The sequence below is a fragment of the Misgurnus anguillicaudatus genome, chromosome 20, assembly GCF_027580225.2.
Source record: "Misgurnus anguillicaudatus chromosome 20, ASM2758022v2, whole genome shotgun sequence".
Taxonomy (NCBI): domain Eukaryota; kingdom Metazoa; phylum Chordata; class Actinopteri; order Cypriniformes; family Cobitidae; genus Misgurnus; species Misgurnus anguillicaudatus.
The window spans coordinates 50,312-194,490 of NC_073356.2; the positions used below are offsets into that span (position 1 = coordinate 50,312).

Here is a 144,179-nt window from a genome sequence, read left to right on the forward strand (position 1 = left end):
AATATTACCTTTCATGCAGTTAAAATAAATCTTTACAATGTTACCTGTCATGTAGTTTAAACTTTTACAATGTGAACAGATGTTACCTGTTGTGCAGTTTTATTAAACCTTTACAATGTGATCAGATGTTACCTGTCATGTAGTTTAAACTTTTACGATGTAATCAGATGTTACCTGTTGTGCAGTTTTATTAAACCTTTACAATGTGATCAGATGTTACCTGTCATGCAGCTATATTAAACCTTCACAATGTGTTCAGATGATATCCTGTCGTGCAGTTATATTAAACATTTACCTGTCATGCAGTTACATAAAACCTTTACAATGTGATCATATGTTACCTGTCGTGCAGTTATATTAAACCTTTACAATGTGATCAGATGATATCCTGTTGTGCAGTTATATTAAACCTTTACCTGTCAGGCAGTTATATTAAACCTTTACAATGTGATCAGATGATATCCTGTCTTGCAGTTATATTAAACCTTTACCTGTCATGCAGTTACATAAAACTTTTACAATGTGATCAGATGTACCTGTCATGCAGTTACATAAAACTTTTACAATGTGACCAGATATTACCTGTCATGGAGTTGAAATAAACCTTTACATTGTGATCAGATGTTACCTGTCGTGCAGTTATATTAAACCTTTACAATTTGATGAGATGATACCCTGTCGTGCAGTTATATTAAACCTTTACCTGTCATGCAGTTACATAAAACCTTTACAATGGGATCAGATTTTACCTGTCATGCAGTTATTTTAAACATTTTCAATGTGATCAGGTGATATCATGTTGTCCAGTTATAATTAAACCTTTATAATGTAATCAGATGTTACCTGTCGTTCAGTTATTTTATACCTTTACAATGTGATCAGATTATTTCCTGTCTTGCAGTTTTATCAAACCCTCACAATGTGATCAGATGATATCCTGTCGTGCAGTTATATTAAACCTTTACCTGTCAGCAGTTACATAAAACCTTTACAATGTGATCAGATGTTACCTGTCATGCAGTTACATAAAACCTTTACAATGTGATCAGATGTTACCTGTCCTGTATATACGAGCGTTTAGGACGATCAGTGGGTCCAGGTGAAAATGCAGTCAAGATGGTTGTGGGTGTTTCCGGTCAGAGAAACGGAATAAGGAGTCATAGTTCAGCTCTTTTGAATCAAATGTAGATCTGTATGTTTATTCACACATGGTCTATAATAAACAGAAGAGAAACAAATAAATAATGTAAATATATCAGTAGATACACAATGTAACATTAATAATATATATATACACACACACACACACACACACACATATATATATATATATATATATATATATATATATATATATATATATATATATATATATATATATATATATATATATAGCCTAGCACCCTCATATCTATCAGAATTACTATCAGAATACAATCCATCACGCAAACTACGGTCGCAAAATTCTGGTCTCTTGATTATCCCTAGAATATCAAAAGTGTCTAAAAGTGGAAGATCCTTTTCCTACTTAGCCCCTAAGCTCTGGAATGATTTACCAACCGATGTCCGAGAATCAGACACAGTCGATAATTTTAAATCTAGACTTAAAACTTTTCTCTTCAACAAAGCATTTGCATAATCTGTCTAGTAAAGGTACTTAACTCATAACAGTTATTTTTACGGAACAAAGCACTCACGGTCATAACACAGACCAACAAAATAAATAAATAAAAACCTTATCTGCATGAACACTTCAAAATGAATTGCATTAAATAGTTTGCCACCATTTGCCACTGAACCTGCATTAACGACGACAGTGGGGCCTCTGGCCTTAGTCAAACGGGTTGGCACGTATGGTCGGGCTGCGATTTTGGCACTTTCATGTGTCTTGTGAATAGGATGCCATACAGACCCGTTTGCCACTGAACCTGCATTAACAACGACAGTGGGGCCTCCAGCCTTAGTCAAACGGGTTGGCACGTATGGTCGGGTTGCGATTTTGGCGCTTTCTTGTATCTTGCGAATAGTATGCCATACAGACCCGTTTGCCACTAAACCTGGATTAACGACGACAGTGGGGCTTCCGACCGTAGTCAAACGGGTTGGCACGTATGGTCGGGTTGCAATTTTGGCGTTTTCGTGTGTCTTCTGAATAGTATGCCATACAGACCCGTTTGCCACTGAACCTGCATTAACGACGACAGTGGGGCCTCCAGCCTTAGTCAAACGGGTTGACACATATGGTCGGGTTGCGATTTTGGCGCTTTCTTGTATCTTGCGAATAGTATGCCATACAGACCCGTTTGCCACTGAACCTGCATTAACAACGACAGTGGGGCTTCCGGCCTTAGTCAAACAAGTTGGCACGTATGGTCGGGTTGCAATTTTGGGGTTTTCATGTGTCTTCTGAATAGTATGCCATACAGACCCGTTTGCCACTGAACCTGCATTAACGACGACAGTGGGGCCTCCAGCCTTAGTTAAACGGGTTGACACGTATAGTCAGGTAGCGATGTTAGCGTTTTTTCATGCTGTTGTAAATAGTATGCTATATAGACCTGTTTGACACTGAACCTGCATTAACGACAATAGTGGGGCTTCAGGCCTTAGTCAAACGGGTCGACAGTTTCATTTTATCTTAAAGATCGGAAGGTGACCCTTAGTTACCATATATACCTTCGCATTGGGCACCCAATTTGCAAAATCCTCAACTGTGGATAACATAATTATGCCGCAATAGTTAGCCTGTCTGGAACTAAGCTGATTTAAACCACATTACTGTGTGACACTTGCATTACATGTGAACGGCCCCTACGCTAATATGATTTTGTTTTTCTCTCCCTGTCTCGTCCTCGACCCCGAGGACAATGAGACAAAAACCCAGTTCCGGTAAATGTGAAAGTCGGCACACCTCTGGTCTACTGGCCCTCCTTTAACGTGATGCCCAGCTGACGCCTGACCAACGATCAACGGCAGAACCCACTTAATCTCCGCTTAATCTCCTTATCCGTTTATATATGTGTATATATCTCCCAAGGGTTTTTCCCTCCTAGGACTTTTTTTATTTCCTCGGCTAAAAAGCCCGGGTTTTTTTTCTCCTAGGGGATTTTTTAACCCAGGGAGGCAGCCTTCTTGGGCTTAACTTAGCTTCCTCTTTTAGACGTTACATTAGTAATACGCTCGCTTATAATGTTGAGTCATAGCCGCAGCAAATTTAACTGCTTATGCTATCGTGTATTATGTTGTGCTATGTGTCACTTTTCTGTGCTTTTCACTGTTTCTATTAATGTAAACCTGCTTTGAAACAATTAACTATTGTGAAAAGCGCTATTTAAATAAAATCAATTGAATTGAATTGAATTATATATATATATATATATATATATATATATATATATATATATATATATATATATATATATATATATAAACATTGCCATTGTGCGTTGTGCATATTACTAATACTTTAAACAAACAATCACAAACAAAGTGCGTGATCATTGCATATATTGACGGTCACATACAATGCGTGAGGTCATACAATTATATTTGTAACTTAAAGTTTAATATGGATAAAAACTGTTAGTTTCGGTTTCTGTTTGGACGCAGTTTAACAGGCGATCACATGGACAATGAATAATATGCAATATGACCGATATAAGAACAGCAACATTAATAACAAGTCAAATTACATATATAAACTCACCCGTAATCAAGTACACACGAGAAAAACATATACAAATATGCATAAACCATCCCGCTAGCCTCCATTCACTCAGTTGCTGACTCTGCATGCCTGAACATGTCTCCAATGCGTGCATGACGTACTACGCAAGGGGGCGTGGTTAGGGCTTTCTCACACAGGGAGTGATACTATACGGGATACAGGTCTTACATAAAAGCGATTGTGTACCTGAACTTCAACTGTTCTGATACGTCCATCAAGTCCAGGGAAAGTTTTGGTCACTCTTCCTACTGGCCAACATTCTCGTGGCAGTTGTGGATCCACTATCAGTCCCACTTGTGTCTCCTCCAACAAAATTGGTACCGTTATCAGAAAGAAGCACGAATGGTTTCCCTCTCCGAGCTATGAATCTTTTAAGAGACATTAGGAATGCATCTGTGTCAATGCTTTCTAACAGATCAAGATGTAGACAACGGGTTGTCAGACATTTGAACACTATTCCCCATCTTTTCTCAGTTCTTTGGCCAATCTTCACCGTGAATGGACCAAAGGAGAATAGACGAAGACGTATGCGTGCTGGTGGAAGGTCAGCCATTTTGGGAATGTTAGGCTTGGCACTCCATTTTTGACAGTCCATACATGTGTATTGATGTTTCTTAATAGAAATCAATAGAATCCAATAACGTAGAATCCAATAACGTCGTCTTAGTTCAGCAAAGACTCTTGCTGGCCCAGGATGTAAAAGGGAGGCATCATAATCCTTAATTAGAAGCTTGGTTAGGCTGTGGATCAAGCTCAATGGGGTGTATGGCGTCCAATTCCATATCTTTGGCATGTCGTAGTCTCCCGCATAAGTCCACTGATCTTATCAAACTCGGGTGATAATGATGCCAATCTGCTGTTGGATGGTAATGGTCGCTCTGAAGCAAGAGCCTTAAATTCCTCTGGTAAGGAATCTTTCTGAGCCTGTTGTAAGAGGAGCCTCTCTGCTGAGATGAAGTTTAACGAATCATCTGTTGATTGTGTGGAAGAGGTAGCCGCCCCGTGAAGGGAGGTCGCTGTTGCCTTTAATAATTCAGTCCAGGTAGTATACTGACTGATATCAGGTAGGGCAATGTCTGAACTGGTGCATACATTCAGGCAAATTGCAGACTTCTTCAACTCTGATTCTGGTTCAGTTTCAACTGCTGGTAAAGAGGGCCAGCATGACTCTGGCTGGTGTAAGAAATCTGATCCATTACTCCAGCGACAAGGAAGGATTAAATCCTTTTGTCAGGATCCGGCCATGGTATCATGTTTAATATTATGTCTTGTCATGATGGCTGGATTCTGACAGTCCCATGTTTTATGTGAAGGCTCATGATCTTGTGTTTCGAGTCATGTGCCTTCGGTGTCTCGTCTCATCACCCCGCCCTCTTGTTCTCCCTGTTAACAGTTAATCATTAGTTTATTCCTATCACCTGTTCTCCCCTTGTTATCTTGTTTAGTCTTTGCTATTTAATCCCTTTGTATCCTTGGTCCTGTGCTGGTTCATTTTGTTCTGTTCCCGTGTTTCGTGTGGAAGTCCTATTCAAATATCTTGTGAAGTTTAGTGTATCTGTTTAGTGTTTCATGTTGTGTACCCCCTCGTGGGTTTTTGTTCTTTAGTGTTTTTGTTCTCCCCGACATCGTTTGGGTTCATTCGACCACAGTTCCTGACACCTTTTGTGATTGGCCAAGTGTTATGACGTCAGCTGGGTTGTTCCCAGAATTAACATACCTCCAGATATCAATATCAGTGAGTGACTGTATTTCTGCAACCCGGGTTCCGACAAAGACTGCATGAATCCAATTTCAGCCACTGTAGAACGGTAGATGAGTCTGACCAGAGGGTAACATGATCAATGTTGAGAGTTAGCTCAGTTTGAAGAAATTTGGCTACCTGTGCTCCTATAAGTGCTGCACTCAATTCCAGTCGCGGAATCGTCATTTGCTTCCGAGGGGCAACTCGTGAACGGGCCAACACAAATGAGACATGTACATGTCCATCATTGTTCTCTGTTCGCATGTAGTCATAAGCCCTTTCGGATGCGTCACAAAAGATGTGTACATCTCGACTGAGAATATCTCCAGGATCCTCAAATAGTGTGTAGCATCGTGGGATTGCAACCTGATTCAAACTTTGGAGCTCATGTTGCCAGTGCTGCCATCTGGTGAATAAGTGACCAGATTTTATTAGATCATCCCACCCAACATTGTCCTTCCACAGATCCTGAATAAGCACTTTAGCGCAGGTTGTGAATGGGATTAAGTAACCCAGGGGGTCATACTGAGATGCCAAAACTTTGTAGATGGTTCTAGGCAACCGAATTGGCTGGGTTTGTAACTGAACAATCTCTGAGGCAGTTCCAAAGTAGCCCAAGTGTACCTTCTAGAAGGTCAGTACTCTTCTGTGATAACCAGAGTTCATTATTTGGTGATCTTGCATCAGAGGGAAGATGCTGGATAACTTTTGGTCTGTTACTGGCCCATTGACGCAGTTCAAACCCACACGTGAGTAGAAGTTTTTGTAGATCATCTACCAGCGTTCTAGCTTCAGCAACGCTTGGAAGGCTATGAAGACAGTTGTCTACATAAAAGGAATCTTTGACTGTTCTCACCAGAACTGGGTCAACATCAGGATGGTTATTTGCAGTTTCCTGGAGTGCATATATTGAGCAGCATGGGCTGCAAGTTGTGCCAAATGGTAAGACTTGCCATTCGTAGACCTTGGGTTGTTCTGTTATTTGCATGTCTCTCCACAGGAAGGGCGCGAACCTGATGGAACATGCCCTTCACGTCCCCACTGATGGCCACAGGATATTCACAGAACCTCAGCAAAACACCCAGTAAAGACGGACCGAGAACGGGCCCTGGCAGAAAGATGTCATTTAGAGCTTGGCCTTGGTACGAATAAGAACAGTTAAAAACAATTCTGTCCTTGTTGTTATGTGTCACCATGTGGTGAGGGATGTACCATGACTCCATGGATTGTTCAGCTTCTTGTGTTGATATCTCTGCTCCAGTTTTATCATTTCTGAACAGTAAGACTCCGCTCACCTAGGATCTTTGGAAAGTTTACGCTCAGTGCTTCTGAGGTTTGCCATCACTGCTTCTTTAGGGGCCTTTAGAACCTTAGCATTAGATCTTCTGAGCAAAGGCGTGGCGTATCGCATTACTCCATCAACGTTTACTTTTGTGGTATGTGTCTGGAGCATAGTGATAGCATATTGGTCTTGTTTGGACAGAGTGGCTGTTTTCTCATTTATGTAAGGCAGTGTATCGATTTGCCAGAGGCGTTCCACATTCTTGAATAACTCTGTATTCGATGTGGTTGTGGATATGTGGAAACATTGTTGGGTGGTAAGAGTGGTTTGATTAAAGCCCACTGGGCCTTGGAGGGTCCAACCAAGTTTGGTACATATAGCAATCGGTGCACTTGTAGGTCACACGCGCACTGGCTGAACTGGATTGAGTAGATGAGGCATATCAGCCCCGATCAGCAACAGAGGTTGTGCCCGGAAAGTGAACATGTTCGTTTCCTAGTACAGCTATCTGAAGTCTGCTTTGCCCACATTTCCAACAGCGCTTTTCTTTGGATATCCACTGTACTATTTGCTCTGTGTTCAGTGTCTTGAATGTGGGACACGCATTCAGGAAATGTTCCTTGTTGTTACAGTACGGGCAGTAGGGCTGAATCTTAGAGGGAGTGTAAGATTTCCCTGTGCACTTGAACTGCCATTGGCTGAATACAAGATAGATGTGGATCTCTCTTTTGGGCGAGATGGCACTGATCTTTCTTAACTGGTCTGGCTGTATCAGTTTGATACAGTGTAGCTGCTTTATTGCAATGCGCTTGGCCTGTGACTTCATTTGCAGCCATTCAGACAGATCGGGTAATGTATAAGTGCGGTCTGTACCAGTTTGCAAGATACCTCGACTGAAGCAGAACTCTACGAATCCATCGCGATATGACGGGGGCATCTTGCTTAGTAACCGATCAACATGAGAGCCACAGCGCAACTCATACCCGTTTGGGCCCTCTAACGTTCTGAGCATCCCAACTAACGATTAGATGGATAGGAAAATGCCTCAAAAGCTTCTGCATCACCAAACTTTACAGCTGATGTATTCAATATGACACCTAACTCAGACTGAACCAGTTGGCGGGGTTGTCCATATTTATCCTGCAACGCCTGTAAAGCAGTGGTGTATGGCCTGGGATCGTGCATGTATGCTTTGGCCAATTGAAGAGCACTAGGGAGTTTTGGGTGACTTAAGAGGACCTGATATTTGTAATGTTCACTCAGATGCAGTTGGTTATTCACTACATTGTCTAAGGCCATTTTCAGTAGTGCGAAGTCACTTTCCCGACCTGTATCAAAGTATGGAATAGCAGGTTTTGGGATACCATATGCTGAGGCAGCTAACATTTCCATACCAGATGACTGGACAGGCGTAGGGAACAATACAGCCTGACCTCGAGGTGTATACAATGTTCCTGGCGTTAACTGAGGGATACCATTCATGTCTGTATAGGATGGAGTATGAAAGGCAACCCCTGAAGCTACAGGACTGGTAAGTGGAGCTATAGACTGTGTCTGACTATAGGTGACAGAGGTGTCTGAATAGTGATGTGGCCTAGCCACTGTAGGGTTAGAGGGTAAAGGAGCACCATATTCTGACTTAGGCATCACATAAGACTGTGTCTTAGTTAGCGGAGTCGATGACCATGTAACGGTGTTGCAGTGGGTTACCTCGGTAACTGAGGTGACATAACTGAATGATAATTCAGATACTGGATCAGTACTGTGTACAGTAGATAATACAGAGGGAGCAATTACTGATGACACAGGAGCAAAGTTAACATGACGAGAGGTATAATGGCTAGGCATTACATGAGTAGATGTCTTGTAGTCATCATTGACAGCAACTCTATGTTGTTGAGTGCTTACCCCTGACAGGGGATCAGTGGTTAGACGGGACTGTACATTAGTAACATCAACATTTTGAGGTTCCTGTTTAAGAAGTACACAAACATATTTAGCAGCCTCAAGCTCATTTTGTACCTTTTTAAGACGCCGTCTGGTCACTACTTGCTTAGCTAACAACTCTCTAGTTTTATTGGCTTGTTCCTGTTTATACTGTGCATCTCTAGCCTGAGCATCAAGTCTCTCACACTCTTTATCTACTATGGCATCCTCTTCAATCTGGCGTTGAAGTTCCACCAAGTCCAAAGTCTTTAGTCTTTCTTCCAACATAGCAGCATGAAGATTGGAGAGTCCATGTCTTGGAGATCTGTGTCGTGCACTACGATGAGATCTGGATGAACTGGATACAGTACCAGTAAAAATGGACCTAGATGCATGTCTGGATTGTCTGGAGGCTCTCTGTGAAGATGCATCAGCAGGAGGTGGCTCTGGATGTAGTTTATATGGAAGCTGAACTTCATAATCAGCCCGATGGGCAGGAAGATGTCTCTCTCTTGGAGGGCGAGGACGTACATCAGGCTCAGTTGCACTTTGAGATTCATGATCCATCTTTATGCATCCGGCTCGAAGGACCATATACGAGCGTTTATGACGCTCCCCACCCAGCACAATTGCTCATTTAGACGTTGTTTTTTTGGCTAAATCACGTCAGCCCGTCATGACCTTCATTTAGTCCCAAAAAAGACGTTGAAAACTGTTCTTTGTTTGGTCCATCTAATTCAGTCCAAATTTAGCCTAAAATCAGACGTCTTTTTCGGACCACTTATCTACTATAATATGACCATGTGATTTTCATAAAGTGTTTGTACATTTAATAATAATCCTAACAAAATATGCATGAATTAGAAACAATAAATACACTGAACAATAATAAAACAGTGCTATTAATATTTCTGTTTATTTTTTCTATTTTTCTGTTTATTTTAATTAAATAAATATGTTAAACGTTCTTTAAACAGATCACTTCGGTCCCGTACAGCACTGGTAGAAGCACTTCATTTCCATCTTTTAACAAATATCTTTATTTTCTTTTATTATGATATTATTAGCAGAGGCGCGCGTCCGTCTCATGCTTTGTGATCACGTTATTATTCAAACCGGGAGACGCGCATTCTGGATTTACCGATTTTCTGTTTTGTGGTCGATTCTGAGGTAAGTTTCCTTAAATTCGTGGTTACTTTATTGAAATTAGTTCACAGGGATGTTAATTCAGTTGTCAGTATATGTTGATACGACTAATAAATGATCAATTTGAATGTTTATCGTTTGTTAGTAATGTTAGCTCGAGCGCTGACAGCTTGACTGAGCTTGTCGCGTAGGTGTGAGCTAATCAGTTAATGAAAATCTTTTATTTGTGTTTATATCTTCTATATAATTGTGTTATGCTTGTTTTTAAATGTATTATAAATTTTTTAGTTAATTATAATGCAAGTTTACTCCACCTATTGTAATGTGGGCTTTTTTCAGCGTACGCCTGATTGAGCTCGTGGCACAGCTGTGAGCTAACAGTTAATGGAGATCTTTTTTTTTGTTAATATCTTTTATAAAAACGTGTTGTGCTTTTTCTTAAATGCGTTATATATTTTTTTTAAATACAAGTTTACTCCAAGTATTGCAATGTATTGGTGCTTTGTTCAGCTCCCGCCTATCAAAATTACATTAACATTTTAAAGTAGACGAGTTAAAGGCCAATCTGAATAAATAACTGTTGTATATTTATTGTTACTTCTTTCAGATCCTTTTCTTGGTGTGTCTTGATGTTTTCTATTGGCTAGAGTAAGTATTACTTTGTTCATATTTTCACAGCCACCAGAATCAGACTCAAGTCAAGTGCTCAAAAGGGAAATAGCATGTTGGTCTCTTCAATGCAATGATAAATAAAATAGGTATAACTAATGAAAGAGTCAGATCTCACTTTGACTTTATGTACAGTTTGCTCGAGGTCAGAACACAGCTCATTCTTACAAATCAAACAGTGACAATGCTTTATATCTTTATGCTTTTATTGCTATAAAACAGACATATAGCCAAAGACACCTATAAGATAATCCTTTAGGAGCCAGTAAAACATCTACAGTTACAGCAGTAAACATACTTGTGTTGCGGTAAGAAAATCTAGTGAACTGTAGATATGAATTATGGTATCTTAAGCACTTCTCTTATTATTGCTTCTGTCTTGTTCTTCATTTTTTTTGTAGTGCATTCCAAAGGACATGCAGGTTTAAATAAGGAGACTAAGAGTAAGTACAAATTTAGCTTTTACTAATAAGCTTGCAACAGTACCCAGAGGAAAAACTATTTGCTCATTGGTTGCTTTTTCTAAGCTCAGGAGACATAGTTGTGATTCTTGATTAAGTGTCAGCTGTTTATCAGATGTTTCTCCTAAAATTCCTTAGGAGAAACAAATATAGACGCAAATGAGAGATGTCTAAGAGAGTCAAAACTGAGATTGTAGTGAGAGAAGCTTGAATTATCTCTTTATTGTTTAAATTAGGTGTCAGCTTTGTCTTCCCATGTTTCTCCTTAAATCTATTAGGAGAAATAAGAGTAGACACAACTGAGACATGAGAAATGTCTGAGACTTAATTGAGATTCTTATTTAGCTCCTGTTGTAGTATCAGCAGTGTCTCAGATGTTTCTCCTAAAATCCATTAAGAGAAATAAGAGTAGACACAACTGAGACATGAGAAATATCTGAGACTTAATTGAGATTCTTATATAGCTCTTGTTGTAGTATCAGCAGTGTCTCAGATGTTTCTCCTAAAATCCATTAGGAGAAATAAGAGTAGACACAACTGAGACATGAGAAATATTTGAGACTTAATTGAGATTCTTATTTAGCTCTTGTTGTAGTATCAGCAGTGTCTCAGATGTTTCTCCCAAAATCCATTAGGAGAAATAAGAGTAGACACAACTGAGACATGGAAATATCTGAGACTTAATTGAGATTTTTATTTAGCTCTTGTTTTAGTTTCAGCAGTGTCTCAGATGTTTCTCCTAAAACTCTCTTTATTGTCTTGCTGTAATCTCTTTCAAGACTCATTAGAGAAAGTGTTTTCACTCAAGAGTTTGCTCTTACTAAGCTCAGCATTTATGGTTGTGATTCTCATATGTGTCCACTTTAGGTTTCAGATTTGACTTCACATTTTCCTCATAAAATTGCCCAGGAAACATACAATTAGACATAAATGAGACTAAAGTAAGTTTTCTGCTCACACTTGGAAAGAAAAGGTTGGTATTAATACAGCTTCAACAACCTAAACCACCAACACAGAAAAAAAGAAAAAGCCATTTAAATTTGTAAATAATTTGCAGCATTTACCTTGATACAGCGCGGTCCGTGACACACTTATGCCATATGCTTTATTAGAGTTGGACAATAAATTGCGCATTCTGCTACAGAACTGCAATGGACTCTGATATTTTAACAAGCCAACGAGTGAACGCGGAGCGAGGCGCTAATAAGGAGGGCGTGGGGAGGGAGCGAGGAGCAGAATATTGTACACCCAGAGCGGAGCTTGAGCGGAGTTATTATGAAATGCTTTGAGCGCGGAGCGCAAATTCTTTCCACTCCACTCCGCTCACATACTCTGGTGTCAACACATTAAAACATTTAGGCCTAAATAAAAAGTTGTTTTTGTAAAGGCATAGCTGATTTCTTGCCTTTCATTCACAAGTTAGTGATGTTTGTGGTCACAGTTTCAATCGCAGATCGTAAATACCAGATACAACTGACCAGTTTTGACTACCCTGCTGAAAAAAACAGCATGGACCAGCATGGGAATTATGCTGGTCCATGCTGGTCTGATGCTGGTTCAGCTGGTGTTCACCAGCAAACAGCACCAAAACACAACACATGCTGGTCCTGCCGGAATGCTTTTTCAGCACGGTAGCCTACAACTTGGATAAGATTCCTAAAAGACACTGATGCACAATTGCGGATATGTTCTACAAATACTAAATATAAAGAATAAATAAACTTGTCTTTTACTCATTGGTGTTCCTTAAACAACTAAAATATGATTTGCATGCACAATAAATCGTTCTAAAACTAAAGCTTTTTAATAAAACAAGCATATCAAGAAACTTATAAAACAAGAAACTTCGTGAATCAGGTTCATTCAAATCTACGGTGAGACACACGGTGTGTCAGCAACTCATCCGTCAGAGTTGTCGGCAATCCTTGCCTCAGTAATCATCGACAGACTTCGTTCGGTTCTTTTTGAGTCCGATGTGCTATTTTGGCTGTGCGTCCTGCATCATCAACCCCAAACCTATGCCCAAAACTAAAGTTCAATTCAGTTCGATTTGTGAACTGGCTCGACCGATTACTTCCTGAGAACCGGCTCAAAAGAACGATTCGTTCAAGAACCTAACATCACTAATGTCGATCCCCTGCTGAACAAAAAACATCATACCAGCAAGACCAGCATATGTTGTGTTTTGGTGCTGGTTTGCTAGTGAACAACAGCTTAAACAGCATCAGCACCAGCATTAGCACCAGCTAAACCAGCACCAAACCAGCATTAGCACCAGCATCCCATGCTGGTCATGCCAGCAAGACCAGCATATGTTGTGTTTTGGTGCTGGTTTGCAAGTGAACAACAGCTTAACCAGCATCAGCACCAGCATTAGCACCAGCTAAACCAGCACCAAACCAGCATTAGCACCAGCATCCCATGCTGGTCATACCAGCAAGACCAGCATATGTTGTGTTTTGGTGCTGGTATGCTGGTGACCATCAGCTAAACCAGCATCAAACCAGCATAGAACAGCATAATTCCCATGTTGGTCCATGCTGGTTTGTTGATGTTTTTTTCAGCAGGGTCCACAAAGCAGATAATTGCTGTGCAGAAGTGCTTGGAGTTGACAATGGCATTTCTCAGGCAGAGGGATCTTCTATGATGTACGGACCTAAATAGCACACCTGCCTATAATTGATATATAGTGAAAATATTACCACCCGTTATAATATTTGGAAATGTATTATGTAATATGTCACATTATATATAATAATATATTCCCATGTATTATTGTTTTGTAAGGGCTGAGCACGGTGCAAGATATTACCAAGATCTCTTATGAAGCTTTAGAGGAGATAAATGTGAGAATGTGAGTGCCTCTATCTAAGGAGAATAATCCGAGCACAGTGAGTGATGTAGCTGAGATCTCTTATGAAGCTTTAGAGGAGATAAATGTGAGAATGTGAGTGTCTCTGGTTAAGGAGAATAATCTGAGGACAGTCAGTGACGAAGCTGTGGTCTCTTATGAAGCTTTAGAGGAGATACATGTGAGAAAGTGAGTGTCTCTGGTTAAGGAGAATAATCTGAGCACAGTCAGTGATGTAACAGAGGAAGCCAAGCCGCAAAAACAATGAAAAATTGTCATGACTTTTTAATTTAAATAAAAGTTTTGTGTTAATAAAAAATAAGTTATTTTAATAAGTTGTTTTAAAATAAAAATAACAATATTCTGTATGTTTATGGTATTTACCCTATAACATTTATAACAAGAGTGTGAGGGCAAAAAACACAGAGAGATCCCAGTGCAGATGAACAGAAAAATGTATTGAAATAATATTATATTCAAAGAGAGTCAATAGCGCGTCTGGGCGCAAAGGCCACTCCGAGGCAGACGGCAAAAACGAAGACCACACACTGGGCTCGAGAGATAGCCACACACGTTCGGGCTCCAGCCACACTTAAACGAACGGTGGGTGAGAGAGAGGAGGGCACACAGCACAGCGAGAGATATCCACAACTCGCCTGGGCACAACGCCACACTCGGCAGACGAGAGGAGTAATCCTGTGGCGGGCAGAGAGAGAGAGAGCGTTAGGGGTGCTGACGGAGAGAAGCTGGACAGCTCCCGAGACGAAAGACCGCCCTGCTGGACAGCGGCAAATCCGCGGCATGAATCCTTTGCACGTTGATAGAGAGATAGGAGTCTTTAATGCGTAGAATTCGAGCAGAGGACAGCAGATGAAATCAGAGGCGGTAATCCAATTCTTCCGGGTAGCAGAGAGCACAGATTAACAGGGAAAACACTTTAAACAGATTTCACACGACAAGACAAGAATCTAGACGGAGCTAGAAAGGGGCAAGCACATATAAAAGACAAACTTGCAACGAGACACAAAACACGCAGGGATTAAATACCAAACTGATTGGTCATCAAAATGAGCTGCAGCTGTGAAATGATGCACGTGAATGAAATAATACTAATGACACCCATGTGAGAGACGTGCACGTGTGAAGCTGTCAAAACAAAACACAAACACAGGGAAACAAAAGCACAGCAGTCAATAAAACCGAAATCATGACAAAGAGGTGAACAAAGCACCACTTTAGTTTACAGCCCGCAAATATGAGAGTTACCTGGTAAATACACAGAACAAGGCTGTAACAAGCACCACTTTAATTATTATAAGATCATAACCTTATCACACTGTGCGACATGTATCGTTTAAACTCGGGTACGAGAGGCATGTAGACTGTATGATGATGACACGGAAGCTTCGGCGGCGGCGTCACACGTTGCACAACGTCACCAGCATTGCGCTCGTGGTAAACAAATACCGGCGCGCAGGTCGTAGCAGCAAACACACTGTGCGGGGATCATGCCGAATTTCTGACACTGCCAGAAAACTATCGTAGGCTATCTTTGGACGCAAGGCCGGGAAAACGGCCGTCTTTGAACCTCTCTCACTGTACGACATAGGACTACCGATGGAGAGCCACGATCACAGAAATCGCGACGATAGTTTCACGATGGCAATCTTTTGTCTGGGACAGCCAATTATTAAAGATCTGTCCAAACATTTTACACTTTTTACAAAATAATTGCAAGATTGTTCTAAAAATAGGTTTTTAAGAAAAATTAATTATTTAATTTAATTAAGACATAAATTAAAAGTCTATTATGTTTTTCATTTTATTTATGGCAAACTCATCATTAAAACGATCTCCCTTTTTAATTCTGCAAATTTATGTCATTAAATCTGTATATAAACAAAAAGTAGACAAATTGGTAGTGTTATTGGTCAGAAGGGTGAATGTGTTTATGAACCGTTATAATAAAACTGACCCAAGTTCACATACACTGGTCATTTGTGATCAACTCCCCTATTGGTGAATCGTTGGATTTTCACAACGTTTCGAAACAGTTATGACGTAATGAAGCCTCGTTTGCTAAAATCACGTGACTTTGGCCAGTTTGAAACAAGCTCCGAACCAATGATTCGAAACAAAAGATTCATAAATGTTTCGAAGCCTCATGAAGCGTGCTTCGAAATCGCCCATCACTAGTGTTTTGTAGAAAAGTGTTCTGTCAGTTTATTGTGAAGTGTTTACCAGTTTAGTGTCTTAGTCTAGTACTGTTTCAAGTTGTGTGTTTATTCTGTCATATTAGTTATCGTGTTTATGTTGTTTTGCTCCCTCGTGGGCCTTTTGTTTTCGGTTCTTTTAAATAAAGTGTTTGTGTTCATCAACCTCTGTTTGCACTTGGGTTCCTCCTCATATACCTTAACACATACATCTCTTTCAGCCAAGAACTTCTTTAAACTTTTTTAGATTGAGTGAAACTATGCTGAACCCATCTCTGACCAAAAAGAAAAATAAATCTCTTTCAGAGCTTCCAAACTGTTAAAACTGATCTTGGATCTGACATTCCCTACTTCCTTTGACCAATCATTCACTTACTTTGAGCCCTCAGTTGTGAGATAAACAGCGCCCTGTCCTTCACACACACCATTCGTATTTGAATATATATTTACTGGGAATTTTTTTGCTTAATAAAAATAAAAGAATGAGAGTTGAAACACTTTACCTTTTATTTCACCTATTAAAGTTTTAGAAAAATATTCTGTGGTTGTATGGCCCTGTGGAGCTAAATGAAATAGTCACTAATTTGAAAGAATTCAACCACAAACCCTTAACTGTTATGTTTATACATGGCAAATTTTGAAAAGCAACTTCCTAAAACATTGTACAATTAAATGGCATATATCATGGTATACTAACTGGCATTTGCAAAAGCAGATCTTCATTGCCAAGCAGAAGTAGCAAAACCAAAATACTCATCTGAACTCACTAAGGACATGATATACCCTTTTAAAAACATCATTGTCTGTTTTAAAATCTGAATCTGGTTGTATCAATGTCACTACCAGTGTCACATGAATTTAAAATCTGGTAAAACCGGCGTAATTTGCTTTTGATTGCTTATGTCTTAATGTTCAAACCTCGTCCAACCCATGTCCCACCAGCATGAATTCAACATGCAATGTTATACCAAAATGCTTAAAGCAACATCCCACAAACCTTGAGCTTCCATAAATATTCTCTTTTTCTAGCTCTGTTTAAAGAGAGACAGGACAGCTCCTGAAACTTCACAAATGTTAGACAACTATAAAACCGAACAACAATGAAATCAAGACATATGAAACATAGAAATATGAATGATATAATAAAATATAGAAATATAATGAATGAATAAATGAAAATATAATGATAAAAATGATAATAATAAAAATGATAATAAAAATAATATTGAATAATCAAATGAACAATTATATGGATAACTAATGATTATAAAATGATTATGTAAATAAATGATTAGGAATAAACTAAAAAACACAATAATAAACACATTCTGAACGTGAGGATCTAAAGTAGGATCCTTCACTGTCATGCAATTACATAAAAACTTTACAATGTGATCAGATGATATCCTGTCACGAAGTTATTTTAAACCTTTACAATGTGATTAGATAGTACCTGTCGTGCATTTATATTAAACCTTTACAATGTGATCAGATGTTACCTGTCGTGCAGATACATTAAACCTTTACAATGTGATCAGATGTTACCTGACGTGCAGTTACATCAAACCTTTACAATGTGATCAGATGTTACCTGTCATGCAGTTATATTAAGCCTTTACCTGTCATGCAGTTATATTAAACCTTTACAATGTGATCAGATGATATCCTGTCAGGAAGTTACATTAAACCTTTACAATGTGATCAGTTGTTACCTTTCGTTGCAGTTATATTAAACCTTTACAATGTGATCAGATGATATGCTGTCATGCAGTTACATAACATCTTTACAATGTGATCAAATGATATCCTGTCATGCAGCTATAGTAAGCCTTTACAATGTGATCAGATGATATCCTGTCGTGCAGTTATATAAAACCTTTACAATGTGATGTGATGTTACCTATCATACAGTTTTATTAAACCTTTACAATGTGATCAGATGATATCCTGTCGTGCAGTTATATTAAACCTTTACAATTTGATCAGATGTTACCTTACATGCAGTTATATTAAACCTTTACAATTTGATCAGATGATATGCTGTCGTTATATTAAACATTTACAATGTGATGTGATGTTACCTGTCATGCAGTTATATTAAACATTTACAATGTGATCAGATGTTACCTGTCACACAGTTTTATTAAACCTTTACAATGTGATCAGATGATATCCTGTCGTGCAGTTACATTAAATCTTTACAATGTGATCAGTTGTTACCTGTCATGCAGTTATATTAAACCTTTACAATTTCATCAGATGTTACCTTACATGCAGTTATATTAAACCATTAAAATTTGATCAGTTGTTACATCTCGTGCAGTTACATTAAACCTTTACAAGGTGATCAGATGTTACCTGTCATGCAGTTATATTAAACCTTTACAATGTGATCAGACGTTACCTGCCATACAGTTTTATTAAACCTGTCAGAAGAAAATATGATGTACCATGTGTCAAAAATTATGATTTATGACCTTGATTTACGACCTAACACCTTATGAGTTGTTTTGCTTCCTGTAATAAAATATTATGGTGGTAATTGATGTTTATACTCCGGAAATTACTCCGGAAATTACTCCGGAAATGATGTTTATCCAGGTGTCCTATAGTCTCTGTTGTTTCACGCCTCCCATCTCCTGTGTGAGTGTTTAAAGAAATCAGAAGATAGTAAAAAGATAAGTTAGAATTGTATGCCAGAATGTTTTGCTTTTAAGCATAATGTCTGTGAATAAATCAATACACATGATTAAAGAAATAAGAAGTCAGTAAAAAAGATAAGTTAGAATTTTGTATGGCAGAATGTTTTGCTTTTAAGCATAATGTTTTTGCATAAATAAATACATATGATTAAAGAAATAAGAAGACATGATGAAGAAACAATGTTAAATAAAATAATTGTAATTGTATTTAGGTAGGTTTTTTAAAAGAGGTACCGGTTAGGAGCCCAACCGAACAAGCTGTTGTCTTCCTGTCTTGAAAGTTGTAATGTAAATCTTTCCTTCCAAGCCAGTCATCGTCGTCTATTCGGGTCACGCCCCAAGACTTCTGATACGTCGGTACAGTTCAATAGAATAAACGTTTAGGAACTCGGCTAGGCGTTAAGACATATCCTTTCCCTGCAGAATAAGTGTCTGCTCACGCCAAAGGACCTTGCTTGATATTCAAATATTACTTCCTTGCAGTCTCTGTCATCTCCCACAAACAAGGTGCCATGGTATTACAAAAAATCTAGATCAATAGATGGAAACTTTACGAGTTCTGCTTGGTGTTAAGACATTTCCTTTCCCTTCAGACTGTGTCTGCTCACGCCAAAGGTCCTTCCTTGATATTCAAATATTACTTCCATGCAGTCTCTGTCATCTCCCACAAACAAGGTGCCATGCTAGTACAAAAAATCTAGATCAATAGATTTTAACTTTAGGATCTCTGCTAGGCGTTAAGACATTTCCTTTCCCTGCAGACTAAGTGTCTGCTCACGCCAAAGGTCCTCCCCGATACCCAAATACCACCTCCCAGCAGTCTCCGCCATCTCCCACAAACAAGGCGCCATGGCACCACAACAACAATCTAGATCAATAGATGAAAAGTTTGGGATTTGGTTGTTGTGTTTAGTCAATAAACACACTAGAGTTTTATGTAATGAACTCACGTGTAGTCTTTTATTATTTGCACATCACATGTCTCCAGTTCTTCATCTGATTTCTCTTAGATATCTCTTAGCATATATAACACAGTGTTGCCACCTACAGGACATATCCTGAATTACAACTATCACCACATCTCCCTTTCTTTAAAGCATTAACTGAGAATTAAATTAACAGCATGGTAACAAAAAATGCAATATGAGAATAGTGTGACAGTTATGAAACACGGTAGCAACATACCAAATAACAATTTCAAAAAGTAAACACAAGTAAATTCTTTTCAAATTACTTTGATTACGAACATCTACAAATTAAGTCTATCAGGTTTCTTTATGATACGTGATGATCTTCTTAGTACAGGCAAAGTATCTGTCTGTGCAGAATGATCAGTGTCAGGTGGAGGGAAGGAAGTCTTTGCACTCAATGTAATTTGTTCTTGTGGCAAGACCTGAATCTCTTCACTCACTTCATCATTCAATTTCTGGGTTGTTTCCTGTGTCTTAAGAAGACTTTTGCGATTTCTCCTGAAGATCTGTCCACTTTCTGTTCTGACCACATATGACCTTGGACTCACTTCTTCAAGTACCACAGCTTTTCTGTCCCGGTAGTTTGAATCTCCAAATCTCACAGTATCATCCTTTGCTAATGGTTTCAATCTTTTGGTTTTCTTGTCGTAGCTTAACTTCTGTCTTTTTTGTAGAGCTTTCAGTTTTGGTTTTATTGTCATGCTTTTCATCATTTATTGTTTTGAGTCAATTCTGTAAGGAAGTGTTGTTCTTATTTTACGACCCATTAAGAGTTCTGCAGGAGATGCACCATGCTCTAGAGGTGATGCTCGATAACTCAGAAGAGCTAGATATGGATCTGAATTACCTTCTGACGCCTTCTTGAGCAACTGCTTCACGATGTGCACACCTTTTTCTGCCTTTCCATTAGACTGAGCGTGATGGGGACTCGAAGTCACATGTTTAAAATCATAGGATGTGGCAAAGTCCTGAAACTCTTTGGAATTGTAACATGGACCGTTATCGCTTACTACAACATGCGGAATGCCGTGCCTCGCAAACTTGGATTTCATGTGCTGTATCACGCATGTGCTTGAGCATTTTGACAGCAGGGCAATTTCTGGATAATTGGAAAGGTAATCCACCACCAATAGGTAATCTTTCCCATGAAGATGAAATAAATCAGTACCCACTTTCTGCCATGGATGCTTAGGTAAGTCTGTTGTGATCATAGGTTCTCGTGCCTGTTTGTTCTGATGCTTCAAACATATTTCACATGTGCTGACCATTTTCTCAATATCAGTATTGATTCCGGGCCAGTAGACGGACTCCCTTGCCCTTCTTTTGCATTTCTCTATTCCTAGATGTCCTTCATGTATCCTAGAAAGCATCTCTTTTCTCAGAACTTCAGGAATCACTATCCTCTCTCCTCTCAAGAGAAGGCCTTTCACTTGACTGAGCTCAGCTCTGATTTTGAAGAATTGTGAACAGGAACCTTTAATCCATTCATAGTTCAGATTCTCACTTACAGTTTGCAGAATTGGATCCTTTTCTGTCTCCTCAGCTATTTGTTTGGACTTTAGATCAGACACCGGAAGCGTTTCAACAATCAGTTTCACATGCATGTCTACATCAACTTCTGTGGAACTTTTCTCAGGTGACTGACAGGTTATTGGTGCACGAGATTGTCCTAGCTGACGCACTATGTACTTTCCTGGAGTGTAAACTAGTTCAAAGTCATATCGTTGCAATCTCATCATTAGACGCTGAATGCGTGGAGACATTCAGATTTTTTTCGAATGATTGCAATTAAAGGCTTGTGTTCAGTTTCTGCTGTGAATGATGGTAAGCCATATACATAATCATGAAATCTTTCAAATCCAAAAACGAGTCCTAGACACTCTTTCTCAATTTGAGCATATCTGCATTCAGATTGTGTCATTGTTCTGGATGCATAGGCTACAGGTTTCCATCCTTGAACATCTTCCTGGAGTAGAACTGCGCCTAATCCATCTTTTGATGCATCCGTAGAGATCTTGATTTTCTTGGAAGCATCAAAGTAGGTGAGAACTGGTTCTGTTGTCAATGTTGACTTGAGCAGTTTCCATTCTTGCTCGTGTTTGCTTGTCCAGTTGAACTCATTTTTGTGATTCAGTAGTTCCCTGAGACTTGCTGTTTTTGCAGAGAGATTAGGAATGAATTTACCGATGAAATTTATCATTCCCATTATTCTCATCAGTCCTTTCTTGTCCACAGGGCTTGGCATTTCCAGGATTGCCTGTATTTTGGATTTGTCAGGTTCAACGCCATGTCCAGACAACTTGTCACCTAGGAAAGTAATTTCAGTCACACAAAACTGACATTTGTCTTTGTTTAGTTTAAGTCCATACTTTTGTATTCTTTGAAAGAGTTTTAAAAATCTCTCATTGTGCTCCTGCACTGAAGATCCCCAGACAATTATGTCATCAACATATGCACACACTCCATCCAGCCCTTCTATGATATGCTCCATAGCACGATTAAATATTTTGGAGGCTGAGATTATGCCAAAAGGCAGCCACTGGAACGAATATTGTCCGAATGGTGTGTTGAACCTGCAGTATTTGGTGCTTTCTTCATGAAGTTTCAACTGCCATAATCCCTGAGAAGCATCAAGCTTGCTGAAATACTGTGCACCAGCCATTTCACTTGTTATCTCTTCACGCTTTGGAATCTGGTAATGCTCTCTTTTAATGTTTGCATTCAAATCTTGAGGATCCATGCATACTCTCAGATCACCATTTTTTTTTTCTGACACATACCATTGAGTTTACCCAGTCTGTGGGTTCCTCCACTTTTTTAATTACACCAAGAGTTGTCATTTTGTTAAGCTCCTTTTTTAGTTTATCTTTTAGTGGTGCTGAGACTCTTCTTGGAGCATGTATTACAGGCTTGGCATCTTCTTTGAGCTGTATTTTGTAAGTAAATGGCAGAGCTCCCAGTCCTTTGAAAACATCATCAAATCTGTGTACAATTTCAGTTGCTGTTTCCTGTTGTGCCACTGTTACCTTTTGACTGTTAATACAGTACACTCGTTTAACCAATCCTAACTCCTCACAGGCTTTGTCACCTAGGAGAGATTGATGATCAGCTGGGACTACAACAAAGAGAAGGTGATGAGTTGTATTCTTGATGCATATTTTGAGTCTGCATACACCTTGAGTCTTTATGTCTTGTCCATTGTATGCTTTAAGTGACACTGGACTTTTTCGAATATGGGGCTTGATTTTCATCTGCTTTATGTCATTTATACTTATGAGATTTGCCTTAGCTCCTGTATCAAGTTTTAGTGCCACACTTGTTCCATTAACTTGCAGAGATACAATCCATTTATCATTGGGAACACTATTCATGTCAGCATCACTCTCATGTTTTTGTTGAATTCTTTCTGTATCATCATTGATCATGCCCACAAAGAAAGTGTCTGATAATTCTGTTTCTTCCACAGCATCTACATTTTTCGTTGACTTTGTTTTTGTGAAACACTGTTTAGCAAAATGGTTCATGCCTTTACATTTTCCACACTGCTTCCCATATGCTGGACATTGCTTGGGTTGATGCTTTAAACCACATCTCTTGCAATTGAAAGCACCTGTGCTTACTTTTGGTGTAGCTTTTAGACTTTGCCTTTTCATTTTATGAGTTACAGCACCCACTACTGGACAGCCAGCATCTGCAGCATCCTTCTCACTGAAAGTTTTAACGTGCAAAGAAGCAAGTTCACTTGCATGACAAATCTTAACAACACCTTCTAATGTCAGCTCTGTTTCTCTGAGCAGTCTTTCTCTCACTTTCTTTTCATGAACTCCAAAGACAATTTGATCTCTGATCATTGATTCATTCAAGATACCGAAGTTGCATGTCTTCGCCTTTAACTTCAAATCAGTTAGAAAAGAGTCAAAACTTTCTCCCTGTTGCTGAATACGTGAGCGGAACACATACCTCTCGTACGTTTCATTTTTCTTGGGTGAACAGTGATCGTCAAATTTCCTTATGACATCATCAAATTTTTGTCCGTCCGCTTCCTCCGCGAATGTGAAAGTATTGTATACTTCTATCGCTTGAGGTCCAGCAACCGTAAGGAACAACGCTATTTTCCGTGCATCCGGCTTGTTGTCCAGTCCGACTGCTTGCATGTATAGCATGAATTGCTGCTTGAATGCCCGCCAGCTGCTGTCAACATTCCCGGTAAGTTTTAGGGACTCCGGTGGTTTTAAGACATCCATTTTGCAGGTTTAGTGTAGCACTCCTGGTACCATGTTGTGTTTAATCAATAAACACACTAGAGTTTTATGTAATGAACTCACGTGTAGTCTTTTATTATTTGCACGTCACATGTCTCCAGTTCTTCATCTGATTTCTCTTAGATATCTCTTAGCATATATAACACAGTGTTGCCACCTACAGGACATATCCTGAATTACAACTATTACCACATCGGTTAGGTGTTGAGACATTTCCTTTCCCTGCAGACTTAGTGTCTACTCAAGCCAAAAGGTCCTTCCTTGATATTTGAATTCATCCTTTCTTAAACACACACCTCCCTTGGGGGGGAAACAGATCCCCCGAATTGTAGTGTTTAAATGTAATTCAATCAAAAAGTAGATTTAAGCATAGCATTGCCCTAGATGTCCACACAAACAAAAAGTCGTATACATATCGTTATAAGTATGCGCGGGTGAAATGTTATGTCATTTGTCTTATACTGTTTAAAATGTTAATATATTAAAAGTATGATTTAAAATAAAATTATTCTTTTAACAGTGATGAGTAATTATACTTTTAACTACAGGCTTGTCTAGTTTGTACTTTTTCCCATCGGTTTTCATGAAGATATATTCTTTACATTATAATTTTATAAGTGTCTATAATTTACTAGAGAAGCTTATATTTATAGTTGATAATCTTATTTGTAAAAGGTTTAAAAATAAATAGCCAAATAAAATATAGGGTGGGGTTTGTGTCATGTAAATATGTGGGGTATGGCCTCCTGAGTCTGGCAAGCACCGCCTCGGTAGTTCAAAAGGTTGGATTCTCATTTGGGCCCTTACACCAGTAACTGATTTTCGCGAGGACATCTCTTTCTCTCAGTTATATTAAAGAGGCCTTGTTTTATTTTTCTCAAACAATGGATTCAGGACTCGCTGGTAAGTTATTTTGTTTGTTTTATATGTTTTATTTATCATGTTTGATATACCAAGTTATCTTCATTTGTAAAAACAGTCTTATTTTGTTTTTATTTTTAACATTTAACAGGCTTTTAAATGTGTATGTATACGATACAGGAATTTTTAAAACGCTACCTCCCTACCAACATTTTGACCAGATCGACCAGCTTTGTAAGTGTTTTAAGTATATTTTCAAGTAAACTTCCTGAATGATCACATGAGCGCATTTATGTATGTATATTTTATATTACACGTTTATTCCAAATTAGTGAATTCTACTTTGATAAATACTGAAGAGCAAAGCGACACCAGGACCAGCGATCTGCAAGGTAATACTGTGTTTTTTAATTATACATTCAGATTTTCTGAAAAACGTGATACTTACATTTTTACACTTTTATACCCACAGTTAACAACCCCGCAACAAATGAGGGCTCCCAAGGCCCCAATGGGGGCCGCGAACCGCAAGGCGACTATATTATTTGATCTTTACATCTCTTTAATGTGTATTATTGACTGTTACATGTGTCTTAATTCTTTTTGAAAAAACTTTTCTTTCTGTTTTATACATGTAGATGCTGCATTACTAGTCACACAACCAGGATTTGTACCACAGAAACCCTCTACAAAATCTTCAAGACTTAGTCTTAGTCGGAAACGTAAGCAGGCCCGTTCTATTACCCTTGATAAAAGGGCATGCCCGGACCATACACTAGTCTCTGATGCACAACCTCTGGATACTACCACAGATTTCATTAAAACAGTTGGTAAGTGTGATTTATATGGCTAAATATTTGATTTTTAAATACTGTGGTGTTGTAGTATACTAATCTTACTGTATTTAAACAGATTTCTATACAGAAAACCTGTTAGGAGCTGGAGATGTCACAAATTCATGGTCTGCAGCGTTGGCAAGGGCCTCAGAAGCTAACGGTGATGCAATAGTACCGGTAGTTAATACCGTACTTCCATCGTCTTTGGACTCGCAGACATCTGCGGCGGTTAATCTGCCAACTGTGGTTGGTGACGGTGTTGAGGATGAATCTTCTGTGATCTTTGAAACATCTCCACCCACAAACCAGGAACACTTCAACAATGAGTTGTTGCAGGAATTGACAGCGCAAGTGAGAAGACTGACTGAAGGCATCGCTGTCATAATTTCAAGGTGTGCAGATCAAGACGTATTGCTGAGAAGACTGACTGAAGGCATCGCTGCCATAATTTCGAGGTCTACAGCTCAAGATGCATTGCTGAGAAAACAGACTGAAGGCATCGCAGCCATAATTTCGTGGTCTAAAGATCAAGAGGTATTGACCAGACTTATATTTGAAGCTCACCAGAAGACTTCTGAAGAACAAAACTTGGTGACCAGAGTGCTGCTTGATCGATTGGTGGACATTGAAAAAGCCCAAAGAAAGGAATTCGACCTACAGGAAAGTACGGTAATTCTACTTCAACAAGTTAAAGATGCTGTTTCATGCAATAATGGTTTATAGTTGAAATAAGTGTTGCTGTTGCTGGGTTTTATTCTACTATTTTGCGAAGCTGTTTTAAATGTGCTTTTAAATATGTTTTGATTATTTTGGTGTTGCTGGGTTTTTTCTACTATTTTGCGAAGCTGTTTTAAATGTGTTTTTAAATATGTATTTGGTTATTTTGGTGATGCTGGTTTATAGTTGAAATACGTGTTGTTGCAGAGGTTTTCTACTATTTTGTGATACCGGTTTAATTGCGATATTTTTTTTTTGATTGCTAGTTTTATTACGGTTAAGTGTAATTTAAGTGTTTTTTTCTTTTTGTTTGGCTGTATCGACATTGGCTAACGTTGATTTGTGGTGCTATTTTGGGTATAATCAGAGAAAATATCTGTGTAATCCTGGAGAAGTTCTAAATATTTTTTGAAAATGGCTGGTAAAAGAGTGCATTCAGATGATGATTTACATAGCTGTCAAGAAATACCTACTGTAAGGGCATGAGACTGAGGCTGAAATGTTTGCTGCCGCACAAGACCAATTACTTGAAAGGGTAAACGAAATGATTCGGTCATATCCACATCAGATTTGAGACTGCTGCCTTTTAGACTGATATTAATGTAGGAATTCTCACCTCCTATCTGTCTGGAGAATGAAACCATTTCCGACAGAATATTTTGAACAAATATAGTGTACGCTGCCAAATCTGTGGTTATGATCTCGCGCAAATTTAGATTTCTGTGGATTTCTAGACCATTAAAATAGGGTCTCGGGACTATTGTGTAATCACTTACTGTCCCTCCATCACGCACTAGCGTGTCCACGTCACTCTGACTTAAACCCGTAAGGGTGTCTGTCGTGTTAGAATTATCGTTAGGATTTACTACGCCATAACCTGTTTGTAACAAATTTGTTTCAAATCTTTGTTCATATGACCGAATCATTTCATTTTATCTTTCACGTATTTGTTCGTATGTTAGGTCTACCCTCGCAGGCACAGGTTCTAAAATCTGATGTGGATATGACCGAATCATTTCGTTTACCCTTTCAAGTAATTGGTCTTGTGCGGCAGCAAACATTTCAGCCTCAGTCTCATGCCTAGCCCTTACAGTAGGTATTTCTTGACAGCTATGTAAATCATCATCCGAATGCACTCTTTTACCAGCCATTTTCAAAAAATATTTAGAACTTCTCCAGGATTACACAGATATTTTCTCTGATTATACCCAAAATAGCATTACAAATTAACGTTAGCCAACGTCGATACAGCCAAACAAAAAGAAAAAAACACCCAAACTACACCCAACCGCAACAAAACCAGCAATCCCAAAAAAAAAAAATATCGCAATTAAACCGGTATCACAAAACAGCAGAAAACCTCCGCAACAACACGTAATTCAACTATAAACCAGCATCACCAAAATAACCAAATACATATTTAAAAACACATTTAAAACAGCTTCGCAAAATAGTAGAAAAAACCCTGCAACACCAAAATAACCAAATACATATTTAAAAACACATTTAAAACAGCTTCGCAAAATAGTAGAAAAAACCAAGCAACACCAAAATAATCAAAACATATTTAAAAGCACATTTAAAACAGCTTCGTAAAATAGTAGAATAAAACCCAGCAACAACAACACTTATTTCAACTATAAACCATTATTGCGTGAAACAGCATCTTTAACTTGTTGAAGTAGAATTACCGTACTTTCCTGTAGGTCGAATTCCTTTCTTTGGGCTTTTTCAATGTCCACCAATCGATCAAGCAGCACTCTGTTCACCAAGTTTTGTTCTTCAGAAGTCTTCTGGTGAGCTTCAAATATAAGTCTGGTCAATACCTCTTGATCTTTAGACCACGAAATTATGGCTGCGATGCCTTCAGTCTGTTTTCTCAGCAATGCATCTTGAGCTGTAGACCTCGAAATTATGGCAGCGATGCCTTCAGTCAGTCTTCTCACTTGCGCTGTCAATTCCTGCAACAACTCATTGTTGAAATGTTCCTGGTTTGTAGGTAGAGATGTTTCAAAAATCACAGAAGACCCATCCTCAACACCGGCACCAACCACACCCGGCAGACCAACCGCCACAGACGTCCGCGAGTCCAAAGACGATGGCAGTACGGTATTAAAGGGCCATTTCACCCATAGGAACATTAATCTTTATGGAAAGTGAGTCATATTTGTAGTCAAAATGTAACATAAATGTAGAATTTTGTGCCTATTTGACAGAGAAAAGACAAAATGTGACTTTAGAGCACATTTGTATGAAAAACTACAACTCCCACTATGCACCACAATGCACAGCTCTGCAAGCCACTCCCATTAATCGGAACACGGCTCAGACATGCTATTATGTACATAAATGCCACGTTAGTAAAACAAAGAAAATAGCCACCACCACTGTGTCTGACTGACACCAATCATGATTTACTTTTAAACGTGATGTTACATTGTGTTACACACAATAACACTCTGGCCTGGTGTGTAGCAAAGTCTTATTCAAACAGTAACGTGCAGTTTTAGATCCGCGGTACAAATGTCTTTTCAAGTAGTTAAAAAAGGGTATGCATTTTAAATGTTTATTTAGTTTTACCAATTTTCTTTTTGTCTCTTGTTTACTGTAATTACATTTGTGTTATTATTGGCCTCACTGCTTTCACAATATAGACATATAAAACACCGCTCAGATATGCTATTGTGTACATAAATGCCACGTTAGTATAACAAAGAAAATATAAACACTTACGTTAGACGTTCGTTTATCCCTGCATCCTCCACACAAACGCGTCCCCTGCATAATATCTCCACAGACAAGCTGCCTCAGCTCTTGGAGCTTGTGCTCGTAAACCGAAACACGTCTTTGATATAAGCACGCGACCAGAAACATTCACAAAACAAACGTTCATATCCTTATCTGATCCAGAAATGTTAAACCGAAAGCAAACGGCGCGAGTCCGTCCAAGCTTATATACTCCGCAGCGCGTCTGCTCGTAAACCGAAACATGTCCGTGAAATAAACGTTCCAAACGCGCGCAAAGTTCCTCTCTTGCATAGAAACCTTCACCAAACAATCGCCCATATCCTTATCTGATGCAGAAATGTAATAAAGCAAGCATACAGCGGGAATACAGGCAGTTGTCTGTCCAAGCTTCTCTGCGCAGCAGAGGCCGATGGTTTCTGCGTCTTCACCGGGCTCCTCTACCCAGCCAACGCCCAGGCTCCGGCCTACTCCTCGGGCTTCTGTTCCTACATCTGCCTCAGCTCTTTGCAGTATTGTGGCTCATAAAGGTGCAATGAACAGCGGATTAGAGCATCACGCTTGTAAAATCACCCTCTTCCATGTAATATTGATTAACTTCCACTGTTATTGTAACATGAATTCGGCTCGCTCCACAACTTCTGTTTAGCTTAGCTTAGCATAAAGATGGCGGCTGATCGTTTTTTTTCGGTCTGTGTTCGTATATTTTCGTAAGTCCCACCCACTTGTCTGTAATTGGTCTGAAGCGCGAGTGGGTCCCACCCATAGCCCCCACCTTGGAAAAATGAGGAATGAGTGTCTGTAGTCTTTCACACTCAATAGAGATACAGGATTTCCTTCTTTCAATGACGCAAAATGACGATTTTTACATCATTGAAAGAAGGAAGTGCCTCACTGAACTCAGTATTTCTCCCCTCTCAGGGGAAACTGAGGGAATGGTGCACGACCATTCAAAAACATGACTGGGGTTCTAACGGTACAAAGCTTAATGCAAATGGGTGAAGTTTCCCTTTAACTACCGGTACTATTGCATCACCGTTAGCTTCTGAGGCCCTTGCCCACGCTGCAGACCATGAATTTGTGACATCTCCAGCTCCTAACAGGTTTTCTGTATAGAAATCTGTTTAAATACAGTAAGATTAGTATACTACAACACCACAGTATTTAAAAATCGAATATTTAGCCATATAAATCACACTTACCAACTGTTTTAATGAAATCTGTGGTAGTATCCAGAGGTTGTGCATCAGAGACTAGTGTATGGTCCGGGCATGCCCTTTTATCAAGGGTAATAGAACGGGCCTGCTTACGTTTCCGACTAAAGTACTATTCGGACGGGATTAGTTTTACATAGGGAGGTGGGGTAAAGCAAGTTTTTATCAGAGCTTCTCGGTGATTTTAGTCCAGTCCGAATGCTCTATGTCAGTAATCATTACGGACAATGTCAGTAAAGTTTACGGCGTCTTTTACCTTCTGTGAAAAGGTCCGGAGAAATTACCTCAGGTAATACTAATCCAGTGCGAATAGACCAGCTGTAAATATCCACGTAAATCGCGTCATTTCCTTTCAATTTGCGGGTTTCTTTTAAATATAGAAGCGCTTAAAGAAGCATTTACTTGCGTTCTAGACGGGAAACAAGTCAGTGGCAGGTCAGTTTCTGAATAAAACACGACACAAACTTTAAAAAATAAGTCAAATTCACTTCTCAGATTCGCGGAACTGTTTACGAAACTGACGTTCTCCCCAAACTGAAATTAATCACAGTGTTTCGCGTTTTCCTTGTCTGTGTCATGTTGTTTGCACATCTGATATCTGGAAGCAAGGTAACGTGCACGTGAAGACGAGAGGTGACGCGCTGCGCAAACGAGTTACCCCTCCCACTTCTGAATGTTTTACTGAGATTTCTAATCCCGTCCGAATTGAAAATTAATATTACCGATGTTCTGTGGTAAAATTACATTACGCCATCTACTCCTGTAAAACGAATCCCGTCCGAATAGGGTTTAAGACTAAGTCTTGAAGATTTTGTAGAAGTTTTCTGTGGTGCAAATCCTGGTTGTGTGACTAGTAATGCAGCATCTACATGTATAAAACAGAAAGAAAAGTTTTTTCAAAAAGAATTAAGACACATGTAACAGTCAATAATACACATTAAAGAGATGTAAAGATCAAATAATATAGTCACCTTGCAGTTCGCAGCCCCCATTAAAGCCTTGAGAACCCTCATTTATTGCGGGGTTATTAACTATGGGTATAAAAGTGTAAAAATGTAAGTATCACGTTTTTCAGAAAATCTGAATGTATAATTAAAAAACACAGTATTACCTTGCAGATCGCTGGTCCTAGTGTCGCTTTGCTCTTCAATATTTATCAAAGTAGAATTCACTAATTTGGAATAAACGTGTAATATAAAATATACATACATAAATGCGCTCATATGATCATTCAGGAAATTTACTGCCTGTTAAATGTTAAAAATAAAAACAAAATAAGACTGTTTTTACAAATGAAGATAACTTGGTATATCAAACATGATAAATAAAACATATAAAACAAACAAAATAACTTACCAGCGAGTCCTGAATCCATTGTTTGAGAAAAATAAAACAAGGCCTCTTTAATATAACTGAGAGAAAGAGATGTCCTCGCGAAAATCAGTTACTGGTGTAAGGGCCCAAATGAGAATCCAACCTTTTGAACTACCGAGGCGGTGCTTGCCAGACTCAGGAGGCCATACCCCACATATTTACATGACACAAACCCCACCCTATATTTTATTTGGCTATTTATTTTTAAACCTTTTACAAATAAGATTATCAACTATAAATATAAGCTTCTCTAGTAAATTATAGACACTTATAAAATTATAATGTAAAGAATATATCTTCATGAAAACCGATGGGAAAAAGTACAAACTAGACAAGCCTGTAGTTAAAAGTATAATTACTCATCACTGTTAAAAGAATAATTTTATTTTAAATCATACTTTTAATATATTAACATTTTAAACAGTATAAGACAAATGACATAACATTTCGCCCACGCATGCTTGTAACGATGTGTATAGCCTGCGACTTTTTATTTGTGTAGACATCTGGGGCAGTGCTATGCTTAAATCTACTTTTTAATTGAATTACATTTAAACACTACAATTCAAAAGATCTGTTTTCCCCCAAAAAAGGTGTGTGTTTAAGAAAGGGTGAATTCAAATATCAAGCAAGGACCTTTTGGCTTGAGTAGACACTAAGTCTGCAGGGGAAAGGAAATGTCTTAACACCTAACCGAGTTCCTAAACTTTTCATCTATTGATCTAGATTATTGTAATACCATGGCACCTTGTTTGTGGGAGATGACAGAGACTGCTAGGAAGTAATATTTGAATATCAAGGAAGACCCTTTGGCGTGAGCAGACACTTAGTCTGCAGGGAAAGGAAATGTCTTAACGCCTAGCAGAGCTCGTAAAGTTACCATCTATTGATCTAGATTATTGTAATACCATGGCACCTTGTTTGTGGGAGATGACTGAGACTGCAAGGAAGTAATATTTGAATATCAAGGAAGACCCTTTGGCGTGAGCAGACACTTAGTCTGCAGGGAAAGGAAATGTCTTAACGCCTAGCCGAGTTCCTAAACGTTTATTCTATTGAACTGTACCGACGTATCAGAAGTCTTGGGGAGTGACCCAGTTAGACGACGATGACTGGCTTGGAAGGAAAGATTTACATTACAACTTTCAAGACAGGAAGACAACAGCTTATTCAATTGAGCTCCTAACCGGTACCTCTTTTAAAAAAACCTACCTAAATACAATTACAATTATTTTATTTAACATTGTTTCTTCATCAGGTCTTCTTATTTCTTTAATCATATGTATTGATTTATGCACAGACATTATGCTTAAAAGCAAAACATTCTGGCATACAAAATTCTAACTTATCTTTTTTACTGACTTCTTATTTCTTTAATCATGTGTATTGATTTATTCACAGACATTATGCTTAAAAGCAAAACATTCTGGCATACAATTCTAACTTATCTTTTTACTATCTTCTGATTTCTTTAAACACACAGGAGAGGGGAGGCGTGAAACAACAGAGACTACACGACACCCGGACAAACATCACCTCCGGAGCAACCTCCGGAGCACAAACATCAATCACCACCATAATACCCCACTACAGGAAGCAAAACAACTCACAAGGTGCAAGGTCGCAAATCAAGGCCACAAATCATAATTTTTGACACATGGTACATCATATTTTCTTCTCCTGTCGTGCAGTTCAGTGGCGGAGTGGCAATCGGGAGAGTCAGGACTTTTCCCGGTGGGCCGGTAGTGTTTTAAGGCTGCGAGGGCTGGTCTGATAATAGCCGTGCTTTCAGTCTTTAGTCATGCACTCCGGCCACACTAAAACCTATTTATCATATATTTAATATGCTTCAGCGCTCAAAATGTATCTGGCCGCACAGCTCTCTCTATCAAGCCCGTCTCCCCTGGAGTTCTATCAGCAAATTAAAAAATAAAGAAAGAGGCTACACAATAGCCAATCAGAAAATAGGACTGTTGTATCTGGGTAAGATTTAACGCAATAACCAATAAAAAAGCATAGCCACGCACACCCACAGAGGAATGGAGCTCCGAGCATCACTTTGAGCAGCACAGAGTAAGTCTGATCTCCTGTTTAAATGTTACAACAAATGCACAACTTTGATGCTGATTATCTGGGAAACATTCTCTAACAGCAGTCAAGTTGTCATTGTTTGTGTCAGTTTTTTTGTGATCAAAACTTTTATTATTTTTCAAATATAACAAAATAATACAGACATACAAAATTAAATAGTCAAAATAATATAAAGGGAGGGGGGAGCAACAGACACAATATTTCACAGTTTAAAGTCAGAGTGAAAAGTAAAAAATTTAAGAAATAAAACAAATAATGCACATAATTAAACATCTTGGTGATTACAGGACCATTACATTGTTTTCATATGATCCAATAGGAAGAGATACAGTTCCAGGAATTAATTGTAGAAGGTTTTGCCTTGTTACGCCGAGCAATTGTACATTCACTCGTTGCTATTTGGAGAAGATTCTGAACCCAAAATTTTTCTTTACACATGTAAGGGGTAAACCAGTTCTGTATTATAGTTTTTTTGGCAGAGGTAAAGCCAGCAAAAGCTTTTTTTAGCCAGAATCATCATTGAGAAGACACAGACCTGGGTTAGGAATAAGGTCAAATCCTAATAAAAGGGACAAAGTGGAGTTTACATAAGTCCATAGACTGGAAACAACTGGACACTCCCAGAACATATGGAGACAAGTGCCTGCAACTGCAGTGCCACATATATGACAGTCATACGTCGGTTGTAGCTTCATTCTGTACCTATTAAAGGGAGTGATATATGCTCTATGAATAGATTTGAAGTGAATGAGACGATGTGCTAGATTTTTAGATGTTAGACTAAGATTGGACCATACCCTCTCCCAGTCAACAGTAATATTATAGTTAGACAATTCACGATTCCAAATAGACTTAATAGAGAGAGGTTTTGCACAGTGATCATTGAGTTTATTATATATAATCGATACGGATGGCGGACCAGAAGATGGGGCAATCAAGTTCCACATAGGATGAGGGGAAATGCTTGATCCCCATGGAACTCCATATGTTTTCACAGCGGATCGTAGTTGAAAAAAAAACAAAGTATGAGGATGCTGGTAAACAGAACTTAGTTCTCAAGTCCTGAAGTGAACATAGGCCCTTGCTGTCATATAGATGCCCAATTGTGTTTATGCCGAGTGCAGACCATGAGGGTTGCACAAATGGACAGTTCCCCCGTAAAAAGTTAAAATTGTGCCATAAGGGTGTCTTGTCACAGAATTTAATAGGTTTCCCTAGCAGACGTTTCGAACTCTTTTCCAGATCCTGATAGAATTTGCAACAATAGGACCAAACTTGTACTTATCTGCTTTTTTCCCTGTCCCAGTAAATAAAATATTCTCTAATCTATGTGGTTTAACTTCATCAGACTTAATTACTCTCCATGACACTTTGGATTGAGGATTTATCCAATTATGAAGAGCCCTGAGCTGGAACGACCAATAATATAGTTCAAAATTTGGAACCGCCAGTCCCCCTAAAAATATAGGATGTTGTAATGTGGCGAGTTTAATTCTAGGGTTTCTGCCATTCCAAATGAAACCAGATATTGTAGATTTGATCTGTTTAAAGTAATTTAAAGGGGGAGAAAGTGGCAACATAAAGAACAAGAAATTAAGTCGGTGTAGTAGATTCATTTTAACCGTAGAAATTCTACCTTGGAGAGAGATTTTAAGCCCCTGTTTACACTAGAGCACCTGCGCTCCAAAACGGCATTTTAAAATGAAAACGATCCTCGTTTACACTGGAATTTCAAAAAGAATCCTCATCCACACTATACACCACCATAAATGCATGAAATATGCCCAATCATGTAACTGGGCATGCGCATAAAAGTGTAAAATAACTTATTACTCTAATAATAGCTTACCTTTGCGTGTTTATGCAGCCTAGGGGTGTGCGATATTGACAAAAAGTCATACCTGGGTCCTTTGCTGGCAACTATAACAGACACTATTTTTGAACCTATAAAAATGTGTTTGGGAAAGTCTTATACTGTTCTAGCTCCCCCCTACAACATATTAATATGATTAATAGGTTAATTTTGATTTTATAACTAAACAGAAAGGTCTTTATGATTTAAAAAGAAAGCATTCAAGTGAACAGTACTAAACGAACTTGAAGCAAAAATAAATTTCAGCAAATGCAAACTTCAAAGAGGTGAAGTATTGCTTTAGCCTACAGAAATGCTTATTGCATTAATTTTTAAAAGTGTGCGAGGTCCGTGCACGTCCTCCGCCAGCAACACAGATATAGCTAAGCGCAAGCACCTAAACGAGCACTATACATCAATGACGTTGAGTTCATTGCCTCCACCAATTTATATCCACAAAACTTATCAACAGAACATCGACTAAAACCAAGAGACAAATTATCTGAAACGAAATCCATTCCAAAGCAGCAAACAAAACCTACACCAAACCGGAAAACAATGTCCGACCCATCACAATTCTCCCTTCACATTGGCCTCCACAACGCCCATATGGCGTTTAAAATTACAGTCTATCTTTCGTAAGCTAACTAAATTTAAACAAAACATAAACAAATTACAACAATACTCAAACCCAACAATAATCAAACATTACTATAAAAAATACATTATCTATAAGGATACATGTTAAAACAATCCGATATAGCGTTTATAATAGCTGGTTGGTAGATGTTTACTATTTTTGGCAAAACCTCCTTGGAAACCAACATTTATATGAATAAAATAATTTTTACTTTGAAAATGATGAGCTGTCACGTTAACATCCGCTCTTCGTTTACATAAGACCCCGTCTACGTTCATTTACACTCAGAGCAACGTCTGAGTTCTCAAACTGAGGCTATGTTTACATTAATGCGTTTATCCTTTAAAACGTGTTACTTTTGCTACGTTTACGCCTTTCATCTACACTACATCACCGTTTTCGACCCTCATAAACGGATTCGTTCGCAAACGCTGAAGACCCTGTTTTAGTTTGAGAACTCAGACATTGCTCTGAGGCTACGTTTACATGGAAACGATCTGAAAAGAAACGCAAAAGTCGCGTGGCGTTAACACTTTTTATTCCGCGTTTATACAAGCATTTTGAGGGGGAAATCTGCATGCATATGGTGACGCAAAAGTGTGTGATATATTCGATGTAGTATGCACTCCAGGCGGCTAGGTGGCAATGTGAAGCACTGACACACAACAACACCAAGTCCATGTGCCTGCGTACAACCTTCTTCCTGGTTCTCCCAGGTCTCGTCCAAAGCCGTCTGGTTTGCCTCCGATGAATTGGCGCATCAACAGTTTCACTGAGGTAATTAATGCGCCTTCTCTCATCAGTAATACTTGCTGTGAATAATTCGTACAACTGCTGGAAAGACTTGTATATTTATCAGAGCTGCTATGGCAACTTGAAGGTCCGACGTATGGAAATAATCTGACATGTTTGTTGTTATTTTCCTGAACTGGCGCATGCCTGTGACGTAAACACGTACGCGACGAGAGCCACCGTGAGCAGACTTTTGCGTTTTTACTCTTTAGACGAGAATGCGACGGTAGATAGTTTTTAAGATTTCCACTCTGAAGGTGGTTTCACTTTTTTGCGTTTTTAAGCCCCCAAAATGCCGTCGCCGTGTAAACGAAAGGCACATCCGATAAAATATTTTTACGTTTTCACCCTCGAGCGTACTCGTGTAAACAGGCCCTGAGTGTAAATGAACGTAGACGGAGTCTTATGTAAACGAACAGCTGATGTTAACGTGACAGCGCATCATTTTCAAAGTAAAAATTATTTTATTCATGTAAATGTTGGTTTGCAACGGAGGCCCGCCAAAAATAGTAAACATCTACCAACCAGCCACCACAAACGCCACATCGGATTGTTTCAACATCCCCACAGATAATGTCTGTTTAATATCAATGTTTGACCATTGTTGGGTTTGAGTATTGTTGTAATGTGTTTATGTTTTGTTTAAATTTAGTTAGCTTACGAAAGATAGACTGTAATTTTAAACGCCATATAGGCGTTGTAAAGGCCAATATGAAGGGAGAATTGTAATGGGTCTGACATTATTTTCCAGTTTAATGTAAGTTTTGTTTGCTACTTTAAAATGAATTTCGTTTCAGATAATTTGTCTCTTAATTTTAATCGATGTTTTGTTGATAAGTTTTGTGAATATAAATTAATAAAAACAATAAACTCAACGTCATTAATATATAATGCTCGTTTAGGCGCTATTTCTGTGTTGCTAGCGGAGGACGTGCACGGACCTCGCACACTTTTAAAACGAATCCGTTTATGAGGGTTGAAAACGGTAAAGTGTAGATGAAAGGCGTAAATGTAGCAAAAGTAACGCGTTTTAAAGGATAAACGCATTAATGTAAACATAGCCTAAGAGCATTCCATCTTTGGATATCATTTTTAATCTTACTTAGCATATTATTGAAGTTATCTCTGGCTATCTTATGAATATTTTTATATATAGTTATACCCAGATATGTAAACGAATCCTTAATAGGAATAAATGGGGGGGTGGAAGAGACTATTTTAAAATTATTAATTGGAAGTAGGGCAGATTTAGTCCAATTTATCTTATAGCTAAATACAGGATAATATCGTCAGCATATAATGAAATAATGTGATTGTGGTCATAAATTTTAATTGGTACTGCTTTGGATTTCCTAATAGCTTGTGCTAGTGGTTCAAGGGATAGACAAAACAATAAAAGAAAGAGTGGGCATCCCTGCCGTGTTCCTCGTTGTAGAGGGAAGGAGGGAGAGATAACGTTTCCTGTCAAAACTGAAGCAGCAGGTGAATTATAAAGAGTTTTGATCAGTGAAATAAAGTATTTGCCAAAGCCAAAACTTTGTAGAACAGCCCACATATAGTTCCATTCCAGCCTGTCAAAGGCTTTTTCTGCATCAAGTGAGAAAACTGCTCAAGGATTGGTATGAGAATCTGCAAAGTCCAAATGTAGAAGTCGACGCATATTGTCTGCGGCATGACGTCCCCTGATAAAACCTGTTTGGTCCTCACTGATTAAGGAATGAATTACTTTGTCCATACGAGAAGCAGAAACTTTAGCATATATCTTCAGATCACAAGGGATAAGTGATATAGGTCTACAGCTGGAGCAATCTAAAGGGTCTTTATTTGTAAAATATCTGTAAAATTCTGCTTTTGCAATTTTTGTAGTGCTTCAATTTTGTTTTCTATCTGTGTAAGCTGATAAGTTTTAGCTTTGGCAAGAGGAAAATGAAATACAAAACCCCCGTATGGCACATTTAGTGGTTTCCCATTGAGAATCCACACCACATTGCATATTAATGTCAAGAAATTCCTTTATGTGATCTTTCAATGAATTTATAAATGCCTGATTATTTAGCAGTGATGTGTTGAGGGGCCTTTGTCTTAATACCAGAAAGGTGAACTTTACATAAAACAGCTGAGTGATCTGAGAGTAAAATTGGTAATATAACTATGGAGGGATCGGATGTAACTAAGGTTGGGCTAAGAAATATATAGCCTATCCTAGAGAAAGTCTTGTGTCTATTTGAAAAGAAAGTGAAATCCTTAAGTGTAGGATTCTGAATTCGCCAAAGATCAATTATATTTAAGTCTCTAATGAATCTATTCAACAGTTTAGAAGATGAATTTGCCATTGTATCCGAGAGAAATTTGTTTAGCGTGGGATTTAAGACAGCATTAAAGTCACCTCCCACCACTAAAGGGCAGTCAATCTGTTCAAGTAGGATATTGAAAATATTTGCAAATAAATTTTTATCAGTCTCGTTTGGGCAATAAATGGAAACCAATGCTAATCTGTCATTGTGTATATTACAACGGATAAAAACAAATCTACCCTCGTTGTCATTCCCAATGTGTTCAATAGTTAAATTGAGTTTTCTGTTGACTAATATAAGTACCCCTTTAGTTTTATTAAGGGCGCAGGAGGAAGCAACCAATTTGTAATGTTTGTTTTGAAGCGCGTCACATCGCACTGTTTTAAATGTGTCTCCTGTATAAGGGCACCTGATACCGCATTGCGATGTAGATATTCAAGTACTTGACAGCGGAGTTTAGGCCATTCACATTTAGTGATAAGATATTTAAAGTCTCCATTGTATATTTATAAAGCTGGAAATGTACGTAGTTGGCAAGAAACTATTTTTATTTCCAAGTAACACAGGCATATTGACAGGTGTTCCAAGTGACAGTTTGTTTGAAAAAAATGTCCTTTTCACAGTATATAGACGAAATAAAGGCATTAGTGTCTGTTGCCAGGGGTGTAACCAAACATGTAAGAAACAAGAAAAAAATAAAATAATAACAGTTATAATAGTAACTATATACAACAAACAGAGCAGACCGCACAGTAATACACATTTAAACATGTAGGTCTGCCGAAAAACAAAACAAATATTGAAGCGTGACCGGTCAACTTCAATGCAAGCCATAACCCCACGCAGGCCCACTGAGCCAAACATCTTTATCAATTATCAAACATACTCTTCAAAACCCCGATAATATCATCGGTCTTACCAGTCAATGGGTTATTGCGCGTAGGATCATTAAAGTGAGAGATTAATAAGTATCCATGTCTCCTTTATTACTGCTGTCTTTGCCTGGGCTATTTAGATCGCCAGCATCCCGGTCTTCGGGGTTCTTTTGCTGAGCCCCAGAGGTAACGTTAGAGGATGTCGATTCTGTGATTCCCATTGCTGCTGCATAAGTCTTTGTCTGTGGCAACTTTTTGGGGAGAGTCAAACATTAGCACTTCACCCTTGTGTTGTAGCTTGATCGTTGCTGGATAGATGAGAAAAGGCTGTAGACCCAGCGCTGTCATTTTCTTCATGATAGGATTGAAGCTCTTTCTCTTTGCTGTTGTAATCGGACTAAAGTCAGGAAAAAAGAGTAAAGTGACATTGTCCTGTGAGAATTTTACCGGGTGTGCCTGCCGAGCTCCCTTTAGGATCGCTGACCTATCCTGCCACCTCAGGAGACGGAAAATGAGAGTTTGCGGGCGCCCGGAGTTGTCTCCTTTTCCACCATACACTCGATGAGCTTGATCAATCTCAATATCTCGGCCCTTCAATGATGGGATCCATTTGGAGAGGTTAGCTCTTAGGAAACCAGCTGCATCAGAGCCCTCCACTCTTTCCGGTAGGCCTACCAGTCGAACATTGTTTCTCCTGCTTCTGTCCTCGATGTCCGTCATCTTATCCGTGAGTTGTTCTAGTTGCTTTTTCAAGTTTGTGACAGATCGTCTATCGTCACGTGCAGCCACCTGAATGGAGTCTACCTGATCCCGGGTCTGTTTTTTGGTGGTAATTAACTTTCCAAGTTCTTCTCTCATCACTTCGACAGATTTATTTGTCAGTTGTATCTCTGCATTTAGATCTCGTAATGCAGGGATTAAGATTGAATCTACCGCGTCTTTTACCGCCGTGGTCACAACTGAATCCAGTGTATGTTGTTGTTCCTCCAGCGCCTGCTTAATGCCATTAACAATGGCGGCCTCGATATCGTCCCTGGAAATGATAGAATCTTTGATTTTTTTCTTGATTGGCGATTGCTCAATCTCTCGCTTTTGCATGTCCTTGACTGTTGAAGTATTCATGACGTGTTTGGTAAAGGTTAGTTCGAAATTTACTGACAGGATTAAAGTAAATTTGGCAAAGTGAGCAGAGCGAAAAACTATGCGTGCATTGCCGCCGAAGGGTCACGTGATCTGATCAGCATCAGTTTTTCACGAGTGAAGATTCTTTTTAAAATGCCAGTATAAACGAGAATCGTTTTCATTTTAAAATGCCGTTTCCATTTTAAAATGCCGCTCCAAAACGCAAATGCTCCAACGTAAACAGGGCCTCAGCTGCCGTAGTTGCAACTCTTGCATCATTAGAACAGGGTGTTCAACCATATCTGTTTAACTTCTTCCACCCTGAAGCTATTTTGGGGATTTTCGCCTGGATTTGGCCTAACCAATTTCAAAAAGCTTCCCATACCCACATGCAGAGGTTTACATACAAAAGTTTGGTATCATTTTACAGGAAACCCTTTGAAATTACATAAAACACTGTTGAAAGTGCTATATAAATATTAATTTTTTGTTTTGCACATATAATAAATGGCAAGGGATTATTCATGCACACAACCAAAGAAAATGCTGTGAATGGACTCATTGTTTAGAGTAGGACCTAAGATAAAAGATGGTGTAGCATTTGTGGCTATCTGTGCTATCTGAGGCAGCTCACGCTCAAGTTTCACATAAATTTACAAAAGACCATTTTTAGGGGTCAAGCCCAGAATGTGCGAAGACCCCTATTGTATCTGTTAGTTTTTTTATTATTATAATTAGGGGTCAAGCCCTAAAGGGGCGAAGACCCCTATTGTATCCGTTAGTTTTCTTCTTATTATTAGTATTATTCCTCCGCCTTGGAGTCTCTATTTCAAACCCGCTAGCGCCACCAACAGTCCAAAGTTGCACTTACGTTTTTGCTTATAACTTCTGACCCATACGTCCTAGAAATTAAATGTTGTTTCCTCTGATTCCTTGGCTCAAGACGATTCGACTGGACCCTATGACGTCATTTTCCGTCATGAAAATTTTTCCACCATTTTAAATTATTCGTAAAACCTACTTTTGCGAACTCGTCCTAGAGCTTTTGCCCGATTTCCACGAAAATCGGTATGTAGCATTTACAGACACTCACGGCAAAAAGTTATGGAATACATGTTAATTCGTCAATCCGTTTCCGTAAACCGCGTCAACGAATTTTACGTAGAGAGCAACAAAACGGATTTGAGGCTGTATCTTCGCCAAACTTAAGCCTATTGACATGATACTTGGTACTTGTGATGCCAGTCAGGAACTAAGGGTGCATGCAGAGTTTTGTCACAGCGCCACCTAGTGGTCAGACTTATGCTTTACACGCCTATAACTTTGGCTCCGGTTAACCCTGCGCAGCAAAACAGCACTTAAAAAACACGCGCGAATATCTCCGCGAGCGTTTTTCTGATCGACACGAAAACACCATAGGAAGAAACTTACCTTACCTTCTGAACAAAAAGTTCTATTGGCGTTATGTTAACATTTTCATCAGAAATGGCCGAAAATTGCAAAAAACAACCTTCAAATTTTGTGTTTTTTACACATAAATGGTTGTAACTTCGTAACGAAAATATTTTTTTTACCAGATTTGATACGCAGATGTATGAGCACATTCTGAGGCCACACAAAAAAATTGTATGCTTTCACCACTAGATGGCCTTATAATTGAACAAAACCTTTGCTACGCTGCTATGGGCTGCCATAGACGCAATGGCAGAAGAAGAAGAAGAAGTAAGAATAATAATAAGAAAACTAACAAATACAATAGGGGTCTTCGCCCCTTCGGGGCTTGACCCCTAAATATAGCTGCAAGCAACAATACCGGGGTCATGCCAAAAAGGGTGTAAAAAAGAATGTAAAATTGAGATTGGAGTAGATTGAAGAACCTAGGTAAACCTAATCATTTTTGATGAAAAAACAAAAAAGTTCTCAACAAAAATAATCTAAGTTCTTGTCTACTGCAATCGTCCTTCTGTTAATGACAATCATGGAACATTAGAGCACTGAAGGACATGTGAGTGGTGTTTGCAGGGTCACATCATGTCACAACAAGTTTAATTAGTCAAAAGAGACCATCCCCGTGTCTCTACGATGTTCTGATGCAGAGATATAGCTTTTGCAAAAACGGTTGATAAGGTATTCTCAATGGTTGCTAGGGAGTGAATTGGCAACCACCAGTGATTATAGTCAAAGCCATAGTGGTCAGACTTATGCTTTACACGCCTATAACTTTGGCTCCGATTGACGTATTTTCACCGGACTTGTTTCTTTGGAGTTCTGAATAGTTGCCGAGTCCAACGATACCAAACATGCCAGAATTCGCCCTACGCAGCAAAATAGCGCTTAAAAAACGCGTGAATATCTCCGCGAGCCTTATTCCGATCGACTCGAAAACACCATAGGAAAAACATTACCTTACCTTCTGAACAAAAAGTTCTTTTGGCATTATATTAAAATTTCCATCAGAAATGGCCGAAAATGGCAAAAAACTAAGAATTACCTTTAAATTTGGTGTTTTTTAAACATAAATGGTTATAACTCAAAATGTGATTTTTACACCAGATTTGATACACTGATGTATGAGCACATTCTGAGGCCAAACAAAAAAATTGTAGCTTGCACCACTAAATGGCCTTATAATTGAACAAAACCTTTGATATCAAGCTAGCCCTAGGGCCATACAACTGTTTCTTCACTAAACAAAAGTGTATAGTCATAAAACTAGCAAGATGTAACACAATCATGACCTAACGTTGCATGCACAATTTTGTCATTGCGCCATATACTGGTTTTGGCTTGACCCCGGTATTGCTGCTTGCAGCTATATTTAGGGGTCAAGCCCAGAATGGGCGAAGACCCCTATTGAAACTGTTAGTTTTCGTTTTCTTTTTCATATTATTCCTCCTCCGCCATTGCGGTCTATGGCACCCCATAGCAGCATACATAGGAAAGTTATGAAATTTAGCACGCTTATAAAGGACTGTCCAAAAAGTCTCCACAGCAAATTTGGAGTCTCTACCTCTAACTCGCTAGCACCACCAACAGTCCAAAATTGCACTTATGTTTTTGCTTATAACTTTTGACCCGTAAGTCCTAGAAATGAATTTCTTGTATTCTTTGATTCCTTTTCCGCCATTTTGAATTATTCATAAAACCTACTTTTGCGAACTTGTCCTAGAGCTTTTGCATGATTGCCACGAAAAACGGTATGCAGCTTCTAGAGACACTCAAGGCAAAAAGTTATTAAAAGAATTTTGATAAACCAATCCGTTGTTGTATAGCGCGTCAACAAATTTTACGTAAAGCGCAAAAAAACTGATTTTAGGCTGTATCTTCGCCAAACTTATGTCAACTGACACGACACTTGGTACTTGAGATGCCAGTCAGGAACTGAGGGGGCATGCACAGTTTTGTTGCAGCACCACCTAGTGGCCAGACGAATGTTTTATACACCTATAACTTTGACTGCGATCAACGTATTTTGACGGGACTTAATTTTTAGGAGTCCTGAGTAGTTGCCGAGTCCAACGATACCAAACATGCCAGATTTCGCCTTACGGTTAACCCTGCGCAGCAAAACAGCACTTAAAAAACACACGCGAATATCTTCGCGAGCGTTTTTCCGATTGACACGAAAACACCATAGGAAGAAACTTACCTTACCTTCTGAACAAAAAGTTCTATTGGCGTTATGTTAACATTTTCATCCGAAATGGCCGGAAATTGCAAAAAACGAAAAATTACCTTCAAATTTTGCGTTTTTTTACACATAAATGGTTGTAACTTCGTAACGAAAATATATTTTTTAACCAGATTTGATACGCTGATGTATGAGCACATTCTGAGGCCACAAAAAAAATGGTATGCTTTCACCACTAGATGGCCTTATAATTGAACAAAACCTTTGATAACAAGCCAGCCCTATGGTCATACAACTGTTTCTTAACTAAACTAAAGTGTATAGTCATAAAATTAGCTAGATGAAACACAATCATGACCTGATGTTGCACGCACAATTTTGTCATTGCGCCACCTACTGGTTTTGAGATAGAATGTGGTATTTTTGCCTAAAACTACTGCAACAACACATCTAAAACCATGAGTTATCATGGATTATTCCTTTCATGGCTTTGACTATAATCACTGGTGGTTGCCAATTCACTCCCTAGCAACCATTGAGAATACCTTATCAACCGTTTTTGCAAAAGCTATATCTCTGCATCAGAACATCGTAGAGACACGGGGATGGTCTCTTTTGACTAATTAAACGTGTTGTGACATGATGTGTCACCACTCACATGTCCTTCAGTGCTCTAATGTTCCATGATTGTCATTAACAGAAGTACGATTGCAGTAGACAAGAACTTAGATTATTTTTGTTGAAAACTTTTTTGTTTTTTCATCAAAAATGATTATGTTTACCTAGGTTCTTCAATCTACTTATCCAATCTCAATTTTACATCCTTTTGTGCCCTTTTCGGATTGACCCCGGTATTGCTGCTTGCAGCGTTATTTGTATTTGTTAGTTTTCTTATTAGGGGTCAAGCCCCAAAGGGGTGTAGAACCCTATTGTTATTGTTAGTATTCTTATTATTATTCTTACTTCTTCTTCTTCTTCTTCTTCCGCCATTGCGTCTATGGCAGCCCATAGCAGTGTACATAGGAAAGTTATGAAATTTGGCGTATTGATAGAGGACAGTCCAAAAAGTTTCCACAGCAAAATTGAAGTCTCTATATCAAACCCGCTAGCGCCACCAACAGTCCAAAGTTGCACTTACGTTTTTGCGAATGTCCTAGAAACGAAATACTTGTTTCTCCTGATTCCTTGGCTCAAGACAATTCGATTGCACCCAATGTCATTTCCGTTGGCCTTATAATTGAACAAAACCTTTGAAATCAAGCCACCCTATGGTCATACAACTCTAAACTAAAGTGTATAGTTATAAAACTAGCTAGATGTAACACAGCTATGACCTGAGGTTGCATGCACAATTTTGTCATTGCGCCACCTAGTCGTTTTGAGATAGAAATATGGTATTTTTACCTAAAACTACTCCAACAGTACATCTAAAATCTTGGGTCATCATGTATTATTCCTTTCATGGCATGGAACTCATTGGTGCATGCCAATTAACTCCTTAGCAACCAATTATGATACCTTATCAACCCTTTTTACAAGAGCTATATCTCTGCATCAGAACATCGTAGAGACATGGGGGTGGTCTCCTTTGACTCATTAACACCACTGTAACATTTTGTGAGCTGAGAATGGCCACTGCAAGCACCACTCACATTTTCTTCAGTGTTCTAATTGTCAATGCTCCTCGCGAAGAGAGGGAGAGATTACACTGAATGAAAACACAGCTTTTTTGCTGATAACTGTTATATTATTTAGTCTGAAATCAAGAGATTTTCCTAGGTTCTTTAAACTGCTCATCCGAATTCAACTTTACTTTCTTCTGTGCCCTTTTTGTCTTGACCCCGGCATTGCTGCTTGCAGCTATATTTAGTGTAATTAAGCCCAGAATGGGCGAAGACCCCTATTGTATCTGTTAGTTTTTTTTATTATTATTAGGAATCAAGCCCAGAATGAGCGAAGACCCCTATTGTATCTGTTAGTATTATTCTTCCGTATTCTTCTTCAGCCATTGCTGTCTATGGCAGCCCATAGCAGCGTACATAGGAAAGTTATGAAATTTGGCACGCTTTTAAAGGACTGTCCAAAAAGTATCCAAAGCAAATTTGGAGTCTCTATCTCAAACCCGCTAGCGCCAGCAACAGTCCAAAATTGCACTTACGTTTTTGCTTATAACTTCTGACCCGTAAGTCGTAGAAACGAAATTCTTGTTTCCTCTGATTCCTTGGACCCTATGACGTCATTTTCCGTCATGAAAAATTTTCCGTCATTTTTAATTATTCGTAAAACCTACTTTTGCGAACTTGTCCTAGAGCTGTTGCCCAATTTCCACGAAAAACGGTATGTAGCATCTAGAGACACTCAGGGCAAAAAGTTATTAAAAGAATTTTGATAAACCATTCCGTTTTCGTATAGCGCGTCAACAAATTTTACGTAGAGCACAAAAAAACAGGTTTTAGTGTATCTATTGACGCCAAACTTGGTAGTTGTGATGCCAGTGAGGATCTGAGGGGGCATGCAGAGTTTCGTCACAGTGCCACCTAGTGGTCATACGAATGTTGTACATGCTTATAACTTTGGCTCTGATTTTTTTTTTCACTGGACTTGTTTCGCTTTTCATCAGAAATGGACAATTTTCATCAGAAATGGACGAAAATTGCAAAAAACGAATTTGTGTTTTTTACACATAAATGGTTATAACTTCGTAAGGCAAAGAGTTTTTTCACCATATTTGATACACTGATGTACGACCACAGTCTGAGGCTACACAAAAAAAATCGTATGCTTGCACCACTAGTTGGCCTTATAATGGAACAAAACCTTTGAAATCAAGCCAGCCCTATGGTCATACAACTGTTTCTTATTTAAACTAAAGTTTATAGACATAAAACTAGCTAGATGTAACACAATCATGACCTGATGTTGCATGCACAACTTTGTCATTGCGCCACCTACTGGTTTTGAGATAGAATATGGTATTTTTGCCTAAAACTACTGCAACAACACATCTAAAACCACGAGTCATCATGGATTATTCCTTTCATGGCTTTGACTATAATCACTGGTGGTTGCCAATTCACTCCCTAGCAACCATTGAGAATACCTTATCAACCGTTTTTGCAAAAGCTATATCTCTGCATCAGAACATCGTAGAGACACAGGGATGGTCTTTTTTGAGTAATTAAACTTGCTGTAATATGATGTGACCCATGTTTTGCCACTGCAAACACCACTCACATGTCCTTTAGTGCTCTAATGTTACATGATTGTCAATAACAGAAGGACGATTGCAGTAGACAAGAACTTAGATTATTTTTGTTGATAACTTTTTTGTTTTTTCATCTAAAATTATTAGGTTTACCTAGGTTCTTCAATCTGCTTATCCAATCTCAATTTTACATCCTTTTGTGCCCTTTTCGGCTTGACCCCGGCATTGCTGCTTGCAGCTATATTTAGGAGTCAAGCCACGAAGTGGCGTAGACACCTATTGTTATTGTCAGTTATCTTATTACTATTATTCATCCTTGTTCTTCCGCCATTGAAGTCAATGGCAGCCCATAGAACTGTACGTAGGAAAGTTATGAAATTTGGCACACATGTAGAGGACAGTCTCAGAAGTTACTATAGCAACCTAGGTGTGTCTGACTCAAACCCTCTAGCGCCACCAACAGTCCAAAATCCACTTATGTTCATGCTCATAACTTCTGACCCGTGAATCCTAGAAATTAAATTCTTGTTTCCTCTGAATCCTTGGCTCATGATGATTCAATTGCACACATTGATGTCATTTGTGTCATGCACATCTTTCCGCCATTTTGAATTTTCCGTAAAACCTACTTTTTCGAACTCCTCCTAGACCGTTTGTCCGATTTGCATGTCCTTTGGTATGTAAGCATCTAGAGACACCCCAGACAAAAAGTTATCAAAAGCTTTTTGATAGACCAATGCGTTCTCGTATAAATTGACAACATATATGGCGGCGAGCATGCCAAAACGGACGTGAGGCCGTATCTTCGCAAAACTTTATTGTATCAACACGAAACTTGTTATATGTCATTACAGTCATGACCTGAGGGTGCCTGCAACGTTTCGTCTCAGCGCCACCTAGTGGTCACGAAATTCGAAAAATGCATATTTTTGCTTATAACTACTTCAAACTTGAGTCTAAAATCATGAAGGTGGTCTTGTTAGATTCCTTGAGGCATGCCGAGTCAAATGATATCAAACGGTTTTCGGTCGGCCATTTTGGGTGTCAGCCATTTTTAATTTTCTCATTAAGTTCAGTATTTCACAAACAGAATGGCGTATCTCTACGTAATTTGGCATAGTTCATCAGTGACATGTTCTGAGCGCACCTATAAATCTTTAAGACAGTGCCACCTAGTGGTCAGGATATGTAAATAAATGGTTTAAAATCTTTATATCATTTGATTAAATTGCCACTATGACATAAGAATTCACTCTATTGATTCCTTGGCTCATGCTGAGTCCGACTGTACCAAATATGTTACAGTCAAACTTACTTCCTGTCGGCCATTTTGAATTATATTGAACACCTACTTTTTCGAACTCCTCCTAGAGCGCTTGTTTGACTGGCTTGATTTTTGGTACGCATCATCTAGAGCAGTGATTCTCAATCCTGGTCCTGGAGGCCCACTGGTCTGCACATTTTGTATGTCTCTCTTATCTGACAGACAATGAGATTTCTGCTAATGAGCTGATGATTTGAATCAGCTGTGTTAAACAAGGGAGACATACAAAATGTGCAGAGCAGCGGGCCCCCAGGACCAGGACCGAGAACCACCGATCCAGAGACACCCCCGACAAAAAGTTATCAAAAGCTTTTCGGTAGACCTATCCGTTGTTGTATAACGCGTCAAAGAATGCAAGGGCGAGCACGCCAAAATGTGTTTGAGCCTGTATCTTTGCAATACTTTTGCGTATTGATATGAGACTTGGTATATGTCATAACAGTGATGACATAAGGGTGCAAGCATCGTTTCGTCACAGCGCCCCCTACTGGTCACGAGATATAAAAAATTTACATTTTTGCTTATAACTACTGCAAACTTGAATGTAAAAGTATGAGACTGGTCTTGTTAGATTTCGTGAGGCATGCCGAGTCAAACGATACCAAATGGTTTTTGGTCGGCCATTTTGTGTGTCAGCCATTTTGAATTTTTTCTATAAGTTCAAGTATTTCAGAAACGCAATTGCGTATTGTTATGAAACTTGGTATGGTTCATCAGCAACATGTTCTGAGAGGACTTGTAAAATTTTCGGCGCCCCCTAGTGGTCAAGAGATTTGAAGCTATATCTCTGCATCTCTTTATCATATTTACACCAAATTTGGTGGGTGTCATCACAATCAAGACCTGAGTCACAATTTATTGTTTGGTCAGTGCCCCCTAGTGGTGAAGTCATTTAAGGCTATATTTTTGTATCGCTTTATCGTATTTACACTAAATTTGGTATGTGTCATCACAGTCATGACCTGAGGCACCATCTATTGTTTCGGTACAGCGCCACCTAGTGATCTCAAGATAAAAAAAAATTGCTATTTTTTTCATAAAACTAATGCAAACTTAGATCTTAAATCATGACAGTCATCACGTATGAATAATTTTTTGCCATGTTTGGCTTGACCCCGGTATTGCTGCTTGCAGCTATATTTATAGGGGTCAAGCCCAGAATGGGCGAAGACCCCTATTGAAACTGTTAGTTTTCTTTTTCTTATTATTCTTCCTCCGCCATTGCGGTCTATGGCCGCCCATAGCAGCATACATAGGAAAGTTATGAAATTTGGCATGCTTATAAAGGACTGTCCAAAAAGTCTTTACAGCAATTTTGGAGTCTTAATCTCTAACCCGCTAGCGCCACCATAAGTCCAAAGTTGCACTTATGTTTTTGCTTATAACTTCTGATCCATAAGTCCTATAAACAAAATTCTTGCTTCCTCTGATTCCTTGCCTCAAGACAATTCGATTGGACCATATGCCGTCATTTTCCGTCATGAATGATTTTCCGCCATTTTGAATTATTCGTAAAACCTACTTTTGCGAACTCGTCCTAGAGCTTTTGCCCAATTTCCTCGAAAATGGGTATGTAGCATCTACAGACCCTCACGGCAAAAAGTTATGGAATTCATGTCAATTCGTCAATCTGTTTCCGTAAAACGCGTCAACGAATTTTACGTAGAGCGCAAAAAAACGGATTTGAGGCTGTATCTTCGGCAAACTTAAGCCTATTGACACGATACTTGGTACTTGTGATGCCAGTCAGGAACTACGGGAGCATTGAGAATTTCGTCACAGCGCCACCTAGTGGTCAGACTTATGCTTTACACGCCAATAACTTTGGCTCCGATTGACGTATTTTCACAGGACTTATTTCTTTGGAGTTCTGAATAGTTGCAGAGTCCAACGATACCAAACATGCCAGAATTCGCCTTACGGTTAACCCTGCGCAGCAAAATAGTGCTTAAAAAACATGCGTGAATATCTCCGCGAGTGTTTTTCCGATCGACTCGAAAACACCATAGGAAGAAACGAACTTTACCTTCTGAACAAAAAGTTCTATTGGCGTTATATTAAAATTTCCATCAGAAATTGCCGAAAATTGCAAAAAACGAAAAATTACCTTTAAATTTGGTGTTTTTTACACATAAATGGTTATAACTCTGCAACAAAATGAGATTTTTACACCAGATTTGATACGCTGATGCATGAGCACATTCTGAGACCACACAAAAAAAATTGTATGCTTGCACCACTAGATGGCCTTATAATTGAACAAAATCTTTGATATCAAGTCAGTCCTATGGTCATACAACTGTTTCTTCACTAAACTAAAGTGTATAGTCATAAAAGTAGCTAGATGTAACACAATCTTGACCTGATGTTGCATGCACAATTTTGTCATTGCGCCACCTACTGGTTTTGATATAGAATATGGTATTTTTGCCTAAAACTACTGCAACAACACATCTAAAACCATGAGTCATCACGGATCATTCCTTCCATGGCTTTGACTATAATCACTGGTGGTTGCCAATTCACTCCCTAGCAACCATTGAGAATACCTTATCAACCGTTTTTGCAAAAGCTATATCTCTGCATCAGAACATCGTAGAGACACAGGGATGGTCTCATTTGATGAACTAAACTTGCTGTAACATGATGTGACCCATGTTATGCCACTGCAAACACCACTCACATGTCCTTCAGTGCTCTAATGTTCCATAATTGTCAAAAACAGAAGGACGAATGCAGTAGACCAGAACATAGATTATTTTTGTGGATAACTTTTTTGTTTTTTTCATCTAAAATTATCAGGTTTACCTAGGTTCTTCAATCTGCTTATCCAATCTCAATTTTACATCCTTTTGTGCCATTTTCGGCTTGACCCCGGCATTGCTGCTTGCAGCTATATTTATCTATTATTCTTCTTCTTCCGCCATTGCGTCTATGGCAGCCCATAGAACCGTACGTAGGAAAGTTATGAAATTTGGTACACTCATAGAGGACATTCCAAATAGTTACCACACCAAATTTGGAGTGTCTATGTCAAACCCAATAGCGCCACCAACAGTCCAAATTTTCACTTACATTTTTGGTTATAACTGCGGATCCGTACGTCATAGAAACCTAATTCGTGTTTCTTCTGATTCCTTGGCTCATGCCGATTCGATTGCACCATATGACGTCATTTCCGTTATGCTAATTATTTTGATATTTTGAATTGTTTGAAAAACCTACTTTTCGAACTTGTCCTAGAGCTTTTGTCCAATTTGCTTAAAGAATACTGCCCTCCAAAGGCTAAGTGCAGTATCTACGCAAACACTGAAACTGAGAAAAATGGCTTAAAAGTTTTTTACACCAGCCAGTCAAACATGCTACTGCAATTTTGGCACACACATTTCTCTGAAATGGGACAAAATTTAACCAGAAGACTTTGTCACAAGACACAACAGATCTCACAAAGCCCATTTTAACCCTTAACTCAATTTTGACCAAATGCGTAGTTACTGCGCTTTCGCTTTGTAGGGCAGAATAGGTGTGTAGCATCTACAGACACTCATGGCAAAAAGTTATGGAATTCGTGTTGATTCACCAATCCGTTACCGTATACCGCGTCAATGAATTTTACGTAGAGCACGAAAAAACAGATTTGAGGCTGTATCTTCGCCAAAGTTAAGCGTATTCATACGAAACTTGGTAGTTTTGATGGCAGTCACGACCTGAGGGTGCGTGCCCAGTTTCTTCACAGCACCACCTAGTGTTCACGAGATTTGAAAAATGGCTATTTTTGCTTATAACTACTGCAAACTTGAGTCTAAAATTATAAAAGTGCTATTGTTAGATTCCTTGAGGCATGCTGAGTCAAACGATACCAAAAGGTTTTCGGTCGGCCATTTTGGTGGTCGGCCATCTTCAATTTAAATTTTTTGTAGGAAAGTTATGAAATTTGGCACACTCAAAGAGGACATTCCAAATAGTTCCCACACCAAATTTGGAGTGTATATGTCAAACCCGATAACGCCACCAACAGTCCAAATTTCACTTACACTTTTATTTATAACTGCTGACCCGTACGTCATAGAAACGCAATTCTTGTTTCTTCTGATTCCTTGGCTCATGCCAATTCGATTGCACCATATGACATCATTTCCGTCATGCTAATTATTTCGATATTTTGAATTGTTTGTAAAACCTACTTTTTCGAACTCGTCCTAGAGCTTTTGTCCAATTTGCGTAAAGAATGGGTGTGTAACATCTAGAGACACTCATGGCAAAAAGTTATGGAATTCGTGTCGATTCGCCAATCCGTTTCCGTACACCGCGTCAACGAATTTTACGCAGAGTGGGAACAAACGGATTTGAGGCTGTATCTTCACCACAGTTAAACATATTCACACAATATTTGGTGGCAGGTAATGGCAGGTAATGACCTGAGGGTGCGTGCACAGTTTCGGTACAGCGCCACCTAGTGTGAGTATGCTGATGAGCATGCCAAAATGGATTTGAGGCTATATCTTCGCAAAAGTTTTGCACATTGGCAGTGGTTCAGGGGTGTAGGTTTAGTGTAGGTTGTCTATAAATCGGAAGGTTGGTGATTCAAACCCCAGCTCCACCTGACCAAGTGTCAAGATGTCCATGAGCAAGACACCTATCCCCAGCTGTTATATGTCATAACAGTCATTGAAAAGTGATTTTTTTTGCTTATAACTACTGCAAAATTGAGTCTAAATTCATGAAAGTGCTATTGTTAGATTCCTTGAGGCATGCCGAGTCAAACGATATCAAAACGTTTTCTGTCTGCCATTTTTAATAACAAAGCATACCAACTTTTTCAAAACTCCTCCTACGGCGTTTGTTTGATTGGCTTGGATTTGGTACACACAATCTAGACTCTAGACAAAAAGTTATTGTCAGTTGTTGTATAGCACAACAACTGACAATAGATTGTGTCATCACAATCATGACCAGAGGCACCATCTATTGTTTTGGTGCAGTGCCCCCTAGTGGTCAAGTCTTTTGAGGCTATATCTTAACATTGCTTAATCGTATGTATATCAAATTTGGTGGATGTCATCACAATCATGACCTGAGGCACATCTATTGTTTCATTACTGATACTTCATTCTGTGCCCTTTTTGGCTTGACCCCGGCATCGCTGCTTTGCAGCTATATTTTACCTTATTATTCAATTCAATTATTGTTGGATGTGTTGATAATAGATCAAAAATAACACTGTAGCCTTATTCCTGAGAATGAGAGCTTTCATTTGATATAAGACTTGCCCATGTTTGTCATATTTGAAAAATATTAAATATGTGAATATTAAATGATATAAATTATGGGGGGGTGATAGTGTAAATTAAGTGTAAATAAATTTCTTACAGTAAAAGATATGTCAAAGTGATGCATATCTGCAGAAAGTAGAGACTCTAAGCTTTCAAACAGTATCTCATATGTGTTACTGGGGTCCATGACGGACCATTAAGGATTAAAATAATATTTTAGTTAATAATATTAAGTCAAAATACGAAATTTTGGACCCGGGACAGGGTCCTCAGGGTTTAAGAGGTTCAAAACCGTTTTATTCAGCCCCGAAAATCGAATCAAACACGGCATCCAAAACTTGCTGCGTCCAAATACCCACACTTGCGGTATTGGCCACTTAAAAGCGCATACACGCGACAGGAAGTAAGTGCCCAAGACTGTCCCACGTCTTCAAACTGGCAAAGTTCAGTGCCCTTAAAGGAATAGTCTACTCATTTTCAATATTAAAATATGTTATTACCTTAACTAAGAATTGTTGATACATCCAATTCAATTCAATTCAATTTTATTTATATAGCGCTTTTCACAATACTCAATTGTTTCAAAGCAGCTTTACATTAATAGAAGCAGTAAAAGCACAGAAAAACGACAGATAGCATAACATAATACACAATAGCATAAGCAGTCAAATTTGCTGCGGCTATGACGCGACATTATGAGTGAGCATATTACTAATGTAACGTCTAGAAGAAGAAGCTAAATTAAGCCCAAGCAGGCTACCTCCCCGGGGTAAAAAACCCCCTAGGAGAAAAAAAAACAAAAACCCCGGGTTGTTTAGCCGAGGAAATAAAAATAAAAGTCCTAGGAGGAAAAAACCCTTGGGAGATATACATGTATATACACACATATAAACGGATAAGGAGCTTAAGCGGAGATTAAGCAGAGATTAAGCGGATATTAAGCGGATATTAAGCGGGTCCTGCCGGTGGTCGTTGGTCAGGCATCAGCTGGGCATCACATTGAAGGACGACCAGTAGATCAGAGGTGTGCCGACTTCCACATCTACCGGAACTGGGTCTGTTTGTCCCATTGTCCTCAGGGTCAATGGGACCCAGGGATGAGACAGGGAGAGAAAAACAAAATCATATTAGCGTAGGGGCCGTTCACATGTAATGCAAGTGTCACACAGTGATGTGGTTTAATCAGCTTAGTTTCATACAGACTAACTATTGAGGCATAATTGTTTTATCCACAGTTGAGGATTTTGCAAATTGGGGGCCCACTGCGACGGTATATATGGTAACTAAGGGTCACCTTCCGATCTTTAAGAGAAAATGAAACCTGTCGACCCGTTTGACTAAGGCCTTTAACCCCACTGTCGTCGTTAATGCAGGTTCAGTGGCAACCGGGTCTATATGGCATACTATTTACAAGATCACGAAAAAAAACGCCAACATCGCAACCTGACCATACGTGTCAACCCGTTTGACTAAGGCTGGAGGCCCCACTGTCGTCGTTAATGCAGGTTCAGTGGCAAACGGGTCTGTTTGGCATACTATTCACAAGACACAAGAAAGCGCCAAAATCGCAACCCGACCATACGTGCCAACCCGTTTGACTAAGGCCGGAAGCCCCACTGTCGTCGTTAATGCAGGTTCAGTGGCAAACAGGTCTGTATGGCATACTATTCGCAATAGAAAGAAAGCGCCAAAATCACAACCCAACCATACGTGCCAACCCGTTTGACTAAGGCCAAAAGCCCCACTGTCGTATTTAATGCAGGTTCAGTGGCAAACGGGTCTGTATGGCATACTATTTGCAATACAAAGAAAACGCCAAAATCACAACCCAACCATACGTGCCAACCCGTTTGACTAAGGCTGGAGGCCCCACTGTCGTCGTTAATGCAGGTTCAGTGGCAAACGGGTTTGTATGGCATACTATTCACAAGAACACGAAAGTTCCAAAATCGCAATCCGACTATAGGTTAAGATAAGGTTTTTATTTATTTATTTGGTTGGTCTGTGTTATGACCGCGAGTGCTTTGTTCCGTACAACTAACTATTTCGAGTTAAGTACTTTTACTAGACAAATTATGCGAATGCTTTGTTGAAGAGAAAAGTTTTAAGTCTAGATTTAAAATTATCGACTGTGTCTGATTCTCGGACATCGGTTGGTAAATCATTCCAGAGCTTAGGGGCTAAGTAGGAAAAGGATCTTCCACTTTTAGACACATTTGATAGTCTAGGGATAATCAAGAGACCAGAATTTTGCGACCGTAGTGTGCGTGATGGATTGTATTCTGATAGTAATTCTCTAAGATATGAGGGTGCTAGGCCATTTAAAGCTTTGTAGGTGATTAGTGATATTTTAAATTGTATGCGATATTTAACTGGTAGCCAGTGTAAAGATGCCAGAATTGGGCTTATGTGGTCATACTTTTTAGATCGAGTAAGTACACTTGCGGAAGCGTTTTGAACTAGCTGAAGCTTGTTTACTTGATTTGCATGGCATCCCCTGAGTAGCGAGTTACAATAGTCTATTCTAGAGGTCATAAAAGCGTGGATAAGCTTCTCTGCGTCAGATGTAGACAGTATATGGCGTATTTTCGAGATATTTCTAAGATGGAAGAATGCTGTGCGGCAGACGTTGGCGATATGACTATCGAAGGATAAGTTGCTGTCGAACATCACACCTAAGTTCCTAACCGTGGAAGATGGCACCACAGTGCAGCCATCTATGTGCAACTTGTAATCTGACATATTATGTTTGTAGCGATTCGGTTCAATAATAAGTATCTCTGTCTTATTGGAGTTCAGCTTAAGAAAGTTATGTGCCATCCAGTCACTAACATCATTAAGGCAGTCTGTTAGCTTAGAAAACGTGTGTGTTTCGCTGGGATGTGAGGAGATGTAAAGCTGGGTATCATCCGCATAGCAGTGAAAACTTATGTTATGTTTCCTGATAATGTCTCCTAGAGGTAACATGTATAACGAGAACAGGATAGGACCTAAAACCGAACCCTGCGGTACACCGTATTTAACCAGGGAGTGATATGACTCTTCCTTGTTTACATAAACAAAGTGATAGCGATTGGTTAGATACGACCTAAACCAGGCTAGCGCCTGACCACTGATACCAACATAGTTTTCTAGTCTATTGAGTAAGATTGTATGATCTATTGTGTCAAAGGCTGCACTAAGGTCTAATAATATAAGAATTGAGATTTCACCACGATCGGATGTTAATAGGAGGTCATTTGTAACTCTAAGCAATGCTGTCTCTGTGCTATGGTGGGGCCTGAATCCTGATTGGAACTTTTCATATGTACTATTATTTGTCAAGAATGTGCGTAACTGGCTTGCCACTACCTTTTCTAATATTTTCGAAAGAAAAGGGAGATTTGAGATTGGTCTAAAGTTATTAAGCTCTCCCTGATCAAGCTGCGGTTTTTTAATCAGCGGTTTAATAACTGCTAGTTTGAAAGCTGTTGGAACGTATCCTATTTCTAGCGATGAGTTAAAGATATTTAGTACCGGGGTTGACACTACAGGGAATACCTCTTTAAGCAGTTTTGTGGGAACGGGGTCTAATATACAGGATGATGATTTGGATGATGTAACTAGTCTAGAGAGCTCATCTATTGTAGTACGGTTAAATGAATCAAGATGTTCGTATGGTAGTCTCAGTGTTTCCGCTAGGATTTTTTTCAGCTGTGGCGGCAGGGGGCGCCCATGATGATTATAAATGTAATTTTTTTTTATGTAGAACATAGGCTACAGTAAACTAACATGTATTTTTTTATAATTTTCACGGTGTCATTTACTTTTCCTTATATTTATAGCATATTGCTTTTCTATGTTTGATCTAAACTGTATTTTCTTAAAAAAACGTTACATAGCTAGGTACGTAGTTCGGATATTTCATAGTTTTAATGTAGTGTGCATTGCAAGTTCGTCCTCGTGTTTAGCGTACAGAGCTGTTGCAAAGTCATGCAGTCCTGTTTGATAATCCGCACCGCTGTGATTGACAGAACAACCGACCAGTTATCCGACATCAGCAGCAATTTTATTTCACACCCGTACCATTTGACATAAAGACTGTGACCCCGAGCCGGTCACACCGCAAATCGCGCAGTTAAATATAAACCTTTACCGGTCTTCAGACAGATCTTAAACACAAATAAGCACGGGACATTTAAAAACGAGTCGAATTTTGGTCTTGGATGTTAGACCCGCATTTTACTCTTGTCTATTGAGTCCCGACCTGCATCTACAACACAAATGACACGCGAATAGCCTATTATTACACCCGTTACATCCAATATTATGCGGTTCACCCAGCGGGTACCCCGACCCTGCTGTTTCGTCTGAAAACAGATGAAACAGTCTCACCGTCTGCCTCAAGTTTCTATTACCAACGTTCTTCTCTTCCACGAGAATACAGATTCGACTATTAATGTCTTGCAGTCGCATATAAGTAGTATTCAGTATTTAGCCTTTTGTTTTTGGACAAATATCTTATCATTTAATGTGAAACTTTGTGAGTGTCGATCTAAAGCACAGACGATTGACTGACAGCTGAGCGGTCAGCAGCGCGCTGCGCTTATATCCTATATTCTGAATAACTAATGGCCAGATAAGTTGATAATATGAGTACAGTGATTCCAAATGAATGTCCAAAAAACTCGTAATATGTCAAATCAAAAGTTTAATAATGTCTTTTCTCGCAGCCCTGCGCTGTGTTGGTGTAGATATGCGCCGGTGAACATCATGCGTGATGACCTTGCAGCTTAAATTACCCTAAATTTATAGTCATAAAGATAAAAGTAAAACAACATTCGAAACTTCAAATGATGTATTTTTATTTGTGTAAACTCACAATAAGGAGAAAACCTTGTGCTTATTTATAATCATTAAAAACATGACGTGCTTTCTGCTGCTTTGGTTTTAGAGCGCGTCACAAAAAAAGAACAGAAACTCAAATACTTTTTTATTCGTTTTGTCAATTTAATAATTATTTAAGTGCAACATATTTCGTATAGGCTTATTTATTTTATTATTATTTCTCAAAACAGAGACGTAGCTTAATAATCCTCTGTTGATTTAAATCTATTTGTGCATGAAACTAAACCATGGAGGAAATTATGATATTTTAGGAGATTTATTTATAAATGAGTGAACAACGCAAATCCAGAAAGGAATTTATTTCTAGACAGCCAGTCTCGCAGAGCGGACATTTCGGTAGCTTTTTTGCGAGCTGCCGCTGTGGGTTTTGTCTAGAAGGGATACAGCAAATGCCGAAAAGTTAAGGATTAGATTTGGAGGTAGGATTATTAGGATGAAAACAGCGGTTCTGGCTAAATTAGATACAAATACATCCTACAATCCTGTGAAATTTTGTGTTTAGAGTTGGGTTTGGTTAAAGGATTAGGATAAAACAGTGCTCATCCAACGAGATTTCGTTTGCTGTATCCCTTCTATCCACAACCGCAGGCGTGGCGGGGATGTTTTAGGAGTGGCGGGCCGCCACGGTTGAATGTATATAGCGGAAACACTGAGTCTAGTGTTAAGTGAACTAACGGGTAGAGTGGTGGCTGCCTGGGTAGCTACGATGTTTTCCCTTATAGCCGTAATTTTGTTAGAAAAGAAGTTCATGAAGTCATTACTATTGTGTTGAAGTTTACTATTGGTTTCTGTTTGTTCTTTATTTCTAGTCAGTTTTGCAACGGTGCTGAAGAGGAAACGAGGGTTATTATGATTCTCATTTATAAGCTTGCTATTTATTAAGTCTAATGTGTGCTTACGAGTATGCGTTGGCCCTGTCACATTTTGTCTAATATTGAGAGAATTTAGAACATCCATAAATGCACGTCCTAGTGCATCTTTTGGGTTATCCACATGAATATTAAAATCATCAACGATAAGAGCTTTATCTACAGTGACTACAAGCTCAGACAGGAAATCTGCTATTTCTTTAAGGAAATCTGCATGGTGGCCCGGAGGTCTATAGATTGTAGCTAAGGCAAAAGAGAGCTGTTTGTGGTTACGATCGGTTATTTCCATATTTAACAACATTAGTTCGAATGATTTAAATTTTACTTCAGATTTTTGGTTTACTTTAAAAATTTTGTTGTATATTGTAGCTACACCACCCCCTCTCCCCTTTAATCGAGGTTCGTGTTTATAATAATAGTCTTGTGGGGTGGATTCGTTTAAACTCATTTAGTCGTCTGCTTTAAGCCAGGTTTCTGTTAAACAGAGTGCATCTAAGTTTTGGTCTGTAACTATTTCATTGACAATAGGTTCTTTATTGGTAAGCGATCTAATGTTAAGAAGGCCGAATTTTAACATTCGAGGTTCATCTGTTAATGTATTGTTTTCTAATTTTATATTAATCAGATTTGTACCAGATGTGGCAAGCGGTGCTCTGTATTTATTTGTTCGGGGAACCGATACAGTTGAAATGTGTTGATATTCTGGTAAGATTGACTCGAAGTGCTGGGATATAAGTGATCTTGACATATCACGGCAGCTAACAGATGGACGGTTAAGCCGATCCGTCTGTTGCCTGACTTGTACCCTGGATAGTCAGACTGTATTCGAAGTAAGACTATTGGTCAGGTTTATAGAGAGAATCGCTCTTCCTTCCTGAGATGGATGGAGGCCATCTCTCTTTAGCAGGTCAGGTCTCCCCCGAAAATGCTTCCAATTGTCTATAAACCCTACGTTATGCTGAGGGCACCATTTTGACATCCAGTCGTGAAGAGACAATAATCTACTGTAAGTTTCATCCCCCCGGTAGGCGGGGAGGGGACCAGAGCATATTACATTGTCTGACATTGTTTTAGCAATTTCACATATCTCTTTAATATTATCTTTGGTGATCTCCGACTGGCGGAGTCTGGTGTCATTCGTGCCGGCGTGAATAACAATTTTAGAAAACTTACGCTTAGCATTAGCCAGCACTTTAAGTTTTGATCTAATGTCTGAAGACCTGGCTCCCGGTATACAATCGACTATGGTGGCTGGTGCCTCAATGTTCGCGTTCCTAAGTATCGAATCTCCAATGACCAAGGCACTTTTAACAGACGTCTCAGTCGGTGTGTTGCTTAGAATATCGAACCTTACCAGGGGGGGTCTTGGGTGGGCACCGGAAACGACTTTGCCACCTGACAGTCACCCAGTTAGTCGGCCCCCTTGACTCAGATGATGGAACCGAGCTATGTGTATTACGTTTAACACTAGGCGCACCCGAAACAGTGTTTGTAGCATTAGCGGTATTAGCGTTTGTAGCATTAGCGGTATTAACGTTTGTAGCATTAGCGGTATTAGCGTTTGTAGCATTAGCGGTATTAGCGTTTGTAGCATTAGCAGTATTAGCGTTTGTAGCATTAGCGGTATTGCTGTCATCAACTAGCGTTTGGATGCGTGCTTCTAGTTCTGCAATCTCCTCCGTCAGCCTTACTACTTCAATACACTTAGCACAAGTAAACCCCTCTGTGCTGATGGAAGAAGCTAAACTGTACATGTGGCAAGTAATGCAGGTTACAATAACAAGCGGAGTCTTACCGCTTTCATGTTGGGTGATGGCGTCTTCGGTCACCTGGACGCGGTCCGTGAAGCTACATCGCGAGGGAAGCTCACTCGCAGCACGCCCCGATCGCCTGCGGACGTCTGTAGCCAGTGTGATGTGAGGCACGCTGAATCTACGACGGCCGGGCAGCGGCTCCTCCACGGCTTCCCGATCGCTTTCATTCTGGGCGATGGCGTCTCCGTTCCCTCGAGCGCGGTCCGTGAAGCTGCAACGCGTAGGGTGTTCGCTTTTTGCACTTCTCGGTCGCTTGTGGATGTCTGGAGCCTGGGTGAACTGGGCGCTGTACGTCGCGTAGTATCTGCGATAACCGGGTATCAACTGCTCCACAGCTTCCCGCTCAGGTGAGGACAGGTCTGAATAGCATACAGTGGATGAGTCCGCCATTAGATCGGCCCTCCATCATCTGTGTGCGCGCACGCAAGGGCCGGAGCGCCCTGCGACGCTTCGATAGCATTTAGCTTAGCCCCATTCATTCAATGGTACCATTTAGAGATAAAGTTAGAAGTGACCAAACACATCAACGTTTTTCCTATTTAAGACGAGTAGTTATACGAGCAAGTTTGGTGGTAGTTATACGACTCGGCGCAGTAACACCCTCCCTCTCCCATTATGAGAGTGAGAAGGGGAGCGGACTTTTCAGGCAGTCGAGGTACTCCCAAAAGTGCTATTCCGCCATACAATATAGTCCCTCTTTTAAATCCGCTTAGAACAGCGCTATGTTTTATTTTGTGCCACCATACTTGCTCGTATAGCTGCTCGTCTTAAATAGGAAAAACGTTGATGTGTTTGGTCACTTCTAACTTTATCTCTAAATGGTACAATTGAATGAATGGGGCTAAGCTAAATGCTATCGAAGCGTCGCAGCGCACTTCAGCGCTTACGTGCACGCACACAGATGATGGAGGGATGTATCAATAATTCTTAGTTAAGGTAATAACATGTTTTAATATTGAAAATGAGTGTACTATTCCTTTAATGCACACTAAACCCACACTGGTGTTCAAGGCTAAGCATGTCCCATCATGCATCATGTTCTGGATTTATATTGTGAGACTTTTGCCCAAACCTCGGGAGATGTCGCAGAAACTTATAATTGTAAGTTAATAAATGGATATTACATATGTTGGAAGTAAAACAAAAAGTATTGCACATTTCAATGGTGCCAGCATGTATTTTGTAAAATATCTGCAACTGCTTTTATCACATAATTAGAAACAACACTAATGGTGTTGTTTATTCATAGACTACTGAATAGACAATAAAATTTAAAGTGTTTTTACAGGTGCAAAGAATTCTGCTTCTGAAAGTTTCAGGTAAGTGTAGATTTTTAAATGTTCAAATGTTCGCAAGTGTGGTTATTTGGACGCAGCCCATATAGTAGGCAAAAAGCACTACTTCGCTTTGTAATTAATACTGACATAGGCAGTCTTCAGGATAACTTGGCAATTAAATACAGATGTGTTTAATTAGAGTTGGAACTAATCTCTGTAACACAATGGCCTCCAGGGCCCAGAATTCGCCACCCCTGCTCTAAGCTGAGAGGATGGGGAGAGGGAGAACAGATATGGAGGTGTGAGTTTGTAAAACAAATGTGAACTGTTGGAAGCCAACAGTATTGTAAAGAGTTCTCTCCCCTGTGAAGATATATCCTCTTTGATCCTGGCACCCATGCTGTGGAAGGGGCACCCTTTGAAATGAGTCTACAATTACAATAGCTTAATGATTAATACTTACTATAATACTTAAATGATTTAAAGATGTGACTATATGAGGGGGATGAGAGTTTACGTTTGTCAGGCTAAATCATTTTTTGTCTAGCTAAGTCCAAAACTTTTGCCATAGCTGTATCCCCCTCAGAGGTGGATAGAGTAATAAAATATTCTACTTATGTAAAATTAAAGTTACTTTAATGATATTTTACTTGAGTACAAGTAAAGTTACTAGTCTAAAAATCTACTCAAGTACAAGTAAAAAGCAGGGCTGGGACAAAATGATAGTTCGGCCCTCACTACATAGGACCACAAATACATCTTTGTGCATCACACCTAGGTTATTGACTTTGGAAGATGGCACCACAATGCAGCAGCCATCTATAGGAACCTTGTAATCTTACATATTTTGAGCTGATACGTGACATTAAAATAAATGCAAGCACTGTAAAAATGCTTTGAAGGGTTTAAAAAAATCTGCTAATTGTTTTAGCCAGCGGTACAATGTCTAAACTAACCATTCTGACCACCTTATGATAACAATGAGACCTGATAAATGTTACAATGTAGTCGCAGTCACGCAGCAGAGCCACGAGTCCCATTACAGTGTGTGCAGAATTATTAGGTACAACAATATTTTGATAACTTTTTCCTGAACACCTTTTACCAATTCCAAACCATAGCAATTTTAATAACTATCATTAATTTTGTATACATATTTTTTCACCCTATTTCTGTGACCCTGCTGCCCCAATCAGGATTTCTTGTCTAATGTCACACCTCACTTTAGCTTTTGATCATGCGTGTTGTGTAACGCTTGTATAAAAGAGATTGTAAGGGTGTGAATATGGAGATCATTAACTGTGCAGAGCCACATTGCTTTGTGCTAGTGCTGGCTGTGAAGATGAGACGGGCCTGGTACTAGGCTTGCTGGACTGGGGACAGTCAGGATTTTTGGGTGGGCAGCCATTTCTCGACAAAAATGATTCATACACAAAAATGATGGATGTTTCAATCCAATTTTATTTTGCATCGGTCTTGTGCAAAATGACATATGAATGGCCCTTTATTATATTCAAATTTCAAATGTAGATGCACGTGAATGCGATTAGAATAATAATGATTTATAATTTTATAAGGATTACACTTAATTTGTATATATAAATATATCTCCCAAGGGTTTTTCCCTCCTAGGACTTTTTTTTTTCAACCCGGGGAGGCAGCCTTCTTGGGCTTAACTTAGCACCCTCTTCTTTACGTTACATTAGCAATACGCACGCTTATAATGTCGATTCATAGCCGCAGCAAATTTAGCTGCTTGTGCTATCGTGTATTATGTTGTGCTATCTGTCGTTTTTCTGTGCTTTCCACTGCTTCTATTAATGTAAAGCTGCTTTGAAACAATCACCAATTGTGAAAAGCGCTATATAAATAAAATTGAATTGAATTAATTTAGTTTTACACACTAAGTCACAGTTAATGAAATCAGGCAAGCAGGTGGTATGAATGCAAAACTGTACATATAGCTATATTTTATTAATGTGTACACTCAATTTAATCTATTATTTCACTTATAGATAAATAAAAGCCATCCCTACCTATACCAACCCCTACCCAACATATGCCTTTATTCTAAATAAACACTTGTTATGCACTTTATTTCCACTTCTAAAACATTTTCTTCATTAAAAAATAAATGTCTTTTCAATGTGATAAGCTATATTTTCATTAATTCATACATGCTGCTGCAGCAAACATGCCAATTTAAAGCACAACGCTTTAAATTATCTCTATTAAAACATCATTAAAGCAATTTGACATGCATGACAAATTCGTCAAAGGTTATCCTGTTTGCCGATAACAGCACCAGAAAAAAGCACAAGCCCTAAAATACTGTAGGCTAAGTGTGAGTTGCGACGAGACCAAAAATAAATCACACTGCTTTGTTCATAACACAGCAAATTAGATATTTAAGCAATATCGCTCGAGTAGGAGTGTGGTATATCACACTCCTAGCTCTATCTCATCACGGCTGTGATTAGGCCTATCACAACCGTGATGATATAGAGCTATATCACACAACTCAGAGAGCGATATTGCTTTTATACAACAGTTCGATGGCACACGTTTGAAAAAAGAAAACTAGAAAACAACAACAGAGTTTTTTAAAAAGCCTCTTTGTTTGAGAACTACTTTCTTCTGCCATGGATTTGAAGGCCAGAATGACACTTCGGCTGTTTTGAATCTCATAATAACTCAATGGACGGAATAGCCGTTTCTAAATATTACCGTTTCTTTGTAACAAAGTGTAGATTTAAGATTAGTTCAGTCGAAAATATATATGTATAATATTCAAATCTGCAGTCGATTAGTAAAGATAGCGCCTGTATGAACTTTTTCTTAGCAAGATTCGGTACTCGAGATCCAGAGCAATGAGCGGACGTCAGTGTTCACTCGCCCCGCTGACCACCGCTGTTGGCCCTGTCTGTGTTTGATGGTCAAAAATCAGGATCAAATAAGCAGTATTTGGTGTCATGAAACTATTACTTGTTTTCCTATTAATATTTTGTGTTGTTATTGTTTTGGCGCGAGGTAAAAGTTAATAAAACTATATTTATATAACATTGCTACCCAGTTAATCTTAACGCGATACGAGCATTATTATTAGACTTAGTTTTTTATAGTACTGACAAGAACAGTTTTTTATAAGTTTCAGTTTTTATACTGCTATCAGTGGCGATGTCTCAAAACGTGTTTTAATAGTCACATCACGATAAAATAAATTATCAATTGTCCAATTTAAAAGCTGCAGTGCTTACCTAGCAGTTCCACTGTGTTTTCGCGTTCTGAGAAGAGAGAAAAAAATTATTGTTTTTATTCCTTTTTCCAAGTGTTAATCGTCCACACGATGTGACATTACTCCACTTAAGTTTAACGGTACATCCAAAAGTTCTGATCTTCGACGGGATAATCACTTCCGATTGGAAATTCACAGACTGATTCACGAGCTAGTGAACTAATGAGACACACGGAGAGTGTTTAAAAACGTCTGTGCGTGTGTGTGCGTGCAGTTTTTCCAGTCAGAGATGAGGCTGTTTAAAGAACCTCCATTCACTAACACTAAAATGACCAGTAGGTGGTGAAATGATACAAAAGGTTAAGCGGTTACTGTGCCGTTATCAGTAGAATATCGCATAGCTCTTAGCCAATCAGATTGGAGAACCAGAAATAACTGTTGTATAATATAATACAACGCAACATTATAAAATATGTTTTACCTTAAAATGAGCTTGCGGAGTGAAAGGTCCTCCTTAACTTAATAGTCGGTAGATTTTTGCGCATGAAGTTTTTCTCAAACGCGAACTGAATGAGCTGACGAATGACAATGACAAAACTGCCAAAATTAGATTTTAAAACTGCATGTGATGCTCAGCTGTTACAATACTGTATATTTACTGTATAACCATCTTATATCATTTATATCTACTATATATTATGCCACAACCAAACTGCATATTCTAATTTTAATGAACAGAACTACGTCTAAAACAAACACATTAAAGCTGCAGTCGGCAAGATATTTTTGATTATATTCACTGAAACCGACACTATGCTCCGATGGAACAACATAAATTAGACTGTTTAAGAAAAAAATCTGCGCTTCTAGCTCCACCTAGAGCCTATTATTTGGATTGCAAAAATCCACTGCTCCCGGTTTATCTGGTTTAATCAGCGCAGGCCGGTTCATCTGGTCCAATAAGCACAGGGGTGTGTAAAATCTGTCTGTCAATCACAGTTCCGGCACATGCCACAGATGCGTTTACAAAAATACTGGTGCACATGCACTGACAAGCTCGCCTTAGCTACGGCAGTTCATTGGAACGAAAGCGTTAAATAGAGACGCCATCTTGAAACAGGGGAGCCCTGCATCAGTGTAATTGTAGGCAATGGTGTAACGGAAATAAAATCAGTTTTAATATTATGAAAGTCTACTTTTTCTAACTACAATGCATAGTTAATGTGTTAGTTAAGGTGGTAAGGTTGGGCGGACGGGTGGGTGGTGCCGGGGTGTGGCAATCAAAGGGGCATGATGAAAATGGAAATATTTTTATTTAAAACACTTAATTTTGAAGAAATAATGACAGAAAATGAACACATACTAGATTATTAATGAATTAAATGTTTTTAACAGATACCTCTAATGGGAATAGCTGCATGAAGAAGTGAAACTAATGGGTTAATAAACACAAACTGAAGCAGATGTTGTAGATTGTCTGGCGAACAATGATAGATAGCGTGAAGGTTGTAAAAACTGATTATTTTCCACTATTAATTACATTATCTTAAAGGAGTGTAACTACAGCATGTAAATAATGCACATAAATAATGTGAGCAAGAGCGCTCAACAATTATATTTAATCAACAGGCATGTGCAACCTTGCTAGCAGGTTGCTGAAACAACAAAATCACCAGCTAACTTACTTTAAATTTGCAAGAACTATAGACTAATACATTAACAGGCTTAAATAAACCCAAAACATAAGGCCACTTACAGTTCTCACGGACACGCGTTTTATCAACTGGCTATCCTCCAGACAATGACGGACCATTTTGGCGATGTGAAGCGCGTCCGTGCTATTCTCCGAGATGCACTTGAAAGCCTTTTTTTGATGACCTAGTTAAGGCGGTAGGGTTTCCCAGTTTAGTACCCTATGCTAGTAGGTCTAACATCCATACGCAGCACAGAAGTCCGGCATCGTCCATGAATTTCAAGTACAGGCGGAGATAATAGCATTACCTAATGACGCATAACACATGCTGTTAGAACCCCAAGGCGACATGTAGTGTACATATCTATGCAGACAAGGATGAACTTGAAGGGAGGTTGCTCGTTGGTAGTGTGGGAGGGGCATGAAAATTGTAAACATTCGAAATCATCCCAATCCTCCAGAGTTGCTGACCGCAGCTAAAAGCTGCTGGAGACTTGCCATTGGCTGTTGTATTTGAATGAATAAATAATGAGGTTGCCATTGGCTGTTGTATTTGAATGAATAAATAATGAGGTGAGTCGAACCGTAGGTTCACACCAGCCATGTTTGAGGCGTCTACCGCGTCCAGTTTGCCGCTTGAACACCTCGAGTTTACTCGCTTCATTTGCATGTGAAATTTTATGCTGCGTTTACACCAACCGCGGTAGAGGCGTGAAGAGCGAGTGATTTCAATGTTAAGTCAATGTGCAGACGCGTTGACGCGCGTCAGGAGGTCCCGCGGCGTGGAAGAGGCGTTCGGCACGAACGGAAGACGCGTTTCCGCCTCAAAGGCTCGAATTGAGCGTTGTGCGCGGTACCGGCGAATGGTGCTTTTGTGCATTTTGCGATTCACGCGAATTTGCGGCTGACGCCCGAGTTGAAAAATTTGAACTTTGGCGGAATTGTACGGCGCGTTAACCAATCAGGAGTCTGCCTGCTGCCGTGGTGGCAGCCCCGCCCGGAGTCACTCACTCAACCAAGGCTTGATATTGTCCGTGCGCAGTCACCCGGAGCTATATGAAGTTCTTATTTCTATAGAGGAGACAGGAATAAAAAGGACCTCGCTTGGAAGAGTGTCAGTAAGGAATTTGGGCAACCTGGTAAGTTGTAATACACACTTCACTTTTGAATCACGTGACGTTTATCGACCCGCGCCGTTTATTTTCCCCCTATAGTAAGGTTACCAAGTACAAACTGGTAACTCTCTTGATAAATGCACAATCAACAAAAGACATCTTGCAAACAGACACTAGCACAGGAAGCGGATTTTGCCTCTGACGCACGTTAAATGCTTGCTTTTTCTGCGCGTCTACTCCGCTCTACATGCGCGAATGCCTTCAAAGTGTTCAAGCGGCAAACTAGGCATGGTAGATGCGATTTTGACGCCCAAAACGCGTTTGGTGTAAACCCAGCATTAGTCATTGAGACATTCACGCTACTGGGTCCTAAAGTACACCCATTTCTCACAACATACAGACCATAGACACAGACAGATGACTTGCTGATATCTCCTGTTTAAATGAAAATCGGATGAAAATCTGATTTATTCACTTGTGTTTTATCTGAACTGGATCAACATTTATCTCACGACCCCAAATGTGCCATGATTATGTTATTTATTTGATGTTTATGCGAACAAAAGTTTCCATAATTTTTTATACCGTCAAAAATATCATTACCCCAAAAATTCTTAAAATAGCATGATATAATTTTGAGGCTGTATTGCCCACTCTTAGTAGTGAAAATTCTCTAAGACCAATCAGTAATCTACAGTGTTTTCGCATTACGTTTTGGTACTAGCTCGGGTTGCTTGGAATGCTGACCGAGGTGTACTACGTACTGCACCCAGTGGAAAACTCACTGGGTGAGTTACCCAAAAGTAAGCTGACCTGACCCAAACCATGGGGAATGGAATGGAAAAGTGCCATTACAGACACACACTGACGCTGCGTGCTCCTTAAAAAAAGGCAAATTGGGCTAGCCAAATGTCAAATAAAAAAGAAGCAATGGGCTGATTAGGTGTCTCATGGGCCGGTCTGTCAGGAAAAAACATCTTACACTAACTTTTTTGAAAAATCCAGTACATGGCCACCACGACATAAGATACACTTGTGTCTCCTTGCTCATGACTTCTCGTTCTGTGCCTCCTCACGATGCAAATAAAAAATTGAGATGTCCGACAAGATGGCAGAGCTCAATCAGTTTCCTGGTTGTAGGATGTAGAAGTGAGAAAATAAAAAAGCATATTGAGAAGCACCCGATACCCAATACCCAGGTATATGCTTAAATATTGTTTTGGACAAAGATATAATTTTGAAGATTTTAATTTCTTGATATATTACAAACCAAACATTCCATATATTTTTTATGTTTTTATGATTCAAACCTAACAATGAAGTAGAAATACATAAAATCAGCATTCATTTTACAGACGATATGAGACTATAAATATATATATGGACAGTTGAGACAATCAAATTATGCATCTCCTCTTGTTTTACGTGTGGGATCTAAAGTTGTCCCTTCATAAATTACTTTATTCTTTATACCATCCTGAATGACTTTCTGTTGAACTCGTAGCTTGGCATTATCATATCTGCAGTAGAGCCATGAAAAAGGAAATAATTAAATAAATGTGCAAGTCTCAAAACCTGTCAGGTTATATTTTACTCTAAAATTAAAAGGAAACCTTGTTTAAAAATATTGACAGTGCCAGTTTCATCACCACCTTGCGGCTCCAATGAAACACTACACAGTGGACAGATGACTAAGACATATTGAGATTAGGGATGTTAACAATTAGGGATGTTAATCGATCTTCGATTAATTGTCGATAAGAATTTACACGATAAAACTTAACGATTGTTGAAAAACAAGATCATGCACGTGTGTGCGGCGCCTGCGCAAAACACATACAGTCGGAGAAAAAAAAAAATTAAGCGAGCGCGCAAAAGTTAAACTACTAGCTATGATCACAACGATGCTCGATGCCAAGCATAGGCATGTGCTTTTTAACGTCATGCGAGACGAGGCTGGCTGGCTGCCAACGCAACGAAATTACATCCGCAGTGGATCTGACAGGGTCCGACGCAGAAAATGCAAATACGTTTAGGATACTGAAAGCAAAGACCCTCTTCGGGGAAGCCTGCAAGATTAGCATAGCAACGCAGCTATATAGAGGGTTTTCTCCGACGTCACGTTCTGGGCGGTAACCCGGATGCGCGGCCATTGTGGAGGCACTCGGTGTAAAGAACTGAACGGAGTACAATGGATTATTGTGCGCTTTGGATATAAGTGAATTTAGACATGTCTAAACAACAGATAACGCATCCAAGATGCAAAGGCATATAGGGAAGGACTGGGACCACAAGAAACAGCACGATATTTTGAGAAATTACAATTTATAGGAGGTGCAGATCCTTACGAGTTAGCTCCCTCTTGTTGGATCCGTAACGACCCGGCGATTCTTTCTTCAGTTGCATATCCCGGTATAGTCAACTACCTGGTTTTCATGCCGAGCCCATATATTTCAATGTCAGCTTTATTTATATAGCAAATTTAAAATAGCCAGTGTCCTACCAAAGTGCTTTACAGTAAAATAAGCACACATTAAAACAATAAAAGCAATAATTGTTTTTACCATTTACTATTAAAAATATTATTATCATTACAATAGAAAATTTGTTATGAGCAATTAAGCACACTGACATTAAGGCATTGCAGCGCAAATTTTAGTTGTGTTTAAGTACATTTTGTGCATCCACTTAAAGTATACTTTGAAAAAGTACATATTAAATACTCTTTAAATAAAGCACAACAAGTAGAAGCATAGTTGTTTTATACTTTATGAACTTCAGTCATATTTCTAATACAACAGAACTCTTTTCTTGAGCTTTGCCGATCACAAGCGCCGCCTCTGATAATTTCTTGCATTCCTTTCCCTGGTTTTTAATAACTTTGGAAGTCGATAATATTCCAAATGTTTTTCTCAAACTGTCCTAATGATACAACCTCAAACACTCCAATAATTAACCATTTTCCTTGACGACGTTCGGGATATACTTCAGTGCCTGTGCTCTGTTGTGATGCGGAGTGCCTCCAATATGACGACTATCGCTCTGATGACGCGTCCTGAAAACCCTCTATATAAGCATCTTTGCTGAAAGTACGTCTAAGTTGAGGTGACGACGAGAAAAGTGCCCTTCGTGTGCTTCTTGGATATAATTACAAACAGTGTATCAACTATTTATCGGAACAACTTGATAAATAACACTTGATGATAATAAAACTGTTATTTTGACATGGACTTTCATGCGTCTGTTGCAGAGTGCCCGTGTGAGGCGGAGTTTACTGTGTCTATTAGTCATTATATTTCATTACGAGATAAGTTTAAATTGATGATTTTATCAAAACAACAACTACATTGACTCATTTTACAATCCCACTAGCATGTTATTTAGACAAAATAAAATCTTTTAATTCGCGTGAGGAAGCTGTCGTTTTTATGCACACTTTTATGTCATTGGCTATATGCCACTGCAGTGAAGGATTATTGCACTATTACTGTTAACGATTATTCGATTGATTGATCGTTAATTTAAATGATCATCGAATATGGGAAATTGCATAAATTGACATCCCTAATTGAGATGTATATTTCAACTTCAGTGGTCGGCATCTGTGACAGGTATTTCAACTTTCATTAGTTCTGTAAGGATGCCAAATGCCTAAGGGCTAAGTGCAGTCCGTTTTTTTTTCTAAGTTTGATTGTCCCCACTCCCCCATAGGGTTGACCTCACACAATATTTTTCCAATCCGAGCCTGTATGCTTTTGTCATTATAATGCTACTGTTTGGAAGAAAAGAAAAAAGGTTGAGCGCCCTTTAACATAATTTGGTGCCCGAACAGTGGCACTCCTACTGCCACATTTGTGGCTTTTTATTTAGAGTTTTGACCAGCGTGAGACATTTTGGATCCATCAGTTGGATGCGCTTCGTTATCCAGGTCTAAACGAGGACACAGAGTTTAAGTGTTTTTTATGATGTGTTTTCTATGTTCTTGATGACTATGCTTTGTACTTTTTGTTCTTTATTATTTCATATTTTTTACTTATTTTATTTTCACCTCCAGATAACTCATATTTTTGCTTTATTGGATACTTTTATTTCTTGATGTGTTTTGTTTATGTTTGGTTCCCTAATCCCTTACATCTGATTACCTTATTGGGTCAAATTGATTGTTTCAAGCATGATTAGTTTATTAAATGGTTTCTAATAAGGGGGGTGTCGCTGTAACTTATAAGTTGCTGACATTCTCAGTTTGTGTTGTTTTGCCCCTGATGAAGACCACTTGTTGGTTTCTTGTTGGTTGGCTTTTTATTCATTCCTTCTCCTCTTTTTTATATTTGACTGGGTGCCTGGGACCTGCTGTTTTGTCTAAAGCTGTGTTCACTTGAGTTATAGGTGAACTGCTACTGTTGTCACTACAGTCAAGCTAAGGGGGCGTGGTTTTAGCAACCAGGCAACTAAGCTCCACGCACACCATAGGTGTGTTCGACATCAGCTGCGGCTGAAACGGAGACATGAAGTCGGACATGCTGTGGTTTCTGTAGTTTGCTGCATTTACGTCAGGCATGGATGATCATGTGATGTTTTCTTGCTTTATCGCAGTTAACATGATTTGTAAGATGTAACAACATAAAAAGTAAATTATACTGTTTTGAATGTCAGTGTATGAGCATGAGTGGAACTGAAGAGGCTTACAGCATCTGTTTTTACAGGAATAAAGTTTATAAAAATACAGATTTGTGAGCATTCCTGGAACTGAGGGCGTGAAAATAAACACGAAATACACGTGATTGTTGTCATGGGGTGAATCCGACCAATTGTGAAACAGCTGTGTGGTCATTACAGCCTGTGCAGCTCCTCTTCACGAACTGCGCTAGCTGACTCAGGTGGCTGATCTTGAATTGCTCTCGCAGTTCTTTAAAACCATATGACACAGTCATGTGCCTTCAGCGCCAGCTCAAGTCGGACAAAATTACTAACCGGCATGCACTGCTTTAAGCCGATCGGCCTGCACAGCGCCGCATGAAGTCGAACACACCTCATGCCTCTGCCCATTTTCAGTTATCCTCGAGTGATGCATGGTGACGCGCTGTCAAGATGGCGACGGCAGGCATCGCCTACTTTAAGCTTCAAAAAAGCTCTTCACAAACCTACGGGTGACGTCATGGATACTACGTCTTTCTTTTTTACAGTCTAGGGGTCAAACACACTTGTGCATGGTTCTGATTGGACACTGCGAGAAAATCAACATTCACTGCATAGTGGACACAAATTTGGCAAGAACAAAATAAATCCTTGTCCTTTGCCCATGGCTGACAACTCTGAAGCGTGTGCCAAAATTAGTGATTAGTTTAAAAAAAGGCCACCATTATAAAACAACACAACTATTAGTTATGTTCCTGACAGACTTTATTTATTTTCTATTTTCTTGGTTTTGAATTTTAAAGAACAATATGGAGCATGGAAAGAAAGCTAGAAGTGTTGCCATAGCTTGGTAAAATGCGGTTTTACATTAGATTACATACCATGATCCCAATGTTGAAAGCATGAATCCTGCAACACCAACATCAAATGACCTCTTTACACGGCCTGTAAATTACAAGAAAAGTGTAGATGAAAAGAAAGAAATTTTACAAAGTACAAAAAAGCATAACATTAATGTTGCGGTGATGGAATTTTCCCAACAGTTAATCAGCGTGCAACAAACCCGGTGATACTGGTATCATTTTTACTTCTACTTAAAATTGTTTAAATGCAGCGCTTGTGTAAGCTGAGTTAAATCACTTATGAATTTGCTTGCAATGGCAACAATTTTTTTGCTTTAGCGAGTGTATGCAGGTACTTCTGATGGAAGCCCGCCAGTCCCAAGCTGAGCAACTGGCTCTTCCTCTATTGTTATTCTTAATGAAAAACATAATATCAAAACAATCTCGCTTATCGTCGCTGTCCGATGAAAACCACGTATGTCCATTTTGCCGATTTTGAGATTTTTTGACGGATTGAATGTCCAGGTTAATTTCCATATACAGTATGCGTCACATACCTAAATGGCCAATGAAAAGTTGTGAAATCATGTCATCTGATTTTCACGTATATCCATTTGGTGTCAAAGCTGTCAATCACGCCGCGTATCTCCCGCCTGTGAAGCGTCTCGCCGGTCTCGTAAAGTTTCATCGAAGCTCAGCACTGGATATAGCCGAATAAACAGCCTGTGAGATAATATCTTTCCTTCATCGAGGTAAACGTTCCCCCTGAAGCCAGACGTACGTCTGGGAGTGACTAAATTATGGTAGGACTGTGCAAACAAAGTATCTGTCTAGCATTATTTACGCTGGGGACATCCCACCGCTTTTTGAAGGCGTTTGGTTAAAATGTTCTGAAAAATCAAGCGATGCTTAAGACTGGTTTTGTGGTCCAGGGTCACATATGTTGCGTTGTATGATTATGGTGTGTTTTCTTGTACATATGTAATAAAATTCATTGCAATCATTGACTACACGCGCTGCTGTTTTCTACGGTATGGTGCTTTGGCACTGTTTGAGCACGGTTGAACTGTTACATGTGTGCAGTCAACATTGTTGTGGGTTTTATGCTGAGTATTTTCTTGTTGTTGACTAGCCTACGCTATGCCCATTTTTGATGCGTCGTTATTCAATATTTTCCCCGTCCTGCAATAATGTTTTTTATCTGATCTTTTGTCCCCACCACTTTTCAACACAAACTGACGCCCCTGCTGTCTAGCATTACCATGTCAGTGTATTGATTCATTGTCCCTTCATAGCTTGCAAGAGACATTTAATACACTTATAATTAATATTAAATAAAGTAAGCGTATTTAACTAAGACGTAGGCTATTTAATAAACTGAGCGTATTCATCTGTCAATATAAAACGCGACTTGGGCATTCTAATTAATGATCGGAAGAACGCATATCGAACACATTTACTGTAAAATATGCACGTATGTCTATTTAAACTCAATTTTGGTCAAATGTGGATTATATCATTACACTGGCAAGAATATGGTTACATGTAAAGATGCCGTACCAAGTATGACAACGCTACATTTAACTGCTTTTGATATACAGTGTTTTTTTCACTTCCTGAAAAGTAACCGTTTTGGACATACGTGAGTTTCATCGGGCAGCGACGTTATATTAAACAGTATGGGGTGGTTTCCTGAACAGGGCTTATCCTAGGTAGTCCCGGACTTAAATGCATGTTTCAGCTGACTTAATTTAAAAACATCTTGCACTGGCGTATTAATGCTGCTGTTTGGTCTCAAGATGCAGTAATATTTCTGTAAGGTATGTGTGTAAAAACTACTTAAAGGGATACTTCACCGATTTAGCACTCAGCTCTGTATCCGCAGAAACCCGGCAGCACCAGTGAACGACCATGTTTCCCTCCATCATTTCCCCCGAGAGGAGAGATATCTGCATTTTGGTTCTGCAAAAAAGTCCTCCGATGATGCAAAAATCGTCATATTACATCATCGGAGGACTTTTTTGCAGAACCAAAATGCAGATATCTCTCCTCTCAGGGGGAAATGAGGGAGGGAAACATGGTCATTCAGTAATACTGCCGGGTTTCTACAGATACAAAGCTGAATGCTAAATCGGTGAAGTATCCCTTTAAATGACCAAATATACTTAAGGCCTAGTCCTGAATTAGTCTAAAACCTGTTACTGTCCCTTAATGTATATTATAACAAAACGAGTAAGCACTATTTTCCACATACTGTACGTTTTTGTAGCTCTTGCTGAAACGCACTGATTTGAAAAGCTCTGTGTCCCTGATTGACCAGCTAATATGTCCGTTGTGATTGGCCTCTGACATCAGCCGGAAATGTGACGCTCCTAACCGTGTTTGAAAGATTTGCGCACAATGCAATGCTAACAAGAGTTAATTTACAGGCTGTGAGTCCAAGGAATTATGATAATGTCGGTAATCTCTATAATATCACCAATCCCAGGAAGTAAACTGTTGCCTAAAATCTGTGTTTGTTGTAGTCCAAGAAAAGAGATTTACGTTTGAGACCATATCTCGCGTCATTGTTTACTTTGGGGTATGTACTTTTTGCATATCATTAACATGGACTAATACACACCTACACACCAAAGGAAATGTAAAAAAGTGAATCGGACATAGGTGCCCTTTAAAGGCAGGGTATCTGATTTGATCCAGAAACATTTTATGCTGGTTGAAAGTCTGCTCACATCCTGATAACAATCACGATGTTAAGTTCACATCTGTGAAAGGCGTAGGACCAAAAATGTTCAATTATCGTGTACCTTCTCTGGAGCTGTTCCACAACTGTGGAATGATCTGCCGGTCACGGCACGATCTTCTGACTCTGTAGCTGTCTTTGAGAATCGGCTAACAACTCATCTCTTCTGCCATTACCTCACTTCCTAATATAGGACCTAATATTGGATGGCGATTTGAATGGAGGGTGGGACCGTGATTTCATTGCTGGTAGGCTAAAGTTATATTTCAAAATCAGATACCCTGCCTTTAACTAAAGCCTACTGGCTATTTTAAAAGGGGCAGGAGCCATTCAACATGTCCAACTTTATCTTCAGTTGAAATTTGACCAATGCTTTGAACAAAGCTGCTGTTCATTTTCAGTGGGTCATAAACATGCAAGTAAATTAAAACTTACTTGTTGCCAAAAAGTGGACCAATCCTGCCACTACTGATCCCCCGGCACCATTTAAAATAGATTCTCGAGCACATGGAGTATTCTGAATATCAAGAATTCCCAAGAATTTCATTCCCTGTGTAAAAATATTCAATAATAAATAACACTGGCAAGAACTAGGGTGGCCATTTGTGCCAGTTCCGCCGGACACGTCCCGAACATGTTTTCGGGTTCTTTCTCCGGAAGTCGCGTTGCTCGACCACATACGTCATTGAGGTTCTCATATTTCAGTAAAAATACATTAGAAAATTAAAATTTATTTCTTTTAAGACATACAATCATTGTAGTTTCATTCTTACCGTGAAATGTAACGATTGCTTTTCTGAAATTAAACCCGAAATATTAAACCTTGATGATGTATGCGGTCGACCAACGCGACCTCCGGAGAACGAACCCGAAAACACGCTCAGGACGTCTCCGGCGGAACCGGCACGAATGGCCACCCTAGGCAAGAACAAAACAAAAGAATGAACATATTAAATAAAAACAATAACAGAAGTATTCTTAGAACCGTTGCTAGAACATAGAATTAAAGGTTTGATTCCCTGGGAATGCATAGAAACATTTATATCTCAAATGCACCGAAAAACATACAGTAAGATGGCTGGCAGCTCACGAAATTGACTCCATTCTCACGCTCTCACGGGGGGCAATTATATTGTACTCTTTTGTCCTTTGTTTAACACTTTGAAACTTGTGACTACAATGCAATAATGTCCTTCCTTTTGATGTTAAGTTGCTTTAGTTTTCGTTTTCTTGTTCTCCGTTGTCTGTTTTTATCCATCTCTTTACCACTGTATCTAGGTCCCGTACACACTGCATATTAATTTGGTTGTCACTTCACCTTTTAATGCTTAATCCTGTTAACACACAGTTCAGTAATTTACGGGACAGACAACCACATTCTACAATCAAATTAAAATGCAGGTAGTGACAACCGCATTTAGATAGTACACACCCGAACTCAACTACTGGACTACCGCCATTAGCCATGTAGGGCGCCTGCTACTAGTTTTTACCTTAAACTGCAGCAGGATGGCGGAGAGAGGTTTGTTGTGGAGCGACCAAGAAACAAATTTTTTTATTTCAATATGGGCAGACAAAAATATTCAAACAAAAATCGACAGTACCAAACTAAATAAAATGGTTTTTGAAGAAATAGCAAAAAAGATGTCAGAAAAGGCTGTTTGAAGAAGTGCAAAACAGTGCAGAATTAAACCGAAGGCACTGGAGACTCATTATAAAAAATTATAGACCACAACAATCCAAGTTTTTTGAGGAGATGGATCGGATTTTGCAGGACAACCCCAGCTGCCACCCAGCATTTGTTTTCAATTCAACATCTCTGTGAGACAAATTTTCCCACGACTGTGTTATGCGTGGTGGTTTATCGACCTCCAAAGTACAATAAGAATTTTATTCAAGAGTTTGCAGAATTCGTGGCGGGGACTGCATTAAAATATGATTGGTTTTTAATTATTGGTGATTTTAATATACATTTGTGCTTTGAATCCAAGCCTTTGGTTAAAGATTTTCTCAGCCTAATTGATTCATTTAATTTAACGCAGTCAGTCAGTGGCCCGACCCACGAAAAAGGGCATACGTTGGACCTCGTACTGTCAGTGAAATATGTAACACATGTATTTCAGAACACCAGACTGTTTTATTTACTGTGGTTGTTCCTAATTTGTAGATTTCTAACTGTGCTTCTACACATAGTGTGTGGGCAATTAACACCTTAACTGCTTCACAGTTTTGTAGAGTTTTTAAAGACTCATTGCTGTATAATCTTGATGACTGCGATCTCAGTGTAGAAGATTTTATGGTTTTATTTGACTCTATCTGCACTGAGATTTTAGACTCTTGTTCCGTTGAGGAAAAAACGTTCTAAAGTTCTGTCAGAACCCTGGTTAAATGACACTACCCGCTCTCTCAGACGTAACTGTAGAGTAGCTGAGAGAAATTGGAAAAAAGATAAACTACAAATCTCGTTCGAAATAATGCAGGACGCATTATATACATACCAAGAGCAGTGAAATCTGCTAAAACTAAATTTTTTTCCAACTTAGTAGCCAGTAACAGCCGGCGGCCTCAGGTTCTTTTTAGTATTTTTAACTCTCTTGTTAATCCACGTAGTACAGATTGTATTGTGCCGTCTGTAATACTATGTGAAAACTTTTTTTAATATTTTGTGGATAAAATTGCTGGTCTCAGTGTTCCATCAAATTCGGTTTTTAGTAACTCTTATGATATTTCTTTTTGCTCAACTGTCTTTCAGCAGTTTGAGCCAGTTACATTTTCATCTCTCTCTGACATAGTTAAACAGCTACGTCCAGCAAACTGCCCTCCTTGTATTCCTGCACGCTTGGCTAAAGAAAGATGTCTTTGACACACTTGGGCCAAGCGTTGTATCTTTGTTTAATACATCTCTTAGCTCAGGGTGTGTACCATCGGTTTTTAAACATGCTGTTGTGCAACCACTACTAAAAAAGAGTAACTTGAATCCTTTATTCAGTGTTTCCCCTAGGTTTACAGCTTTGGGGGTGGGGGGGTTGGTCGGGTGTATATATACATGAATATATTGCTCATTCATTGTTCGTCAATGTTAGTTAATACATTTATATGAAAAACAAATTTTAAATGATGCATTTGTTGGAGAGAATAATCCTGTTTCTTAATTATCTGTTCTGTTGTCAGACATAAACGAGTAGACTATTAAGTAGTAAGTAAACACGATCTAGTAGCACCTTGTGTTTAATCCAACCAGCTATTCCTTTAACTCTGCTGAAATCCTCGATTTATAATTGTCTGACAAAATCATACATTTACATTGACGCCTTACTGCTGTTGCTTTTCTCATCATGTCTTGTTGTGTTATGAGCTTTTTTATTTCAAATGTGAGTTTTATTGAATGTCACGTACAGGGCTTGACAATAACTTTTTTGCTCACCAGCCAAAGTGGCTAGTTGTTTTCCAAAGTTACTAGCCACTCAGCATTTTCACTGGCCACAATTTTGTTGCTGGTAAAATACATTTTATATGATTAAACTTGACTTTGGCATCCTAAAATGACTTAAATTTGAGTAATTGTACTCGATTTAGCTAGATTAGATGCAGATTGACTTTCAAATGCAGACTGACCACCCAAGTTAAGACTACATTATTTAGCTGTTAATATCAGTATAGATTATATCATATATTTAGGTGCATGAAAACATGCTAGAAAGGCATAAATAGATTAACTTTAAATTAATATATTAACAGTGGAGCACGGTGTAGAAGATTAACTAAAAAGATAAACAAAAAAACCCTTGACAAACTTTAAATATTTATTAACAACAGCAGTAAAATGTATATGCTTGATCATGGTTTCTGTTAAAAGTTATTTAAGACTTTAAATGGCAAATGTCGAGAGGGCATTATTTTTGCACAAAGTAGGGCTAAAAACGATTAATCGAGTTACTTAATTTACTCGATTCAAAAAATTTGTTAAACACGCGCCGAGATCTGATTCACACAGACCGTTGTTCAATGTTCAGGAAGCACATCATAGTGCGTGGTACATTTTGAATTTAGTTGGCGCGATGGCGGAGCGAATATGTCCATAAACGGCAGAGAGAGAATGTCTAAAGTTTGGGATCATTACATTATCATTACATTCAGCATCTGAACCGAAAACATACACTCACCAAGCATCGATGAAACAAGGTAACGTAGCTTCCGCTGATTTTAATCCCATACTGTATTTGTAGCGATGTCGTTATGCAGTTTGACTAGATATGATGTTTAGCTTTGATGTTTTTAAGTAGTAAACGTATTCACGTTCCATTGCAGGAGAGTATAGCTTAAAAAAGAACCCCTTCACACACATGCATGCACTTTACAGGTGTGTGTACCAAACAACGGCACCCCAGTGCAATCTTATATGGGCAACTTGTAATCTGACATATTTTGTTCAATAATAATAATCTCTGTCTTATTGGAGTTTAGCATAAGGAAGTTATTCTCTCTCATGCGAGTCAGACCGATCGTGCAATGCATCACCTATGCTTAAACTTTTATGTAGCCACCCAACAATAATTTCAGCATGCATTCACTGTATACAGCGGGACGTGATGATGTCATTTTTCGAACGGATTCTTAACCTAAAATACACCGCAATGCAATTGATGCAAACCAAATGCAGCGTTCTATTGAAAATGAATGTATGTATTTCTGCAGTACCAAAATGCAATGAAGCAACTGAACGTCTGACTGGGGTGTCACCCTTCCTCACGCACAGCACGTGTGCACACACAGGTTGTTACCATAGCAAATCGCCACACCCCAGAAATGATAAATGCTGCAGGTGTAGAAATGTACATAAACCAGATATTTACTTTGATGTCAGGGCTAGATTACAGCATGAAACCTGTTGTGCATATTAATAAATTAAAGTGTTTAATTGTTGGCACTGGCACTTATAAACACCAAATGGGTAAAAATTGAAATAAATAGGCTTATTTTTTGGAGCCAAATACCTTGAACCAAAGCCAAATGCTTGAACATTTTACAGCCAAGTCATTTTCGCTATGCATTATTTGTTTTGGTTGTTTAAAAAACAAACAAAAAAATTATCCGATTACTCGATAAATCGATCGATTCAGTGCTACACGCCACAGCCGAAATCTACCCACATTTGGCGGGTGTTAATGTCAAGCCCTGGTCGCGTAGCCTAATAGCGCAGACAATTCGGTGCAAATTCAGAAATATGACAGCATACACTGTTACTGTTACACAGAGTTACTACAAAACACGTGTGTGGTGCGGGCATACTGTACAGCATGATAGAGAGGGAGAGAATGCGCGCGTGTGTGGGAAACACTAATGCTAACCTTTCGTCTTCTCTGTCAGTAACATCCGTGACTGTTGATATTTATGCAAAAAAAAAAACTATACGGAGGAACGGACTTTGAAAACACCGTCACCTTTTCAGTTATGAGGCGTGCGCTGCACGCAACATGACAGAGCGAGCATGCAGTGAATTAAGCCGAACAGCAAAATATAAATGTGCGCACTCAATTGGATAATTTTAAACGTGCAAACACAGACAAAAAAGACATGCCATCGTAGAAATAAGATAAATAACATATTACTTGAGGGCTATTTAGTTTGTTTAATAAAATAACAAATTGTTATCTGGCGCTATGAAGAAAATCTAATCAAATTTACTTGACCTTCAAGGGGGGCGGGTCGAGCCGTTAGGAGGGCGGGGCGCCCCCCTTATATAATGGTAGGGGAAACACTGTTTATTATTGTCTAATTTTAGACCTATATCTAAACTCCCATTTTTATCGAAAATCTTGGAGAGAGTTGTTTTTAATCAACTTAAATCATTTTTAGATGAATTTAATATTTATGAAAATTTTCAGTCTGGTTTTAAGTCTAATGATCTTCTTTTAACTATGGACTCTGGTAACTCTGCTGTTTTAGTCCTTTTGGATTTGACTGCGGCCTTTGATACGGTCAACCACTCTATTCTTTTATCTAGACTTGAACAGTGTGTTGGTATTAAGGGTATAGCCCTTAAATGGTTTCAATCATATCTGACAGACAGAAGTTTTTCTGTTTACCTTACATCATCTGTTGCCTCTCTTTCCTGTGGTGTTACTCAGGGGTCAGTACTGGGTCCTATATTGTTTACTTACCTCTTAAAATAAATGACAAAGCGTCATCTCAGTCATTATTAAATTGCATGAGAGATTTAAAAATTTGGCTGGATCAGAACTTTCTTTATTTAAATGAAAATAAGACTGAGATTGTTGTGTTTGGTCGTCCTGGAGATTTAAGTGCCTGTGTAGATGCACTTGGTGATTTAGGTTTGTATATTCGTCCTTTTAGCAGGAATCTCGGTGTAATTTTTGACAGTGCTTTTAAGTTTTTTAAACAGATTAGTTCTGTTGTAAAAGCCAGTTTTTTTCAATTGAGACTGTTGGCTAAAGTAAAGCCCTATCTGCCGCGCAAGGAGTTTGAAAGTGTAATCCATGCTCTTATAACATCTAGACTAGACTACTGTAACTCTTTGTATGTTGGTTTGGATCAGTCGTCTCTCCAACGCTTGCAGTTAGTTCAGAATGCAGCAGCGCAGCTTTTAACTGGGACTAAAAAATATGAGCACATAACCCCTGTATTAGCTTCATTACATTGGCTTCCCGTTCGCTGCAGGATTGATTTTAAGATTTTATTGTTTGTCTTTAAGATTTTAAATGGGTTGGCACCTGTTTATTTATCAGAGCTTTTGCATGTCCATACTCCTGTTAAAGCACTGAGGTCGTCCAATCAGTTGCTCCTCGATGTACCAAGAACCAGGTTTTAAAATAAAGGTGACTGAGCCTTTTCAGTGGTGGCTCCTAATTTGTGGAATAGTTTACCTGTACACATAAGAACTGCAGAGACTGTTGGAATTTTTAAGTCATTACTTAAGACACACTTACTAAAACTTAAATAGCAGAAAGAAATAACGACGCCTCTGCCGATAGCGGTTTAATATTTGGCGGACATGTGACATCACAGGCTGCGGTACTGCAGGATGGCAGCACCCTTGCATTAAAAACAGTAACATTCTTGTTTCTATGGTGGTGGCGCTATACCCGGGAGTCACAAAAGGCACATCGATGCGATCGGAATCTTCAGACAAACAAACACCCCGCATGGCATCCCAATAAGACATTTTTTGCCTTAGATATTAGACACTTCCTGTTTCTCTGATTTTGCCATAAATTTGTCACCTCGCCATGGCAGAACCATTCAAGATATCAAAAATCCCATTGCAATTTAGAATCTCCAATGTCTCGGCATCATGATCACCACGTTTGGTGTCAATCGCATAAATCCCCTAGGAGAAGTATTTAAAAGTTCTTTACATGCGTTTTTGAAACAATCCAAAATGGCAGACTTCCTGTTGGGCGGAGCTAATAGGTTTGAGTGCGAAAGTTGTAAGGGTCGGTGAGATCTATATGCGTACCAACTTTCGTACACGGGCGTACATGTTTGCCCGATTTGTGCACCAAAGTTTTTTTTTTGCATTACAGGTGGCGCTACAGAGCTCCCATGCCACGCCCGTGTTCCAGCCTTTGCCAGTTCGCAATGACGGACGACTCTAACGTCTGTGCCAAATTTCAAGAGTTTTCGAGTATGTTAAGGCACCCAAAATGCCCAAGTGTTAAAAAATATATATATATATTTTTATATATATATATATATATATATATATATATATATATATATATATATATATATATATATATATATAGCTGCAAGCAGCGATGGCGGGCCCTCGCACATATTTTTACCGCTACACTGTGCCTACGAGAAAACGATGCACGGTGGGCAAGTGCATCAAGTGGGACAATATCGGTGGACTATTTTATCTTGTTACTGACCCATTTGAAGACTGTAGGTAAAAGAAACCCCACATTTTAGACAAACGGGGGCGCTAGTGAGCCACTAAATAGACACACCTTTATCTGACGTTTTTGCCAAAACTAAACAGTCGACAACTCTTATGTGTGTGCCAACTTTAAGGTTAATCTAAGCATGCCAAGAGCCCTAAATATGCCTGAAATATAAGCAAAGTTTGACACGTTGCCATGCGAACAGCGTTCAAGATATCAAAAATCCCTTCGCAAATTATCATTTACTATGTCTCAGCATCATGTTGACCACTTTTGGTGTCAATTGCATGATTATTCTAGAAGGAGTATTTAAAAGTTCACTGCATGCAACTGTAAGGCTTCAATATGCCTTTAAAATGGAAGTAAAGTTTGACACGTTGTCATAGGAACAGCATTCAAGATATCAAAAATCCCTTCGCAATTTATCATCTACTATGTCTCGGCATCATGTTGACCACTTTTGGTGTCAATTGCATGATTTTTCTAGAAGGAGTATTTAAAAGAACATCGCATGGTACTGTCAAAAAAATCCACCTTTGTAACTGACACACTTCCTGGCGCCTGGTGGTGGCGCTATACCCGAGACTCACAATAGGCACATCAGTGCGATCAGAATCTTCAGACGAACAAACACCCCACGTGTCATCACAATGAGACATTTCATCACAATTTCGCCATGAATTTGTCGCCTTGCCATGACAGAACCGTTCGAGATATCAAAAATCTCTTCGCAATTTAGCAAGTCCAATGTCTTGACATCATGATCACCACGTTTGGTGTCAATCCCATGAATCCCCTAGAACGAGTATTTAAAAGTTCAATGCATGCGTTTTTTCCAAAATAGCCGACTTCCTGTTGGGCGGAGCTTAAATGTTAGAGTGCGAAAATTGTTCAGGTCGATGAGATCTATATGCGTACCAACTCTCGTACGTGCGTAAATTTTTGCCCGATCTGTGCCCCAATGTTTGTTTTTGCATTACAGGGGGCGCTACAGAGCTCCCTTGCCACGCCCGAGTTCCAGCCTTTGCCGGGTCCTAATGGCCGACGACTCTGACATTTCTGCCAATTTTCAAGAGTTCGGGCCCTAATAATAATCCGAGCAAAAACAATAGGGCTTCGCACCTTTCGGTGCAGGCCATTCTGGCCTGCTCCTCGGTGCTCGGGCCCTAATAAAAATAATAATCCGAGCAAAAACAATAGGGCTTCGCACCTTTCGGTGCAGGCCATTCTGGCCTGCTCATCGGTGCCTGGGCCCTAATAAATCCGAGCAAAAACAATAGGGCTTCGCACCTTTCGGTGCAGGCCATTCTGGCCTGCTCTTCGGTGCTCAGGCCCTAATAATAATAAACGGAGCAAAAACAATAGGGTCCTCACACCCCGGTGTGCTCGGGCCATAATTAAAGCTGCAAGCAGCGATGGTAGGGCCCTCGCACACATGAGAACCGCCACACTATGGCCTTAACAAAAACAATGAACCAGGGGGATATACATTTAAGTGGATAAATATATTTAAAGAAAATTCAAGATCTTCACAATTTATCATTGTGAAGTCCTTAAGTTAAATCTGACCAAATGATGATGATGATCTGAATACATTCCAATGAGCAGTAAATCACTGTGTAAAACATGGAATTTCCTGCTGCCAGCGGGTGGTACTATAACATTTACTAAATATTACCATGTTAATGTGCTCAGGCCAGGACACTTATCAAACATGTGAAGCGGAACTTCCTGTTTCATTGCCAAACACAGAAATTTGACAGGCCGCCACAGCCACACCCTCCAATGACATGTCAAGATCTACGCAATTTAGCATCGCAAGTGCCTTTACAAGACACAGACCAAATATGATGATGATCTGATTAAATCTCTGGGAGAAGTTTGTTATAGCTTCCATTCTATCTGTGTTTTTGAAGCTTTGATTTGTTTGCAAAATAAAAGGTTTTGTTTATATAATATATGTGGGTGTACTGTGTATAATAATTATGTATAAATAAATACATACACATGGATGTATAATTTAAAGAAAAAATATATTTATATCATAAATACTTATATATTATATATAATATAAATTATATATAAATATAAAATTGTATATACGCATGAAAATATTTCTTAAATATATACATGTGTGTGTGTTTTCATTTATACACAACCACTACACACAGTACACCCACATATACCACGTACACAAAAACCCTTATTCTGCAAACGATTAGTCGCGACTAATCCTTAGGCAGCCCTACTTTGATTGTGTTTAAAGTGCACAATATAACATTTACTTATCTGTATAGCTCTGTTTTCACTGTCCTCAAAACAGGCTGATGTCTTCCTTGTTCTATGAAGTCCCTCATTCAGAAATACATATCGAGTTCTGATTGTGGAGCTTGTTTGTTTAGTGTGTTTGTGTGTGTGTGTGTGTGTGTGTGTGTGTGTGTGTGTGTGTGTGTGTGTGTGTGTGTGTGTGTGTGTGTGTGTGTGTGTGTGTGTGTGTGTGTGTGTGTGCGTGCGTGTGTGTGTGTGTGTGGCTGTTTGTGTGTGTCTGTTTGTGTGTGTGAGATTGAGCATGTATTTTCTATGTAACTTTTGTGCTCTAGTACCAGGCCTACCTTTCTGTTGAAATTTTCATATTTATTCTGGATGCATGGATTATTATTTTTTTATTTTTTTTTGACAAATAAAAAGGAAAAAAATGATTTTTTTTGCATTCCCCATTTATTTCAATTGGGGTCATTTTACCACCAAAGGGACTAATTAAGTAACATGTTTTTACGCCTCTTTAGAACGACCGAATCAAGCCCAGTTTTTTATATGAATCTTGACAGATAATCTGAAAGTGTCACAAAATCTTATTCCACTGAGATGAAGGGAACCATGTTTTTAAACTAAAGAAAAGTGGCTTGGGGGTAGGATTGGTCTTATTGGGGTTAAACAATTCTCTTATTAGGGTAAAGGCAGAGTCGTATAAAGAGAGACTAACGGCACGCTTTGATCTCGCCGCCGTGTGGTCACGTGATTCATGTAACGTTCTACAGTTCCAAACCAAGCTGGCCTGTCAATCTGTTTGTATAGGTTTTCAGCTATTTTAAGTAAATATTAGCTTGTGTGAATTGATTACTATACTTACTCTGTGTATAACGTTTTTTTGATTGATGGAAATACAGTACATCAGTTAATAAAGATGAACAGTTAATGGTGACCCAAAGATAACTGTGGTTATCTATAGCAACTACAGCAACACAGTTTATCTTTTATTTTTGAAGCAAAAAAATGGCTATAGACCGTTTGATTGGAAGCACGTGATACACGTCTGGATCCGAACCTTACTTCCGGTCTCGGTTTTTTAATGGTCTGACTAGTTGCTAAACTGATCTCTTGAACAAATGCCTCGTCAAAAATAACAAATGTTTTGGTTTCCTAGGTAATCTATGTGTTGTTTTTTTGCTTGTTATATAAATAAACTACGTTTAAAGAACTTTGTCGTTATTTATTCTTAGCTGAGTTTACCGGAAGCTACGTGCAGCCGCTTGTTTATGTTGTTACTGCTGAAACGGTCTGTATAAATATATCAATTTGCTAAAAACATAATTCCTACACTTTTACTATATTAAAATCACAAAAAGATCGCCAACGCACTAAATTCATATTTAATTATATTTATAGTACACATTAAATGTTAATATATACATGATTTTCGAAGATACATCACTCGAATTACCTACCAAACACAATAAAACACATAGCAGCACTGTGAAGCAGTGTGACTTTCTTATAAGGCATTTAGCTTCTCACTGTGATATATATAAATATGACAAGTATATATTAAAGTAGATGGCCACCAGTTATAAAATATTAAACTATTAAATCTATATTATTCACACATTATACACAACTCATTAAAATATAAAAAATTTACTAGTTATAATTAATGATAATCATTACCTACAGCAGAGTTCATAAAATATCACTGTTAACTATATTCATGAAATGTCCGAAAATGTAAAGAGAAACAGTAATTTCATCGATTTACCAGCAGGTGTCATTGAAATGAATGGGTTTCAGTGCTGCGTTTGGAACTCTGGGTCACTACATACGGGCTGTTTCTCAATATGCGTTCTTCAGCGATCTTGCGTCCTCGTGTCCTCGCTCTACGTCATCATTAACGGTCGAAGTTCATTCCAATTCTCAAGAACGAAAGGACAGAGGACGCATGAAAATACCCGGATGTGTTCTTGATATCGAGGATGCATCGAGTGCAGACTTGCTGAAATCGCTTTAAGCCCCAGAAGTCATTGCGGCAAAACTTCTGAGTTCGTTCTTCCAAGGTCGCCTGGCAAGACCGATCTCCACGAGGACGCAAGACCGGTCTTTGCGTTCTTGGAATTGAGAAACAGCCACGGACTACCGGCACATCCGGGAACTTGACTGTAAATTTCGTCACCGCCCCTTTTTGGGGGATAAAAAAACAGCCCTTCCACTGGCCTCCACCCAAAATAGCGGAACAAAGCAACGTCTACACAGCCGGCAGGCGTAAACAACCCACGAAACCACTCAGATCAAACAAGTCGAGCACCCATCTGTCCACCCTGCCCGCCACAGAGCCCGAAAGACACACCAACACACCCAACTTGGTCAACACAAAAACATGTCCCCTTCATTCTCACAGCGTCAAACCTGTGCAACAACGCCATCCAGTGATTGCTGGAAATATCGCTAAGCCAGTTAGTTGTATGACTCGACGGAAAAGTGCACTCATTATTCTAAATATAAAGACATAATAAATAAATACGAAGTAACTTTCAAATACGAAGTAAAATCATTCACTTTGATGAATTTGATGCTGGGAGAATGAAAGAGACATGTTTCTACACTGACCAAATTAAATATGTTAATGTATCTTTCGCGCTCTATGGCAGGCAGGGTGGACAGATAATTACTCAACATGTTTAATCTGAGTGATTTCATAAGTTATTAACGCCTGCCGGCTGTGCACGAAGATTGCTTTGTTCCGCTATTTTGAATGGAAGCCAATGGAAGGTCTAGTCTGATTTCACCCCAAAGTGGGCGTGAACCTGTTCAGAGACATTCTATGACGTTGCGCCGGTTGTGCGTATGACACGCTGTTACTTCCGCATTCCATTCTTCCAACGGACGTCTAAGCGAGTGTCGTAACTCTCTTATTATACAACTCTGGGTAATCGTTAAGTGAAACACAGCGACCCAGGTTTGTTGTTATAAAATACTAGTTTTGCCATGGAGACGCAACAGAAAAAACGTAAGGGTTTTTTCTGCAACACCCTTACGTTTAAGGGAAACATAAGGGTGACCTTCAGGGAAAATTACACTTAAGGTGCTTTATGCAACCGGGCCCACATCTGTACTCAGTAGGTATTTCTATTAGGGCTGTGCGGTATGACGGTATATTCCGTTACCGCGGAATAAACTGTCAGACGTAACAGATTTTTCTATTCCGTCTATTCCGTGGAATGCAAATAAGTGGGCGTGGCTAACTCTGCCCTCCAGCATGTTAGACTGAGTGTGACGGAGAAACATGTAAAATAGTTCACTTATAAAAAATGAACGAGTTATTTGTGTAATTTTTATAATAACTGCCAGTGAATCCACCGCGGGTCAAGCAGCGAGATTCTTGTCTAGCTCGCTCTCGCGCTCTCTCTCTCTCTCGCGCTCTCTCTCTCTCTCTCTCTCCTCATGCAGCAGCCGGCCGGTCTCTCGCATGCAGAGGTCTCTCTTGGCAAGCGTAAGGAGCTGCGACGCCAAAAAAACCTGTTCTTCTCGCACATAATTCTAATAGTTGTAAAGTTTTCTGAACTTTAAGCAAGCTAAGACAAAACTCGCGTTTATATCAGTGACACGTGCGCTGCTGGAGCGATGTAGTTTGATTCGCCATTTGCTTATACAAACATATTTGATTGGAAAGACGAGAAAGAGATGCAAATGTTAAGGTCTAATAGAAAGTAAAGGGTGCCAAGACCTTAAAACAAACTTTATGATCATCATATCATAGCACCTGTCACATTTATAATATCTAGAGCTTCTTCTCTCATATACAGGTATTTATCCTGTCTGTAGGTTTTTGCATATATTTATACCTGTTCATTTTACATATTGCATATGTTTAATGTAATGTATGCATAAACACAAAATAATACAATGAAGCCATACTATATCTTCAATAGTCTATAAAATTAATAACTCAATTAAAAACAAGATTCTGTCTAATCAAGGCTTATCTCTTGTTATCTTCTGGGCATTTTCACCTTAGCATTATTAACTTTAAATTGCTCATATTTTAAAACTATGGTGAGCATTTAGTTAAAAGCTATGAGTGGTGTATTTCTGTAAATTGTTATCATCAAAAAACAATGTAAACTGAAAAACATGTTGTATACCGTGAAATATTCCGTTCCGTGAAATAAAATGACTCATTCCGTGAAATAGATTTTTGGTCATTCCGCCCACCCCTAATTTCTATTAGCAAAAACTTAAGAATTAGGTGGGGCCGAGGGGTCGCTGTCGCAAATACCCCCTCCCCTGACAGATATAATCTCACTTCAAACTTTTGGTAAAACTTGAGAGCCCTGCAAATTAGTATCTGTGAAATGTTTCACAGAACAAAATAATATTTAAAGTCCAATTTGACTAGTTTGATTTACCACATTTCAATAAACAAACAAACAAACAAACAATTCAGTAAAAAATACTGTCAGTTGCAGCCAAATTTGTTTGTGAACGTTTTTTCAAATCAGGCTCTTTCTTATACAAGCAAATTGACATGATCTCTGACTGCGTGTTGTTTGAAAATAGCCGTTAACTATAAAAAAAGTGTATGTGCAGTGTTGCCAAGTCCGCTTATAAGCGAATTTGGGCTTGTTTTCTGTAAAGTCGCTTACAAATATTGGTAGTCGCGGGTCGCGTTTTTTTGGGCTTGTTTCTAAAGTGTAGTTGCTCATTTGGGCTTGATCTCAGCTCCATAATAAGTTGTCAATCAGATATTTTCTCTATGTTATTTAAACGTAGGAGTCTGTCTAGTCTCTGTCCCTCCCCTTTCCCCATACACACAGGAGACAGGCAGCAGAGTTTTTTCCCACCCACATCCTGCTTCTAATTGGCTCTGACCCAGATGGCAACGAGTACTAGCCAGTCGGAGGCAGAGCAGGGCAATGTGTTTCCTTTTGGTTAGGAAAACGTAGTCAGTGAGTGACGTAAACTTTAAATTAATGCGCGCGAGTTGCGACTGATGGTGACTGACTGGACTGTAGGAGTTTTTGGAGGAACAAATGCCTGGGACAAAGTGGGCTAAATATGGGAAGAAATATAACAAAGACTGAGAGAAAGAGAAAGGAGTAAAAGAATAGATTCAACATGTCGTGTGGGATGACTCAAAAGCACTGTGAAGAGTATTAGCAGAGGCGGACACTAACTTGTTACATGAGTATTTTAAGTAAATTTTCCAAGTATCTGTGCTTTATCAGAGTGTTTGTCTTGGGAAAAAATGTACTTTACTAAAAAATGTTCACTACATTCTAAAGCATAGAATCATACTGTGTATTCCTTTTATATTGCATATTGACATTGATTTAATACCTAATTACATAAAAATGGTTTACTTTTACTTAATTGAGTAAAAGGACAAAAGTACTTTTTACTTCAGTAAAATAAAAATAAAAACTAGATGTTTAATGTACTTAAATATTAAATATAAACCAAAAACTTGAAATTATGAAATGTAGTGGATTAAAAATTACGACAATATGCGTTGGAATTTATGTTTTCCAAAGAAAACCACCACTGATAAAATACGAATACTTAAAAATATACTTTTATGTAGAAAGTAAAAATACTTACCCTGAGTGAGTAATGTCCGCCTCTGATGTGAAATACGTGCACACCACGCGGACCTCGTACAACATGCTAGCACAGAGAAACATTTAAAAAAATGCAGCACCGTTCTCCTCAATAAAGCCGGGTACACACCAAAAGATAATCGGGCTGATTTTGGGCCGATTTCCCCCCTTCCGACAATCCTAGCTATGTCCCGAGTATCGCGAAGGTTTCACAGATTATCTTATCAGATTGTCCCTTCATGTGAGGTGTGTTAAGAGTGTCCGAACCTGCCCGGAAGAACGTCGGAGCCGCGCCGATCGCGAATCGTAAATATTCAACATGTTGAATATTTACGATCAGAAATCCTGATGTGTGTGGGGAATCCCGAGGACAAACGCGAACACGCTATTGAGATTATCACGTGAAACGAAACCATATCCAATCAGAAAGCGAGATGAGGGAAGACGGAAGCAGTCATGGTGCAGCACAAAGGCCGCTTCTCAATCCGTAGGTCGCATTTCCAGGCCGCATATACGTCACCAAGACTGTCTTATTTCAGAATGTATAAAATTGGCTATTATTCGTTGTTCATCGTATATTGTTATAATAAAATTATGACTTGTGAATGTAATGATCAGTTAACTTGAATAAACCAGGTTTCATGACGTATGCAGCCTGCATATGCGACCTCAGCAGGCTACAGCCTTCGGATTGAGAAACGGCCAAAGTGAAGTTGATGTGGACAGTAGAGATGGAGGATCAGCTTGTTGATTTGTGGCAACAGCACGAATGTTTATACAACGTGTCTTGTAAAAATTATTCCAAGCACTATCATTGAAATGTCTTCCTGCATATCGTCCGCCATGCTTGTTTTGAAGTCTTGCGAGATTTTGTGGGATTTCCTGTGTTCACAGTCGAGACTCCGATTAAAAATCTGTTTGTGTGTGGTGTGCTGTCTTCAACACATAATGGCACACCACACACTATAGGAGCAAAACGGATAAATCTAGGATTTTTTATCCTCAAGTTTGTGGTCCATCACATTTTTAAAATCTTATAAGACGTAAAAAATCTTCTGGTGTGTACCCAGCATTAGGCTAACGGACATGGGGGGGGGGGGGGGGGGCGGAGAAAAGTCGCTTGTTTTTGGGCTTGTTTTCACAGGCCTGGGGCCTCATTTATAAAACTTTGCGTAGGATTTGCGTCAGAAGTGGTGTACGGATGAAACATAGGACGGGCGTACGCACAGAAATATTCGGATTTATAAAACCGTTTGCACGCACATCCTACGCATTTTTCCCTTAATAAATCACAATAAATTCTAAATGTAGCGCAGCTTTTGCGGCTTCATGACACGCCCATAGTTGCCAATAAATAGTCCGTGAAACGCCCACAAGTTAATATGCATTGATTGCGAAATCATGGCAAACACATAGAGGAAATTAAAAAAAAACGTAAATTCACTCAATGTGAAGTAGAAGTTATCGTTGGCGAGGGGGAAAAGAGGAGAAAAACGTTGTTTGGAGGGCACAGTGTGGGCATTACGCATTGTGATGGGGCATTTTTTTTCATTCATTTAATTGCATCTGACAAGCTACAGATGTCGGTAATAATCGACGTGGAAATGGGACATTGTTCAGCGCAAATGTAATTTCTTGTTGCTTCCTGGATGGTTGAGACATACGCCATACATTGTTTTATCAAAAATAAAACACACTAAAGGCATATGCATGAATACCATAATTCCGTAGATGATGAAGATATGGTTTACTATGAAAACAACTTTCCCCAGTGAACAATTAATAAATCTATCTATTTATTTATCTATCTATCTATCTATCTATCTATCTATCTATCTATCTATCTATCTATCTATCTATCTATTTATTTATCTAACTATATATCTCCTTAATTATCTATCTATCTGTCTATGTAATTGCATCTATATCTGCTCCGCCAGACGGACACATTGACGAGAATATCAGTTTTGTACATTATTTCGTTCTGTTAACTATATTCTTTATGAGGATGAATTGCACAACATGCCAATATTATTGCAGAACACATTTCACTTTTCTTTTAGCAAATATGTGTTCATTTGAATTTTTGTTGTAATTTTCTATTTATTTATTTATTTTGTTTCACTGCTGATCGATCAAACGGGTGTTCGTGTAGGCTGTTAATTGTAAGTCTTGCTTTGTGAAGTCTTCATGTTATTTATGAGAGGTAGTGTTGTCATTTTTACTTTCACTTTCACGTGTTTCTTCCATCTGCCGTCGGTGTCGCCATTTCTCATTTCACCCGTTTTTGTGCGTACGCCTGGGTCAGAGCTTGCGTGACGGACAGCACATTTTCCCAAGTACACCTGGCTGCAGCCTGCAGATTTGGGCGAGGATGCACCTGGTACGGGACTGCACGTGCAGGCCCTCCCACACTGTTTCTCATTGGACGGGACTGCACGTGCAGGCCCTCCCACACTGCTTCTCATTGGTTAGTGGCGTGAAGTCATGACGTCGATTTAGCAAGTTTTCATTTCCGATGTTTATCGCTGCATGGTGAGTACAACCAGTTTTTTGTTCTATTTACGATTTTTAATTTTGAAGTGGCATTTATTGTGATGTTAAAATGAAGTGGTGTACAAATTAGATCGTGTCACATGATATCACACAAATAACTAGTACCTCGCGCGCGCGCGTGCGGTTTCCCTTACGAAAATTAACCATGGTTTTACTACAGTTAAAACCAAAAAAACATGGTTACTGTAGTAAAACCATGGTAACCACAAAATAACCTTGGTTTTGATAACCATGGTTTTCAAAAAACATAGTTAAACCATGGTTAGTGTAGTAAAACCATGGTTTTGTCATAGTAATCAATTCACCAAAAAACATGGTTACTACACTTTTACCACAATAAAATCGTGGTTAATTTTCGTAAGGGTTGGTGTGATTATGGTTAAAACAAGGCGAAACTGAACCAAAAGATGAAATATAGCATTTAAGAGTTAATAGTAACAACATACAAAGTCATATTCTAGGACTTTTTTCTAAGAATACATTTTTAAATGTAAACTATTTTGATATGTTATTGATAAGTATACTTTTTTATTGAACAGGAAACCATTTCAGTATTCACTGAGCTTTCTGACAACAGGGACCTTTGATTTTACATGCAATAGAAACCCCATATTATTAAAAGTAAACTAACTCAGTATTATTTTTTAACTTAGCCTGTCATGCCTTGCATTAGTGTCTGGTGCTTTTGGAGAATTCATCCTTTGAGGTTTGTTTGTTTTCTTTTTTTTAATACATACTGTTCATTGAAGCTTCAATTACCAAATGCTTAATTTTAGCATTTTAAAATAAATGTTTTTAACTATAATTATAAATTCATTAAATGTATTAATCTAAACAAGTGGATTTCAATTATGGTCCTAAGGGATGTCATTAAGAACAAACTGTCTTTATGAGACTTTATATTTTAAACTTTTGAAGGTCAGAGATGCTGAAAGTGCAACTCCAGTAAAAGAGGAGAGTAGAGAGCAGGTACTGGTTCCCATTTCAAATCTTGAACCTAAATAACAGGGGTTTGAAAATGATGCTACTCTTGTTCTTACTCTCCAATTTAGAGGTGATGAAATCCCCCTCCATGTTGGTTATTTGACCAAGGTAAGTGCAGTATAAACTCCTGTCCATATATAGGTTACCCTTTTTAAAAAGTTAAATATTGGACTGACTATTTGCTACTTTAAACAGATGCCGATTGACATCCTCTGGTGGATCCTGATGGAAGTCGTTACAGAGACGGCGTTGTGGCTTTCTGCAGACTTTCACTGATGTGCAAGGTCTTCATGGACGTTGTCAGCAAACCCAAATTCACTGTATGGCTGGACAGTAAGTTTTTTTAAATCTAAATTGTGAGTACTGTAAAAGGTACTTGAGAAAGTCGGTCTGTCCGTCCATCCAATTCTGTTTCTTCATTTGTGCAATCTATCTATCTGTCTGTTCTTCCTATCTATTTGTCTGTCTGTCTGTCTGTCTGTCTGTCTATCTTATCCGTCTCTGTCTGTCTATCTCTACCTATCTGTCATGTCTATCCATCCGTCTGTCTGTGTCTGATAGACTGTATTGCCTTCAAAACTTTCAGCTTGAAAACTACTTTGATCTGCAAACTGAAAATCTTCTATTTCAAACTTTTAAGATAGGCTTTCTCAAGTCAAATTTAAGTTTGTGTTGACAATTTTTTTTTAACTGGTTTATGTTGTTCATAAACAAAGTAAGTCTCTTAGGTACTTTACAGACAAAGCCAATAACACTCTCAAGCATATGTTGTCTAACATTTTCCTGTAATATGTGTAACATATACATAGTAAAGAGTAATTTTTTTTATGTTAATGGCTATTTCCAATTGCCAATTTCTTCAAAATGATTCAATATTGTTTGTTCTGTATTTTATCTAAATTAGGTGTTGTGAGTTGGAGTGCATTTTCCAGACAATATAGGCAAGAGCTCCGGGTGCCCTACTCGTTGACTTTGAAATATACAAGGACTGCCCACCTGGGTATCTAGGTGATGGCAGAAGGGGACTCCTGAATGGGTTTTATTCCGACAAGGAGGTTCAGGGCTATTGCTCGGTTGATTGTTTTTTCAATGATGGAGGGGAACTTCTGTGTAGATTGTGTGTACGGTTAATGTACCGTACATGATTATCTGTGTGTGTATTATGTCTTTTTAACAATTATTTTTGTTTTGAAATAAAAGTTATCACTGGTATGGGTTTGGTTTTTTTGAGTTGGCATGCATACTATGGGATACAGAGATTGACAATGTACTGTATGTAGTTTAACTACAAACTACTTTCTAGGCATAAATGTTTAATAATAGCCTATATCACTAATTCTTGAATCTTTGGCAGAAACATGTCCCACTAAGAAAAGTGCTAATTCTGATTGAAATTAATAAAATTTTCATGAAAAAAAAGAATCTATGTTATAATCAGGGGGTCCTTTGCACATATGTAAGGTTTTTATAGGTTTATTTTGATTTTTTATTAATTTAATGATTATATGCTGGCCCATTGCCTACAAAATCAGCTGTCCTCGATTAAGAGATAATCATTTCAACTTGATTAGAAAAGCCAAAAGTAATAATTGAATTGAATAATATATTTACCGTATGAAAGGGTACATTGTAATATGTATTAAAAACTATTTGAACTTTGAACAATATTTACTATTATTTTGTGATTGCTCAAAATGTGTCCCACATATTTGTCACCACTGTCAGATATTTATAAAAAGCAATAAAATCAGACAACTACAGGGTCAACTGCATTCCTGAGGACCCCATTTTCAAACCTTCAGCTCTTCTGCATGCTTCAAGATCACTCAAGCTCCTGTATGTTTGTTATTTTCTCTTAAACTTCATATTTTTGGGCACTGCTACTGTGACAACCATAATGTCAACACCGTCATCTCTGTAAAAAAAATATTAGATTATGAAATAAATTTATCATTTTTAAGAAGAGGTCTGAAGTAACTAGCAACAGAGGGGAAACAAGATGGCTAATGTGAACAACTCATCTATTTTTTAAATCTATATTAGGTTTTTGTCACCACCGTCAGATGTCACCACTGTCAGGTTTTCTGTCTTTTCTGTCAGGTTTTATGTATTTTAGGAAGTTATTTGATATTTTTTCATCACAGTGCTCAGGATTGTTATTTTTTGGACCAAATATTTACATAAAGTTTAAGCAAGAAGCCATTGACTTGAGTGGTATACATTTTGGAATAATGAGGCCAATGTCACCACCGTCAGATTAGTGTCACCACCGTCAGACGTAGTTTTAAATGAATATGCTTAGGCCTACAATATGTTTCTTCAGTGCTGTTGAGTTATTAAATTAATATTCTATAATACAAAAATATGTTTATTAAATAAAAAAATCATTACTTTTTCTATTTAGGCTTAAAGTAAATGTTGTATGAGTAATAACTGGAAAAACGCCTATTTCATAAAAAAATACGAACAGGGGAGGTTGCACCAGTAAATTGCTGAATAGCCAAGACCTTGGTCTATAATGATATATCTTCAGATTTTGTAATTTAACTACCTTTTTTTTTTTCAAAATTTAAAACTGCACTGTAACAAATTTCTGTAATTTCTACAGCAAAATTTTACAGTTACTTCTTGTTCTGTCATTTTACAAAGTTTAGCTGTTCATTGCAATGCATTGTGGGTCAAAAAACTATTACAGAAGTTGACAGCTTTTCCCCCACAATAAATTACAGGTATATTTGCGCTTGCCTGTAAATGATGCAGTATTACAGTTATTCACTGTTGAATGCGTTGCACAAGGCAGCTTGACGCCATTTTATGTCGGATGCAGAGGAGCAGGGACATTGCCACGCCACTCATGCACAAAATGTAAGTATACTATTAGAAATAGCTATTAAAATTGTTAATGTTGGTTGAAATAAAGTTTACCGTGTATCAGTCAAGCCCCACAATAAAGTAAATAAAGAAATTTTGAACAAGCAATCCCAGGTGAAGCAGTTTAGTGGTTAAATTAAAGTAAATGGTATAACTTTCATGTTAACCCTTTTCATATTTAAAATGGACTTCACGGATGTATGTGCGTTAACGTCACTCAGGCATGCAAGCAGGGTGTGTGCATGCGCGTATGTGCACGTCCACATTGATGCATAGGTCTTATGCATACATATATTTTGAAATATTAAAATATTGATAGGATCAGATCGAGAGTTTTTAACAAACGTGCGTGTTCATAGGCGCAAATTCTTTCTCCGCCGGTGTCAGCGTCAAGCAATGCTTGGCAACGAAAGAAGCTCTGAAGCGCCCACGCGATTTGAAGAGGAGAAAAGCGGCGCGGTAACGTTATCCGCGTGGTTTCAGACGCGACATGTAAAGTAAATGTAAAGCAACTGTGCGTATGTGTTGGCCATTTCGGTGGCTGCTCGAGCCGAGCCCCGGAGGACCCAGGGGATCAGGGCATATCTGCGTGTTTATTGTAGTACTTCCACTCATAAAACAACAAGTGAGAAACCTTTTTGGGGTTATTATGTTTCCACCTGCGCTGAAAACGCGTTCTGATAGTGTACTGGTAGCGCAGATTGATACTTTTTCGCAACTTTGAATGAGAGAGAAAGGCCGTTTCTCAACCGAAGGCTTCAGTCTCCGGAGGTCGCATATGCAAGCTGTATGTCATCAAGCCTGGTTTATTATTTTCATACATTTGCAAGTCATAAGCATATTACAACAATGTATGATCAACAAAGAATAATAGTCAAGCTTTCAAAAATGATATTGCTATGAAAAATTACTGTACATTTGAATCTATTGTTCTTTGTTTTTTAGGTGTTGGCAACAGCAACAGACATTGAAAAAAGACTACAGTTTCCTGACTCTAATTGTCTTAGGTAGTTTTTTTTTGTAATGAGTTGTAAGCATTGCAAAGACGGGCTATGAAGGACACAAATTAGTTTAACGTGGATATGTTTATGTGGAAAGCAACTGATTTTTTGCATGTTAACAATTTGTTTATGCTTAGGTGAATCAGCGTTTGGATGCTGAGCATCGGGTGGTTGTGCCTCCACATCCCAACTTCGTGGCTGGAATGGCAGCTTTGTTTTCTAGCTACTACAACTTCAATATTGTGTACCAGGAGCAAATGCACACTGGAGTTCATTCAAAGGTAACTATTTGCTTGAAGTACAATGCGGTTTATCATTATTTTGTAAAGTGTGCTATTATGAGTAACAGAGATTTTATTTTGCTTTAGGTGTGCTTACAGGAAATTCCTTTAACATGATTTTTAGTTGATAAATTGGGTTAAGTTAGCAGCTATTTACCCAAAAGCTCTATATCATTGCAGAACCAGCCCACTGCAACATTCAAACATTGACAACAAAGATCCATTTGATTATATATTTTGAAAAGTAGTTCTGCATTGGGGTAACTAAGCATTTAGGTAAATAAACTGCAAACTTGCTTTTTTTATGGCATTCACAAGAAATCCCATATGTCCATTTCATATGCCCACCCAGGCCTCACCCTCCCCACTATGGCAGTGATGCTCAAGGCAAACACACAAAAAAGGATCTGTATGCATATACTGTATACACACACCCACATATATATAATGATACATAAATATATCTTACAAACCTACCTAGATGTTTTTTTAACAAAAAAGAGAGATTGCATGATCTTTGATGATCATTCATTTATTCATGGTTTCATTGGGGAATGAATGAGACTTTGTTATGAAAACCATAGGATTCGGAGTCATTTGAGTAGTTCTTTTGGAGTTTTTTCACAAGACTGTAGGCCTACATGTTTTCAACTGTAGTGATGTAGTTGCATGGACATAGCCCTGTACTATGAGTCCTTTAATTGTAGATCTTTGGATGGACCAGCCCAACAGCAGCAAACTTAGACAACCAAAGAACATTTTACCAAAGACATGTCTTGTGTTCCTCAACAGAATAAATTTATTTTCCTGCTTTAGGGTGCCCTCTGACCACTCCCTACATTTGAACAATTTTGTCCATTACAGACTGACAGTATAACTAGTGGAGCCTCGTATCTACGTATCTAGAATGTTTTTCAAGTCTGAAAGCACTATAAAGTCGCTTAATACACTTAATATGGTGTATTATGTTATGAATACTAAAATGTTACATTGTTGTGGTTTGTTTTATGTTTTGTTGTCCTTTGAAGTAGGGGATAGTCAGGAAATTTTCTACCAGAGGACCTGTTAATGCAACTAACCTAACCATAACTCATGCAATTTTGTGACTAGAAATCAAAATCATCCCTTCAACTGTTATGACCCTATATTTCACTATTGTCATTGCATTGCAGAGCCACTTCCTGGTTTAGCTTGCCACAGCACAACTGAAATTAAATGAATAATAATTACCCGCTGAATTTTTCTGTTGCAGTTTTTCTGCACTTAAGCTGAAAAGGGCAAATCAGCTTGATTTGCACAGCCTGATGTATTTTGCACTCTCATGTAGAGCAGTTAGGGGACTTTTTCATAAAGTTTATTTTCATGTGATTTTGTGATTTCAGATGCTTCATTGGACTGAACCCCTCCAGTGGGACCAAGACAGCAAAGGTGGTTAGCCAAAAAAGAGGGAAGGTACAGGAGAAAAAGAAGAACTGCATTAACCCTCACGTCACCTCTCTACTTAAGCGGCTGATAGATTTTGAATGGCTTCAATTGTAAGTCTCAAGCGACTTCCTCACAATATGAATGGACAATGTTCTAAATGTTTTCTGAATTTCACTGAATGTTAAGAAAATGAGTAGAATATGCTGTTAAGAAAAAGACATTCTGAAAATGTACAGTATTGTAATATTGTATTTTGTTTTAATAATAAAATTTCATGATTTTGCATCTTGGACTATGGTTTTATTTAACAGTTGAAGAGAATCTTATCCAATGATGTTTGGATTTAAAGCAAGCCTGGTCTTATTTAAAACACTTTACAATAGGCATCAGCAAAGATTAACTATTTATTTTTTACAACAACACAATGTATTGTAAAATATTTACAGATTTTTGCTGGCAACTCGAGTTGCCAGGTAATGTCTGTAATTTGAAAAGAAAACAAGATAATGTTGTAAACTAAATTACAATAAAGTAGTGTTTTAATATAAAAACCTAATACTTTGCTGTAATTTATGTACAACAATAACCTGTAAACGAAATCCAGTTTTATACTGTAATTCATTTTTACAGTTATTAAAAGCAAATTCACAAAACTTTACAAGATTTTACTGGCAACTTTTTTGCCAGGTACTTACTGTAAAATCTACAGGCAAATTCGTTACAGTGTGTTTTATCCAAATTCCCAAGAATCACTGATATAATGCACAAAAATAAACAAGAACTATTAGAGGAGTGATTAAAATAAGAAATATATAAGGTGCCATTAATGTTTACAGTAATTTTGTAATGTACACAGTGAAGTGTAAATAACAACATAATGTGAAAATCTTAAAATACTACACAGATATTACACAATACTCTGTAATTCCTTATAAGTCAGTGTTTCCGCTATATACATTCAACCGTGGCGGCCCGCCACTCCTAAAACATCCCCGCCACGCCTGCGGTTGTGGATAGAAGGGATACAGCAAACGAAATCTCGTTGGATGAGCACTGTTTTATCCTAATCCTTTAACCAAACCCAACTCTAAACACAAAATTTCACACGATTGTAGGATGTATTTGTATCTAATTTAGCCAGAACCGCTGTTTTCATCCTAATAATCCTACCTCCAAATCTAATCCTTAACTTTTCGGCATTTGCTGTATCCCTTCTAGACAAAACCCACAGCGGCAGCTCGCAAAAAAGCTACCGAAATGTCCGCTCTGCGAGACTGGCTGTCTAGAAATAAATTCCTTTCTGGATTTGCGTTGTTCACTCATTTATAAATAAATCTCCTAAAATATCATAATTTCCTCCATGGTTTAGTTTCATGCACAAATAGATTTAAATCAACAGAGGATTATTAAGCTACGTCTCTGTTTTGAGAAATAATAATAAAATAAATAAGCCTATACGAAATATGTTGCACTTAAATAATTATTAAATTGACAAAACGAATAAAAAAGTATTTGAGTTTCTGGTTTTTTTTTTGTGACGCGCTCTAAAACCAAAGCAGCAGAAAGCACGTCATGTTTTTAATGATTATAAATAAGCACAAGGTTTTCTCCTTATTGTGAGTTTACACAAATAAAAATACATCATTTGAAGTTTCGAATGTTGTTTTACTTTTATCTTTATGACTATAAATTTAGGGTAATTTAAGCTGCAAGGTCATCACGCATGATGTTCACCGGCGCATATCTACACCAACACAGCGCAGGGCTGCGAGAAAAGACATAATTAAACTTTTGATTTGACATATTACGAGTTTTTTGGACATTCATTTGGAATCACTGTACTCATATTATCAACTTATCTGGCCATTAGTTATTCAGAATATAGGATATAAGCGCAGCGCGCTGCTGACCGCTCAGCTGTCAGTCAATCGTCTGTGCTTTAGATCGACACTCACAAAGTTTCACATTAAATGATAAGATATTTGTCCAAAAACAAAAGGCTAAATACTGAATACTACTTATACGCGACTGCAAGACATTAATAGTCGAATCTGTATTCTCGTGGAAGAGAAGAACGTTGGTAATAGAAACTTGAGGCAGACGGTGAGACTGTTTCATCTGTTTTCAGACGAAACAGCAGGGTCGGGGTACCCGCTGGGTGAACCGCATAATATTGGATGTAACGGGTGTAATAATAGGCTATTCGCGTGTCATTTGTGTTGTAGATGCAGGTCGGGACTCAATAGACAAGAGTAAAATGCGGGTCTAACATCCAAGACCAAAATTCGACTCGTTTTTAAATGTCCCGTGCTTATTTGTGTTTAAGATCTGTCTGAAGACCGGTAAAGGTTTATATTTAACTGCGCGATTTGCGGTGTGACCGGCTCGGGGTCACAGTCTTTATGTCAAATGGTACGGGTGTGAAATAAAATTGCTGCTGATGTCGGATAACTGGTCGGTTGTTCTGTCAATCACAGCGGTGCGGATTATCAAACAGGACTGCATGACTTTGCAACAGCTCTGTACGCTAAACACGAGGACGAACTTGCAATGCACACTACATTAAAACTATGAAATATCCGAACTACGTACCTAGCTATGTAACGTTTTTTTAAGAAAATACAGTTTAGATCAAACATAGAAAAGCAATATGCTATAAATATAAGGAAAAGTAAATGACACCGTGAAAATTATAAAAAAATACATGTTAGTTTACTGTAGCCTATGTTCTACATAAAAAAAATTACATTTATAATCATCATGGGCGCCCCCTGCCGCCACAGCTGAAACAAATCCTAGCGGAAACACTGTAAGTTTTATTAAAGTATTATTTCATAACGTCAGCGCGATATGGCGCACGTTTTAAAGATCGCACTGTTTTCAACCGCATTTCCTGTTTACCGTGGCGTCAACGTCATTACTGTGCTACTAACCAATGATACACGTTATGGGCGGGGCTGCGCGTGCAGCTCTGCCCTAGGTTCATACCGGTTCATACACGCCCCGATCTGCAGGCTGCAGCCAGGGGCTTCTCCATTTTCCCGTCAAGTTTGCTTTTTATAAATAACAACTATTGCGTAGAGAGTGGCGTACGCCTTCTTTTGTGCGTACGCAACGTTTATAAATGAGGCCCCTGGTTGCTTATTTGTCTCGCGAGATCTGGCAACACTGTGTATGTGTCATATTCCGCATTAAACGCCGTGACATGACGCTGAAACACTGTACTGTGAAAAAAAATCACAAATCAAGCAGGACAAAACGACAGTAGTTGTTTTGTAAGTGTTCAGCCTTGGGAGTTATACGCGGTTTAACGTAAAAGGGAAATAATAATAAAACTTGACTACTTGGAACTGGGACTGGCGTCACATAATTCACAAATTAGAATGAATAGAACGTGACGGTTTATACATGCCAAAAGCAGCGCGCCTCAGATTCACAATCTAAAAGAAGTCTAAAGTGAAACCGTCACATTTTTTACGGCGGTCTCGTAGGCTTGTTATGACATGAGATTCATTTGGGCAGAATAGGGAATGTGGAGTTGACGTCACGCGGTGTTGCATTATGGGTAATCCGCCATATTTGCAGGATCGCGTCCTGTCCCGCTGTATTAGATTTCATGTGTTGGAGGTTGTTTTTGTATTTTCTGTCGAGATTTTATTAAACTTCGATATGTTTGATCAGTACTGCTCGATCAAGCAGGTCACGCGATCGTTCAGGGAGGAAACTGGACAACGGAATACGTTTTTCAGCTTTTTTTCGTGGAAAAAACAAGGGAAGCCGGTGCAGGAGCTGACGAAAAGACGCCGGATCGCGTGGTTTGCCTGCTGCAATTAGGAGAAAAACGTCTACTTTTCAAAAAAATCCCTACATCAGCGAGAGTGTGTTCGCTGCATTTTCAGTCATTCAGTAATTTGTGATTAATAAAAGCAGAACCACTTAAATTGTCTTGTTTTTTATGCTAACACTGTCAAACTAACTTGTAAATGTAAGTTATTGATTCATTCATTTCTGATCACCCTAACCACATGAGTAATAAAAATAAATATTTAGACCATTTTGACGATTGTAACAAATATTTTTTATTAAATGCAACTGCTCAAACCCACTGCTTGTGACTTTTTAAATAACATAACGTTAGCTAAATATTTAACATTTTGTTTGTTTTAATAACTTGGCCAAAACAGAAGTGCCATCTTATGAACATGTGTTGATTCATCGCACAGAATACAACGGAGAATTGTTTTATAGAATCATTAAGACATTGTCAGTAAATAGCTGGTTTGCCAACCGTCATAAGACTTCAAAAGAAGAAGTGTCATATTACTATAAGCTTGAAGAGATTTATAGCTCTTAAACTCCTGCAAAGTGTAAATAAATCCTGCAAAAACAAGGTAATTGATCAGATATGTAAGCGGAGGTAGTGCGTCTGGATCCGTAATCCAGTCTTGGGCTGCTAAATCATGGATCTATGTTGTTTATTTGTCCAAATAAAGTTTTTTGGCAGTAGCATTTAGTTTCTCCCGATAGGGTCCCTTCTCGTTTTCTTTCAACTTCTCGATTTCTCCCGTTCTTCTTCAATTTTACCTAGTTTTAGATTAACACACGCACAATTAAATGGCATAGCGGTCGGCGGTGCTTCTGCAACACTGCGGTGACGTACATTAACATTCCCTATATGGAGCGTGAGAGACATGGAAGCGCGAATCTGTCGCCAAATGCGTGACAGTTGGTAACCATAGCTAAAGTAACCAGCCAAAAGACTTATAAAAACAAAACAAAAAATTAAGAGCGTAATAGCCGCTATTTGAACATCGTGATCCAGAAAGTCATAACACACACCACTACCCAGTAAGCCGATTTGACCCATCCTTCGCGGGTCTAAGAAAAACTGTATGTGACGTGTTTGCAAGCACTAACGTTTCTAATAATTTCCTAAATCCTATGGAAGCAATGATTCCGGTCAGCAAAATTAAAGTTCGTACGACTCCATTTCTGTTTTTCGGCATAAGGTCTATAAAACATCACTTACCTTCCTCTTATCGCTCTCCTCTTTCATTTTCAAACTAAAACTATTCGACTATGACCTACAGATAAACACGTTGTGCAACAATGACAATATGTGACATTATTATAGCGAAGTCTGTTGTGGTCCCAAGACAAATTCTTCCTGACGGCACGACATAGGTGACAAAGACTAGTTCCGGGGTATTTAACCATACTGTGATTTTTTTGCGCCAATAAAAATGAACGCAAACTTAAATGAAACAAACAAAAATATGAGATGAGAACAAAAACACTCTAAAAAATGAGATATAAACTCAATACAGTGCCGAGGTCATGACGTCACTTTGTAGGCCAACCCGGAAGTTAGCGGCGCATGGGTTCCCTCCATAGACACCTCATGACGTGCTGGAACGCATCAAGCGCCGGCGCCATATTGGATGGGTCTCATCACTGTACGCCCTGCTGTACGCTAGCATCAGAGTCAATGGGAGTTAACGGAAAGAAAGACATACTATGGCCTTATTTTGTGCAGCTTACGGTTGCAATAACCGGCGCAGTATTGATTCCAGATCACATGGGATTACATTTCACAAGTAAGATTGAACAATCATTTTGGTTATTTTACGTTATTATTTATAATATTATGTCAATGTTCAGCAGGAACTGGTACTTTCTCTCATGATCTCTCGCTGTTTTTTCTTCACATTTGAAGGTTCCCAGTGATACAGGCATGAGGAGGCAATGGGGAGTTGCTATAAAACGGGAGGGTTTTGTTGTGACAGAGTCGTCAAAGCTCGCAGAAGAACAGGAGGGGAAACTCTGATTCGTTTTTGGAAACAGCCACTAGATGGCGGTTCAGTAGCGCGACCGCCATAGGAATGAAAATTCTCACAGCCAGTTCATTCTCAATTCATTCATATTAAAATTAATTTAATACCTAATTGCATAAAATACCCAAATACGTAAAAATTACATAAACATTTTGTACTAAAGTATATTTTACTTAAGTAAAAGTAAAAAAGTAGATGTTTAATGTACTTAAATATTAAATATAAACCAAAGATTCGAAATTATGAAATGAAGTGGAGTAAAAATTATGATAATATGCTTTGGAATATAAGTTTTGCCATATGCCATACTTAAAGCAACACTTAAGAACTCTGGCTCTTTACTCCGCCTACAGGTTAGAAGCGTAATTGTTCATTACCACTGTCGTAAATACTTCAGCATAGCTGGCTCTGATTGGATTGTAGGTCTGCCTTAAAGCAAGTTTTTGTAGTTTTCACTCGAACTACAGGACCGCTAACCGACGGTTGGAAACTTCTTTAGTGCGGTTTTGGCCGATAGAGGGCTGCAAAGCGAATGTGAAAGTGCCATTCACCCTGTTTTGTGTGGATGAACCACTGAAACTTTTTTGGAAACGTTATTTTAAGGTAAAAAATCCTCTTTGGTGTTGCTTTAAAGAGCATAATACAAAGTATTTTAGGATGAAAGCAGTATTTTTCAATGTGTGGCAGCGTCCTGTATCATAACTAAATCTCTGCCGCTTATAACAACTCAAACCGTGTGAAAATCCGGTAAAAATTAGGGGAGTAATGATTATTCCTCATTAGAAATGAATGCAAGGAAGCGCACTGGAGACCCCATCCAAGATGGCGGCCGCCCGATACGTCAGCTCCAATAGGCAGCTCAGTCTACGAGGTGTCTACGTATATAATGTCTATAGGCTTGTTTGAGATGAGCAAATTCTGCGCAGAATCGATCACCGGTGATCCGCGCAAGATGCATGTCGGTTAGAAAAGTGTCCGACTTACGTCCGACTTGCTCTGATGTCACGCTGACGTGTGCAAAATAACTCTCGCGATGGAGAGGCGGGCTCGTCGGATTCTACAGCCGAGCGCAGTTGCTCTCCACCGACTGCGTTGACGAAAAGCACGATGGGAAAAGACTTGCTGACGACACAGCTTAATGCTCATTGGCCAGGTTATGTCAGCTGATGACTTGTTAATTCTAAAAACTCTAATTCCTGTAGTAGTTTTTATATTAATTCAATTGTTCTTTACTATGACATTTATATTTTTTATGAATTCCTGTAAACTTCTGTATTGGTGTTGATTTATTTGTACTTTGAGCTGTTTATATTTCACACAACAGAAACGAATTTGTATTACCACTAGATTTATTCATCCCAACATTTACTAAGTAACCTTTTCCAGTAACAAACAGTTCACCTTCGTTGATTCTCCTTATAAACATCTTTATGTAAATGAATTTATTGGTATTTAAGTTGCATCTATTTAATCCACGATAAAATACGCGAACGTGATCTCTGCCTCTGCTGACGTTTGTAGTCGACTGGACTGCGAGATTGGTGAAGTGTCTGACTTAAAAGCTCTTTTTTCACTCCTCCCCTTACTGCAGCCGTCTGCTCTCGTCTGAATTTCAGGCAAGGCAAGCTGCATCTCAAACAAGCCTTATGGTTCCCTCGATCGAAAAGCCCTTCATTTTCCCCATAGACTTTTGGACAATCGCAAAAAATAAGATCTGTGTTCAACAAAGAGTTATGAACCTTACACGTTTTGTCTATCAACTTTATAAGTTAATCGAAAATGTATACATTTTGAAGCCTAAATAAAGCCGTCAGATATAAAATGCTAACGGTTTGCTATAAACGGACTACAGCGCACCGGTCGCGGATCAACGTCATCATCAAGCTTCCTCAAACTTTATTTAAAAAAACACGCTGGCTCATTATGATCTGCGTTGTTTATGGACACTTATCCACTTTTTCATGAGAAATATTGCCCATTCGTTATTTCCAAAAATGTTAGAAATTTTGTTTACGCGTGCCTCTTTGAGATTTTTTGTTAATGTTTTATTTATTTATTAGTTTATTATTTCGTTAGTTTATATAAACCTTAATATTATTTTCTATGTGATTAAGGTTATTATGCCTGATCATTGTGCCCCAAATAAACTTTAAAGATTATCTTTCACTGTATTAAGTTTGATTGTATGTTTGCATACCATTTGCTAATTCGCCAGAAAAAAAAAACATCTCAGAAGCACTAGCTATTGCCATATCAATTTCCAATCTTATGTACTTTTTCTTACTTAGACGATAGAAAACCATAGATCGAGGAGAGATAAATCCACTATAAATCTGGACATAACAGTGCAGCTTAGATGCTGGTTTACTTACCGGTATTGTAAGGGCCAGCATGAGGGACAAGGTTTATCATGTCTCATTAAGTAAAACTATGGAGAGATAGAGGAGTTATAATAGTGTTCTATGTATTTATAAGATAACTATACAATCTCTGAACAAACAGAACACAGTTACATTCCAAACATTAAATATAGTAGTTATATAAAATTATATATGTTGAATTTAAAGAGAATTGTCCAATAGCATCAATGCTTAAATACAATATATTATAATTAAACCATATATGTTCCCTAAATAAACCATATATACTAATTTTGTTCACATTTTCTATATATTTTTACCTGGTAATCCACAAGCCTCAATGTGAGAGCCTGTGTAGTAAATTTTATCTCACATTACTGTGAGCTGACTGGTGTATAGTGACAATAGTATACAATAGTTTAACATTTAATTTTTGGTATTTGTTAGACAAGTGACTTACCGTGCATTCAAGCTATAGATATCAGCGTGTTCTCTGGGAATTAAACAAAAGTTAACAAAATACTCCAATCACTGATCCACAGAAACATTGCAGCAAGTTTTGTAGTAAACATCTTTATTTTCATAAAATAAGTAAACTGAAAACAAACTATATAATTCACATGACAAGTATCTACAGGGAAAGAAGGTATTTTTGCAACACAATGTGAATGCCCACATGGAAAATGCAAGTGCAAGTGTGTATAGTAATTTCTTTGGGTCTCCTCCATCCAGCAAAGTACGTAATGGAATCCTCAAAATGAGCAACATATTCACACACAGCACTGAAAGTATCTCTATCTGGCAATCCTGTCTCCATTCGATTCACACTTTCACTCATCTGAAAGGCTGAATACCTGTCATGACAGTTACTCGTTTGTCTTTGGAGTTAGTCTTTGAGAAGCTGAATCTCTGTTATGGAATGCTCTAACTCAATCTCAAGCTGGATTCTTCTTCTTCGTCCAGACTGCAGCTCTTCTTTAGTTGTGCTTTTATTTGATTGTTCCTCAGAACTGATAGTGAGGGTTTGATCAGCCAGAGATGGTTCATCATCTTTGTCAGCCATAAATTGTAGCCATTTCCTCCTCTTTATAAATGGGTGGTGGAACATTTTTAGCCACATCAGCCCTATCCTGTCTCAGGGAGTATGAATGATCTTCCAAAATTTGTCCAGTGGATATAAACAAAACGGGGACATTTTATTTCCTGCAGGAAAATGACAGCTGCAGATGCGAGAATGGACACTGGGCATCCGGTCAGCTCGTCTTAAGGATAAATTCAAAATAAGCAGTGTTAGTTTTATGGAAGTTACACCTTTACAAATTAAAATGACAAAAATCACACAATAAAATATTTGCATTTACATTAATCTTCATTGATCCGTCCATGTTTACATAGCACATTCAATATAGTTAACATTTACTACTAAAATAACAAAGATTAACATCATTGTTACCTAATGCCTAACTAGTGCTGTTTACAAATACAATCATTATTATTAGTGGGTAAAGCAAAGTTGAATAAAAGTCAATAAACCAGGTATTATTTTGAATATTTTAATTAAACACATTTCTCGAAGTAACGTTAGCCTTTAAAGGCGGAGTCCATGATGTTTGAAAGCCAATGTTGATATTTGAAATCACCTAAACAAACACGCCCCTACCCCAATAGAATCTGGACCTTCTGTTGATAGACCCGCCCCACACATACGCAAACCGGCATTTGATTTGATTTGATTGGCTATAAGTGTGTTTTGGTAGTCGGCCCGTCTCCTTTTCCAACGCTTTTTTCAAACATCGTGGACTCCGCCTTTAATAAAACTGCAGCGGATCTAATCTATTAAACAGCAAAGTAAACAAGCTTTAAGATATTTTAAGAGAAAGACACAGGTACGTTATTTTAGCTGTTGATTTTGTTATGAAAAACGTTTATTCTTGCTAACTTAGGCTTTTTAATTCCATCTGACCGTCGAAGTATCATATCATTAGCGTCTTAAGCAATATGCCTGGGCTAAATATGGGAAGAAATATAACAAAGACTGAGAGAAAGAGAAAGGAGTAAAAGAATGGATTCAACATGTCGTGTGGGACGACTCAAAAGCACTGTGCAGAGTATTAGCAGAGGCAGACACTAACTTGTTACATGAGTATTTTAAGTAAATGTTCCAAGTATCTGTGCTTTATCAGAGTGTTTGCCTTGGGAAAAATTTTACTTTACTAAAAATTTTTCACTACATTCTAAAGCACAGATTCATACTGTGTATTCCTTTTATATTGCATATTAACATTGATTTAATACCTAATTACATAAAAATGGTTTACTTTTACTTAATTGAGTAAAAGTACAAAAGTACTTTTTACTTCAGTAAAATAAAAAAACTAGATGTTTAATGTACTTAAATATTAAATATAAACCAAAAACTTGAAATTATGAAATGTAGTGGAGTAAAAATTATGACAATATGCATTGGAAATTATGTTTTCCAAAGAAAACCACCACTGATAAAATACAAATACTTAAAAATATACTTTTATGTAGAAAGTAAAAATACTTACTGTGAGTAATGTCCGCCTCTGATGTGAAATACGTGCACACCACGCGGACCTCGTACAACATGCTAGCACAGAGAAACATAAAAAAATGCAGCACCGTTCTCCTCAATAAGGCTTACGGACATGGGGGGGGGCGTAGAAAAGTTGCTTGTTTTGGGCTTGTTTTCACAGGCCACGTTGCTTATTTGTGTCGCGAGATCTGGCAACACTGTGTATGTGTCATATTCTGCATTAAACGCTGTGACTTGACGGTGAAACACTGTACTGTGAAAAAAATCACAAATCAAGCAGGACGAAACGACAGTAGTTGTTTTGTAAGTGTTCAGCCTTGGGAGTTATAAGCAAAAGTTTTGGGAGTTTTAACGTAAAAGGGAAATAATAATAAAACATATCATATCATTAGCGTGTTAAGCAATATGCACCATTAAAGTTTGGTGGTGGCCACAGTAAGGCAGTAAATACGGTGTTCACATGGAAATCATCATTGTGTTTGCTTACCTTACGGCATGAACAGTCTCCGCTGGGGAACATCGGACGGTAAACGGACCAAACAAAACATGGCAAACTACAGTCTCTCCACAGTACAACAATATTTGGAAAAACTACAATTTGAAAAGACTAAATATATAATGTTATGTATATTAACTGAAAAGTAAACTTCTGAGAACGTGAGGCTGAAAGGCTAGTGACAGTTCCCTTTCGAGAGCGGTCACTCGACATTGCGTCCGCTGACGCTATGGGAAACTCCTCTCTCTTCCAGTTTCTGAAGCTTTTATTGAACAACGCCAGTGTTCTGGCCAATGCCGCCCATGACAGCCTTATAGGGGCGGGACTTCCGCTACTATATAGCCTGTTTAGGGGGAAAAATACTCAGATTCTTTCTCTTCACCGTGACTGAAACGTCTCGCCGTAGATCGTCGCACTTGTGAGGGATGCAAGGATCGTGTCCCTTACACGCGTTCCGGCAGAATTTTACAAGGATTTAGAGCTTCGCTCCTCGAGTGAAGAACCGTGTAGCTTATGGACTCTGAGATATATCGAATAACAGCGTTCCCAGCAGCAAACCACCGCCGCCAGAGCGCCGTTGGTGGCAATGCTGTCAAACTGAGGAGAACGTGCCTTCCACGGTAACATTTCCCGCCCTATTAGCCTCATATCCCCAGGGTATCCAAGGTTACGGACGCGGGAAAGACACAAGGCTTCCTTTCCCCACCTACGCAGTGCGGAAAATGCCACAGTGTGCACAATACATTTACCGTTGCAATACCCTCTCATATATGTTTGTCCTGTACTTATAGCGCGCTTCGGCCGCTCCCCTTACATGATTAGACCCCCACCCTGGTGTCTGCTTTGTAATTTAACGCACTTCGGCCAGTGCTAGCATGCACAGACCCCCTTCGGGACTGGTCGCGTGCGAGCACAGCGTGCAGACGGCTCCTTTCATAAGACCTTCACCTGCGACATGGCCGTCTGTCACGCTTGTATGGATGTAACTTAAGATTATTTCCTTGGCTTCTTTGTGTGATACAGTGCCCTCTGGCTGATTTTAAACGTTTCAGCCACTAGCACAGCGGCTGGCCTAACATAACATATGCTCGCCATAACATAGGCTGTACCACGTGATCCCCCGCCATGGGCGTGGCTACGCGCGCATTTTGTTGAGAAATATTATTATTACACTCTTTCCAAATAATCATGTTAAATTTGTGTAGTAAGTTAAACACTGTCTTTTGTAAACTTTCATTCACTTTTTCTGATATCCACTAGGTGGAGCTCTGTCAATGTTTCTGTATGTGTATAAAAGCTGTAGAAGAAGAAGTTTTCTTTGTCTTTCAAAACCAAGTAAATGTAACACACTTTTGCCGGTGTGTTTTTGCATGAACTATTTTTCTGAGTCATTATTAATCAACAGGTTATGGGCCCAGAAACGTTGATGTTGCAGTGAATGTGCTAAAAAGCTTATTAAGGACAACTTGAAAAAGGATCTTGAGAAGAGAAGGAAGAATGGCTTCTGAGTCAAAGACAGTAGTGTTTGTTTCACTAAATGAATCAAATTATCCTACATGGAAAGTGCAATGTCGAATGGCGTTGATGAGAGATGGACTGTGGGACTTAGTAAATGGTATGGAAGATGCTCCTCTTGCAGATGAAGGTAAGGTGAAGGCTTACATGGCTAAAAGAGATCGAGCACTGGCTACCATAGTATTGTCCATTGAACCATCTCTGCTTTATTTGATTGGATATCCTGAAGATCCTACTGTTGTTTGGAAAAAGTTATCTGATCAGTTTCAGAAGAAAACTTGGGCAAATAAGCTAGCATTGAGACGTAAACTGTACTCGTTGCAATTGAAAGACGGAGACTCAGTTCAAGAGCACATTAAGGTGTTAACTGAAACGTTTAATCTGTTGTGGGAGATCACATTGAAGAAGAAGATCGTGTAGTGCACTTGCTGGCAAGTTTACCTGATTCATTTAATGTATTGGTCACAGCACTTGAAGCGAGTGAGGAAGTACCTAGAATGGAGGTTGTCACAGAACGTTTGCTGCACGAAGAACGCAAAATGAGAGAACGTGATGCTGAAAACAACAGTAATAGTGTTAAAGGTTTGAATGTAAAACATTTCTTGAAAGGAAAAGGTCCTAAGTGCCACTGCTGTGGAAAATATGGCCATATCAGGCGTAACTGCAGAGAGTTTAACAAATCTTCAACATGCATGGACTTCAGCAAAGAGAGTAAGAGGTTGGGCTATAAACAACACAAAGCAAATAAGGCTCAAGTGAAAACACAAGACAGCAGCTCTGATAGTGAAAGTGTTGGACTAATGGTGAGTCATTCACTGTTCACAAGTTCTAATGAGAGAATGGACAGCTGGATTGTAGATTCAGGAGCAACCTGTCATATGTGTAATGACAAAAGTCAATTTGTTGAGTTTAATAGCATGGAACCCTCACAAGATGTTACACTGGGAGACGGTTACTCGGTTAAAGCGACTGGATGTGGAGTTGTACATTTGAATATGACACTGCCTGAGGGTAAGACAAAAGTGTGTAAAATGAACAATGTGCTGTATGTACCACAGTTGTCATATAATTTACTGAGTGTGTCAAAGGCAACACAATCTGGAAAAAAGGTGAAATTCACAGAAGACAGATGTTATATTATTGATACATGTCAAAAGCTAATCGCTACTGCAACGAAAGAAGGCTGTCTTTATTATGTGAACTGTAAGAAAAATGAACAGAAAGTTGAAAATGCTAATGTAAATCTGAAGAAAGAAAATAAGGAACAGATTTGGCATAGACGGTATGGTCATTTAGGAGTTCAAAATCTGAAAAAACTGTGCAATGAGAGTCTAGTGGATGGCTTTGATTTTGATGTCTCTAAAGACATAGACTTCTGTGAGCCATGTACTAAAGGAAAGCATCATCGCAGTAGATTTACAAAAAGTGATCACAAGAGAGTGGTGGAACCACTTGGATTAGTGCACAGTGATGTATGGGGGAAAATGAATGAAAAATCCTTGAGCGGAGCTGAATATTTCCTGACATTCATTGATGAGAATACTCATTATGTATGGGTGTATGTTCTGAAGCGGAAATGTGAAGTTTTTCAGAAGTTTCTAGAATGGAAAGCCATGGTAGAAAAATCTACTGGAAGACATCTTAAAGTTTTACGCACAGATAATGGAGGGGAATATACCTCATTGGAGTTTCAAGAGTATCTGAGGAAAGAAGGAGTTCGACATGAACTCACAGTACCAAAGACTCCTGAACAAAATGGAGTAGCTGAAAGAATGAACAAGACGCTGATGGAGACGGTGAGATCAATGTTAGCAGATACAAAGCTACCTCAAAAGTTTTGGGCAGAAGCATTGTCAACAGCTGTGTACCTGAGGAATCGAAGTCCAACAAAACTGGTGAAAAAAATGACTCCTTTTGAAGCCTGGACAGGTGAGAAACCTAAAGTTGATCATTTACGTGTATTTGGATGTACAGCATATGCACATGTCCCCAAGGATGAAAGAAAGAAATTGGATTTCAAAGCCAGGAAATGTATCCTTTTAGGGTATGGAACGGAAACAAAAGGATATCGTCTCTATGATCCAAAATTCAGCAAGGTATTCTACAGTCGAGATGTTATGTTCAATGAGTCAGAATGTGAAATTGAGAAGGAACCTGTGGAGGACACGATGATACGGTATGTGGAATTTGACTGTCAAGAACCTTGTAGTGAAGAGGTTGTGAATCAAGAGATCATTAGAAAATCAACAAGAGTGAGAAAAGCACCAGACTTTTATGGAGAATGGGTAACACTCACTAATAACCAAACAACTGAACCTAAAACTGTGAAAGAAGCATTAGCCAGTCCAGACAAAGCACAATGGAAGGAAGCCATGAAGAAAGAAATGAAATCTTTGTATGAAAACAATGTGTGGAAACTGGTAGAGCTACCAAATGATCGAAAAGCAGTTGGCAGTAAATGGGTGTTCAAAGTCAAAGTTGATGCTGATGGATCATTTGAAAGATATAAAGCACGCCTGGTTGCACAAGGTTATTCACAAAGATTTGGATCAGACTATGATGAAACATTTAGTCCAGTAGTTCGATTTGAATCAATCAGAACAATAATTGCTCAGGCTGTACAGTATGGACTAAAGCTGCATCAAATGGATGTTAAAACAGCCTTTCTAAATGGAGATCTAAAGGAGGAAGTGTACATGCAACAACCTGAAGAGTTTGTCATTAAAGGAAAAGAACATTTAGTGTGCAAACTAAATCGCAGCATCTATGGACTAAAGCAATCACCAAGGTGTTGGAACATTGTTCTAGATGAACAGCTAAAGAAGATTGGTTTTGTACAAACTACAGCTGATCCATGCATTTATACTGCAGCAACAGGTGAGATGTTCATTATTGCTGTTTATGTTGATGACATTCTACTGGCTGGACAAAACAATAAACGTATGATAGAGGTGAGAAAATGCTTGCAAAACACTTTGAGACTGTGGACATGGGTGAACTTACTCATTTTTTAGGAGTGAAAATTGTCCAAAAACCAGACACTGAAGAAATCTGGATAGGTCAAGCAACATATGCAAAAGTTCTGTTGGAGAAATTTGGAATGGAAAATTCAAAACCAATAAGCACACCAGTAGACACAAACATGAAATTCTTAAAACATTCTGATGAAGAAGAAGGAGTAGATCAGACACAATTTCAGTCTGCTGTTGGTAGTTTGCTTTATTTGTCAACCAGAACAAGACCAGACATTGCTTATGCTGTAAACAATGTTGCAAGGTTTTCTGCTAAACCCACAAAACAACATTAGATTGCTGTCAAACGAATCATGAGATACCTAAATGGCACTCTCAATCTCGGCCTGATGTATAGCAAGGACAAGCCAAAGGATTGCGTTGGATATTCAGATGCAGATTGGGCTGGAGACCAAGATGATCGCAAATCTGTATCAGGATACATGTTTCAAATCAGCGGAGCAGCTGTGAGTTGGAGAAGTAAGAAACAGACATGTGTAGCTCTTTCTACTGCTGAAGCTGAGTACATGGCATTGGCAAGCGCAGCTCAAGAAGCAGTTTGGATGCGACAATTGTTAACAGAACTAAAGGACAAACAAACAGGATCAATGGTGATGTATGAGGACAATCAGTCTGCTATCTCCATGGCAAAGAATCCTAAATTTCATGGACGTGCAAAACACATTGACCTTAAGTACCACTTCATCCGGGAGCAAATTGTAAGTGGAGTCATAGACTTAAAGTATTGCAGCACTGAGGACATGATTGCTGATATGTTAACAAAAGGACTGAGTAAAGAAAAATTCACAAAATTGACATTAATGGCTGGAGTGAAACCAGTTTGCTAATTATTTTGATTGCGAGTGAGAAGGAGTGTTGAGAAATATTATTATTACACTCTTTCCAAATAATCATGTTAAATTTGTGTATTAAGTTAAACACTGTCTTTTGTAAACTTTCATTCACTTTTTCTGATATCCACTAGGTGGAGCTCTGTCAATGTTTCTGTATGTGTATAAAAGCTGTAGAAGAAGAAGTTTTCTTTGTCTTTCAAAACCAAGTAAATGTAACACACTTTTGCCGGTGTGTTTTTGCATGAACTATTTTTCTGAGTCATTATTAATCAACACATTTTGCCAACGTCACTACGCAAGCTGTTTTGCGTAGCGTCATACGTATACACAGACCTGCTATTCTTCCGACATACTGAGGGGGCCAGCAATGCACCATTAATGTGTCTAAGCTGCCGCAAATATTATACGAGAAGAAACGTTACGTATAGTATACAGAGAGTTATACTTGTGCCTGTTATCCATGCTACACTTATTGCTCTTTGTATGATCAGTGATGGTACCGCATCACACACCACACACACACATTCACGCCCCTCATCTGTTTCGGGTGACGACGGGAATATGTGTTGGCTATGCTTAATGCTTTCAGATGTTGTGCGCAATGGCCGCTGACGGGCAGCGAGCTACCAATCAGCACAACATACTTCTGTGCCCTGTATATTGACATTCCCTCTGCACTTGTCCTCTTTCAACTATGTGCCAATAGAGACCATATATATAGCAATATACAGCTCTTACGGAGGATACTCAGCGCGCAGCGCTCAGCCATACTCTGAATGTGCCCGTTAAACACGCTCTGCAAAGAAAAAGGGGGGAGGATAATGTCGTGTTTGATCCTTCGCACTGAGTAGCGATCCGTATCGAAACGCAATGCACAACTCACAATGTTCAACCCCACTCACTATGCATCCGTTACACACGAGCTGCAGAGCAATGGGGACAGACAGAGTATAGCGAAATGTGTTGAGTGTGGCCGCTCGCTTCGCACAGCGATCTGTCTCGACATACACACACACACACACACACACACACACATCTAAGCAGTGCACAATGCATCTCGCACGCCCCCGATTGGTGGCAACGTTGCTCTATACTTATGCATTGCACTATATATATACTTTTATATATATTTATACATTTCTAATAGCAGCCTATACCCCTGGCTATTAATGTATATTTGCATTGAATAGAGGCTTATTGTACTGCATTGCATATATATATATATATATATATATATATATATATATACACTCATTCGTATATTTATATATATTTATACATTACTAATAGCAGCCCGCACGCCTAGCTATTAATGTATATCTGCATTAAAAAGAGACTCATTGTACTGCTTGGCACTATATATATTATACTCATACGTATATTTATATATATTTATGCATTACTTATAGCAGTCTACACGCCTGGCTATTAATGTATATTGGCATTGAATAGAGAGGCTATCTCTCTCCTCACTCATCCTGCTCTTAGCTCCCTGGCTGAAGGCAGTGAGCCGATGTGGATGTAAACTTTTAGGAGTTATGTCGCTGTACCAACAGAGGATTACTATTGTGCCTTACACATCTGTGCAGTGTTCGGGCAATATCTCACTACAAACACAGGTATCTGACTCCCTGCGTGCGCGTGGCGAGCTGTTACTAAGTTGTTCATTCTTAAGGAAGTGTCTCTCTTTCTCTCTCGGGTTCTGCATCCGACCTTGCACAAAGCAGCAAGCCACTGCAGACCCAGACTTGGTTTTTATATGGCTCTATGTGCGGGCAAGTGAGCCAGTGCCCTTCAGTGGATCACTCCGCTAGATGATTCACACACGTCTGGGTTGTGCACTGTGTGGTACAGTTCAGGAGTTTGCAACATCACTGTACAGCGGTTAACAAACTCTATTAAATGGCAACCTTGCTTCAAAGCACACAGTATGTAACTGGCACCCGACACGCACAGACGACCGGTTACTATCCGTTCCAGTGTATAAGGAGTGTATCTCCTCGCTCTGTGCTATTGCAGAACCAAGCTCTGTTCTTCCATGGCTCTGTGTAACACACCATTGCTTTATGCCACACAATTTGTAACTGGAATCCTGTGCGCTGCAATCCGTTACAGAAATGTCCCAGATGCGTGGAGTCGAATCTGCACTTGTATCCTGCATCCAGCCATCCAAGCGGTGAGCTGTGACAGGTTTGACTGGTCGGCCATCAGTGCGTGTCTGAACACACAACCCCTGTGGCCCTACAGCAGCCTCTTAGGCACATATGGCTCGCTCTGCGCTATTATGGTTTGTCATGGGTTTGTAATGTCTCCATATGATGGCTCACACACCTATGTTTAGCAGCAGGCTTGTTCCACAGCTGACAACATATACTATAATAGGCACACACATGTGTGATTGGAGCCATTGCAAACATGTCAATATGGGGCTACAACACCCCGATCGCTCTGCAATGTTTAGCCCATTACCTTACCCTGTACAGCACTCAATTCCTCCCTTGGCCAACGCCGCTGTGATACAGAAGGGAGAGAGCGGCTGCCAATTTGATTCGACACAGACCACCCCAGCTGTGCAGACAGCAATTTGCGCCTGCTCTTCATTAAGCAGCTCATGTCCTGGATGCCGCAAATGCGACACAGACTTAAAGGCAGGGTAGGCAGGAATTATCTAAAAAATACAATTTTTTTACAAATTTGTTTAAACTGTCTTTATATACAAATGCATAATTAAAATGTAAGTACTCTGAAAAAGAGAGTATAAAACTCGAGTGTCTGTGGACCTCTCACGACTGTTTTAAACACAGTTCATTATTTCCATTCGGGACGAAACAAATGATTAGCTTGCGGGAATATCACTCTCTCTCGCGACCATGGCACCACCCGTTGTTATGGGATCTGCCCAGACATGCGCACACAGATTGATTTGAACGTGCACGAGGCACTCTAGGAAGAGCAAAAGTATGGCAGAAAAAGGGCATTCACAACTCACAGCACCTGCATATCCAGTCAGCGAAGGCAAACAAGGCAAAAAAGGAATAAACGAAGCAATCAAACTAGAGTAAATATCACGTGGCTTTTCCTCGAGTCGATGATGCGTGAGCGGTATTGTCTGGGGAGTGTAGTCCTCATCAGAGTCAACAATGCTTTCATCACGGAAACTCTTCCATGCAAAACACTGGCTTCATAGTGAGTACTAAAAGCCATCCTATCTGTTTATATTCCTAGTGATAAAGTTAGGTGTATTATTACATGTGATTGTGACTTGATGTTATTACATGCACCGCGTTCCTTCCTCTCTGCTTGTCTGAGGTAAATCCGGCTGCGTCCGAAACCGCATACTGTATAGTAGGTACTGAATTAGATGAAGTACCTACTTACTTGGCGTTAAAACAGTAGGTACTGTATAGTATGAATCCTGGTAGTATGAATGAGATTCGGACGTACTACATCCGCCATGTTGTTACATCACGTGACATACGTCGTCATCACGTCGTGTCATTTCAGCGCGAAAACAGCGGCGTGCCTCTTCTTCTTCGTTGGATAACTCCTTGTCCGGGGCATCATGGGATAGTGAAGCGTCCATCGTATGCACACTGCAAAATCTAACCGGAAGTAGTAGGTCATCCGGGTACTTTTCGCATACTGTTTTTCGAATACTATGTATTCGGACATACTACTCGCCTCGCCTACTGCTTTTCGCGTACTATATAGTACGTAGTAGGCGGTTTCGGACGCAGCATCCTTCTCCCAGCAAAGCTGTCTTCTTCTTCTTCCTTTTAATGGCGGGTAGCACCAACTTTAAGGTGCATTATCGCCACCTACTGTATTGGAATATGGACCAGAGTTTCAGTCTTACATTATGTTAAGAAAAGAAAAAAAAAGAAAGAAAGAAAAAAAAACATTAAATTCTCCCAATCAGCCCTGTTGTTTTAAGATAAAGAAATAAACTTTCTAAACCATTATGTATTATATTTTTTTAGATTTAATTCCACCACTCTGATCTTCCTAAGTTCTTTCCTCATTATTTCAGCAAAGCTGTCGTTGTCGCGCGTTCATGTGTTTTGGGGGCGTGTCTTTAGAAGAAACCCAGAAGGGAGGGGGTGGAGTGAATGGAAAAATGAGCTGTGTTTAAAACAGTGGTGAGAGGCAGGGGCGTCGGACTGGGGGTAAAACCAGTACTGATTACCAGGGCCCCAATGGGAGAGAGGGCCCTTGAAAGTCTGGAATATATTTTATTTTACCTGAATATTTTCATTTCTTAATTTAATTTTATAATGTCAAATGAAATGTAAAGTTAGTGTATTTGCTGAATAACTGTTTGAATATATTTTGTATAAGTAAAAACTATCTAAAGTCTCACGGTCCCACCCCTTCCTAATGCACCAAATGGTTAAGTCCATCTGCACGCGCATTTTGTTTGTAGTTGTACGTCTGGTAGAGCGCAAACTTCTGCGTGTGGTTGAAATGTCTTTGTCAAAGAAAGCTAAATTGGGCCACCAAAACAGAAAGAAAAGACAGTAGAAGAAAAAAACAAACTTCCTACTATACTACTTCGCTACATTTTTTAAGTCATATCCGTTACTGAGTAAAGAATATTTTTAAAAATGCAAGGTAATCACGGATGACTGATGATTGATTGATGGGCGGGGAACACGCTAAACTCACAAAAAGAACCATGGAGACAGACGAGACAGGCATGCGCTAATGCAGACCCTCAATTAATTTCTTATGAAAGAAACCTCTGCCCATATTTAAGCGACCACTTTCCTCTGACGTGAAGCGAGTGTTTCATTCCTATGTAAGGTAGGATTTATGCTTATGAGAACGGAATTGTGGACCGGGGTTTTATCGCTCATTTGCACGACGCGTTTTTAATACCATGCGCATTATCTTCCGATGTCAATCAGCTTTGCATCAAGTCAACCACAACTTAAGAACGTCCTTGAGAATGCGCAGGTCATTAGACATTGGAGAGAGAGAGAGAAATAAGAATAAAGGTCTTACATCAGGTACCCAGGTCAGGGAAGTTAGATAAAAGACAATAAGGATGAAAGTATATAGCCATGCACTCATCTCATGATATGCTCATTTAAACTATATAACAATGTTACCAGCAATACATCAATTACAACCTTACTGTAGTGATTGTATTTACTAGCTGCTGACCTCATATTATTTTTGCTTTAAAAGTGCATACTCACCTGTAAAAATCATTAAACTATTCCATAAATGTTTCTTAGTTATATAAAAGCTTTTACTTTATTAACTTTTTGCTATTGCACTTTAATTGTAAAGATATTCCTACAATTAAAAACAACTAGTTTGAAATGTATATTCCCTTGTCCTTTTTGAACTATACTAGAATTCTCCACCTCTTCCCCTCATTTTCCTGGCTGCGATTGTTAGTGCTAAAATGAACTGAGACAACCCATTGAAAAAGCAGAATATACACTTTCAGATGATAATTTGGTCATAGACTACATGCAAATTGAGTTGAAAGGCTAAATAAATAAACTGTATACTAACAGCTGTTTGCATACAAAACAATAGCCTAATTTGTTTAATTTTAAATGAATAGGCTATAGTATGCAAGCAATAGCATTTGTTTCATTTTGCCTTTTTTCCAGATAAAATGACTAGTGATACATGTTTTGTTCGTCTTTTAATATGAATGGAGCTTTTTGTTAATGTACAAAACTAAAATGGCATATTTAAGATTTAATTTATGCCTTAAAGTAATAAAGCATAATAAAAATAAATGTTCTAAAATTTAATGTCTTGTTACTTCAGCAAAATAAAATATGTCTGAATCAAGTCTTGTTTGGTTATCATACAGTTTGTTCATGTAGTGATTAGAAAACTATATGGAAAAATGGGGGGCCCATCAGGACTGCCTATGCATAGGGCCCGGGACCTTGTGCTACGCCCCTGGTGAGAGGTCTACAGACACTCGATTTTTATACTCTCTTTTTCAGAGTAGGGGAGACCGGGGTTGGTTGTCACAATTTTTACTCATGCATGAATTGCTCATCTTCAAAAAATCTTTCAGCAGTAATTCCTACATGAAATGAAAGCTTAGGGTCTTGGCTTTAAATGTGTATACTTTTTACTTTTAGAATGTATTGTAACAGGAAGTAATTAACCATCAATGACACTCTGACACAATGTGACAACCAACCCCATCACGGGGTTGGTTGTCACGGGGTATGGGGTTGGTTGTCCCTATAGTGATTCAATAGGATTTTAGTGATAAATTGGGATCTGAAAAAATAATGTGTAACATTTTAGTTTTTTAAGCTAGAAACTTCAAATAAGTTTTAATATGAATACCACCCTTATGATAGTTGTTATGAATGCCCCTTATGTTTGAACAATGGGATTAAAGTGGGTGATCAGTTACTTGAATTGTCTACTGTGTTGAGAAATAAAATGAAATAATTTTTAGTGTTAATAATTTTAGTTAAAACCTCTTTGTTTAATTCTTTTTATTTTATTTTAACAGCAAACAAAAACAAACAAACAGACAAACAGTCTTACAAGGTCTACATGTCCAATATTCTTATGTGACAACCAACCCCGCAAGCTATGTGACAACCATCCCCAACTGACTTCTTGACGAACATGATAAGCTAGCTGCCACACGGCTTTAACTTGATCGCTAAAATATGACTCAAAATAAAGCTACTACTTTTGGCTTTTTAATGAGTGTTTTGTTTTTGAATGACTAATATCATACAAGATCTCAACACAAAAACAACACCAACATGAAAATTTACTCTGACCCATGAAAATAAAAAATTCTCTCCTCACCTCAATGTTTTGTGTCTTCTCAGCAAAATTTCAAGTGCAAATGAGTAAGCTATTAGAGGCTAACAAATTGATATCAAAATTGTACCACAGCGCCATGTAGTGTGTCTGTAATAAGCAGTGTGACAACCAACCCTTGAGACAACCAGCCCCGGTCTCCCCTACTTACATTTTACTTATGTATTGATATATAAAGACAGTTTAAACAAATTTGTAAAAAAGTTTTTTTAGATAATTCCTGCCTCCTGCCTTTAAGGGCTGTTAAGGACTTTACACTGTTTGAGATTGGTTTGGACGTAATGAATCAGCAGAGCCGGCCCAGCCACTAAACAATCCTTGCGATCGCAAAGGGCCCCGTGGCCAGCAGAGGGCCCCATAGAGTCACTGCCAGCTAGTGGTTGAAAAAAATTATACATCAAAAGTAACATAAAATAAATAAAAAGAAATGGATCTACAGCGCTCTTTATCGGGCATCATAATAAGCACAGTTGTTTTTATTTAGTTCTTTATTATGGCGAGTTCCCCGCTAATCTTGACCCTGACTGACCCTATGATGTCACTCATCACCTGATCATTGTCTGTCAGACGCTTGTTTGAGATGCAGCTTGCCTTGCCTGGAATTTAGACGAGCGCAGACGGCTGCAGTAAGGGGATGAGTGAAAAAACTGCAGGCAAGCCGGACACTTTATGAATCTCGCTTTGTTGTGGTCTGTAAACATCAGCAATGGAAGAGATCGCGTTCGCGTATTTTATCGCGGATTAAATAGATGCAACCGAAATACCAACAAAATGCATTTACATTAAGATGTTTATAAGGAGAATCAACAAAGGTGAACTGTTCATTACTGGAAGGCTACTTAGTAAATGTTGGGATGTAATCTAAGTCTAAATTCGTTTTTGTGTAAAATATAAACAGCTCACAGTACAACAAATTCAACACCAATACAAAAGTTTAAAGGAATTAATAAAAAAATATGAATGTCACAAGTCAAGAACAAGTTGAAAAACGCATCTCGCGCTGATCACCGGTGATCGGTAATGCGCAGATTTAGCTCATATCAAACAAGCCTATAACTTTTGTTATGCTATTTATGCAAGAGATAATATATAGTGAGGCGGTTGTTATATCGAATGTTAGCAACTTTTAATCTTGTTTGTGCTGTTTTAGATATTATGGTTAATGTTGTTTATTTGAAAAATGTAAACATTTAAGTGTTCTATTTATTATTTTATATTATATTTAAATGTTATTCTATTTACTCTATTTCATTCAAATTATATGTAGGCTGTTGTTTGTGCCTCTTAAACTCTGGTGTCAATTAAAAATGTTTCTTTGATGGTCAGTGAAAATAACTTTATCAGTCTTTTTCTTCAGCAAGTTCATCAGTGTGTGTTCGTTGCACTGCACTGCTATTCAGTTCAGTCAGTGGTATCATATTTTTCCTGTTAGACATCAAACATGGAACTCAAATCAAGATCTCAAGGGGGCAGTTTCCCTGACAGAAATTAAACTAGTCATGGACTAAAATAAAAGTAGGCTAAGAGCTGTCCAATACACATCTTAAAATACACCAGTGCCCTTTGTTTTGCCTCAAAATGCACACAAATAATGTTTTTAGTAAGGCATGTTTGAAAAATTGGTTATGTTTTCTAATTAAACTAAGGCAGAGTCCTGGCTTAAGATAATCCCTGTCCGGGACCACCCCAAGGTCTTTTTTTGTAGGCTACATGTTGCCACATAAGAACGTACTCAGGACCAGCAGCGTAAAAAAGATCATTAACATTCAGTATACATAGAATAATTAAAAAACATAATTTAAAAGACAAAATAAAAAAATAACATAGTAGATATAATATGTACAGTATAGCTATAAGGTAGTCATTTCTTTTCTTTAGGCCTTACTTCGGTCAAATGGGCCCCCGACCAAATTGTGCTTAGGGCCCCCGAAGGTCTAGGGCCGGCTCTGTGAATCAGTACATGATGGTGGAAAGTGTAAGCTTTGTCCTTATCCCAGTTGCGCTTTGTATGAAACACGTTGTGCTCGGCCAAGTGCCAGCGGTTATGTGTTGCCCTAATTTGGTTTTGCTGCTTATACACGCAAAATCAGTAAGGACAGCGAGCCCTTTCTACAAGACGCCCTCTTTACGCAGCGCCTGTAATGGTGTGAAGCAATGACTACGACCCGGTGCACTGTCACGTGTCGAACGTTCTATCTTTGCAGCAGTGAGCAGATGAAGGAAAAGTGGGCTGTCTACCCCAAAGGTTTTTCATCATTTCATGCTGGTGCCTTGGGTGCGCAGTGGCCAGGCACAATTAATTCTCTTAAGTGAGAGAAGTGGCCAATCATTTGCATATTTTAGTGACGTCATGGGCTGTATATGCCCTTAAGGGACTATGTGCCAAAACCAACCTCAGCGCAGTTAGAGCATAGATGGTTGCATTCTACCTTCCCATCTAGCTGATGTGAGCTGTGCCGGTAGGGGTGTTATACATTCATCTAAGCACTCCGCTCTGACATTACTGTTAGAGCAACTCTTTATGCTTCAGAGATGGGCTGTGGCATTCGTTAACGATCGCTGTGACCTGCCCAGCTCATTCTAAGAAATTTCCCTGCTCCACCTAAGCAGTCAGCTGCTGGGATCCAGCTGGGTTCACTGGATCATTAGGTGCTAATGAGGGCAGCACATTACTGCCACACTGGCATAGCGGTGTTATTCTAATTCGGCAGTCGCACTATCCGACGCCCATTCATAGTTTGTACTGGATTTCCAGTACAGCTTATGTATTAATATGGAGCCGCGTTTTCGCTTCTTCCTTGTACTTTCATGCTAGCTATCTTGGCCATCGTGCATCATATGTTAATACCAGCAAATACTCTGCGCGGATATGCTTGCTACCGCCCACATTGGGTCGGCCTAGCCGTTGCTGTTGTAATGTTACAGGTTGCTTATCTGGTGTAGGGCTGCAATAAGACCTACATGCAGCCTGTGACTGTATGCATTCTGTTCTGTATAAGCTTTTGATTGAGTCCCTAGAGACTCAGGCATCCAATCTACTGTGCGTTGGCTTACACAGACTGGGCGGGGATTGTGCACCGACTCAGCTAAGCATTGCGGCGCACAGACTTGAGTAAGCTTCACTGGAGCTGCTCTTCGCTGTTCTCACGGCGTGTTTGAATACATACCCCATAGCGTCAGCGGACGCAATGTCGAGTGACCGCTCTGGAAAGGTAACGTCTCAGTTACTATCGTAACCTCGGTTCCCTGAGAGACGGGAACGAGACATTGCGTAAGCCGCCGTGTCACTGCTCAGATCAGCTCTACTGCTCATTCAATAGAAAGAATCTGAGTATTTTGCCGCCTAAACAGGCTATATAGTAGCGGAAGTCCCGCCCCTATAAGGCTGTCATGGGCGGCATTGGCCAGAACACTGGCGTTGTTCAATAAAAGCTTCAGAAACCGGAAGAGGGAGGAGTTTCACATAGCGTCAGCGGACGCAATGTCTCGTTCCCGTCTCTTAGGGAACCGAGGTTACGATAGTAACCGAGATGATTTCTTGTCATGATGATGTCTAAACTCCCCGCCAAGGATGTAGTCCCTATTAGCAACTTGTCAGCAACCACCGTTTTTAAGGCACAATAAAGTTTTACAAAATCACAAGCAGATTATAACTGGTGTATTTTATGTCATAGAACAAAAAGTGAAAATATTTAGAGGCTTTGTTAACCACAGACCTTATTTCAGGCGATTTAGCAAAAACACATTCAAAAAACCCATAGACTTCAGGGCGAGGGAACCGGTAGTGCTAAAATGCTAACTCACTTCCGCGTTTTAGCCTACAAAGTGACGCCATTACTTCGGCACTCTATAAACTTTCATTTATGCTTCTTCTTCTTCTTTTTCAGGTGTTGTATGGCGGTTTGGCAAACCAACGGCCACCTACTGATCTGGAGTGTGAGTGAACAGATTTGGAATAAAGAAATGCATATAAAAGGGAAATTAAAACCTGAATTCTATCTATTTTTCTTTTATTTTTTAAAGATATTTAAATAATAATTCTTGAATTCTTGATTGCTTACACTCGTTTTCTAACAGTACTTTCAAAGAAATATTGTCAAGTGTCAACTCCCATCCATCCTAATTAATTGGAATATGTCCCTGCAGAACATTTTATGAAGAATATGCATTACTGTTTCTAATTCTTCAAACTTGTCACAGCCTCCCGATTCATGTTTACCTATTTTGAACTCACTGTAGTTTAATGTCCAATCTTGACATCATGACATCATTCATTCTATTTCCAAATACTTTCCTCTCATTACCAACATTCTCCTGTATCTGAAAGAGATTTCTTCCTTTAGACCCACTCTTCCATAATTTTTTACTTCAAATGAAATCACTTTTTGAATTCAGCTTTACCTTAATATTTGTGTATGATTTAATACTTTCGTTGCTAGCAAATCTACTACTTAATTTTCATCCACACCAACATGAGGAGGTACCCAAAGGAAATTGACCTCTATCCTTAGGTGCATAATTCTAAACAGACTTTGTAAGATTTAAATTAAATCTTGCCTTGCTTCAGATTTTCCACTGTTTAGACTAGTGAGAGCAGCCAGTTCTTTCTGGTTGGACTTCTTCGATACCACTGTAGGGCTATTATGATAGCTAACTGACAGTCTGATAGTATTTTTGCAATGTTTGTCTTAAAAGCAGGGATATATACTGCTGCTGCAGTTCTTTCAGACTCTGGATCCTTAGAACCATCAGTAAATACCTGTAGTACAGCATAGTACTCTTGTGTAATATACTGTTGAACTACTAATTCAGTTGGTACATTCATTTCAGGAATATTCACAATTTTTAAAATGTGTAAATTTATTAAAGGCATATGAAACAACTAAGGGAGAATTGCTGGTATAGCAACAGAAGGAGCAGTTTCATGCTCTTTCAACTCCGAATTGTTCACCTCTTTCCTTACTACCCTACCAAAGCTTGTTATTTCTTTGTATTCATATTCCCAACAGTCTTTCAAAAGCGATTTAACTGGATGATTTTCCAGATGTCTCTCTATACCATCCCAGCTAACAATTTTACGTTATAAAAACGTTCCTGTAACGTCTTACAAAAGTTTAGAAAACGTTTATTTTTTTTGCATTCTTAGAACGTTAAAAGCGTCCAGTCTTTTAGACGTGGTATTAATGTTAAAGTTTGGTGTTAAGTTATGGGAATAATGCTGGTCTATGCTGGTTTGATGCTGGTTTAGCTGGTGGTCACCAGCATACCAGCACCAAAACACAACATATGCTGGTCTTGCTGGTATGACCAGCATGGGATGCTGGTGCTAAGGCTGGTTTGGTTCTGGTTTAGCTGGTGCTAATGCTGGTTTGGTCCTGGTTTAGCTGGTGCTAATGCTGGTTTAGCTGGTGCTAATGCTGGTGCTGATGCTGGTTTAGCTGGTGTTCACTAGCAAACCAGCACCAAAACACAACATATGCTGGTATGCTGTTTTTTCAGCAGGGCTATAGTACTATAGTAGGGCTATATGTGGTAGCTGTGTTGAAAAAGTTGGTAAGTCAACTTTTTAAAATAACTTTCTCTGTCTGTGTTGCTCCACTGCTGATTCTTGCTGTACTTCCATTGCCAAACTGCGCACGCATACGTTGCCACGTCATCTTTGTGTACAAACAGTAAAAGGGTCTATACAAGGGTAGCTAGCACTGGACAGTGTGTGTGAGAGAATTTTAAATGAGGCAGAGATGATGAGGTGTGCCAGGTGAGGATCTGATGAGTGAGAAAACAGCTTGTGTGACAGTGTGTGACTAGGGTGGCCATTCGTGCCAGTTCCGCCGGACACGTCCCGAACACGTTTTCAGTTCGAGTATGCCTGTACTGCTTGATTTTGAAATAACAATGTCTACTGAAGTTCAAATGGGTTGGATAAACTACAAAGTGAGGAAATATATTCCACAACCACTAAGGTGCTTTAAATGTCAAAGAATGGGGCATACAGCACAACAGTGTAAATGGAGACAAAGATGTGCAAAATGTGGAGGAGAACATGACTACATGACTATGGTAAATGTAAAATGGATGCTAAGCTACAATGCTGCAATTGTGGACGTGAGCATAGTGCTGCATTTGCTGGATGTGTGATACAGAAACAAGCTAAAGAAGTACAAAGATAAAAGGTTATGAATAAGGTGACATATGCGGAGGCATTAAAGGGTATTGGCAACTATGAAAATAAAAAACATAGACCAAAAGAATATCAGAAAAACGTAAATGACAGTACAAGGTACCCACAGCAGCCATGCAATCATAAGTGTAAAGTTGTGGAGAACACCTTGATTGTGGAAAAGAAAAGTTTTATTGCTTTTATATGCAAAGTTGTTAATGTTGCCACCCAAACCTGATATTGTTTGTATTCAAGAAACTTGGTTTCGACCTCATCTTGATTTTATTATACCTGGATATGAGTCTGTTAGGTTTGATAGAGGTGGAAACCAGGGTGGGGGCGGTGCAACATTTGTAAGGGATGGGATATCACTTAAAAGAACACTCTTAAAATTGATGTGTTCAAATTTTACACAAAATATGTGTAAAAGGATTCCAACACATTTTTGTGTTAGAACTGACACATAATGTGTAAATATTATGCTTAACTGCTTACACAATGAATGTGTAAAACACGTTTACCAGCACACCATAAAATAAAATGCATAATTATTGTAATTTAATGACGTTTTATATGTAAACGAAGTAGCAAAATAAAATATATCTACTGTTAACCAAAATATATCTACTGTTAACCATTACTACCACATAACAGCCAGTGGGGATTTTCATAAGGACTTGCCGAGATCAAGCTGCGTTGGGCGGGGTACATGAGCGCTGAGTATCCGGTGGTTGTTTGGATCAGAACTCCGAAAGAGTCGGAGCAGATTTTTTAATAAACGCTATCTTTATTTACCCGACCGCACATTTGATCTTTTTATACATACATTCTCGCCTAAATAGCTTTTGAATATACATTTTGTGACACAATAAGAGTAACATTTCAAACATTATGCAGGCGTTCTCTTCCATTGGTGGCTGTCGTAATTCACACGAGTCAGCTGATGACGTTTCACATGGACAGATAACTACGCATTGTTGTATATTTTATTTTTTTCCGTGTGTTATTATTATTTTATTAATATGAAATTCATGAACATTATTATTGAGCCTTGGCAGTCTATTTTGTATTTGTAGATACTTATTATTGAACCGAATCGCTACAAACATAATATGTCGGATTACAAGTTGCACATAGATGGCTGCACTGTGGTGCCATCTTCCACGGTTAGGAACTTAGGTGTGATGTTCGACCGCAACTTATCCTTCAATAGTCATATCCCAACGTCTGCCGCACAGCATTCTTCCATATTAGAAATATCTCGAAAATACGCCATATACTGTCTACATCTGACGCAGAGAAGTTTATCCATGCTTTTATGACCTCTAGAATAGACTATTGTAACTCGCTACTCGGAGGATGCCATGCAAATCAAGTAAACAAGCTTCAGCTAGTTCAAAACGCTTCCGCAAGGGTACTTACTCGATCTAAAAAGTACGACCACATAAGCCCAATTCTGGCATCTTTACACTGGCTACCAGTTAAATATCGCATACAATTTAAAATATCACTAATCACCTACAAAGCTTTAAATGGCCTAGCACCCTCATATCTTAGAGAATTACTATCAGAATACAATCCATCACGCACACTACGGTCGCAAAATTCTGGTCTCTTGATTATCCCTAGACTATCAAAAGTGTCTTAAAGTGGAAGGTCATTTTCCTACCCCTAAGCTCTGGAATGATTTACCAACCGATGTCCGAGAATCAGACACAGTCGATAATTTTAAATCTAGACTTAAAACTTTTCTCTTCAACAAAGCATTCGCATAATTTGTCTAGTAAAAGTACTTAACTCGAAATAGTTATTTGTACGGAACAAAGCACTCGCGGTCATAACACAGACCAACCAAATAAATAAATAAAAACCTTATCTTAACCTATAGTCGGATTGCGATTTTGGAACTTTCGTGTTCTTGTGAATACTATGCCATACAAACCCGTTTGCCACTGAACCTGCATTAACGACGACAGTGGGGCCTCCAGCCTTAGTCAAACGGGTTGGCACGTAGGGTTGGGTTGTGATTTTGGTGCTGTCTTTGTATTGCGAATAGTATGCCATACAGACCCGTTTGCCACTGAACCTGCATTAACGACGACAGTGGGGCTTTTGGCCTTAGTCAAACGGGTTGGCACGTATGGTTGGGTTGTGATTTTGGCGCTTTCTTTCTATTGCGAATAGTATGCCATACAGACCCGTTTGCCACTGAACCTGCATTAACGACGACAGTGGGGCTTCCGGCCTTAGTCAAACGGGTTGGCACGTATGGTCGGGGTGCGATTTGGCGCTTTCATGTGTCTTGTGAATAGTATGCCATACAGACCCGTTTGCCACTGAACCTGCATTAACGACGACAGTAGGGCCTCCAGCCTTAGTCAAACGGGTTGACACGTATGGTCAGGTTGCGATGTTGGCGTTTTCTCGTGATCTTGTAAATAGTATGCAATATAGACCCGTTTGCCACTGAACCTGCATTAACGACGACAGTGGGGTTACAGGCCTTAGTCAAACGGGTCGACAGGTTTCATTTTCTCTTAAAAATCGGAAGGTGACCCTTAGTTACCATATATACCGTCGCAGTGGGCCCCCAATTTGCAAAATCCTCAACTGTGGATAATATAATTATGCCGCAATAGTTAGTGGGTCTGAAACTAAGCTGATTAAACCACATCACTGTGTGACACTTGCATTACATGTGAACGGCCCCTACGCTAATATGATTTTGTTTTTCTCTCCCTGTCTCGTCCTCGACCCTGAGGACAATGGGACAAACAGACCCAGTTCCAGTAGATGTGAAAGTCGGCACACCTCTGATCTACTGGTCGTCCTTCAATGTGATGCCCAGCTGATGCCTGACCAACGACCACCAGCAGGACCCGCTTAATATCCGCTTAATCTCTGCTTAATCTCCACTTAATCTCCGCTTAATCTCCTTATCCGTTTATATGTGTATATACATGTATATCTCCGAAGGGTTTTTCCCTCCTAGGACTTTTCATTTTTTATTTCCTCGGCTAAACAACCCGGGGTTTTTTGGGTTTTTTTCTCCTAGGGGGTTTTTACCCCGGGGAGGTAGCCTGCTTGGGCTTAACTTAGCTTCTTCTCCTAGACGTTACATTAGTTATACGCTCGCTCATAATGTCGAGTCATAGCCGCAGCAAATTTGACTGCTTATGCTATTGTGTATTACGTTGTGCTATCTGTAGTTTTTCTGTGTTTTTACTGCTTCTATTAATGTAAAGCTGCTTTGAAACTGTAACGTGTTCCCTGTGTCCCTGTGTTTTGTGATACTTGTGTTTTGATTTATACTCATGTCTCTGTGTACCTGTGTTTACTTGTGTGCATGTATACCCTTGTTCCTAGTGTAGCTCCCTGTGTTAATTAGTGTCTCCGCCCCCTTGTTTGTAACCATGGATATTCATTGTGATCATGCTTCTCCCCTTTTGTGTTGTCCTAGTTACTGATTGTTTCTGCTCTGTCATTGGTCTTGGTCATTCATATATACCCTGCTCGTTCATTCTGTGTTTGTGGTTTGTTGTATGATGTCGCCAGTCCCTTGTGTTCCCATGGTTTATGTTTTGCCTTGTTTTCACCTTTATTTTTGAATAAACTGCATTTGGATCCGCATCTTGCCTCATCGTCTTGTCTCACCTGGTCTCAGCCGTGACAGAAACAATTGAGTATTGTGAAAAGCGCTATATAAATAAAATTGAATTGAAAAAAAATTGTTTTATTGAGGAGAAAAAACAGACAAGAACGCATATTGTTGCGCCTGCGCTGTGACGTTCTTTATTCAACCGCATTTCCAGTCGAGAGGTCAAGAATGTTCCTGTCTGCATCAGGTAAGAATTTAAATAAAAAATTACAGTTATAATATAATATCTATTTATCATATAGTGTAAGAAGCGTTCGCATTAATTGTGCAGGAGACTGTTAATTTAAACTTTATTGTGGTAACGTTAAATGCGCGCTCGTTTTGCAAAGTTACGTTTGGAGATTCATGTTAACAGTCATTGTTTAATGAAAGGCACATTGGACTACGGGTTAGTATGTGTGACACTTGCAGCACTTTAACGTAAATCTTAAAAACCGTGTCCTAAATAGATGTGACATGTGGTAACGGGTTTCTTTTCAGTTTATGTTCTGACATTAAGGACGGGATATTATAAATTATGCCTTTCGATTATCACGACGCCTCGTCGCGTTTGGTTAAGCACATGGTGGAACAGTATGAATGTCACTTTACCTAACGTACTGTACACCTGTAAGCGGCATGACGAGACAAAAGACGGTAAAACTCATTATTAATCGGTGATGCTGTACATGCACCGCCACATTTTATAATAATGTTTTTTTTTCCGTGTCGTGCCCCTCGCATTCAATATCAAGTTAGACATTACGCAATTACTGGGAGAGTAACTGTTAGTGGTCTAATGGTAAGGCTGAAGTGCTACGTAGTGAATAAAATGGGTGTAGTTTTGTGCTAACTTACTAGATGTAAAGTGGGGTTTTTTTTGCACTATTGAGTTATAAATACTTCCCAGTAATACTTAACTAGATGTAAATCACAATTCTTGTGTCAATGTTTGTTTGTAATCTTTTTCAGCTATCCACTGCCACTCGCAAAGGAGATTGTGTTGTTGGATTATGGTATCATTTGGTCAAAATGAGGGACGTGTACTGTAAGGATGCTTTTACATGCTTCATTTATGTGTATGAAATTACTTACTTGACAATGTGTATAACTGTACTTGACTCTAACTTAGAACTATTTTTGCATTGATCATGATAGGAGCTTTTTTTTTTTTGATGGGCCATCACACAGTGGATTTACAAAAATGAGACTACAGAACATCAGACGGAAGCTTCAACACGTGAGAGGACATCACCAATAAAGAATGCCATTGACCAAACCTTCAGTCATCAAAGGAGATGGATACAGGTAATGACAAAATCACCAACTGTTGGTGAAATCTTTAAGGAATATCCCCAATGTCTGGACATGCCAGTCTTTGTATGTGTTTCATCATATCAATATTAATATTTCTTATTAAATTTACTGAAGGTGGACATCGAGTTTTCCAGTTTATCAGGAAATGGGAGGTGACAATTATTGAGAAACTCAGGGAAATAGCATCTTTAGGGAAGAAAATGGACATCAGACATTCATTGACGAAAGCTGACAGTCAACATAATGGTATGATTTCCTGTCTCTGTTCCAAATTTTTTGTAAGATATAAAAGTAATCCTTTTTAAATAATTTTTTCTCATAATTTATATTTTGCATGTGACCTGCATGTTTACCACACCCAGATGAGCTGTGTTACACTCGTTCTGCTGTGTGAATTCTGTTGTCTTTGTGACTAAAAACTTTATATAAAATAAGTAATTTTAATGCAACAACATTTTCTAATGATGTATATTGTTTCATTTCTGTAGGCTGGTACCAGCGTGACCTCTGCTTACTAAATGATGAAAAGGTGTCTAAAATCAGCTCAGCCCAAGTTTTCCAGCGGTTCTTCAGGACATAGAGGCAACTATGTAATTGTCGCAATGAATGATTCTCTTGCCTTTCCACTTGATGTTGACAATCTGACCTGTGCAGTAGACAGACTTTTCAAATTTAGCTAAGTAACCTTAAGTATCCCTGCCAACTGTCTTCAGTTTTTTTTGTATGAATATGATCTACCCTTGTCCCAGTCCTCTTGCAAACGATCCAAGGCAATGGAGTTTCAAAATGGACCGCAAAATTGCAGTCTGTTTTAAACAATGCATGCACTGTGTGGCGGTTTCCCGGACAGGGATTAGACTAGTCCTAGCCTAAAACACCCCCAAGAGCTGTCCAAACCGATAACAACTTGCACTGACATATCTCCAAATACATCAGTGCCCTTTGTTTTGCCTCAAAATGCACACAGGTAATGTTTTTAGTAAGGCATGTTTGTTAAAACCAGATATATTTCCTAATTAGGCCTAGTCCTGGATTAAGATATCCCTGTCTGGGAAACCACCCCTAAATATTTTGTGATGGAAATTTCTTTGAATACACTTGTCAAGTTCATTTGAAGTATTTTTGTTAATGTAAAATAATGTGTTAATGTTTCAGGACAATGTAAGAATTTTTGATAACGTGCATGTTGAAAACGATTTCAGACATTGTTTCAACATGTTTAACACATGTGCTTTTAAATTCAATGAATTATTTTATAAATGGTGTTTTAAAATGTATGAATGTAATGTATGTTTGAAGTGATTATACTTGCACTTACATTTATTTAAATTAGCATACATCTAGCAACATACAGTACTAGCATATTTTCATGCTAGCATTAATTGTCAAATATCTGTTCTTTTACAAATAAATCGTTTGTGAACAATATTTAAAGTCGGAGTCCACGATGTTTGAAAAACGGTTTGGAAAAGGAGACGGGCCGACTACCAAAACACACTTATAGCCAATCAAATCAAATCAAATGCCGGGTTGCGTATGTGTGGGGCGGGTCTATCAACAGAAGGTCCAGATACTATTGGGGTAGGGGCGTGTTTGTTTAGGTGATTTCAAATATCAACATTGGCTGTCAAACATCATGGAGTCCGCCTTTAATAGTTGTCTGCTTGATTTCATTATTTAAAGTTTACAAATCGTATGTTTTTTTTCTTTTATATTAAAACTAAACAATTGCTGGGTAACACACAGTTGTGTTAAATTAATAGAAAGTTACACATTAATGTGTTTACTGAAGCAACACATTTTTTGTGTTGCATTTTATAACACATATTCTGTGTTTAATTTAACTCAACATGTGTTGTCCCTGCGCACACTCAGAACATGTGTAAAAAATAACACATGTTGTGTTGTTTTTAACACATTTGTTTTAAGAGTGAATAAAAACTCCAATAGAAACAGAATGTGTGATTATCAAAGTTTATAAATCATATGGGAACTTGGTAGTAGTGAACTTCTATAACCCATGTAAATCATTAAGCCTATATAGTAGAGGACATAGTTAGGAGACAAGGGAAAGAAAAGAGATATGGTGTGGAGACTTCAATGCACACAGTAGTCTTTGGGGAAGTAAGCACACTGATAAAAATTGAGAAGTAGTGGAAGAATTGATGGATATTAGGCAGCTAGTTTGTCTAAATAATGGAAATGGTACAAGAATTGACACACTGTCTTGTATTGATCTCACTTTAGTCTCTAATAATCTGGCAAATTCCTGTGAGTGGAATATTAAAGACAGTACAAGTATTGGGAGCGATCATTTTCCAATAATATGCTCTATAAATGTTGAAATAGATATCCAAGAAAGGCCTCGGCATAAGAAGTGGGATTTTACAAAAGCTGACTGGCAAAAATTTAACAAAATAAGTTGTGAATCAACTGAATTGGTTTTAACGAAGGGTGATATTGAGGAATGTGCATCTAAAGTTTCACATTTAATATTAAATGCAGCCGTGAATAGCATACCACTCAAGATAGTTGGAGGAAAAAGGAAAATGGTCCCATGGTGGAATGATAAATGTACAGAAATTATAAAAGAACGAAATAATGCTCTGAGAATATTAAGAAACAACTTGAACCAAGAAAATCTTATTAATTATGAAAGAAAAAAGGCTCAAGCTCGAAGAGAAATAAAGAATAGTAAACGAAATGCATGGAGGAGTTACTGTTCAACTATTGGGACAGAAGTTTAAATAGGAGAAATATGGTCAATGATGAAGAAAATGAGTGGGAGTAAAGTGTATGTTAAAATACCAGTATTGGAGGACGAAGAATAACAGATAAAGAAAAGGCAAATATGTTAGGAAAGAAGTTTGCCAGTGTGCATAGTGGGGATCATTTAGACAATATTCATAGACAAAATAAAGAAAATATTTTGAATGAAAATAGTGATGTGCTTATTAAAAAAGATAACATGGAAAATACTATGGATGAAGATATTAATATGAATGAATTAATTATGGTTTTAAATGGTTTTAAAAATACTGCTACAGTAGAAGATTAATTGAGTTATGTCATGTTTAAAAAATTACCGGAAAAAGTATTAGAGATAATATTGTACCTATTTAATAAGATTTGGAAAGAAGGTAAAATGCCAAAAAATTGGAAGAGTGCATTAATACTGCCATTTAAAAAACCTGGAAAGGATCCTAACAATGCTGGCAATTACAGACCCATTGCCCTAACATCCCACCTATGCAAGTGGATGGAAAAGATATTAGTCAGGAGACTTAATTATTTCCTTGAACACAGAGGTTTATTTGCATTATACCAAAGTGGTTTCAGAAAAGGATGTTCTACAATGGATGCTGTTGTAAAAGTAAGCAATGAAATAGAGAAAACATTTAAAATGAAACAATGAATGAATATTGTAGTCTTTGATATTGAAAAGGCTTACGACTCTATGTGGAGGGAAGGATTTTTGATTAAATTAAAAAAAATGGAATAAAAGGTTGATTCTACAATTGGGTTTTAGATTTTTTTATCAGAAAGAAAATTTATAGTTAAAGTGGGATCAGAAGTGTCTGAAGAATATGAAATTACTAATGGAATTCCACAAGGAAGCGTTATAAGTCCAGTTTTATTTTATGTAATGATTAATGATATTTTTATGATTTGGATATAAGAGTTGGGTCAGCTCTGTATGCAGACGATGGGGCCATTTTGGGTAAGAGAACGGGATCCTAGGTGTAATATTTATAATTAAAGATGCAATTAAAAAAGTAGAACAATGGTCATATAATTGGGGCTTTAAGCTCTCTTCAAGCAAATCTTGTTATATGTTATTTACCAGGAAGAAGGGGATAGATAAACAGAACTTGAGTTATATGGCCATAATATGGAAACAGTATATCTTTTAAATATATGGGTATGTGGTTAGATCAAAAAGGTACATGGAGAGTACATATGGAAAAGGTATAATCAAAATGTAAAAAAGTTATAAATCTGATGAGGGCATTAGCTGGGAAAGAATGGGGAGAAGATAAACAATCACTGATGTATATTTATAGGGCTTTAATGAGGTCAACAATAGATTATGGATGTTTTGTATATGGAGCAGCAGCTAAAACACATTTAATGAAATTGGATAGGGTTATTAACAAAGCTTTGAGAATTTGTTCTGGGGCTATGAGATCAACACCAACTATGGAATCCAGGTAGAAGTAGGAGATGTGCCCTCAGACTTAAGAAGAACTCATGTTTACATACTGGTGTCAATTACATGGATGTGGTAATGAAAACCCTACCAATAGTGTTATTAAGGAATGTTGGGAATATAATTATTTTAAAGGTAAAGGATTTGGATGGGTAACAAAGGCTAAATCAGAAGAATATAGAATAGATAATATTTGTTTTAATAATCCTACTCCTATTAGTAATACTCCCATTTGGTTGTTAATATAAAGTTGTTAATGGACGAAATAGAAAAGAGGAGTCTGTTTTAACCAGACTGAGGTTTGACCATACAGGATTAAATAAAACATTATTTTTATTAGGTAAAACTAAATCAGATGAATGTACAGAATGTAAAACTACAGAAAATGGAATCTTGAAGGTGCTTTTGGAACAACAGGAGAAGGGATTAAAGATACTCAGGATGCTGTCGTGGAATATCTGAAGAATATAGGGATCATAGTTGCAATCTGCCATAAAACGAAAAAGAAGAAGAAGGTGTGCCAGGTGATCGTGATTAGTAATCGGGTGATTTTGATTTGGTGAAGTGAGTGAGGGAAGAACCTGGCCATCAGTTACATCACTCATATAAACAATGTTTTTTTATATATATTTTTTAAAACAACATTCCTTTCACTTAAATATTCTCAAGTTTTTGTATGTAAATGTTATTGTTATTACAACCCCAAAACAGAAAAAGTTGGGACACAGTAGAAATTGTGAGTAAAAAAGGAATGGACTAATTTTCAAATCTCATAAACTTATTTTATTCACAGTAGAATATAGATAACATATCAAATGTTGAAAGTAAGATATTTTGAAATGTCATGCCAAATATTGGCTCATTTTGGATTTCATGCACATTCCAAAAAAAGTTGGGACAGGTAGCAATAAGAGGCCGGAAAAGTTGAATGTACATATAAAGAACAGTTGAAAACCAATTTGCAACTTATTAGGTCAATTGGCAACATGATTGGGTATAAAAAGAGCCTCTCAGAGTGGCAGTGTCTCTCAGAGGTCAAGATGGGCAGAGAATCACCAATTCCCCAAATGCTGCAGCGAAAAATAGTTTTCTGAGTTTCTCAGAGAAAAATTGCAAAGAGATTGAAGTTATAATCATCTACAGTGCATAATACCATTCAAAGATTCAGGGAATCTGGAACAATCTCTGTGCGTAAGGGTCAAGGCCGGAAAACCATACCGGATGCCAGTGATCTTCGGGCTCTTAGACGGCACTGCATCATATACAGGAATGCTACTGTAATGGAAATCACAACATGGGCTCTGGAATACTTCCAGAAAACATTGTCAGTGAACACAATCCACCGTGCCATTCACCGTTGCCAGCTAAAACTCTGTAGGTCAAAAAAGAAGCCATATCTAAACATGATCCAGAAGCACAGGCGTTTTCCCTGGGCAAGGCTCATATAAAATGGACTTTGGCAAAGTGGAAAACTGTTCTGTGGTCCAACGAATCAAAATGTGAAGTTCTTTTTGAAATACTGGGATGCCATTTCATCCGGACTAAAGAGGACAATGACAACCCAAGTTGTTATTAGCGCTAAGTTCAGAAGCCTGCATCTCAGATGGTTTGGGGTTGCATGAGTATGTGTGGCATGGGCAGCTTACACATCTGGAAAGGCACCATCAATGCTGAAAGGTTTATCCAAGTTCTAGATACATATGATCCAATTCAGACATCGTCTCTTTCAGGGAAGACCTTGCATTTTCCAACATGACAATGCTAGACCACATACTGCATCAATTACAACATTAAGACTGTGTAGAAGGAGGATCTGAGTACTGAAATGGCCAGCCTGCAGTCCAGATCTTTCACCCATAGAAAACATTTGGTGCATCATAAAGAGGAAGATGCGACAAAGAAGACCTAAGACAGTTGAGCAACTAGAATTTTGTATTAGACAAGAATAGGACAACATTCCTATTCCTAAACATTGGTCCTCCTCCAGCTGTTCCTTATATGTACATTTAACTTTTCTGGCCTCTTATTGCTACCTGTCCCAACTTTTTTTGGAATGTGTAGCTCTCATGAAATCCAAAATGAGCCAATATTTGGCATGACATTTCAAAATGTATCTGTCACACGGTGACGATCTTTCCAGGGGCGGAACCGAAATTAGGAGAGTTTGGTTCCGCCCGGAAGTGTTTCCGCCCGGACAGGAAAAGACGAACACCGGAACTTCCGGAAAGCGCCGCGAGACGGAAAATCAGCGAATTAAACACAGGTGTGTCTAGTTAACACTAGCGACTGATGATTGGAAAAAACAATGGGCCGGGGAGTATAAAGGATCATCTAAAACCACAGTTTGTGTTCAGTTGTTGGGCTCGTTTTGGTGCTGTTTGGTGCGCTTGTTGTTGGGCTGTTTTCCTCTCAGGTTGAAGCTGGTGTGGCTGTGTGGGACGAAGAAAACCATAGTGGCTGGAAGACGATTGGAGGTTACTGGAAACTGAAACGAAATAAAAGGAGAAGCGGAGTTTAGCGTGAGTGTTTGCTATACTGAGGATATTGTGGCATAAGTGAAATTGCTGTGTAACCCTGTTGGGGGACGAAACGCCTCGTTC

At 38.7% G+C, this 144,179-nt stretch overlaps 1 protein-coding gene and 2 long non-coding RNA genes across 6 annotated transcripts; 2 read left to right on the top strand and 1 right to left on the bottom strand.

Moving 5' to 3' along the window:
• Positions 1-14,140: 14,140 nt before the first annotated feature.
• Positions 14,141-107,998, bottom strand: cox20 (cytochrome c oxidase assembly factor COX20). 4 transcript variants are annotated; one of them, XM_073857970.1, is made up of 5 exons: positions 107,830-107,985; positions 78,681-78,825; positions 78,343-78,457; positions 75,204-75,267; positions 14,141-14,499 (listed from the first exon to the last, which is right to left on the bottom strand). In XM_073857970.1, the coding sequence occupies exons 3-5, from the start codon at positions 78,452-78,454 to the stop codon at positions 14,280-14,282; spliced, it is 396 nt and encodes a 131-aa protein (XP_073714071.1). In that variant the 5' UTR covers positions 78,455-78,457; positions 78,681-78,825; positions 107,830-107,985; the 3' UTR covers positions 14,141-14,279. The 4 variants fall into 4 exon arrangements, with proteins under 4 accessions (XP_073714071.1, XP_073714070.1, XP_073714073.1 ...); XM_073857969.1 differs by lacking the exon at positions 78,681-78,825 and having other exon boundaries at positions 107,830-107,998; XM_073857972.1 differs by lacking the exons at positions 14,141-14,499; positions 78,681-78,825 and adding an exon at positions 14,506-18,655 and having other exon boundaries at positions 107,830-107,998.
• Positions 94,781-104,138, top strand: LOC129454413 (uncharacterized). The gene is made up of 9 exons (XR_012359586.1): positions 94,781-96,217; positions 96,892-96,944; positions 97,157-97,207; positions 97,291-97,330; positions 97,418-97,555; positions 98,127-100,087; positions 101,039-101,100; positions 101,232-101,375; positions 102,758-104,138. It is a non-coding gene; the product is annotated as an uncharacterized lncRNA (long non-coding RNA).
• Positions 107,999-127,993: 19,995 nt separating the features above from the next.
• LOC141351357 (uncharacterized) lies at positions 127,994-138,238 on the top strand. Its single transcript, XR_012359587.1, has 3 exons — positions 127,994-136,260; positions 137,025-137,360; positions 137,484-138,238. It is a non-coding gene; the product is annotated as an uncharacterized lncRNA (long non-coding RNA).
• The last annotated feature ends 5,941 nt before the right edge of the window (positions 138,239-144,179 follow it).

Coding starts and splice junctions, on each gene's coding strand:
- cox20 (XM_073857969.1), bottom strand. CDS start 107,856: ATGAAAGAGGAGAGCGATAAGAGGAAG. Junction 78,458..107,829: donor AGGAGAGCGATAAGAGGAAG/GTAAGTGATGTT, acceptor ATTTTTACACAG/GGAATGAAATTCTTGGGAAT. Junction 75,268..78,342: donor GGTCCACTTTTTGGCAACAA/GTAAGTTTTAAT, acceptor TGTAATTTACAG/GCCGTGTAAAGAGGTCATTT.